The sequence below is a fragment of the Orcinus orca genome, chromosome 1 (genome assembly GCF_937001465.1).
Source record: "Orcinus orca chromosome 1, mOrcOrc1.1, whole genome shotgun sequence".
In the NCBI taxonomy this organism is placed as follows: Eukaryota; Metazoa; Chordata; class Mammalia; order Artiodactyla; family Delphinidae; genus Orcinus; species Orcinus orca.
In genome coordinates, this window is record NC_064559.1 from 6,562,992 (window position 1) to 6,707,170 (window position 144,179).

Here is a 144,179-nt window from a genome sequence, read left to right on the forward strand (position 1 = left end):
TTTAAAAACCACCCAAGTTTGTCTATTACAATCCTTCCTAAGAATGAAAGTAAATTTTTGAAAATATTTTTAAATGTGTCAAATATTATTTTGCACAAAACTTTTCATATGAACCTTATATGGCTGTAGTTAATTTATGTATAAAAGACTTAATAAATATGTGAATTTAAATAGTCTGTTAAAGATATTTCAGAAGTTTTTCTAATGGTAGATTCACATATGAGATATAACTTATCATATTGAAAATAGGAGGCTAATACTCTGTCTTAATTTTAAGTTTTCAAATTTGGTTTTGATGTTCAAAATAAGCTGCTTAACTTGTCCAAATGTGACCACAGCTTTCTAAGCAATTAGTATTTGAACAATCAGGATCCACCTAGAGGAGAAGCAGCAGGAGATTTTGTGTGTGTGTTTGTGTGTCTGTGTGTGTATAAAGAGATTTATTTAAAAGAATTGGCTTATGGGGAGGAAAAGCCGGAGATACATGGTGTGCTGAGCTTTAGCTGTGCTGGGCCCAGCCAGGGCGGTGGTATCCTAGTTCATGTTCTTCACTCCCTCATTGAACTTTATTTAATTTCATAAATTGGCTCCTTTCCCTTCACCAAAAAAGAAAAAAAGAAGAAGAAGAAGAATTGGCTTATGTGATTGTGGAGGCTGGGTAAACAAGTCTGAAATCCACAACACAGCCATAAAGGATGAACGATCAGGGCTTCCCTGGTGGCGCAGTGGTTGAGAGTCCGCCTGCCGATGCAGGGGACACGGGTTCATACCGCGGTCCGCGAAGATCCCACATGCCGCGGAGCGGCTGGTCCCGTGAGCCATGGCCGCTGAGCCTGCGCGTCCAGAGCCTGTGCTCCGCAACGGGAGAGGCCACAACAGTGAGAGGCCCACATACCGCAAAAAAAAAAAAACCTATTGTCCACAAGTAGAATTTCTCATTTTACTAAGATCAGGAACAAAACAGGGATACCTGCTATGCATCACTGTTTTGAAGGTTCTGACATTACAAGAGGAAAATAAAATAACCATTATAAATGCTAGGGGAAAGGAGATAAAATATTCTCTTTCAATAATAAGATTATATGCGTAGGAAACCCAAAATTAGGAACAAGAATTATTAGAATAAGAGCATTTGATGCCTCAATATAAGACAAATATTTAAAATTTAAAACTTTTTCTCTATAATATTTATATGACAGTTTAACAGCAATAGAAATAATAAAAAACAATCTATTTATTGTAGTGACAAATTACATAGAATTAAATTTAATATGAAAGGTGTATGCCATACATGAAAAACATCTTTAAAATCTTTATTGAAAGAGGTGAAACAAGATCTGATAGAAATATTTGACGGAAAAAAGAAAGAAAATGACCCAATATAAAATGAGCAAAAAATACAGTCATTTCACAGAAGAACATACCCAAATAGCCAATAAACATATTAAAAACAACTTTTTTTTAGGGTTTACTATGTGCCAGAAATTGTTCTAATAATTTATCTAATCCTCTTCAACAACACTGTGCAATTGGAACTATTATTATCCCATTATAGAGATGAGGAAACTGGCACAGAGAGGGTAAATAATTTTTCTAAGGTCACACAGCTGGTAGGTGAAGTATCAGTCAGACCGGCTCCAAAATCAGGTGCTTATCCACTGAGGATGCTCAACCACACCAGCAGTCAGAAAGATACAAACCAAAGTTACAATGAAGCTACCTTTCTCACCTGTTGGCAAAAACTCAGAAGGGTAATACTCTTGGGAAGGAATAAGAATCAGGGATGAGAAAAAAATTATCTTGCATTTTTGAAGGAAACATGAATTTTTAAAGATTTTTTGGAAAGCAATCTGGCAAGATCGATTAGAATTTGAAATATTCATTCTCTTGGACCCAGAAATCCCACTCTTGGGAATTAGGAGTCTATCCATGAGATGGGAAGACCAATGCATACATAATATTCAAATAGTTTTATATACATACAATAATTATATATAACTATTATATACATATATGTGTGTGTATAGATAGATAGATAGTGTGACAGAACTCTAGAAGGAGAATTAATGTCTATCAGTAGGTGAATGGTTGAATAAATGATTGGTCATTAACCATACAGATCAGTCTGTATTAGTTGATTTAAAAGATTTTCCACAAGGTTTTGTTAAATGAGAAAAACAAGCGGCAAGGAAGTATTTATAGTATGATTCCATTATATAAACAAAACAAAAGCTCTGTGTATGAGAACACAGAGAAAAGTATGGAATGTATCGTGTAGCATTTTGGGTACATCATGTGCCTGTGTGCATGTGTATGTCTGTACACTGCAGGAGGGGGAGAGGGTATGTGGCAAGAGATGTAGAGAGGGAAGGATATAAACAAAACCCTCAAAACTGGGGAATAAGGAAACAATGGAAAAATAGCAGGGAATTCCAGTGGTTAGGACTCTGCGCCTTCACTGCCGAGGGTCTGGGTTCGATCCCTGGTCAGGGAACTAAGATCCCACAAGCCACTTGGTGTGGCCAAAAAGCAAAAGACAGAAGAAAAAAAGATTATTTTCAAAAAAAGGAACAGCATATTAATTATTCTCTTTATGTAAAACGATGTGTCTGTGCATAATGACAAATAAAAGGGTGATCGTCACCAAACTTAAAATGATGTCGTTCCAGGTGATATTTGCTTTCTTACTGTTGTTTCTCAGCACACTGGACTTATACTACTTAATTAATCATCCTGAGGAAAACTCTTCTCACTTTGAACAAAAGACTGAGAATTTAAGCAGTGGAGACAGCAAGTGTAAACAACTCTTTCGAGGAGTTCCTTTTTTTCTATAAGAAGCAAAGAAATGGAGGGCAACTGGAGACAGAGGTGAGGGCGGGAAGGTGCTATTGAGTGTTAATAGGAATAATCCAGTGACTAGGGAAAATTGATGATCCAGGAGAGAAAGGGCTAACTGCTGGATCAAAATCTTTGAGTAGGCAAGATAAAATGTGATTCAGCGCTGAAATTGAACATCTCACCCACTGTTATAGGAGGGAAGCCAGAGTTCGTGTGTGTTGATGTAGGTAGACTGGTGAAGATGAGTGGTTTGCGGCAGCCATGAGGATGCTCCTTGCAGGCCTCCTACTGCAGGAGTGTAAATGACCCAGGGCATCAGCTGCTGCCCCCTGAAATCCACCACCACATTTGCACCAAGGCCACACCTCCAACCCACCCTCAAGTCGCTCCCTCTCCAGTGACTGAGTGTGGTGGGGATACTTAAGCAGGCTGGATCCTAGGTAAACACAAGACTCCTGCCAGCCTGCCTCAAGGACTCCTGAAGGCTTTACCAAACCTCCTTCATATTGCATGGCAGTTGAGGGCACCTCCACCTGATCTCTCTCTCTCTCTTTGACTCCGCCTACCTTCCACAATGTCCTATTTCCTTTCAGACAAGCATTTACCTAATAAAACTATTGCACACTTAATCCAATGTTGGTGACTGTTCCCAGAGGACCTGGAGTAACACCAGGGGTAATGTGAGTGGTCTGAGAAAACAGGAAGTGGGAGAGGATGTGAGACTGGCTCAGCCAGTACCCAGCAGGCAAAGAGGGCACCATCCTGAAGGGTATGCAAGGCACCAACCGTTCCTGGCTCAAGGTGGTAGTGTATTTGCTAAAGTTTTTATTGGCAGTGACCTGGGGAAATGTCCTGATGGAGGGGAGTGTTATGCAGGTACAATGGAGCAAACATTTGAAAACCATGGGGCTAACAAAGACAGTGAAGGTTGCTGGTTACTGCTAAGTGTATATACATATACACACATATAAATGAAACATATGTAATATATATAATTGACATACAACATTGTGTAAGTTTAAGGTATACATGAATTGATTTGATACATTTATCTGTTGCAATATGATTACCACCATGGTGTTAGGTAACACTTCTATCATGTCACATAATTGTCATTTCTTTTTTTTTTTCTTTTTTTTTTTTTTTTGCGGTACGCGGGCCTCTCACTGTTGCGGCATCTCCCATTGTGGAGCACAGGCTCCGGACACGCAGGCTCAGCGGCCATGGCTCACGGGCCCAGGCGCTCCTAGGCATGTGGGATCTTCCCGAACTGGGGCACGAACCCGTGTCCCCTGCATCGGCAGGCGGACTCTCAACCACTGCGCCACCAGGGAAGCCCCTGTCATTTCTTTTTTGTGCTGGGAACAATTCAGATCTATTCTCTTAGCAACTTTGAAGTTTATAATACAGAATTGTTGACTAAAATCACTATGCTGTGCATTAGCTCTTCAAGATTTATTCACCTACTAGTTGCAAGTTTGTAGCCTTCAACATCTCCCTAATTCTCCCACACACACCCCACACCCCCAGCATCTAGTAGCCACCATTCTACTCTGTTTTTAGGAGTTAGACTTTCTTTTTTTTTTTTAACTCTTTTTTAGATTCCATATATAAGTGATATCATACAGTATTTGTCTTTGTCTGGTTTATTTCACGTAGCATAATACCCTCAAGTTTCATCCATGTCGTCTCAAATGTCTGAATTTCCTTGTTTCTCGTGGGTGAATAATATTCATATCTACATCTCTCTATATATATACATAGAGATATCTCACATCTTTTTTATCCATTCATCTGTTGACAGACACTTAGGTTGTTTCCATATCTTGGCTATTGTGAATAATCATAATCTGCAATAAACATGAGAGTGCATGTATCTCTTCGAAATCCCGTTTTCATTTCCTTTGAATATATACTCAGAAATAGAATTGCTGGATCATATGGCAGCTCTATTTTTAATTTTTTGAGGAAACTCCATACTGTTTTCCATAGCAGCTGAACCAATTTAAATTCCTGCCAACAGAGTACAAGGGTTCCCTTACTTCCACATCCTCACCAACACTTGTTATCCCTTGACAATCTGCAGAAGGTTAGTGAAAAAAAGAACCACAGCAGTTAAAGATTGAGTGTGGGAACCAGAGTGCCTCAGTGGTAGCGTATAAAGAGATCAGCATCACCAGTAAGGGAAGGGTAGACACAATTTAACAGTAGGCTGAAGACCGGGGAATCACAGGGCTCTACGGATGTTTGTTTCGAGGCAGGTCTGTTATGCAAAGGTGGAGGCGCTGGTAGGGAAAACATGGAATTGTAAAAACTGGGACAGAGTCATCTGGATGGATGCCCCTGAATACATTGTCTCTCCACACCCACTCCACCCCACATCCACCCTCTGGGCATGCAGACATGGCCTGTCTACCTCTAGAAAGAGCTACCACTTCTGCTGGGCTGGAAGGTTCTGCAGAAGCTTCTCCCCCACAAGACAACAGGTCCCCCGCCACCTCCTCTGATGGGTTAAATCCCAGCATAATCCAGCTGGTGCTGGGCCTGATAAGGGAAGGAAGATGTACAAAGATGAACCTGCATGTACTGGCAGGAACCAGGGGAGTATGCCTGGGATTGGATTCTGAGGCCTCTTTGAAACTGGATAAGCAAGAATTTGTTGAGTTTGAGCCATTTTTTCAGGATATGGGATTTAACTAATGCCCTAGCAAAGACCCAGTGAGTCTTAGAAGCCTAGAAAAAATGCTGGCCAACTCTCTGCAAAGTAAAAAAAAAAAAAAACACCTGGTGTCCTGGCCGTTGGTAGAGGAAGGAATGAAAAGGCTCAGGGAGGCAGAGGGGCTGGAATGGAGGCATTATACAAGCCCAGAGGACCCAGCAGAAGATTATGTCCCATGAAAGGGTGCAGACGGCACACTAATCACCAAGGGCATTTTGATGAGAACACCACTAGCATCACTAAGACGTCCAGTGGTGTCTCTCCTCTGCAGCTAGGGATGACGACAGGTGAGGTGGCCACAGGGCTCATTGGGTGGATGAGGCCCTGCAGTAAGAGAGGCTTGGTAGTGGCACTTTACTTCCTGAAGCCAGGAGGCCACAGTTACCATAATGACAGGAAAGGTGCAGCTATGGGGGCTTGACCTACAGGGAGTTGTGAAGATAGAACATAGTGGTGTTAGTGGCAAAATTATCAAGCAGTCAACAAGGCTGTTGGATGATAACATCTAAGAAAAAAAAAGAATGGAGGAGGAGGTTGAGGGCAGTTGTCCCTATAAAAAGTCACAATCCTTTGCTCTAGTCCCCAGACCTGAGTAGATTTTCAGATCCAGAATCTGTTACCTGAAGAGGTGGCCAGGTCCCTAGGAAGAAGGACCCTGCAACAGTGTGACAAGTCTATACCGTGACAATTCCCCCTCAGACCTATGGTCATTTACTCAGGTGACTACACTGAGGAACGGGGAATAATCAGATGTTTTGAGGACTATTTGATGCAGGTCTGAGTTAACAGTGATACCTAGAGACCCAAAGTGTCATCAAGCCCCCCCTTTAGAGTAGGGACCTATGAGGGCCAAAGTGGCTTTGGCCATGTGGGGGGTCTTTACCTCAGTCCCCGAGTGCATAATTGAAATTGATATACTTGGCAGTTGGAATGAAGCCCACACGGAGCCCCCAGTTTGTGGAGTAGGATCAATAATAGTGGGGAAAGGACAAATGAAACCTCTGAAACTGTCCCCACACACACCCCTGAGAAAGTTAGAAAATCATTATCATTTTCCAAGGAATAGCACAGATTAGTGCCACAATTAAGGACCTAAAAGATGCAGGGTTGGTGGTCTCTGTCAGATCTTAATTTAATAACCAGTCTGGCCCATGCAGAAAATGGATGAATCCTAGAGAATGACAGTAGAATACTGCAGATTTAATCAAGTAGTAGTGCCAATTGCATCCAGTATGCCAGGGGTGGAATCAGTGCTAGGGCAGGTTAATCAGGGCTCAGGTATATGGTATGCAACTACTGACTTGGAAAATGCATCCTTTTCCATCCCACAAGAAAAGAATATCAGAAACAGTTCACATTCACATGGACAACAATATTAAATTATCTGCCCATCCTATGAAATTCCCAAGGGTATATCCTCATACAGATAACCGAAATAGCAAACCAACCTCATTTCTGGTCCAATCACAGTGCCTGGGAAGCAATGCTGTTGTGGGCCCCAGGTCACATTGTACCAGTTAAGAATGAAACAGCTGTTCCAGATCAAGATGGCAGAGTAGGAAGATCCTGAGCTCACCTCCTCCCTACACACCAAAACTGCCGCTAGATATAGAACACTTATCTCTGAGAATGACCTGAAGACTAAACAGACTTTCTACAGATAAAGAATATAAAGAGAAGGCCATATCAAGACAAGCAGGAGGGGTAGAGAGGTCTAGTCAAAACCCACAACCCCACACCCACAAGAGGGAGGGATATCACAACTGCGGAGGTCCCCCTGAGGAACAATAGGTCCCAGCCCAGGGGACCTGCATCAGGAAGATGAGCCCCCATAATGTCTGGCTTTGAAAAGCAGTGGGGTTTACATCTGGGAGACCTGGAGGACTGTGGGAAACTGAGGCTCCACTCCTGAAGGGTTCGCCCTCAAACTTGTTGGCTCCAAGTCCCAGCCTAGAGGCAGCAGTTTGAAAAGCACCTGGGTCATACAAGAAGAAGATTCATTGACTAATTTTAGGATGTGTGCCAGAGGGGCAGGGATCTGGTAGAACTTTCTTTTCTTTTTTTTTTTTTTTCTTAATTCTTCCATTTAGCTGACAGGCACCATTTCTGTCACTTTCAGTCAACCTAGCTAACACCATGTGCCCCACCCCTGAGGACCCGCCCCAGCCAGCCCCTCCAAAGCAGCTCCTGCCCCACTCCACCCAGCATGCAATTTCAGCCTACACCAGCACCCCTCCAAAGTGGCTCCCAGTCGTGGGAGCCAGCCCTGCCCACCACTGTGCCCGAAGCAATCACAGCCCAACCACAACATGTGGATGCATGCAGCCCACACAGGGGATGTCTCTGGAGCACCTGGCTCTGGTGACCACAGGTGTGGCACTGGCCACATAGGCCTTCTACATAAGGCTACTCTTTCAAGACTGCTCCCAGGCTTGAAACTGGGACATAACTGATATACCTAATACATAGAAACAAACACAGAATGAGACAAAGAAATATCTTCCAGATGAAAGAACAAGACAAAAACCTCCAAAAAGAACTAAACAAAAAAGATAAGCAATTTACCAGATAAAGAGTTTAAAGTAATAGTTATAAAGATGCTCACTGAACTTGGGAGAAGAATGGATGAATTCAGTGAGAACTTCAACATAGATAGAAAATATAAAAAAGAACAAATCAGAACTGAAGAAAAAATAACTGAAATAAAAAATACACTAGAAGGAACCAGTAGCAGATTAGAGGATGCAGAAGAACAGATCAGCAGTCTGGAAGACAGGCTAGCGGAAATTACCCAACTGAAACAGCAAAAAGAAAAAGAAACCAAAAAACTGAGAATAGTTTAAGAGACTTCTGGCACAACATCAAGTGTGCTAACATTCATATTATAGAGAACACAGGAGAAGAGAGAGTAAGGGACAGAAAACCTATTTGAAGAAATAATAGCTGAAAATTTCCCTAAACGGGTGAAGGAATCAGACGTCCAAGTCCAGGAAGCACAGAGAGTCCCAAACAAAATGAACCAAAGAGGCCACCCCCAGACATATTATAATTAAGATGTCAAAAGTTAATGAGAGAATCTTAAAAGCAGCAAGAGAAAAACAACTAGTTACATACAAGGGAAACACCAGAAGACTATCAGTTGATTTTTCAGCAGTAACTTTGCAGTTTAGAAGGGAGTAGCACAATGTATTAAAAATGCTGAAAGGAAAAAACGTATAATCTATAAGGATACTCTATCCTCAAGGTTATCATTCAGAATTGAAGGAGAGATAAAGAGTTTTCCAGAAAAGTAAAAGCTAAAGGCGTTCATCACCACTAAACTGGCCTTACAAGAAATGTTAACGGGACTTCTTTAAATGGCAAAGAAAAGGCCATAACTAGAAGTATGAAAACAAACTTATGGTTACCAAAGGGGAGAGGGAGGGAGGGACAAATTAGTAGTATGGGATTAACAGATACTACTGTATACGTAAAATATCAATAGGTAAGCAACAAGGATTTACTATATAGCACAGGGAATTATATTCAATATCATGTAATAACCTGTAACGGAATATAATCTAGCAAAAACTATAACTGAGTCACTTTGCTGTACACCTGAACTAACACAATATTGTAAATCAACTATAGTTTAGCTCTGGGGGAAAGAGGGCGGCGGCGGCGGCGGCGGCGGCGGCGGCGGCGGCGGCGGCGGCGGCGGCGGCGGCGGCGGCGGCGGCGGCGGCGGCGGCGGCGAGAGCCGAGCGGCCGGGGACTCCCCTCCCCCGCTGCAGGGTGGTGAGGCGCGGGGCCTGCTGCGACCCCCGCCCACCCCTCGCCCCAGCCGCCGCCTCGCCGTTTCCCCTGGTCCGAGCGGCCCCTAGTCCTCCCGCCCACCCGCCCGGCCGGCAAGGAGCGCGGCGCAGTCCGTTGGCCCGCGGGGGACCGGCCTCCCGGCGTCTTCGCGGCGCCCAAGGACGACCAGGAAGCGGAGCGGCCGAGATGGCGCGTCCGCGGCCCCGCGAGTACAAGGCGGGCGACCAGGTCTTCGCCAAGGTTATAGGGCTACCAGCAGTGGCCGGCGCGGACTGAGGAGCTCCCGGAGGGAGCTGTGACGCCTCCAGCAAATAAGTATCCTATCTACTTTTTTGGCAAAGTATTTGCCAAAAATATTTGAAACTGCATTTCTAGGTCCCAAAGACCTTTTCCCTTATAAGGAATACAAAGACAAGTTTGGGAAGTCAAACAAACGGAAAGGATTTAATGAAGGATTGTGGGAGATAGAAAATAACCCAGGCGTAAAGTTTACTGGGTACCAGGCCATTCAGCAGCAGAGCTCTTCAGAAACTGAGGGAGAAGGCGGGAATACTGCAGAGGCAAGCAGTGAGGAAGAACGTGAGAGAATGGAAGAAAATGGAAAAGGCAAAAGAAAGAATGAAAAAGCAGGCTCGAAACGGAAGTCATACACTTAAAAGAAATCCTCTAAACAGTACCGGAAATCTCCAAGAGATGAAGATGACAAGGACTGCAAAGAAGAAGAAAATAAAAGCAGCTCTGAGGGTGGAGATGCCGGCAATGACACAAGAAACACAACTTCGGACTTGCAAGAAAACCAGTGAAGGGACCTAACTACCGTATTGAATGCTGCATATTAAGAAAACCACACGAAGGTTATACGTTTTGTTGTCTAATATTCTTGGATTTGATATGAACCAACACATAGTCCTTGTTGTCACTGGCAGAACCCCAGTTTGTATGTACATTATTCACATTCCTCTCTGCTGTGTTTGGGGGAAAAAAGACATTTTAGCCTTTTTAAGGTTATTGATTTAATTTCATGTTGTTTGGTTGCATGAAGTTGCCCTTAACCACTAAGGATTACCCAGCTTTTTTGCACAAGCTTATACAAGTCTAGGATCCGTTATCAAGGCAGTTAATGTTCATCACTCTCCTGCATTTACTCCACCATCACCAAACACTCAGTTAAATATAAGTTAGCATTTTTTAAAATGACCACTCAACATAATGCTTAAGGGATTTCCTCTCTGTGACAGAACCCGGGAACCAATTCCTAGATACATAATGTTGGCATATTGAAGATGAGCTTAAAATTGTTCTTTAGTTTTGAGGCCATGTGTAAAGTTTAATCATATTGTAAAGTATCTATTCCGTATTAGAAATAGCTAGTTGACAGCTTATACTTCTCAAAACTCATGTTGTTAATGTACACAAACTCAGTTTCTGTATGTGAAGTTAGTGAGTCTTTTGTGTTACTCCAAAACGAAGGCAATGATTTATTTTTTCCCAGTCTCAATACAATTTGAGCTAATGACTCAAGCTGGATACTTTACATTTTAAAGCTGGAATCAGCAGTAGCCCTATGGGAAGGAAGACAAAGCATTGCCTTTTAAATACAGACTTTTAAAATGATCTGTTGTTTTCTTTTGGAACTAGAATTAGAATAGCTAATATTCACAAACCATTATTATCTGTACCTTATTGTTGCAAATGTGATAATAGAAAAGTTTGTTTATTTTTATGCCAGCTCGTATTGTGAGAACACATTTAGTCAGTTTGGGTTTTATCAATCCTGTTATGCTTGTCCTTGGAACATCTTTAACGTATTCAAGGTTTGTAGTTGAAAACTTTACTGTAAAAAAAATCAAAACCAAAAAAAGTATTGTTTTTACAGAATAAATTTATTGGAATGTGTACTGGGAGTAAGATTTGAGGTTGTAAACAACTAAGTTAGTGTAATTTGGCTTCATATATGTAATGTGACGTATTAATGTAATTCATATCTTAAAGCAAAAATTGTTAACAGCAAGTTGACAATAGAAAAAATATATATACTTTAGTTTTTTAAAAGTTAGAGAAACAAACATCCAACAGGAAGAAAACCCAACTTTTTTTAACAGAGACAAAACTAAAAAAATAAAAATAAAATAAATAGCGTAGCATTATTGTTTCTATTCATTTAGATTTTAAAGTTTATTTCATCTTTTGTATTCTAAAATGTATGTACACCTCTTTGTAAGAAGGATTCAAAGTGGCTTTGTTTTTTCTAATGAAATAGAGAATGAAAACTAAAATATATATACAAATCTTGGCATTTGTGAAACATGGATGGACCTGGAAGGTATTATGCTTAGTGAAATAAGTCAGACAGAGAAAGACAAACACTGTTTGTTTTCACTAACATGTGAAAACAAACAAATGAACAAATAAAACAAAAAACAGATTCATAGGGACAGGGAATAAATGGGTGGTTGTCAAAGGGGAGGGGGTTGGGGGAAGGACAAAATAGATGAAGGAGATTAAGAGGTACAAACTTCCAGCTATAAAATAAATGAGTTACAGGGGTGTAATGTACAACATAGGGAATATAGCCAATAATATTGGAATCATTTTTTATGGTGAGAGATGGTAACTAGACTTATTGTGGTGATCATTTTGTAATTTATAAAAATATCGAATCACTGTGTTGTACACCTGAAACTAATATAATATTGTCAGTTATACTTCAAGTAATTGAAAAAACACGCTTGGACTCAGTTCATCTCTACAACACAGTTCAGGCAGCAATAAGCTTTAAAATGTATTTTCCTTTATAATGCTTCAAATCCTTCAGGTGGCCTAAGAAATTGTTTGTGGTAGGTTGTAATGAGGCTACTATCTCTCAGTTTCAAATCTAACTTTCTAGTTTCAAATCTGCCTTTCCTTGCTGAGGCCAGGACTCTGCAAAGCACATTTCTGCTCCAGACCTAGCTCCCTGGTAGCTTTCTCTAGTACCAGGTACTGGAGGAAGAAAAGTACTTCCTGTTTCCCACCTTTCCTGTCAGCGTGAGCTTAGTCATGCTTCTTCATCCCAGCAGTGGCAGCAGATTTCAGGAGCGGTGGTTGATTTCCAGCTTGAAGTTTTTAAAACTTTACAGGACCCATGTCACCGTGCCACTCAGAGGCGCCAGCAGCACCAGCCTGCCAAACTTCCCCCTTCAGAGCTCTGGATTTCACCTCCACGGGACTCTCCTCCAAGCTTTAAAACTGTTTAAATCCCAGCCTGTTTGTGCCTCCAGGCCTAGGGGTGATAGCTGCTTCTGGTGCTTCCCACCTCTCTGATACCTTAGTGTTCCTTTTTTTTGTCTTTTTCAGCCTCCAGTACCCCATTTACAACCATTTAATTACATTTTCTTTGTTAATATTACTGTCTCCTGACAACCACCCCAAATAAGTCTCCTATTATGCTCTACAACTGCTTGTGCCCTTCAGTTTAAATTAAAAATTAATGAATACATACTTTTTTTCTGTCTTCCACTGGTTAGTAAGCTTCATGAGGACTTTAATACTTGCACAGTGAATGAATGAATGAATGATGGATAATTTCAGTTACTGGCGGATCAGTACCTAAATTACATGAGCAACACAACTCGATTCATCATCAGTGAATTCAATTTTTTTTTTTTTCCGGTACGCGGAGCACAGGCTCCAGACGTGCAGGCTCAGCGGCCATGGCTCACGGGCCCAGCCGCTCCGCGGCATGTGGGATCTTCCCGGACCGGGGCACGAACCCGTGTCCTCTGCGTCGGCAGGCGGACTCTCAACCACTGCGCCACCAGGGAAGCCCTGAATTCAATTTTGTAACTGGTTAATTTGAAGTGACCTTGGGACATCCTGTATGGTGGGCAGGATAATAGCTCCCCAAAGATGTCCACATTCCAGTTCCCCAGAACATGCAAATATATTACTCTACATAGGATAAAAAGACTTTGCCGATGTGATTAGGTTAAGGATCTTGAGATGACATTATCCTTGATTATCCAGGTGGGCCTAAAGTAACCACAAGGGTCCTTGTAAGTGAAAGGAGGAGGCAGGAGAGTCAGAGAAGATATGATGGAAACAGGTCAGGGTGATGTGGCCATGAGTCAAGGAATGAGAGCAACCTCTAGGAGATGAATAAGAAAGGCAAGGAAGCAGATTCTCCCCTGGAGCCTCCAGAAAGAACATAGTCCTTGATTTTAGTCCAAGGAGACTCATTTTGGACTTCTGGTCTCTAGAACTGTAAGGTAATAAACATGTGTAGTGTTGTTTCAAACCGCTAAGTTTGGGGTCATTTGTTACGGCAGCAATAGGAAACTAATACACCTGGTGGAGACGTCTAATAGCTGCAGGTTATACTGGCCTAGTGCTCAAGAGAGAGACAGGGATTGGAGATGGGGGCCTCAGACTTTTCAGCTTACAGGTGATCCTTAGAGCTGACAGAGTAGCTGAGATCACAAAGAGCAAAGGGAGTGTTTAGAGTAAGAGGTGAAATGAACCAGTAGCTTGAGCCCTCAGTAGGAGGTGTTATGACGTGTTAATGGAGAGTGCCTGCCTTTCCCCACACCTGTAGTTTGTTCAGTTGGGTTAGGAGGAAAGGAAGGCCACGGGGGCGGGGGGAGGGAAGCAAAGCAGCTGGGTACACCAAAAATGAATTTTAGAACTTTGTCCACAACCTGAGGATAAGTCAAAGAACAACATGCACGCAGCATTTACTGTCACTCAACACTGCCTGGCAATTCAACCCTATTTCCCTGGTATATTTGTCTTCTCTATTTTACACCTTCTCCTCTGTCTTCAAATTCCCTACACCTCACCCCTCCCCAACTTTCCAGTGATCTTGCCTCTTACTCATTGAGAAGATCAAAACAAATCAGAGAAGAACTGCCCTCATTTGTCTTCTACACTTTCCATACCATCACTATGCACTTGCATCTACCTTATATGCTGTCACTACAGATAAAGCATCCCTCCTACTAAAGGCCAAACCCTCACTTATGCACTGGATCTCTTCCCCTTCTTACCTTGCCCATGGAAATCCCCTCTCTCTCCTACATCATCAATTTCTCTCTTTTTACATACAAGTATACTTTAGTATCTCTCGTCTTTAAAATGTCCTCCATTGACCACACAGCCTTATCCCACTATTGCCCCAAGTTGCCTACAGTCTCCATTTCTTCACTATACACTCACCCCTCAAACCATTCCAAATGTTCTCTGGATCCCACTCCTCCCCTGACACTGCTCATGTCAATGCTACCAGTGACCTCCATACTGCTGAATCTAATACTTAACAGCTTCTGTGCTACCATGTACTCCTCCTGCCTCTGTGATTCCTCTTCCTCCTCTACATGATAGGGGCTAGATCTTTGTCTTTGACCCCTTTACCTTTTCTAAGCTACACATTTTCCTGTCATCCAGTAAGTCCTAAGGCTTTAGAGTCCATTTATCATGGCCATGTCTCCACTTTTTCCAAATGCCTACTTGACATCATGGATGTCTCAATATCTGCAACTTAACAAGACCAAACCAAAACTCTTGATTTCCCTCTTCCCAACCTGTTCTTCACAATTTTCACATCTTATGAATGGCACCACCATCCACACAATTTCTGAAGTCAAAAATCTAGAAATTAGCCTTGAGTGTTCTCTCCCTAACAAACTCAACATCCAATTCATTAGCAAGTCCTGTAGAGCAGCAGTTCCCAACCTTTCTGGCACCAGGGACCAGTTTCGTGGAAGATAATTTTTCAAGGGGGTCGGGGGGAAACGGTTGAGGCGGTAATGCCAGCGATGGAGAGCGGCAGATGCCAGCGATGGAGAGCAGCAGATGCCAGCGATGGAGAGCGGCAGATGCCAGCAATGGAGAGCGGCAGATGCCAGCGATGGAGAGCGGCAGATGAAGCTTCCTTCGCTTGCTGCTCACCTCCTGCTGTGTGTGTGTTGGGGGGGGTCGGGGCGGGCGAAACCCCTGCTGTAGAGTAGAGTCTACTTCCAAAATAGTCCAAATTAATTTATTCAGTGTTACCCACTACCCCCAATATCCAAGCCACCTTTTGGCGTGCACTTGTGGAATAGCTTCTTAACTGGTTGAATCAATTAACTTTGCAGGGCTGGCTTTTTGTCATTCGGATCTGAGCTTACACCTAGACCTTCGCACTGCAGCCAATCTAAGCTTACTCTCAATCACTTCATCCTATTTTAACTCTCTACAAAGCACATATCACCGATATTTTGTTTGTCCTCCCTCCTGTTCATTTCTATATTCCCCAGGGCCTACATCACGGCCTGGCAAAGGGCAGGCACATAAATAATTTTTGAACGAATACAAAAGCACATACTGCGTCCCACGGTTGTGCTAATCTATGAGTACTGTACTCTCTTCCCATCTCAGCAGGATACTTTCGTAAATGTAAAATTCCACACTGAGGATTAACTGGATGCATATTACACCGGTTCCCCCACCAGTAACCCGCCTTCCCCTATTTCCCCACCCCTCCCCTTGCAAAAATAAATAATAATAATAATGAGGAGAGATTTGGAAAACGGCGTCATCAATATGGTCTTCTGCCACATTCCGAAGGCTTCATCGAGTTAAACGTGACAGAAACTAACCGCAGCAGCAGCGGAGAGGTAAGGTAGAAGAGTTAGAAAACCTCACCAGCCGCAAGAGCGGACTGCAAGTGCTGGGGCGCTGACCGCAAGCACTGCATGCTGGGAGCTGTAGTCTCCCGGGGAGGCCTGGCTCGAAGCACCGGGCCCCCGCAGCATCCTGGGAACTGTAGTCGACGGCTGGCAACACACCGCGAGGAAGGACCGCAGTTGAGACTCCGCCTCTGCGCTTCCTCATTGCATGCTGGGAACTGTAGTCTTTCTGGGAACCCGCTCCTCCCGGGCCGAGAGGCACCGAGGCTGCGCCATCTTAGGTCCGAGTGCGGCAGTGGAGGCTAGAGCGCAGGCGGGCTCAGTCCAGGCGCCGGCCGGCCGGCCCCGCCCCCGGGGGCCTGGCGCCCGCCCCTCGCTTGGGCCCCGCCTTCCCCCACGTGTCTGCTGCCGGGGGAGGCGCCTGAGCCGGAGCGGGCCGCCTGCGGTCCGGCCCGGTCGGCGCGGAGGGTGTAGTTGGCGGCGCCCGGGAACGAGTCGCTTCCCGATGTTCCCGCCCCGGCTGCCGCGGGCCGCGCTGTGCGCTTAGTGCCCGGCTCCGGCCCCCTGAGGCGTCCGGGGGGCGGTGAGAGCGGCCTCGGCCCCGCGGAGACGAAGCAGCTGGAGGGCGAGGCGGCGGCCGCCGGGAGGAGGATGGGGGCTAACCAGTTAGTGGTGCTCAACGTGTACGACATGGTGAGTACGGCGCCAGCGGCGGGAGCCCGGCCCAGGCCCGCATCCTCTCGCCGGTCGGCTCGGACCCGGCCCCACGCGCTTCCTGCCTCGCGTCGCTGTCTCCCGCTTGGTTCTCTGATGTGGGGGGAGGGGAGTATTATTTTTTAATCCTTGTAAACGTCGACGCGCTTGTTAGCGTTGCCCAGTCTGCCCCGGGGCTTTGGCCAAGACTCGGTCCGTCTTGAACCTTTCGCGTGCCCCGACTTGGCCCGGACCCTGGGCCCGAACCTCTTGGCCCTTCCGCGAAGCTTGGGTCGCGGGCCGGACTTCCCACTCCACACGGACTCCGGGGCAGCCCCGCTTCTCCCACGCCGACTGCTTACTCTGCCAGACCAGCCCAAGACTTCAAAAACTCCCAAGCTCTTGTAAGTCCACAAAGTCACCGCTTGTGATGCCTGTGTTAGAGTCTCTTTAAAGGTGAACAGGAGCCAAGACACCCTTGCCTCCAAGGCAACCTCATTAAAATGAATGAGGCTAAAATTCATCCAGAAAATAGCCCAGCAGAATTATTTAGGGATCATGGTGGTGCTCCTTTCCTGGATTTTGGAGACCACTTTCCAGGTGACGCAACAGGTATGTGACGTGACCACAAGAGAGGGACGGGAAGAACTTGTTTGTTGTCATCTAACTTTGGAGTACTGTGAGCACACAGAATTGAGTCCAAGGATTGGTTTGCATTATAATTGCCATTGAAATACCCAGTACACAGTTATTGTTGCAGTTAGATGCGTGCTTGGGTTTGTTTGCTTTCGGTTGATAAGTTTTTGTTTTATAAGTGATTCCCTTCTACCTGCGATGTTTAAAATTTCTTGTTAAGTGGATTGACAAATGAAAAAGTCCCCAACATTATTTTTGTTGTCTTAAAGATGCAGAAGAGCAAAAATACTGGAGGTCAGGAGTCTCGGTTCTCATTCACAGATCTAACATTTTTGCTCCCTTGTACTGTTTTTAAGTTTTTAAATTTACAGTGTAACATCTTGGGTAGAAAGGGATTCCCATGCCACAATCTGGGAATTATGTGAGAAGGCCATAAGGACTGCTTGAGATTTGAGATCAGATCTCTGTTGAGTTCACATATAAACTTGGGAGGTGAAAGGAGATGGGTTAACATACAGAGAAAAGTGGCACATGATAGAAGAAGTTACAGAGAAGACTGTAATTCTCTAGAGTAATAATTCTCTAGAGTAAAACGTTTTGTGGATAGCTGTGGATGCCTTTATTTTCCAAGAATTTTTATTGCTCTTTTATTGTTTCTGTTTACCCTCCTCCCTACCACGCCCCCAGTGATCTGAATTTGGTTTCTTGTTTATTCGTGAAGATTGTTACAAACCATCTGTCCCTCGGGATATATTCTGCTCTTGAGAGCACAATATCCCTTTTCTTCTAGATTATTAAACCCCGTTAGAAATTAGGATTATGCAATGGCCAGAGGACCACGGTTTCATAGCCTAAAAGAAGTCTGTGAAAGTAGAGGAAGAGAGTGTTTTACTTTTTTAATAAAACTGAAAGTACATTCTTTGGCTTTTAATGGCCTTTTTTACACTTTAGGTATTCTGTGAATCACAAAAATCATTGCCATGTGGTAAATGTAGGAAAAGCTAGAGATGATATTAAAACCAGTATATTTTAAAGGGAGGAGTGTTCTGAAAGATTTTAAAAATATTAACTGGATGACAAAGATCTTATTCTTCACATCACTTTTGTAAAGTAGGTAGTTACAAAGGAAGCAGAGAATAGGGTAGGTTAAACCTTCCCAGGTAACTATGAATAGGATCTAGAATTTCTAGACCACAGTCTGTTTCATTATTTTCTCTACTGAATAATTCCTGTGTCAACAGGAGGAGAAGGAGCATGTGAATGTTTATTATCAGAATGGAAACTAGCTGAATTACATGACTTCTAATAAACTTGCTTTTATATGTTCTTTTAAGGGCTTTCGGTCTGTGAGTGTTTTGTGTCACTAACTCAGCAACCTACAGTTATTTAGTTAGGACCCTGTAAAAGTCACAAAAATTAATTACCCTTTTTTTCTTTAAGGAATTTAGAAAGTCATAGGGGAGTTAACAACAGTAGTAACAATTCAAAACAGAATACCATGCTTTTGATAAGAGGAGAACAAGATGTAAAGGAGAAGACTGAGTGTGCTTGTAGGATCAGGGAATGCTGAAAGATAAAGGGGGCAAAACCTGAAGGATTGGTAGGATTTCCGCAGGCAGGGAACATTCAGCATGAACACTGGCAGGAGTAGGAAGGCATAGGTTGGATTTGGGAAATCCAGTATAGCGAGAGTGTAGGGTGCATGAAAGGAGACAAAACTTTCAGTTTGATTAGAATTTTTATTATTTGGGGCTGAGGGGCTGGGCTGCGAGCCAGGGGGAACCATTTAAAGTTTTTGTGGGGAGGAGCAATGTGATCAGAGTTACGTTTTAGAATTAAGACCAGTGGGTTGAGGTACAAATTTGTATCTATTACACTCTCATTTTTCTCAAGCCAGTTTTGGTTTTTGAAACATTTTTGCTTGATGTCAAGGACAAATTCCTTTTATCTTTGGTAGTACTTCCTATTCATCATAAATGACTTTGATGAGGATTGCTGTGGTCTGTCTGTACAGGCCTAATACATCAACTATCTATCTAGTCCAGACTTGGTAAACATGAAAATCAGCCTTTAATTTGCACTTATAATCACTGTTTATAGGGACCTCTTGCGGTGTATCCTTGTACCTCTTTCTCTGTGAGACTGTTACTTGCTCTAGGTGACTGTAATTTTCCTGTTCAGTAGATTGGGAGCTGTTCATCATTTCTTTTCTCCCATAACTCTGCCACATACATGAAAATAATTGTATCAGGGTCATCTGAATTAACTTTCTTCTCATGAAGAAACAGTATAATCCTCAAAAGGTTACTTAATCTTACACAGTGCTGCTTAATTATTGCTTGCTGCCTTCTCAGTGATTATGTTCCTCTCTGTACTTTGGGGTAATCTACCACCAATAAAACATGTCCTGGAGTTATTTTCCAAGTCTTGGGAATGAGGTTATTCACATATTGCTAACTTACTGGCATACATAGTAAAGCAGGTGATTCAGATTAGTTTCACTTGCTGGGCCAGTCTCTGGTATAGTCACTTTAGCACAAAGTCTTCATGTGTCATAGATCCAGATTTTGTGCTACTAAGGAATTTTTATAAAGTAAGAATATGCAGTAATATGATGACGTTTGTAGATTCATTCCATAAACAATTTTCTTCCTATTGTTAAACAGTACCTGTACATCTTCAGAGTCTTAACAGAAAAGAAACACTTTCTAGGACTCTTCAAATGAGGAAGTTTTTGTCTGGACTCCATTCTTTTGATCCTCCTGTCTGCATTACACTTCTAGAGAGTGTGAGGCCATGCAGGTGTGACATGGTCTGACTTCCCGTACATCTGTAGATCTGTACATCTGTAGATCTGTACATCTGTAGATCTAATTCAGACTTTCTGAAAGAGTTCCAGACTCATTTAAATATACTTTTCACCTAAGTGATTCCATAATATTATTAAAACAACATGTCCAGGAACAAACTTCTTTTTCCCTTTTCTCCTTTCCTGACTTCAGACCCTTCCCCGTTACTCTACCGAACCCCCCCCCCCGGTCCCCCACATTTCTTGTTAAAGGCCCATTTCCTACCAATCCCCCACTATCTGCCCTCCCCCCAGCATATACTCTTTATGCTCACACAATGAAATTTTTAAGTTATCCGAATAAGCTATACTGTACCCAGGTTCTTTCACACATGCTGATCCTTCTGTGTGGAATATCCTATTCCAGCGTTGATCAGTATGACCCCCTGCTCCTAGCTGTAGCTTAGCCTTTATTCATCAGACTTGGCTTAACTTCTGTGCCCTAGTTGTAATTTCTACATGTCTCAATCACTGCATGTATTATAATTCTGTGCATCCCACTAAACTGTAAGTTCCTTGATAGCATCATACTATCACCAGTGTTTAGAACAGGGCCTGTCGCTAGAATGTGTTCTGTAAGTAAATCTTTACCAGATGAATGGGATTTTAACTAGGCAGTTTTGTTAGGAATGGTGCTAGTACTTGAATAGCCTGAAAAGGTCATCTGTTCCCTCTTCTCCCTGTGTCAAATGCCTATTTCTGGGGTTTTTTCCTTGTACTTTTACTTAGTTTATTGCAGGATTTTAGCTTTATTGGACCAAGAAGGGAAGTAAGATAGCAAAATAACATCAATTATTCTTCTTTGACATTGTTTTTTTGTTCTGTTTTGTTTTGTTTTTAACACTGTGTAACTAGACTGAAGAAATGTTCTTAATCTGTTTATTCTTTGAACTTGGATTTAGTCACTCCTTGGAAGATAATCCCTTCAAAAACATTGTCAGTTCCTGAATTTTAATAAGATTTAACTAGTTAATAGGAACTAGTCTTAACTTTCTTGTACCAAGTATGCTTCTTGGGCCAGTGACTTTCCTACCACTTGATATAGAAACAGTGACCCGTGAGTCTAGCTAAAAAAAAAAAAGGGCAGTCATAAATCAGCCCTCCTGTGTTATCTCTGACAGTATCTCCTTTTTTCTTTTCTTTCTTTCTTTTTTTTTTTTTTGGTTTAGTGTATAAAAGAATCCAGTCCCTCTATATATTTGTTTTATATTCCTGCAATAACAAATTGCCCAAAACTTAGTGGTTTAAAGTAATGCAGATTTATTCTCTCACACTTCTGTAGGTCATGCATTCAGGTGGACTAGGCTGGTTCCTTTGCTCCAGATCTCACAAGGCTTGAAAGCAAGGTGTCAGCTGGCCTAGGCTGTGGGGGACACATCTGCTGCTAAGCCCGTTAGATTGTTCCCAGAATTCAGTTGCTTGCAGTTGTAGGGCTGAGGTCCCATTCCTTGTTTTGTCAGCCGAGCCTCTCTCAAATGCTTAAAGCCTCTTGCATCCTTCATCCTCAAACCAGCAATAATGCATTGATTCCTTCTCACACTTCACATATCTCTGGCCTCCCCTTCTCCCACATGTTTCCTACCTCCATCCAGTAAAAGTTCTCTGCTTTTAAGGGCTCTTATAATTAGATGAGACCCACAAGGATAGTCCAGGGTAGTATCTATCTTAAAGTCTGTATCCTTACATCTGCAAAGTCCCTTTGTCATGTAATATAGCATATTCACGGGTTCTGGAGAGCAGGATCTGGACATCTTAAGGAGTCATTCTGCTTACCACACCATCTGTGAAAGGTATTTTGTAAACCCCCAAATGTTCAGTGTTCCCTTTTAGCAGTCCCTTGACTTGGCATGGAATAAATGTTAACCTAGTAATTTAAAATGGAAAATTTGATGTACAGTCATCCCTCAGTATCCATGGGGGAATTGGTTCCAGGATCCACCCTAGATGCCAAAATCTACAGATGCTCAAATCCTGTGGTTGACCCTCCACATACGCAGGTGTGGAACCTGTGGATACGGAGGGCTGACTGTATGTTATTAAAAAAAATCCACGTATTAAGTGGTCCCGTGTTGTTCAACCGTCACCTGTATTCAGAAAGTAAAGTATGGGAATCTTTTATGATTGGCAAATACTCCGATGTTAAGGGTCCAAGCATGCTGATGACTACAGACCCTTCAAACTGCAGTGGTATAGTGTATATCAATCTCGAGGTCACGTGTTGATGGATAAAGTTAACAGTATAGAATTCAGTGAAACTTATAAATTAAGTACTTTAAATACTAAGGAGAGCCTACTATTTTAGGTGAAATCTTTTGTTAAATGGATTTTTCTTAAGACAGGTTATACTTACACTTTCCATTTGTTGACTGTCAGATTTTCTATAAGAATATTTAAATTCCAAAGCACCATTATTGTTCAAGTATCACCCAGTTGGTTACTAGAATATAAAGAGAAAACTGCCAAAATAATCTTAAACTATGAGAAAGGCAGAACAATAATAAAGGGAAACGAGATACATGTCAATAATTTTGTTTCAATTTATTTGGAATGTATTTTGGTGTATGACTGTGATAGTCCCCTACCCCCAAAACAATAACTCAAAACTTAACTAATTAACCCCACATTATTTGAAATAAAAGTCTCTCCTCACTAAATTGTGATGTCATCCTTATCATAATACTAAATTCTTGCCCATACAGGATTGATTCTAGTCTCATTACTACAGAATTTTAATTATTATAATCTCACAATATATTTAGTATATGGCTGGGCCAGTTTCCCTTTTTTATCATTCCAAAGTTTTCATGGCTGTTACTCATTTTCTTTTTTAGAAGTACTTTGTAAGGCTCTGAAAAAATTGCATACTTTTTTGTCTTTTTTTTTTTGACTTTGTTAAAATACACATAAAATTTACTGTCTTAACTATTTTTACCTGTGTAGTTCCGTGTATAACACATTGTTGTGCAACCAATCTCCAGAACTTTTTCATCTTGCAAAAGTGAAACTATACCCATGAAACAATTTCCCACTTCCCCTTCCCCTCAGTCCCTGGTTATTCCCATTCTACTTTCTTTCTCTGTGAATTTGACTAGATGCCTCATATAAGTGGAATCATACATTATTTGTCTTTTTGTAACTGACCTATTTTTCTTTGCATAGTGTCCTCAAGTTTCATCCCTGTTGTAGCATGTGTCAGAATTCCCTTCCTTCTTAAAGGTGAATAATATTCCACATTTTGTTTATCCGTTTATCTGTTGATGGACACTTGTTTGCTTCCACCTTTTGGCTATTGTAAATAATGCTGCTGTGAACATGGGTCTACAAATAAATCTGTTCAAATCTTTGCTTTCAGTTCTTTTAACTGTATACCCAGTAGCCCACAAGATTTTTTTTGTTTTATGACATTTCAGTCTCATGTCATCCCTAGAAAGGCTTCCCCTAGCCTAAAATTATAGCAATAATCTACATGTTTGTTCCCAGGTGGAAAACTAGTACTAATTATTGAATGATCCATGGTTCCCCATGTTAATTGGAGGTACGTGCCACGTTTATCCTGTCTTGAATTATCATGGATATATAAATCTATTTGACTTTCTATACTGTTCATTTATTTAGTTACCACTTCCTGCACCATTACAGATGTTTAATTGCAGTATTCTACTGTGTTTTGATAACTGGTGATAAGTTTCTCATATTCTCTTTCAGAATTCTCTTTATTTTTCCCACACATTTGTTTTTCAAATAAAATTTAAAATCAATTTGTAAAAAATGTCATTGAAAATTTAAGTGTAATGACATTAAATTTATGAATAATTTTGGGGAGAATTGATAGATTTACAATATTGAGTCTTTTCCCGTAATAATAAGAGCTAACGGGACTTCCCTGGTGGTCCAGTGGTAAAGATCCCGCCTTACAATGCGGGGCACGGGGGTTTGATCCCTGGTTGGGGAACTAAGATCCCACATGCTGCGGGACAGCTAAGCCTGAGCTCGCACACCTCAGCTAGAGCCTGCACGCCTCAACTGGAGCCTGCGTGCCGCAAACTACACAGCCCACGCGCTCTGGAACCCAGGCGCCACAACTACAGAGCCAATGTGCCCTGGAGCCTGCGCGCCACAACTCGAGAGAGAAACATGTACGCCACAACTAGAGAGAAGCCCACGCACCACAACAAAGAGCCCTGTGTGCCACAGTGAAAGATCCCGCATGTCTCAACGAAGATTCCACGTGCCGCAACTAAGACCCAACGCGGCCAAAAATAAATAAATTAAAAATAAATAATAAACCTTTAAAAAAAATTAGAGCTAAAATTTTTGAATGTTTTCTGTATGCCAGCCATTGCAATAAGCCATTCCCTCATATCCTTTTTAAAAATGATGAAACTGGGGCTTAGTTGAAGAATGTGCTCAGAATCATGCCATAAGTGATAGAGCAGTCTTGAACCAAGAGCTCTGACACTAAAATCTGTGCCCTTAACCACCATATAGCTGCCCTCATCCTTGGAAAGTGCTGTGTTTCTCTTTTTATTTGTCCTAATCTTACACCCATTCCTAAACTAACTTTCACTGTGCTCTTTGGAACTCATGAATGAGCAGTGATTTTTAAAATCCCCTACATCCTAAACCTTTTCTGTAAATGGTCCTCTGATGGTTAATTTTATGTGTCAACATGGCTAGGGCAGAGTACCCAGTTTTCAGTCAAACAGCAGTCTAGATGTTGCTATGAAGATATTTTTTAGATGTGATTAATATTTAAATCAGGAGACTGAGTAAAGCAGATTATCCTCCATAATTTGGGTGGGCCTCATCCAATCACTTGAAGATCTTAAGAGAAAAGACTGCGGGTCCGTAAGGAAGAAAGAATTCTGCCGCCAGACAAGCTGTAACATCACCTCTTCCCTGCCTTTCCTGCCTGCTCTCCTGCCCTGCAAATTTCACACTTGTCATCCCCCACTATCACGTGAGTCAGTTCCTTAAAATAATCACTCCCTTGTTCTCCCCCTACCGTCTAAGTTAGATTTTGTAGTCTACCATTTTAATCATTCCCTCTGTCATATTTGTCTGGCAAATGTTGTTAAATTGAACTCTCCATGTCCTCTACACCTCAGCAGACAAATGCAGCTAGAGAAAAATATACAACCATACAGACTAATCTCACTTTAAAATCATGACCACAAACCCCAAGAGGACCCTAAGTGCCGTCTGGCAGTGCTTCCTTATTTCTATGGTCAACTGACTTTCCCACTCTCCAAGACAACTACAGTATTTCATACTCTCTCCCCACATTCCTTACTGTCAGCTGATGGCTTCACTGCTTATTTCATTTAAATTAAAAAAAAAAAAAAAAAAGCGATTGAAGAGAATTTTCTCATCCTTCCACCACCGCTGTTCACCTCCCTCCTATTACATGGAAAGGGAACGCATTGCCAGTGTCCCTGCCTGAGGTCAAACCTTCCACTGTGTGCTGAAGCCCATGCTCTCCTATGCAAGGACTTTGCTTTTCTTCTGTTCTCTCTCAGTTTTTCCCCCTCTACTGTCATTCCAGTCAGCATATGAATATGCTGTAATATTTTCCAGTCTTTATTATCTCTGTTTATAAATTCTTCACTCTGCAGTGAGCTTGAGGGTAGAGACAGTGTGTTACTCTTCTTTTTATTCCCAGAGCTTGGAACATAGTGATCACTTTAAAAGGTTTGTGGACTTACCTGAAGTTCCCCTAGGACTTGTCGTCCTGAAACAGTTTCTTCCTCCACTGTGTCCTCTTGTTCATTGCTGCTACTTGCAGGATGGAGAAGCATGCTGCTGGACACCTGCAATGGCTTTGGGTTTCAACCCTGTGGCTGGCTGCTCACCTCCGGGGACGTGCTTTGCTCTGGTGTCTTGACGGGTCTCCCTAGCCAGTCAGGTGGCAAGTGAGAGTCCCAAAGCATCCACACTGGTTCAGAACAAGAGTATCGATGTGAGAAAGAGTCAGGGCTGAGACCTGGCTTCTCCTTGGTCACACCTTCTCTACATTCTCCTTGGTCACGCTTACTGTGTGGAATCTGTTATCGGAAGTAGTGAAATGAAGTTCTTTGTGGTTTAGCCTGGCATCAGGCTGCATGGATTTGTATTCTACCTCCTGCGTTTTAGCTGTGTGACTTTAGGAAAATTACTTAACTTCTCTGTGCTTCTATTTCTTTCTAAAATGGGAATAGGACTTCCCTGGCAGTCCAGTGGTTAAGACTCCACGCTTGCAATGCAGGGGGTGCTGGTTCAATCCCTGGTCAGGGAGCTAAGATCCCACATGCCAGGCAGCACGGCCAAAAAATTTAAAAATAAAATGGGAATAGTACTGTACCTAGCTCATAGGGTTTTTTTAAGGATCATGAGTCAATTTGTGTAAAATGCATAGAATGATACCTGGCACATGATAAGCACTAGAAAGTGTTAGCTGTTGTTATCGCTAGTGTTGTTATTTGCAGGATTGTAGAAGCTAAATGAGCTTCCATTTGTATACTTTCAGCCATTGCAACACTTAATAACTCGAGTTTTGGAATTTCATCAGTTTATCTAAAGGAGTGTTAGTACACAGAACAAAGTGCTACCCAGATTGAAGCATTAAAAGCAGGCTGTTGAATGGAGAGCAAACTAGGGGTTACCAGTTTGCAGGGGTGTGCAAAAGGGTACAAACTTTTGGGTGTAAGATAGGCTCAAGGACATATTGTACAACATGGGGAATATAGCCAGTATTTTATAACAGCTGTAAGTGGAAAGCAACCTTTTAAAAATTGTATAAAAAAATTAATAGTAAATTTAGATTTAAAAAAATGCGGGCTGTTGTACACTTGAAACCATCTCCAAGATCTCCATCGTACCATATGTATAAAATTGGAGTTAATTGTATAGCCTTTTTTTCCCCTTTGTGTGTTAGAGTCGACAGCTGGTCTTCAGCCTTTCTGCCAGATGAACTTAATGCTTCTAATTTATATAAGTCTTTAAAAATTTGTGGAAACTAAAAATAAACAACTTAGCTTGAGATTGGTTTGTATACTGTAGTGTAATTATAATTTCTAGCTCACTGTCCAACACTGAGTTAAATGAACCACCAGATAAAGTTAACATGTTAATTGTCTCCAGCAGTTCTCAGTATAATGTTGTGTGTATTCTAGTCTACTGAATAGTATAAAAAGAGTTGTCTGGTTGAAGTACAGTCGAAATTCTAGTTTCCAGAAGGAACATATCTTCTAGATTTTCCCACTCCTTCAGATTTGAGGGTTAGTTATAGCTCCCAGAATAGGAGGTCTCTACATTACTAAACTAGTAATAAGGTAGGCATGTCACATGGCATTTAGGCAAAGAGTAAGTGATGGCTATTTCTTTTTACTTGCAATGGTACATGATGGGTCACCATAATTTCACATAATGAACTAATAGTATTGATCTCCATCTTATTCTGAAGTTTCAGGGTACTTCAGGATCATGTAAAGAAAATCAAAGCCACATGAGACTGTTAGGAAGTAGTCATGTGACTTCAAAAAGCACTAGGTGAAGGCTAAGAAACCTGGGCTCTGTTTACAGTTTAGCCAGTCATTATGTGGCCTTGGGCACAGATTACTTGCTTGAATATCCCATAATTGATTTACATATTTTATGTGGACTGTTATTATGAAAGAATAAGTGAAAGCATGTGTTAGAGTAACCCAAAAAGAGTTATTAATTTATTACATATACACATATTTGTTTTAACACTTGTCAAGTTTTGACTGATTGTTTACATTCTTAATGAGTTCCTTATGGGCAAGGACAGTGAGTTAATCATCCTTGTATCCCCAGTGTCTAGCAGAGTCCCTGACATACATTTTATTGAATCATAGTTCTCTAACTTGCTTTATTTATAGCTTTGTAGGTAAGTAAAAATTTTAAATGAGATTTAAATTGAGATGCAATTTAGGGGAACCTTCTAGAACTGTTTCTCAATTTTATCCTGGACCAACTAAAATACACATTTTACATAATACTTATTATACACACATGTAACTGAAACCAGATGTTCAGGAAACACCTTGCTGTGTGTGATGTCCTCTGATAAGTTCTGTTGCATTATGTTTCATTCATTTAAAATAATGCTGGTGCAACCCACTGAAATGATTTTAGGATTCTTTAATGGGTTTTAAACCTACAGTTTAAAAGATACCTCTCAGGAAGGCAAGCTCCATGAGAACAGGAACTTGATCATGTTCACTTCTGTATTGCTAGTTCTTAGCACATAATAGGTGTTCAGTACATATTTCTTGAATGAGAGAAAGAATGGAGTTGTTTTCCCATGGGTCACGTTTAAGAACAGGACAAAGGGAAAAGCATTACATACTCCTTGCTACATTTCAGCTCATCAAGTATTTGAGTGATCTAAGTACGATATAATACAGTACACTAAGCAACATGGAAGGTACAGAATTAAGTAAGACTTTGTCTCAGATCTCATGCAGTTTTAGAACCCAATCCAGGAGGACAGTCAGGTGCAAATAGGCCTTCTTAAAAGGAGTTTCAGGGTTTTACCAAAATTTTTATTTCACACAACTAAATTAAGTGCCTGATACGAGAGATTTTCCAGAACATGGTTTTCTGGTGTAGATGTGGCTCAGGACCAAGAATTGGCAGTACCCTGCCCCATCTACTTATCATCACTAGTAGAGTCAAACGGTGGCTAATATAAAATAGGGTTAGTCTTAAAAATATTCAAGGGGCATTTGGTTCACTGTTGATTTGACTTCTAAAAATCTGTTCTCCTTTAAATAACTTAATTCACAGTCATCCTATGTCTAGCTTGTTGTGGGAGGGTCTTAGAAATTAGATCCTTTGGTAAACATAATTGTTTTTGAAAATTAGTTTGCCTAGTTAATAAACAGGAGGAAGCTTTAGCTCTGTACAAAATACACGTCACCACATTTTCCTTGGTTTCTTAGATTATCGTGTCAGTATGTAGTTAGGCATATTCACACTTGTGAGGTCAGGACAGTGCTTAGGAGCTTTTTAAGACTCAGAGTACAGTTCTTAAGAAGGCCAGTCTTAGGCTAACTTTAAATTTCATCATCAAAACTGAGACTAAAGAGTAAAAGAGGGTGCAGGCATAATAGTTGTATTGAAGCAAACGTAAACTGGGACTGTCCCAGCAAACAAGGAAGTTTGGCTAGGCTAGGTTTTGTGCATATGTTTGTGTTTGGCTACACTGTGTCAAAAAGAAAAAAAAAAATTTTTTTTACAGAACATTTATAAAACTTTGTATTTAGGGCTTCCCTGGTGGTGCAGTAGTTGAGAGTACACCTGCCGATGCAGGGGACATGGGTTCGTGCCCCAGTCCAGGAAGATCCCACATGCCGCGGAGCAGCTGGGCCCGTGAGCCATGGCCGCTGAGCCTGCGCGTCCAGAGCCTGTGCTCCGCAACGGGAGAGGCCACAACAGTGAGAGGCCCGTGTACTGCAAAAAAAAAAACCAAATTTATATTTATAAAACACTTTACATTTATAAAACACTATTAACTAAAAAATTACAAATCTTTCATAATCAGGAGAGATTATGTACTCTGAAAAATTGAGGCTTAATACCTACTGTTATCAACAATTTATAAATAACTTTGTAATGAAAATGTTTTTGTTACATAAAGATTTTTTTTTCTAAGACAGAAAGTTGGCCATGTGCTTATTAGATAATATTTTCAGGTAGTGAAAAGATTGGACATTTTCTTAGAAATAATTATTATGGAATAGAATCTCTATATTTCTTATAGTATAAAGCAAATTAACAGACATAGCACTGGATATTCGTGATTTCATCTAAAAAAGATACTAGAAAATCTTTTCATTCAGTGAGTTTTTATTGTCTCTCTGCTTTATGACTAACCTGATGCTAAGGCACCATAGATAGCATTAAATATGATTTCCTGTCAGTATCAAATAGCATTTGCTGTAAGGTTATCTTGGGCTAAATCCAGTGGTACCAGAAAGACTTCATAAGGTAGTTTAACAGTGTGAACATCAAGGACAGTTTTATATTAGATGACACTATAATAATTATCCCACAATCTCTACTAGTCACAGTTTATTTTGGATTTTTTTTTTTTTTTTTTTTGCGGTACGCGGGCCTCTCACTGTTGTGGCCTCTCCCGTAGCGGAGCACAGGCTCCGGATGCGCAGGCTCAGCGGCCATGGCTCACGGGCCCAGCCGCTCCGCGGCACGTGGGATCTTCCTGGACCGGGGCACAAACCCGTGTCCCGTGCATCGGCAGGCAGACTCTCAACCACTGCGCCACCAGGGAAGCCCTATTTTGGAATTTTAACTCAGTAATTGAAATGCCTTGTCCTAAACACCTTTTTTTGGGAATTAAGTAAAATGTTTACTTTTAATCCAGTGAACACTGGTTCTAGTTTATAGGGGAAACAGTCATACTTTATACTTAGAATATTTAATACTGCCTTTTAAGGAAGTCAGACCCAGGCTCTAAGTGGTTATATTAAGTGTTTTAAGTTCCAGACTAGGGAGATAGCATTTATCATTGCTGTTGCTTTCAAACAGGAAGCATAACATTTTATTAAATGAATAAAGCAAATCACTGACTGAAATGAAGTTTAATGAAAGTTCTCTATCAGAAGAAGAACTTAACATTTTAATATATGACTATAATATAGTACAGTCAGTTCACTTCTATAAGCAATGCTTTAAAATAATAAATAGAAATATTTAGGCCAATTTTTTCATTGAAGCAAGATTGAGCTCAAAAGTTAACTATAGTTGGGGCTTCCCTGGTGGCGCAGTGGTTGAGAGTCCGCCTGCCGATGCAGGGGGCATGGGTTCGTGCCCCGGTACAGGAAGATCCCACATGCCGCGGAGCAGCTGGGCCCGTGAGCCATGGCCGCCGAGCCTGCGCGTCCAGAGCCTGTGCTCCGCAAAAAAAAAAAAAAAAAGTTAACTATAGTTTATGTATTTATTGCCTTCCCACATATTTCAAGATGATAACTTTTCTGTGAATGGTTTCCTCTTACCTTTTTATATTAATAATTTGGAATGCTTTGATAAGCCTTCTAAACTTCAGTGACACTGGCTGGTATCAAAGGAGGTAAAGCGTGTATTAGTGGTCCTTCCTTGGCCCTCTTCTCTTTACTTACTTGCCACCTCCATGGACTTAGGAAGTACAAGACTGTAAGGTCCTAGCACCAAAGTGAGATTGGTTCTCCAGCCCTCTGCTCATATCCTTCATGAATATATAAGAATCCTATAAAACCACTGCCTTATTTACAGAGACCTTTTACTCAGATCTGTACTTTTCAAGAATATAAATCATTGCTTATAGGAGTCTTAGAGTCAAATTAACTTTGCCATTGTTTGCTGTTCAGTTTAGTGAGTCACTGCTCTTGGTAATTTGACATCAACTCCCAAAGATTCTTGAAAATTCTGAGAATTAACAGGTAGCCAGAACCAATCTGATTATTTACACGTGCATACGACCCTTTACCAATGTGTAGAACAGAGTATTAGGGAAGGATCATATTATCAATATATGTGTTTGCTACTACTAATGCTTAATGTTTACTATAGGTCAAGCACTGTTCTAAGTACTTTATACATACTACTTTATTAATCCTCATAATAGTCCTCTGTGGAAGATACTATTTATTATCTCCATTTTATAAATAAGGACAGAGAGGATAAATATCTTTACCCAGGTCACACAACTAGTAAATAATGAAGTCAGAATTTGAACCAAGGTGTCTGGCTCCAGGATCTGAATTGGAATCAAACACTTTTTGAGACATATTGGGTATCTTTAAAAGTTATCAAATATTAGTGTGGGATGGGGATAGATTGGGACTTTGGGATTGACATGTACACACTACTATATTTAAAATAGATAACCAACAAGGACCTGCTGTATAGCACAGGGAACTCAGCTCAATATTCTATAATAACCTAATGGGAAAAGAATTTGAAAAAGAATGGATACTTGTATGGGTATAACTGAATCACTTTGCTGTACACCTGTAACTAACACACATCATTGTTAATCAACTATACTCCAATATAAAATTTTTTAAAATTTTTAAATAAAATTTAAAAAAACTTTTTTAAAGTTACCAAATATCTGTGAAGAAAACAAGGCAAAGAACCCCCATCTCCTGACACTCAGCCCAGTGTCTTTCCACTATAGTTCAAATGCTTCAGCGTTGTTCATTGTAATGCTTGGATCAACCTTTTTCTATCCAAGCAATAAACTCTGAAGTAAATTCAAAGATAATAGAAGCAATACTCTTGTGATCCAGACTGGAACACAAGAACGTTGTGGGCTTTCCTGTTTGATCCTAAGGGAAAGATAGCCTTAGATTAAGCTAACCAAATGGTTTAGTAGGTGGTTGACATGGACATGTTGTGGTAACTCTGCTGTTGTTTGGTGGTTCGAGAGATACTCTTTTGTGGTAGCAGCTGGCTGGTTTACTGTTTTCCTTTGGTATGTTGGGAAAAGTTTGAGAAGAATCAAACTGTAAACTTTCAAATGAAAACATGTGATTTTTCATATAATCCTTGAGAGATTGTATAGTTGTCAGCATTGGGTAAACTTGAATGTATAGTTTCCTTTAGTGGATCTGCCCCTAGTGTTCCATTTCACTCCTGCCTCACACAGCATGGCCCTGTGTGGTAAGCTTTCTCTGCAGGGCTGGCCCCAGTGTCATTATACATACCTCTTCATCCCAGCTTCTGCAGTTGTCTCAGAGCAATAGTTCAACTAGTCTCCTGAATACTTGTTGTATTCTTAGACTTGGACAAACTCTAGCAATAAAAGTGGTCTTTTCCCAATTCAAATAAAAAGCTAAGCCTTTAAATAAAATTGTCCTGTATTATCCATTTTTCCCAAGTATATAATTTCAAACTTTTGGCATCTGCTGCTATTTAGACAACAAAATCAATGAAGACATACCCAACAAAAATTAACAGAAATCTTGCTAACATCCAGTCATATCTAATTCAGCAGCTTGGTTTGTTTGTTTTTCATGGATACATTTTCTTGGCTGTGATTTCATGTTGCATATTTATATCTTCTGTTAGAAAATATCAATGTTTTGTGGTTCTACAAAAGCATGAATTTCCACATAGCAAGTTTGAGAAGCTCTTTTGAGCTTTGTAGGGAGATTTTTATTCCAGAGATGCCATGTGAAATGTTTTGACAGTGGTAAATAATTTTTTAAAGTAATGACAAAGGATGGAAAACAAGTTAGAGGAGCATTGAGAAACACTACTATTAATTTCAAAAATCTTAAACTATGAGAGGATAGTAATTACATGAATAACTACCAACAGCAAATCATTGTAGGAGAGTTTCACAACTGAAATCATTCAGTAAAAGACTCAGTCCTCATACACAGCCGGCGTTCCGTATCCGCAGATGCAGGGGTCTGACTGTACCACACCGTTTCAAATAAGGGACTTGAGAATCTGGGGGGGTTCTGGAACCAATCCCCCGTGGGTGCAATGGGACTGCTGTACTTTCTCTATTTGTTTACAGTTATATCATTAAATCTCCACTTAAAGTAGGCATCATCCATATTGTCTGCATAGCCTTGGCAGGACTTTGAGGCAGAAGGACTAGATAAGGCTTGCTGACCTTGAATTAAACACATGTCTTCCACAGGCAGCCTGCCCAGTTTTTAAAGAGTGAGCCTTCCAGGCGTGTTCTCTGATAATAGAGGTAGGAAACCCTAACAGAAACAAGAACATTTTAGAGAGCATCTCTGTGGAAGGCTTACCCACTTTTCTTTGGAGTCCATTCAGAAAAAAAATCACACCAAAGAAAAACATCACATTTACTTCATAAATTTATTCAGTAATGTGCTGCTGTTTATATATGAGCGGTGGTTGACCAGAATATGTATATTTAGAGGATATTTTTTTCCTGGGTTTTTTTTTTCTTCAGTCTTGCTGCGTGGCTTGCGGGATCTCAGTTCCCTGACCAGCAATTGAACCCAGGCCCTCGGCAGTGAAAGCGCAGAGTCCTAACGACTGGACCGCCAGGGAGTTCCTTTTTTTTTTTTCTGTTCTTGATATGTTATTTGTTTATAGTCTGTTTTCTGCATGTTTTTGAAGGCAGCTATCTGGAATTAGGAATGCGGTCTGTAATTTGAGAAATAATCTAAAGTTTTTGATTGGGGATAAGTATCTGCAGGAAATTTTGTCCTTGGAGGATTCATGATATTTATAGAATAGTTTTTGTTTAGGTTTGCCAATTGTGAAAGTATATACTCTTCTACCATTTGGTACAAGTTAGTAGATCCTTTACTTCTATTCCTAGCATTTTTTAAACAGTTTTATTGAGATATAGTTCACATACCATACAGTTTACCCTTTGTGTATAATTCAGTGGATTTTGGTATATTCAGAGTTTTACAACCATCATTGCATTCAATATTAGACATTTTTCATCGCCCCAGAAAGAAACCGTATACCCATTGGCAGTCACTCCCCATTTCCCTGCAAACCTCCCAGTCATAAGTAGCCACTAGTCTATTTTCTATCTGTATAAATTTACCTATTCTAGGCATTTCATATAAATGGAATTATACACTCTGTGGTCTTTTGTGATTGACTTATTTCACCTAGCATAATGTTATCAAGGTTCATTCATTTGCTGCATGCATCAGTACTTCTTTCCTTTTTGTTGAGAAATAATACTACATTTTATAGATATACCACACTGTATTTATTCATTCATCAGTTAAGGGTCATTTGGGTTGTTTCCACTTTTTGGCTATAGTGAGTAATACTACTGTGAACATAGATGAAAAGTTTTCGTGTGACTATATATTTTCATTTCTCTTGAGTATAAACCGAGGAGTGAAATTGTGGGTCATATAATAACTTTAGGCTTAATATTTTTTTGAGAAACTGCCAAATTTTTCCAAAACTGCTGTACCGTTTTACATATATACTATGGAATATTACTCAGCCATTAAAAAGAATGAAATAATGCCATTTGCAGCAACATAGTGGACCTGGAGATTATCACACTAAGTGAAGTAAGACAGAGAAAGACAAATATCATATGATATAGCTTATATGGAATCTAAAAAAAAATGATACAAATGAAATTATTTACAAAATAGACTTACAGACTTAGAGAACAAACTTATGGTTACCAGGGGCGAAGGGTGGGAAGAGAAGATAGATTGGGAGTTTGGGATTGACATGTACACACTGTTGTGTTTAAAATAGATAACCAACAAGGATCTACTGTATAGCACAGGGAACACTGCTCAATATTCTGTAATAACCTAAATGGGAAAAGAATTTGAAAAAGAATAGATGCATGTATATGTATAACTGAATCACTTTGCTGTACACTTGAAACTAACACAATATTGTTAAGCAACTATACTCCAATATAAAATTAAAAATTTTTTTAACTAAAAATAATAATAAATAAAATAAAACTGCTGTACCATTTTAAAATCCCATCATCGGTGTATGAGGATTCCAGTTCCTCTGCATCCTTGTCAACACTTGTTATATCTGTCTTTTTGAATATAGTCATCTGAGTGGGTGTGAAATGCATCTAATGGTAGTTTTTATTTGTCTGTCTTCTTTAGAGAAACACCTATTTAGATCCTTTGCCCATTTTTTAATTGGGTTATTTGTGGTGTTCTTGATTTCTAAGAGTTCTTTATATATTCCGGATATACATCCCTTATCAAATTTCTCCCAGTCTGTGGGTTGCTTTTTCATTTTACTTATGGTGTCTTTTGAATCACGAAAGGTTTTAATTTTTATGAAGTCCAATTTATTTTTTTATTTTGTTGCTTGTATATTTGGTGTCACAACTGAGAGACTGTTGCCTAATTTAAGATCATGAAGATATACTTTTGTTATCTTCTTAGAGTTTTATAGTTTTAGCTTTTACATTTAGGTCTTTGACTCATTTTGAGTTAATCTTTGTATATGGTGTGAGGTAGGAGTCCCAGTTCATTTATTTGCATGTGAATGTCCAGTTGTCACAGTCCAATTTCTTGAAAATACTGTTCATTTCCCCCATTGAATTATCTTGGCACCCTTGTTGAGAATCAGTTGACCATAAATATAAGGGTTTCTTTCTGAACTGGATTCTATTCCATTGGTCTGTATTTCTGTCTTTGTGCCAGTTACACAGTGTGTTAATTACTGTAGCCCTGTACTAAGTTTTGAAACCAGGAAGTGTGAGTATTCCAACTTTTTCAAGATTGTCTTGGCTATCATGGGTCCCTTGAATTTCCAGCATTAGCTTGTCAATTTCTGCAGAAAAGGCAGCTGGGACTTGGATAAGGATAGCAATGAATCAGGTCAATTCAGAGAGTACTGCAATCCTAACAATATTGTCTTCTAATCTGTGAGCATGGAATGTCTTTCCATTTATTTAGGTCTTTAAATTCTTTCAGTAATGTTTATAGTTTTCACTTACAAAGTTATGTAGTTCTTTGTTAAATTTATCCCTAAATATTTTTTACTGCAACTTTAAAGGGAATTGTTTTCCTAATTTCATTTTTGTATTGTTTACTGCTAGTATATAGGATTACAGTTGATGTTTGTATATTAATCTTGTACCCAGCAACCTTCCTGAACTTGTTTATTATTATTGGTTTTAGTATTTTTTTAGTAGATTACTTATAATTTCCTATATACAAGATCATGTCATTTGCAAATAGAAATAATTTTACTTCTTTTCCAATCTGAATGTCTTTTATTTCTTTTTCTTCTCTATTTACCTTGGCTAGAATCTCCAGTACAGTGTTTCATAGAAGTGGGAAGAGCAGATATCCTTGTTTTGTTCCTGATCTTAAAGGGAAAGCATTAAGTCTTTCACCATTAAGTATGATGTGAGCTGTGAGTTTTTCATAGATAACCTTTATCAAGTTGGAGAAGTTTCCTTATATTCCTAGTTTGTTGAGTGTTTTGGTCATGAAAAGTGTTGTATTTTGTGGATTTTGTCCTTTACTCTAGTGCTATGGTATATTACATTAATTGATTTGGGGGGATGTTAAATCCGTTTTGCATTCCTGGAATAAATACCACTTGGTCGTGGTATAATCCTTTTTATATGTTGCTGAATTCAATTTGCTTGTATTTTGTTGAGGATTTTTGAGTGGGTATTCATACGAGATTGATCTGTAGTTTCCTTATGATGTCTTTGTCTGGTTTTGGTGTCAAATTAATACTGGCCTCATAGAATGATTTGGGAAGAGTCCCCTTTTCTTTTGAGCAGTTTATGAAGAATTAGTATTCTTGTTTAAATATTTGGTAGAATTCACCAAAATCATCTGGTTGTAGGCTTTTCTTTGAGGGTAGTTTTAAAATTACTAATTTATTCTCTTTTTTTTATTCCCATTCATTATAGATCTATTCAGATTTTCTCTCTCTTCTTGATTCAGTTTTGGTACTTCGTGTCTTTCCAGGAATTTATCCATTTCATCTCAGTTATCTAATCTGTTAGTATACAGTTGCTTATAGTATTCTTTATAATCATTTTGTTTCTGTAAGGTCAGTAGCGATATCTAGTAATAGATTTCTAACTAGTAAATAGTTGCTTTAATCTAGAAAATGAATTAACTCTTAACATTTGGGGCCCTTTCTAAGGATAGAAGGTACAAAGAACATGAAAAGCAAAGAACTATTGAGTCCCTCATTGTTATTGCTAACAATGAATAAGCAACATCAGCGTTAATTCCTGCCTGGCACAGAATATTGAGACAGAGCCTTTAGGAAACAAGTAATGTTAAGAGCGGGTAGCTTCTGCTTTTTAATACTGTTCAGAGGAATATCTCTGGGTTAAGAAATCCTTTTCCTAGCAACTTGCCGGCTGCCTAACCCTTGAGCAGAAGCACTTTACCTGATTGTCCAACTTTCCATCTGAGAGTAGAGGTAGTAACATTACCACTTGCAAAGCCTGTCAGGTATTCATTTTTCATTGCAGTGTCTCAGCAATTCTTTAGAAACCTTACATAGGTCAAATCTCATTATAGTAAACTCCAAAGGACTGACCAGATTTTTAGATGGTACATTTCTCTCTCATATTTAAGTTTCTCTCATTTTATAGATTTTCCAGTTTATGAAATGTGTCAAAACATAACCTTTTATATGTATAATGTAAAATCTTGAATGCAGGGAAATTTCAAACTAAAGTATGTATATACGTATACACACACAACACACACACACACACACACACAGGCAACATACAGAAGTTCTAACGTGGAAGAGATTATTTTCAACTGTGAAACAGTAGAGAATAAAAGATTTCTGAGTCCAGGATCCCCACTCTGACAAGTACATTCCCATCCTAACCCTTTCTTAACTCTTTGGCTAAAAATAAGTGTGCAGATTTTTTTTTTAATCAGTGAAAGACTTTCTATCTCTTAATAAAACATTTAGATTCCCATTATGCACTTTCAGAATGCTGTTTACTGGTCAACAAAAGATAAATTGTTAAAATTAAGCGATACTATACATTAAATGGAAATAAATGTTCGATTTACTAAGAGTTTAAAACCTTTCGATTATTGCAGACAACAATTTTGTATCTGTCTCTTTTTTAAAATACTCTATATTTTGAAAGAGAAGTGCTCACACTGTAAAAAGAGAACAGGTAACTTTAAGTAGGAGCTGTCTGCATCCAGAACAAAAGCCTGTTGGTGTCATTGTTAAGGAAATCAGTTAGTAGATCAAATTATTGGTTGTAAACAGTATAAGCAATGAGATTTCTCAATTGGAAGAGACAATTTAAGTCCTAGAAGTTGGCTGCCAAGGAAACCACTGACTGCAGTAGCCAAGATATAGAAGCAACCTAAATGTCCATCAATGGATGAATGGATAAAGAAGATGTGGTGCGTCTATGTGTGTGTGTGTGTGTGTGTGTGTGTGTGTGTATACACACACGTTGGCATATTACTCAGCCATTAAAAAAAAGAGTGAAATCTTGCAATTTGCAGCAACGTAAATATTTCTGGAGGGTATTATGCTAAGTGAAATAAGTCAGAGAAAAACAAATTCCAGGGTTTCCCTGGTGGCGCAGTGGTTGGGAGTCTGCCTGCCAATGCAGGGGACACGGGTTCATGCCCCGGTCCGGGAGGATCCCACATGCTGCGGAGCAGCTGAGCCCGTGAGCCATGGCCGCTGAGCCGGCGCGTCCGGAGCCTGTGCTCCGCAATGGGAGAGGCTGCAGCAGTGTGGGGCCTGCATACCGCAAAAAAAAAAAAAAAAAAAAAAAAATCCATATGATTTCACTTATATGTAGAATCTGAAAAAAAATCAAAAACAAATGAACAAACAAGACAGAACAGAAACAAACTCATAGATAGTAGTTGCCATAGGAGGGTGGGGTGGGAAGATAGTTGAAATAGGTGAAGGGGGATTAAGAGATACAGACTTCCAGCTATAAAATAATGAAGTCATGGGGATGTGATGTCCACATAGGGAATATAATCAATAATATTGTAATGACTTGATATGGTGATGGATGGTAGCTGGTCTTATTGTGGTGACCATTTCATAACATATAAAAATATTGAATCACTGTGTTGTATACCTGAAGCTAATATAACATTCTGTTAATTATAACTCAGTTTTTTAAAAAAGACTAGCAGAATTTTTATGCAGACTAGTATGATCAGCTTGTGGTATTTTCTACTCTCTTTCTGTAAAAGGCAGGGGAGAAAGGAGGAGGATAGCAGGAAACTTGGAAAGGTATCTTTTCTGTCGGAAGGAGACAAGGAGTAGATTGTTCTCTTTGGTTCCCACTAACTTTTTATTTTGAAAATGTTTAAATCTTCAAAAAAAGTGAAAGAAGAGTACGTTTTATATACTCTTCACCTAGATTCACCAGTTTTTAACCATATTTGTTTTCTTTTACCCTCTTCTACACACACACACACACACACACACACACACAGAAAATGTCACAACCATTATAACATTTCATTTCTAAATACTTCAACATGTATTTCCCAATAAGACATTGTCTACTTAACCACAGTACTATTTACCAAACCCAAGAAGTTTTCAGTTGTTACAATAATTTATCTGATGAACAATCCATATTAATATTTCCCCCAATTATCCCAATAATGTCTTTGGCTTTTTGTTCTTTTTTAATCTAGGATCCAGTCAGAGCTCCTTCGTTGTATATATTGATAGTTATCGTGTCCTTTTAATCTTCCTTAAAGAATAGCCGCCCTTCTTTTGACTTTAATGTCATTATTTTTTAAAAGACCAGGCTGCTTTTCTTATAGAATGTCCCACAGTCCAGACTTACCTGATTTTTCCTTATGATTATATTCTGTTTAATATATTTGAAAAGAAAACTAACAAAGGAAACGCTTTCTATTTCATCACATCAGGAGGCACATAACATCAGTTTGTCCAACTGTTGATGACACTCAGTTTAATCACTTGGATAAGATGATACTCACCATAATTTTCCATTGCTAAGGTATCTTTTCTCCTTATAATTTAGGAAAATGTGAGGTTGATACTTTAAGACCATGGGAACATTGTTCTTCAACAACCTTCTCCCAATGGTTTTAGCATCCATGATCCTTGCCTGCATCAGCTGAAGGTGCAAAATTATTTAATTCTGCCTTTACTTCATATTTATTAGGTGACTTTCCTCTGTAAAAAGAGCTTTCTCTCCCTTCACTTTTTGTTTTTCTATTCTGTTTTGTATGGGGGTTTGGGGTTTTTTTTGATATTACTGTGGACTCAGATTATTTGTTATTCAATATGCTATAGTCCATTATTGTCGTTATTCTTTTTGATATTCAGATTTTCCCAAAGTTGACCAATGAAAGCACCATCAGACCAGCCTCTGTATCATTTTGCCATGTCTCCATTTTTCTTTTCCTTTTGTTCGCCTAACATATCCTAGAAATTACTCCCTGTCAGTTTCTCGAGAGTATCCCCCTTCTTTTTATGGCTTTGTATATTCCAGATATTGTTTATCATAGTTTATTCAGCCAGTACCTTATATGTGCACATTTAAGTTGTTACCAGTATTTTGCTACTACAGATAATGCTGCTGCTTGTGTTTTATATATATGCAGCCTATTCTTTTAAGATAGTATAAATGTTCAAATAAATTGAAGCCTGTTAAGCTAAGAGAATATAGTATTTTACTTTAACATTTTTCTAATTATAAAAGTTGGTAATACACATAATTCATAAAATTCAGAAAAACAGTCCTGAAATGTATGGAGTTAAAAGTGAAAGTATTCCTTTACACACCTGTATTCCCACCCCTGCGCTATATCTACTCCCCTCCCCCAAACTGTTAACAGTTTGATCTGTAATGCTTCAAACTTTCTTCTGTTGTAATTGGTGGTGGTTTTATTTTTCCATATTTAGCATGTAAACATACACTCGGGGCCAATTTATTTAACTTACAAAAATGTGATCTTGCTACAGATGATGTAGTATGACCTGGTGTTTTTACTTTATGTGTCTTAGATATCTTTTTATGCCCTTACATATTGAGTTAACTCATTTATTTCAGTAGCTGTATGATAGTTCATAATATGGATTTACCATCGTTTATGTAGCCATTTTCCTATCGATATTTAGATTGTTTCCAGTTTTTCAGTGCTATAGACAACTGCAGTTAATACCCTGGAACATGTCTCTGCCTATGTTCAAGCATTTCTGTAGGCTAGATTCCAGGAGGTAGAATGGTTAATTAATTGTCATTGATTCACATTTCTGCAGTATCTTCCTGACATCCTTACCAACACTAAGTATTAGCAATATTTTGTATATTTGCCAATAGAATGAATAAAAGAAAAGAAAAAAAAAAAAAGTAGGGAATTCCCTGGTGGTCCAGTGGTTAAGACTGTGCACTCTCACTGCCTAGGGCCTGGGTTCAATCCCTGGTCAGGGAACTAAGATCCCGCAAGCTGAGAGGCCAAAAAAAAATGAATGGTAACTTATTGTTTTAATTAGCATTTTTCTGTTACTAAGGAGATCTGTTTACTAGTCCATGTTTGTTAGCCACTGATTTCTTCTATGATTGCTCACTTTTGTCTGTGGGAGTTATTTTTTTTAGTGGAGTTTTTGTATATAGTATCCCTTGCTGTCTGAACTTTTGCTGCCCAAATTCTGGAATTAAATAGATGGATAAATGCTTTGAGAAATCCCTTACTATATGTACCCTCGCTACTCTCCATCCAAAATCAAATTGTTTCAGATAAAAAGGTGTCACTCACCTTCCTAACTTGCCATCTAAATTCAGACTGTCCAAAATCAGGAATCAAATAGGATGAGATAGAGAGGAAGATTTGTATTCTCATACTGATCTTAGTGTTAACAACTTTTTTCTCCCAGTGTATTCTTTATATTTTGTTATTGTTTGTGTAGTTTTACACAATAAAAAGTTGTAAATGTTTATGTTAAATATCTGTTGTTTTCCTCTATGCTAGGTTTTGCTTTGCTTAGGTTGGCTTTTCCCATCTAAGATTTTCTTTTTCTTTATTTTTAAAACTTATTATAGAATACTGAGCAGAGTTCTCTGTGCTATACAGTAGGTCCTTGTTGGTTATCTCTTTTAAATATAGCAGTGTGTACATGTCAATCCCAAACTCCTAGTCTGTCCTTCCCCCCTGGGAACCATAAGTTCATTCTCCTAATTCTGTGAGTCTGTTTCTGTTTTGTAGATAAGTTCATTTTAAGATTTTTTAAATCTATTTTATTTTCTTCTATACGATTATTTTTAGAAACACTGAAAGTTTTAGATGTGTGAAATGTATTTTTATGCATAGTCAATTTTATCAACACATTTATAATAACTTATTCTTTATCATTAATTTTAAATACTACCTTTTTCATATACCAGATTCTTATGTATACAAGGATGTTCCTGCAACAGTACCATACTGGTTTTTTTTCTCTTTTGGGGTTTTTTGGGGTTTTTTGCAGTACGTGGGCCTCTCACTGTTGTGGCCTGTCCCATTGCGGAGCACAGGCTCCAGATGTGCAGGCTCAGCGGCCATGGCTCACGGGCCCAGCCACTCCGCGGCATGTGGGATCTTCCCGGACTGGGGCATGAACACATGTCCCCTGCATCAGCAGGCAGACTCTCAACCACTGTGCCACCAGGGAAGCCCAGTACCATACTGTTTTAATGATTATTTTGATATCTAGATGAGACAGTCCCTTGTTCTTTTTTAAATGTTTCTTGTTTATTATTGTTTAATTTTTCTTCCAGTAACATTTTAGGGGGAAAAGTCTCCCTTATCGTTTATGCTTCCTCCAGCAGTGTATGAGAATGTGCATTTTCCCAGGTCTGGGAGAAACTGGCTGGGGGTCTGAAGCCAAGGTTAAGACTTGAATAAACCTAGAAAACTTAAAATCAAATCATCTACCCTCTAACCTGGGAGAAATCAAATAGGTTTGTAACACTGTTAAGTGTTACCTAAGTGTTTGTTTAGCATTAACTCCTTTACCTTCTAGGTGTAACCCTCTCCCCTCCACACTAACCCCTTTCACAGTCATCTCACAGAATTTCACATCACATTACTTGTGTACATCCACTTCCCTCTACCTGGCATTTCTTCTCATTCCCCACCACCTCCCCCCGGCAACCTCACTTTACCTTCCATATGTTTTGTGTGGGGAAATCTCATTTGTTCCTAAAAACTCAGTTCAGATATTGCCTTTTCTGGGAAGTTTTTCTTCATGCCAACAGTAAGAAGATTGTTCTAATCTTTGTGCCTCATGTTATTTATTCCTAATATTATCATTATCAAACTTTGAGCTGAATCAGGACATGTATGCCAAACGCTTTTGAAAAAGAATAAAATATCCCTGTCTTAAGGGAGCATACCAGAGAATGAAAGGGAACGCTTAAGATAGAAGAAAAATAGGTATGAACACAGATATTATATGTGATTCTTTAAAAAATCACTAACAGGAGAGCTTTTATATCACTTCCCCAACCTAACCAGGTTTAGATTTTATGGCTTATGTGCTAAGCCTTAGAAAAGGTGCTGATACACAAACTGAGACATTCATTTGAATTCCATATGGGATGTGGCATAAGCAAAGGCACAGAGTTAGGACTGAATGCGTCGTTGTCATGGGAGTTTCAGACCTGTAAGGAAAATACCAAGAAATGGGATTAGAAAGGCCTAAATATTCAGTAAAAGATTTGGAAATTAGTAGCCTCCTATAACGTGGATTTGAATTATAAATGAACAAATATTCTGAATCTTTTTTTTTCTTCTTCAGTATTGGATGAACGAATACACCTCATCCATCGGAATTGGAGTTTTTCATTCAGGAATTGAAGTCTATGGCAGAGGTACGTGTACACACAGTCTAAATATACTTTCTGAAGATTTTTCTCATTTAAAGGAGTTGCAAAATCATGACTGTAGCTCTTCCTTTTTTTTTTTTTTTTTTTAAGTACTTCCATACTTTAAAAAGTAGAAGAAAATCTCCCCATATTTGTTTATACTGTATTTTGGAAAAATGCCCAAAGTGGAATGTATCTGGGGAGAAAGTACTCAAAGTACACAAGTGTACATTGATTTGGTTATCTTTTATTCTAGGTACTATGTCTTAAAAAATATTTTCCTTTCAAGATTGTTATACTATGACAGTTTTGCCTTAATATGTATCGGCATTCCAAAGAAACCTTGCACTTTGAAAAATAGTGTGATAAAAATAATCATTTTGATTGGAAAAGGGTTGGTGCTAGAATGTCAAACTTGAAATACCAATTTCCTGAGGGAATTTCAGTAATAAATTTGTTTTTGTAGACCTACAAATATATAAAGTTTAAAAATATTGCTGAGCAAATCCTGCCTTTGATTACATCTAGCTTTTTGCTTAAGAATGATGGCCTTTGTCATTAACTCAGCCCTTTTTATTCTTTATTACCCTTCGTTATGATAAACATAACTGGAGCCACTAAATCAAGCAGCTCTGTTTCAGCAGCTTTTTCCTTTGTTCTAATTCTCTCTTGATACAAGATAATCTCCTGATCAAATTGTAAGTAGAATGTTCTGCATAAGACAGATCACATTGCTGATTTCATCAAGCTTGTAATAATACACTAGTTTGAATCATAAACTCACCATATAGCAGAAATGCTTTTATTTGCTTCAGCTAGGAAGTCTTTGCTATAATGTTACTGCACTTTACTCCCAGTTACCCCTGAAGACTACATAACAACTTCAGCTAATACAAAGAAAAGGCTCATTTACTTAAATGTGTCAGTGTGGTGTTTTACTGTCCCTTTTTTATATGCTAAATTAACTGCTTCTAGGTGCAGTGTACCATATTAAATATTGGCTACAAAGATCTGCCATATAAGCTCCATTTTACCTGAAAGACTGCATCTACCAGATAATTCCAAAAAGCAGTGAGGTTTGTGCTGAAAGTTCCAGTGGTTGGAGTATTGATGAAATGGTAGTCTGTGGGTTTGCTCCCGGTTTGATTTGGCTTTTGCCAAAGTTGCATGTATATTCCCTTTTAGCTGAATTTGTATGTGTGTTACAGTTTTTTTTTTTTAAGTGCCATCGAATTTTGGACCACATGACCTCGCTGCTCTGAGGTAGATTGGAGCATGAGACATTTTCTCCATTTTTCAGATGAAGAAACTAAAGCTCAGACCTGCTGAAAGTCATACTGCTAATTAACAGAACTAGGACTTGAACCCAAGTATTCTTATATACTAGTCCATTATCCATTTATCTGCCTAATCATTGCTCCCATTCATAAAATGACTTAGGAATAATTAGAAACATGGCTCAAAACAGCAAAGCCAGGGCCAAATACATTCCTAAAAGTGAATTATTGCTTCTTGAATAGAAGAATAAGTGGGTCTACAACTTTCCTTACCATAATTGAGAAAGTTGAAATACGATCTTTCCACATCTAACCTTATCTACAGTGTTTTATAAAATTCTGTCATTAAATTTTTAATGTATGTTTTAGAATTAAATGCTAAATACTTTTTTATTCTACATTATTGCTTTTTTTTTCTGAAAGGTCTGAATCAAAAGTAAATGTATTGTAGAATTGCCTTTTTCTTTCCCATGCTTTGTTCTGACCTTATAAGATTGTATTTAATAAATTTTAAGTGACAAGATTAATTTAAGCATTTGTTTGGAATACTTTAAGTAAGTCTACTAAGATTTGCCACTTAAATATTGAAGTATCTAGTACCAGAATTGTAGCCAGAAATTTTATTTCCTTCCTGATTTGAAACCGTTCTCCATTTTTGTTCTGAATGAGAGTTTATATCTGATGAGGCTGGATGTACATTCACTGTAGTACAAGTAGCTCTCTCCTAGCTTAAAGATGTGCTGTGGAAAGTGTGTGTGTCTTTATGTGTGCGTGGGTGTGTATGTTAATTTTGCAGCTTATCTTTTCTTGAATGAGGGGAATTGAATTCAGTTTTTCTGGTTTGCTAATTTTTTTCCCTCTTACTCAAAGATAAAACAAGAGTCTTCATCTCAGGAACCATGAAAACTCATTGTTATTAGACAGTTTTTCCAGTAAAGTCCAGGTTTGAAATTTGATCACTTTAATTTAGAAAGTGGCAAAACACAGAACTGACCACCTACATACTTTGGCGTGATAGGTAAATGCAGGGACTTTTTTCACCTTTGAGTGTTAGCCAGTCTCCTCTAGCCAATATAAAGTAAATATAGAAGTCAGGATTACCTTTGAGCGTCTTTTGTTATTAGAGTTTCAAGTCCTTTACGTCAACTGTTCTATACAAGCAATAGGTAAATAAGATGTTTGTAAAAGCATTACTAAATTGAAAAATATTTAGATGGTATCATTATTATCCTCATCATTTATTAAATCTGATTCAGCATACTGGTTAAGTTTTATGTGATAAATACTAAAAATCATGAGTTTTCTCTTTTCAGAATTTGCTTATGGTGGCCATCCTTACCCCTTTTCTGGAATATTTGAAATTTCCCCAGGAAATGCTTCTGAACTAGGAGAAACATTTAAATTTAAGTAAGTAGGGAGGATAATTTTTATTACACTGTCTTAGATGCCAAAGCTTGTTTTCAGGCATACAGAATTCATTCTGTAGATTAAAATCTAGGAACTTAAAATGTTTCTTTAATGTTGTTTTAGTTGCGGACACTTTAAAATCAAATCTAAATTGTTGTGTAAAGATAGTAATCAGCCAAATAAAGTGCCTGAAATAAGGAAGTCTGTTGCTCTTATTCAGGACCCACAGAAGTTACTATGTCTACTTTAAAAGTGTTTTTACCTGGTATAAGATTCTGCTTTAGAAAACATTTCCTATATAATGACTGCTTCCCGTCAGTCTCCTATTTGGGGGGAGATGGAGGAAAGTTTTACTGTGACCTACTTAACACTCTTAAAAATCTCTTCATTTTCCCAATGAAAGGGACACTGTTTACAAACTTGAAATAACTAAACTAAAATAATTTGAGTAGATTAGCCAAGAAACTGTTGTTAAGGTACGTGTATTATATGTATCGATAAACCTAAAATTATGGATCTGAGTGTACTGTGGAGGCTTATGTGTAGTAAACAGCACTGAAAACCTGAATGCTAATAATCAAATTTCCATTCCTTAATTGAGTTTTGTATTTAAAGTGATATTTAGAATCTTAGTTTCAAGGAACTTTAAAGAAACTTCTGGACCTATAATAGTTAACTTGCCAAGTGAAAAATAGTGAAATGAGGTTATAACATTGAAATTCAGTATAGGGTTGTATCTTTTTATCACTACTGAGTTAATTATTCTCTTAACCTATAACTAATTTGAAATATTTACACACAGAAGTGCTATAATGCCAGCCTGAATCCATTCCTTAGGTCTCCCTTTGGTCAAAACTGCTAGATAAAAGGATTTTCTAAGTATTGTCAGCTTTCTTGGATGCCTGACTTTTATCTGACTAAAATTCTACTCTCTATTGAATGATGTCTATTGCATTTCCAGGGTAGTAGTTTGGGAGTGGTGGCGGGGCTGGTTGCTTTTTTGGTTTGGTGTATTGTGTTTTTGGTTTGGTGTATTGTTTTAGAGGGTTTTGGGTTTATAATGCTTCTTTAAAAATTAGTCATTTGACAGCCATCTCACTGCAGCCGAGTGGCAGATAACTTAAAAGATTATTTCTAAGTGAGAATATGACCAGCCATTTGATGGTGAGTATAATTAAGCAAGAATATTTGCAGCATGGATCTGGTTCTCTAATAATGTAACTGCTAATGTAATAGTAATAAAAATAACTGTGACATTATATTTTTAATATGACACTGTTTAATAAAGAAAATGACTTATTTTGCATTTGTATTATTTAGAAGTGGTATACTTAAGAGTTTATTGCTTTTAAAAAGTAGAAAATAATCGAAATTATTAAAATACCTCATTTACCTTTTAGTCTTCTCACAGTAACCCTGCTTTGTTACATCAGTCATAATATTCCTGGCAATAAGCATTTCTGGAAATGAGTCTTTAAGCATGCCTATAATACCTATAACTCACGCAGCTATATTCTTTTTTCTTTTTTTTTTCTTTTTTTTTTTTGTTCTTTAAGAGAAGCTGTTGTTTTAGGGAGCACCGACTTCCTAGAAGATGATATAGAAAAAATTGTAGAAGAATTGGGAAAAGAATACAAAGGCAACGCTTACCATTTGATGCATAAAAACTGCAACCACTTTTCTTCGGCTTTATCAGAGGTAAGTTAAATTTTATTCTAAAAGTTCTTCAAATAAATAACACTAGTATATTTACTGTCCCACTATATTTAATCAGTTATTTTTTTCTGATTATTTATGTTATGTAATATATGGTATTTTATTTCTTTTATGTGAATATTTCTTTTATATGAGTGATCTTTCCAAAGTTGGTAACTTTAGAGTGAGCACAGTTTTAAACTGTAATTCTATTCATGACTTTGCAGTGAGTAGAGTGAATACAGTAACGGGTCTCTTCTTATTCTAAGTTGTTTCATTACAATCTTATATTTTCACTTAAAAATTAATGCCTAGGGGGTTGGGGAAGAAAAAAAAAATAAAAAATTAAAAAAATTAATGCTTAAGTGACTTCTGCTTCTTAGCCACTATGATTTCTCTTTTCCTAAATTTTAGTTGCCAACTTGAAATTTTTCTGGCTCTTACTTATTAATAAGTAATTCATTTCTCCTATCTTGAAATTTTACTCTGCCAATTTATCACACACACACTTATTTGCCTTCCCAGTTCTTGAATGCCAAGCAGAAAACCAAAAGTAGATCCAAATTAAAGGTCTTTAAAAAAGGAAATGACGGGAAGAAAGCAAAAGGTTATAAAATAAGGTCTGGAGAATTAAATAGCGCTTGAAACAGCTTCCCAGCTTTCTGACCCTTAGCAGATGGTTGCAGAAGCCACATCAGGTACCACAGAAATTGTGAAATGTGTAAAAGAGAAAATGAGCTGCTGCTTCAGTGACCTCCTCTGCAGAGCTGCTTAGCTACCTGGCCCTTTTCACTGCCCTCATGGCTTCCACAGCATAGGTTTCAAACAGGACTACAGCAGACTGCTGCTGTGCTTCTCCAATTATTTTTTGAGGACTGGCGGCATTAGCATCACATAGGAATTTGTAAGATATACATCATCTCTACCCCACCATAGATGTACTGAATCAGAATCTTCATTTTACCATGATCCCCAGATGACTCATAAAAGTTGGAGAAGCACCCACTAGTCTAGTGGGTGCATTGATACCGCAGAGGTGACCAAGTTGATTTTCAAGGAAGAGACAAGGTAGTTCTAAGCTTTCTTGACCCTAGACATTACATTTGTAGGAAGTGCATTCAAAGATCCGTAGAACGTTAAAATTAGCAAAGGTTTTAGATAGCATCTAATCTAGTCTCCTCATTTTATGGACTAAGTAACAGGCCCTGATTGGGGAAATGACTTACCAAGATTGTGGAGAACTCAGATTAGACCCAGACTGCTTAGTTCAGTGCTTGTTATATTTTATCGTTACTTCTTCTGGTTCCAACTTATCCTCTCTCCCAAATAAATTATTAGCTTTATTGAGCATCTGTAACACCACCTCAGCCCTGGTCTAACCCTAAAACCATATTGGAGTTGAGTGCCTGAAGAGCAATTCTAGATGCCCCTGGAGCCATCTTTTTAGGTCACAGTTTTCATGCTTTCACCCGTGTGAGTGCTGAATTGTTAAAGAAACTGAGACTCAGAAGTTAGGGGACTTAGCCTAGCCAGCTTGTTAGTGACAACTAAGACTAGAATTCTGGATAGTGGAGGAGGTAAGGGGCTATTTTTAGTAAACCTCATATAATCAAGGCAAAAAAAATTAACGTTAGGCACTCTTAAAAAGTTATTAAATCTAATGTGCTTCTACATCTTTGACAACATAGTTTCTACATGTGTCGTATAACCAGTTGCAGATAGAAAACCATAGCTAATTATAAATGATTGTTGATATATGTACTCTGTTATTCAGAATTGTTCCAAAAATTCTAAGAAGCATCATAGTTATCATTGCAGATGCTTCTCTACAACAAGGATTAGCAAACCACTACAACCTGCACACCAGCACCAGCCTACCACCTGTTTTTGTATGGCCTGCAAGCTAAAGATGGTTTTTACCTTTTTTTAAATTTGTTTGCTTGTTTATTTATTTATTTTATTTTTGGCTGCATTGGGTCTTCGTTGCTGCATGCGGGCTCTGTCTAGTTGTGGCAAGCGGGGGCTACTCTTCGTTGCCGTGCGCAGTCTTCTCATTGCGGTGGCTTCTCTTGTTGCGGAGCACGGGCTCTAGGCGCGTGGGCTTCAGTAGTTGTGGCTCGTGGGCTCTAGAGCGCGGGCTCAGTAGTTGTGGCGCACGGGCTTAGTTGCTCCATGGCATGTGGGATCTTCCTGGACCAGGGCTCGAACCCGTGTTCCCTGCATTGGCAGGCGGATTCTCAACCACTACGCCACCAGGGAAGTCCCGATTTTTACATCTTTAAACCGTTGGGAAAAGGTCAAAAGAAGAATATATAGTTACATGTATAAATTATGTGAAATTCACATTTCAGTATCCATTAAAATCTGACTGGAACACATCCGTACTCATATTTTTAACCTATCATCTTTACTGCTTACAGGCTGCAGCAGCAGAGTTGAGTAATTGTATCAGAAACCAAATGGTCTGCGGAGCCTAAAATATTTACTGTTTGGCTCTTTATAGATAAAGTTTCCAAACCCCTACACTACAGGTCAGATGCATTCGAATCTGATTCAGATTGACTTAAACAATGAGGAAATATTTTATCTCACAAAACAAGAAGTCCAGGATAAGGTGGGCTCCATGTCAGTATGGTCAGTGTCTCAACTGTGTGTCACCAGTGGCCTAAGGTCTTTTTATCTCTCTGAGCTGCCATCCTTAGGGTGTTAGGTTGGCTCTGCCCTCAGGCTAGCTCCCTTTATGGTTTTCAGGTAGTTGCAACAATTTTCGGCGCCATATCCTGATACAGCAACATCAAGAGAAAAAAGAAAGCTCTGTCTCTCCCGTTACTTCTCTCTGAGAAACTGAGACTTTCTCCAGAACCTCCCACCCTTTCCAAAGCAGGTCATGTTTCATGGCCAGAATTGGGTCGAATGCCATTTCTAAACCAGTCACTAGCAAGAAGAATGGCATTGCCGTTACTAAATGCCACCGGCCTGAATACCTCCTGTAAATTAATATTTTCAGTGGGAAATTCCAAACCTGAATAAAAGTAGAGAGACTAGTATAATGAGCCTGATACACGTATCGCTTAGCTTCAAAAATTATCAACTCATGGCTAATTTTGTTTCATCCATAAATGCCCACTCTGAAATAACACTGATCCCTAGATTACTTTGAAACAAATCCCAGGTGTTATTTCATTTCAGTTGTAAATAGTTTACTTTGTAGCTCCGAAGATAAAGATTTTTTTAACATAACTACAAATATTATCAACCTAAAAAAAATTAACATGCATTCCTTAATATAATGCAAATATACAATGTTGAAATTTTCCCACTTGTCATAATTTTTTAACACTTTGTTTGAATCAGGATAAATAAAGGCCAAATACCCTCTTGTTACCATGAGGTTCAGTCCGCATAGGAAAGGTAGGATAGATGTCTTGATTCTTTTCCGTTACTTAACAGTCTTCAAAAAAAGAATTGGTTCCTGTGCTGTGCAGAGAAAAATTAACATAGCAGAGGGCTTTACTGTTAGGAAAGCATATTGTGGAGAGAAGGCCAAGGGTGTGACTGGATAACCTTTTGCTGCTGCTGAAGAGATTAAACATGAGACTCGTGGATCCTCTCAGCCATCTCAGTGGAAATCAGGAATAGAAATGGGATTTTCCAGGAAAGATCTGTAGAGGAACCTCTTATCCAATAGAGTGAATCCCACAGGAGACTCAACATTTTTGAGGATGTTATATTAGCAGAAACACTGCCAGCTTGGACTGAAAGAGGACAGAATGAAAGATGACTGTTGGATTCCGAAATTTCACAGGCAGTAAACAGCCTGGCGAAAAAGGGTAATTTCAAGGGCCCAGACGACAGAACTGAGGGCCGCAGAGGATTAGTCCCAGGCCTTGAAACCTAATGGAGGTTGCCCAGTCAGATTTTGAAATTGCTTGGGGGCTTCCCTGGTGGCACAGTGGTTAAGAATCCGCCTGCCAATGCAGGGGACACGGGTTCCATCCCTGGTCTGGGAAGATCCACATGCCTCGGAGCACCTAAGCCCATGCGCCACGACTACTGAGCCTGCGCTCTAGAGCCCACGAGCCACAACTACTGAGCCTGCATGCTGCAACTACTGAAGCCTGCACCTAGAGCCCATGCTCCACAACAAGAGAAGCCACCGCAGTGAGAAGCCCGCACAACGCAATGAAGAGTAGCCCCCGCTCACTGCAACTAGAGAAAGCCCGTGCGCAGCAACGAAGACCCAGTGCAGCCAAAAATAAATAATAAAATAAATTTATAAAAGGAAATTGCTTGGGACTAATGATTCCTTTCTTCCTTCCATGTTCTCCCTTTTAGAATGGGAATGTCTATAACTTACTCTGTGCCGGTCCACCATTATATTTGGGGGGCATCCTACACACATTTTGTTTTTTTAACTTAACATTGTACCATGGAGTTTATTCTGTAACAGTATATAGAGATAGTCCTCACTTCTTTTCACAGCTAAATAGTCCTCCTTGTTTGTGCCAAAATGTATTCAGTCAGTTTGCTGTTAATGACATTTGGATTATTTTTAGCCTACAAAAAAGTGCTGTAATGAATAACCCTGTGCATACCTTTTTTTCATATTTTTGCCAGTGTGTCTCTGGAATAAATTCCTAGAAAGAGGGATTACCAAGGTGAAGCTTAAATGCAAAAGTAACTTTGTTATATGAATCAAATATTTTTTGACCACTACTACAGTAAGAAATATATTTTACATCATGATCCAGATATGTACACATAACTAAAACAAGTGTCACAATTTCCCTAGTATCTACAGTCTATTTCATTTTAAGAATTCAAGTTAAAATGCTAAAGCTACTAATGGATCTTGACTCAAAGTTTAAAAGACATTGGCTTGATCACGGATCTGCACACTTTTTCTGAAAGGGCCACATAGTAAATATTTTAGGCCTGTGGACTATTCCTGGACTCCACTCGGCCATGGTCGCCCAAGAATTGTAGGCCATAAAAAAAAAATGAGGGGGCATGGCTGTGTTGCAATAAAATTTTACCTATAAAAACAGGTGGCTTTAGTTCACAGACCTCTGTTTTAGGTTAATCAAGCCACCTGCAGGTGTTGGGATGAAGTCAGCTTCCTGTGAAGCACATTGATGTATGGAGGAAGGCAGATGACTGAATGAAACCAGGGTTTAGGAAGGAGAATGAAGAGAATAGCTGCTGGATAGTCAGCAGTGGCTCATTACATTAACCTTGCTATTCCTAGTCACCGCTCTGTGGTAACCTTCAAATATACATATATCCCCAATTATGTCTTGGGTGTAAAATATAATGTAATACTTGTTTGCCTGTGTTTTTTAGAATAGACAGATAGGAACGGTATAATATAAGGGCATTGCTAGCTTTCCCCCAGATCTAATTCATGCACATTCTTCAGGTATTTTTAAGTACTGTCTACCTCTCTGTGCTTCCAGGCCTGGTAATCAAAAATGATCAAAACATGCCACCCTCCCTCCATTGAGACCACCGCCTAGCCCTGTAGTTAAGACAGAGACATAGTATTTAAATGTAGCCCTTAAGGCATAGGGCTAAACCTTTAGGGAGAAAAGTTATATTGCTTGATGACAGGTGCCAGCTTATTTACATTTTAGCTAATTTTTGGATGTAAGATACTTTGAAACCAACTAAGCTAAAGTAGATGGTACTTCCAGATCATAAGTATGATTATAATCTTTGACATGATTGGAGGCAAAAACACCACAGGGACAATAAAGCGTGGATTAGTTAACCCGAGTTTTGACTGCAGAAGGAAAGGAGGATAATAAAGAGTAAAGTTAGTATTATAAAAGACCTAGTTCTTATTATTTGCAGTTGGGAAAAGAGGGGGCTTACAAGTCCTAAGAACAGGATAAGGATGAGAAGTGCCTGGAGCTTCTGTTACTTGAATAGTATCTTGTATTAACAAGTCTTCTATGTGTTCAAAGTACTTCTACATGCTTCTCAAAGCAGTTACAAAGACCAAAGAAAGAAAGGAGCCAAATGGAATTAGCTTGATTTTATAGATGTAAAAAGTAAGCAACTTAACAAAGTTCTTCAGAAGGGAAGGGATGGAGCTGACAGTAGGGGGACCCCAGGCTTCCGAGTTAGGGAGCTGCTTGTCATCGAAGGCCGGAAGTAACAGCACCAAAGGCTAATGCGCAGTGGCCTTTTTGTATATCCGCCTCCCTCCCCGACCCTCCCCTCCTTGGCAGCTGACCAGATAACCCTAACCTCTCACCTAATACTACACTCTTTCTCCTGTAGATTCTTTGTGGGAAAGAGATTCCTCGCTGGATCAATCGGCTTGCCTACTTCAGCTCCTGTATACCCTTTCTCCAGAGTTGCCTCCCAAAGGAGTGGCTCACTCCCGCAGCCCTGCAGTCTAGCGTCAGCCAAGAGCTCCAGGACGAACTGGAGGAAGCAGAGGATGCTGCAGCCTCCGCTTCCATGGCCAGCACTGCCGCAGGCTCCAGACCCGGGCGCCACACTAAACTGTAAATGTCTCCAAAGTCACGCATTCAGAACTGTCTCTGGCAGTTGAATATCACTAGAGAAGAGTAAAAGAGTAAATGTCCTCTGGATATTTTGTATGCAAAGATGGCTCTCCCCCAAATCCCAGTTTTTCAGCTCAGGATTATATTTGTAATCAAAAAAAAAAAAATCACTTGGCGCAGGAGGGAGAACTTTGTATGAAGCTGCCCTCTGTCTTTTTTACCCACTTGTAAATTTGGATTTACTTCTGTTTTATATAAGCTCTGTTAAGTTATGTTTACAGTATTTTGTATCGCTGTTTACAAATCTTGCATGGACTCCTGCCACCATGAAAGAAGAAAATCTTCATGTCTTCAAAAATTAGGCAGGTAATCTTTGTACACTTCTGACAATTGCCCGAGCTTCGGCATAAATAATAGGCACACAAGAAGGTACTTACACAGTTACAGTCACCATCACCTGCTTAAGAATTGTCTTTTAGGTTTGTGTTTGTTTTTGTTACCATTTTGGTACCAGGGTGCACAGAGGTGAAGGAGCACACAGAGCCCTGAGGGCTTGGGACCTCGATCTGCGTGAGAGGCGCCCGACCCTGGGCACCCAGCACTCCCTCCACTCCAAGTGGTACATCTCCTGAGGTTCCCACCGAACGGTGGCTTTCATCCCAAATATCTGGCCACCTCCACGGGGTGGTATACTCTCGTGTCAGTCTGGCTTTGATGCCTCTGATTCTGTAAGTAAGATGTTTTTCGTTAAAGGTATTCTTACTAGTAACAAGTGTTTTTGCACATGTGTTGGGGGCTTCATTTTTATTTTAATATATATAGATATCCTCCCTGCAGAGGATTTTGTTTGTGGGGCAGGAATATCCTAAGTGGTAGCCTTCTGAGTAGCAGTGTGAGTTGACATTCAACTGCTTTTAAGTCTTCAGGCTACCTTTTATACCACACCTTGAAAACTAGAGTCTAAAGTAACACTCTCCAAAAAGTTAATACTTTGATATTTTAAACATTTTATGTACCATACCAGAAAGAGTATGTTGCAGTTTGTTAGTTTGTTATGGGAGTAGTTTCACCTCATTATAGAAAGCTTAGTCTCATTGACCTCTTGTGGAAAACTCATATTTATGTGTCTTATTCATCTTTTTCTTTCTCTCAAATGTATGTCTCTTACATAACCTACTCGAAGAATAAAATTGTCACCACAGATAAGTCCTCATTAGCAAGGAATCTGTCTGCTCAAGTCTACTCCCAGTTTGACCCTTGGATGTAAGAGCCAAGTCATTACATGTCAAATTCAATTTTTCTGCCTTAAGAATGAATGTTCTACATAAAATATTGGATGCAGTGTATAAATTATCCAAGGCAGTGACTTCAGCTTTATATATATATATATATATATAGTTAGTTTTAAAATCATCTACTTTTATTTAAACTTCTAGATTGGATTGTTTGCTATTGCTCTTTGTAAGGATACATATCTTTCAGTACACTACATTTTTAACTTTTCCATAAGCTGATTTTGAGTCATTTTATCAAATTAAGCACACCCTGTTCATAGGGAAAATAAACCTTGGGTTTGACCTGAGGAAAATGAAGCCACTTAACCTAATTTATGCTTTTGACTGTTCTGTTGCTGGAGAGGAAAGCTTTTACAAATTATTCTCAGTTCTTTTAGCGGGGGGGCAGAGCACTTGTTTTAAGAGATGTGACAGAAAGGAATCTATGATCTTTATGAAAAGTTGACCTGATTCAGGTCTAAAAATGAGATTTAGAATAAAATGCGAAGACTCTTGACAGTGAATCAGTTCACTCAAAGAAGAGTCCTATCACTAAAACCCAGGTTAGTGAAAAATGTTTGATGCCATTCGCTTGGGATTTTTTGTTTTTAATAATGTGGTGGATTCCAGTTTTTTCTAATCCATTCAAATAGACATGAGTTTAAATCTGTGCTATGGACACACGTGAAGGAGTGGCCATTATTTAGGCACTTCTTGGCGAGTAGCCAGGAGCCTTCCACCTTTGCTTATCCAGAATCCAGCGCCTCAGCACACAAACGATTATATTGTTATTTTGTTGTACTGACTTTCATCTGCAGCATTTGGAGTTTAAAAATAGTGTTAAGGTCCTAGTAAAAATAAATAATGGCCCTGAGGCCAATTATCATAGAACCACTAGATAAAATTCTGGACGTGAGATGGCTTGCAGTCTAATGGTACTTGAGGTTGAGAAATAAATGTCTTTACTTTAGAAAATCTCATTTAAGTCAGTTTGTCCACTACAGTTCAAAATTGAGGGTGAATTCAGTTAACTAGCATTTCACCAGCTTTCCCTTGGAGGAAAAGAGTCTTGTTCTCAACCCGATCTCTGTTAAGAAAAATCCTATATAAAAAATCCAGTCATTAAGATACATGTGATATGATGGCATCAGATATTCTCTTCGTAGTTGTAACCAAGTGAAACACATTTCTCATTGTGGGTTGGACAGTAATATAGTGTTAAGAGGGTCAGAAGCTGCTGGTTTCTACTGTTTGTTTTCAGTGCCCTTGGGTTTTGTTTTTCCTTTGTTTCAACCCTAAGAAAGGGGCATCAGCTTTGGAAAGTGTGGCCTGTGGAATGGTAGAAGGCAGTGATACAGCAGTAAAGAGAGCCTCCACTTGATGCCTGAAATCCAGCCCACTATTGTTCTGACCCACAGCAATAGTGCAAGTTACCTTCACCAGCATTTGTACATAGCAGGGAATTCTGGTTTTCACCAATTGATAGCATTGTGTGTGTGAGGAGATTCAACCCTACAGACGGCTGCGGGACTCTATATCCATGGCTTCTTTCCATCACAAAACGGGTAGAAACTCATTCACTGCTTCAGGGTTCTAATCTGTGTGTCTTCTAATGGGTCCATTTCTATAAGATACTCTGTAATTTTGATACATGCTGTGTTTTCTTTCAGTGACTAAGTTTAAAAGGCTTGGATTTTGTCCAGCAAGCTGGCCAAACTGCCATTGTACCCCTTTCCTTCAGTATGGTTTAGAGTGCAGCTCAGTCATTAGACTTTCATTGTCTACTCAGTCAATACACATCTTCACTGTTTGAAAGGTGTTACAGCTGTTCAAGAATCTTCATGAACCTGAGGATAATTTCTTGTGAAGTTGAATGCAAATGTACTGTCATTCATAGTGTTTATATAAAAAAAAAAATACCAGGAATCTTCACTTTTGCTACCTTGATATAGCATTGGGCTATCATGTTAACATTGAAATACATCAATTTATTAAAAAATACTTTTATAAGAAATGTTTTGTAGTGCTTTTTGACCTCCAGGAGACTGCAAATGTTATATATTTGTGTTGGGGAGGGGTACTTTTGTTTGATATTTTTTATTTTTATACAGTTTTAAAGGTTACACTCCATTTACAGTTATTACAGAATATTGGCTTTATTCCCTGTGTTGTACAGTAGGTCCTTGTAGTCTGTCTCACGCCCAATAGGGAGATTATTTTTGAAACCCAAGAATCCCATCTGCTCTGCAGAAATATAGTCCGCCCTTCTCCATCATACATTTCTCTTGTGTTTGCATGTACATTTACTCCCATGTATTCCCCTCAAGCTCAGGTCCACGGGCCAAGTCCTTAACTGTCAGAGAGCATAACCACACCTGCTCCCAGGCAGCAGTGCCAGCCCCAGCTTCTGGAGGATGGAGACAAGGCTGGGAAGGGAGAACATGCCCTCTTCTCTCCGCCAGGAGCGCAGCAGAGAGACCTGCAGGGGAATTGCCCCCACTGCTCGTGCACACACACTTCCCATCTAGAAGCATCAAGCAAGCAGGAGCCTGGGTGACTGCGCACCTCGTTTTCTACTAACCTAGTCTGCTTTGCACCTCCAACCTGACCCTTCCCCCGTCTCCATTGGCCTTTTGGTACCTAGCCAAGTAATATTTCCCTCCACAAACTCAAAAGACCTCTCTTGGATTAAGTATTATTAAAAAATAGGGCTTCCCTGGTGGCGCAGTGGTTGAGAGTCCGCCTGCCGATGCAGGGGACGCAGGTTTGTGCCCCGGTCCGGGAAGATCCCACATGCCGCGGAGCGGCTGGGCCCGTGAGCCATGGCCGCTGAGCCTGCGCGTCCGGAGCCTGTGCTGCGCAACGGGAGAGGCCACAGCAGTGAGAGGCCCGCGTACCGTAAAATTAATAATAATAATGGAGGGGCTTCCCTGGTGGCGCAGTGGTTAAGGATCTGCCTGTCAATGCAGTGGACACGGGTTCGAGCCCGGGTTCGAGCCCGGGTCCGGGAAGATCCCACATACCATGGAACAACTAAGCCCGAGCACCACAGCTACTGAGCCTGTGCTCTAGAGCTCGCAAGCAACAACTATTGAAGCCCGCGTGCCTAGAGCCCGTTCTCCGCAACGAGAGACGCCACCTCAGTGGGAAGCCTGCGCACCGCAATGAAGAGGGATCCCCTCTCACCGCAACTAGAGAAAGCCCGCATGCAGCAGTGAAGATCCAACGCATCCAAAAATAAATAAATTTTAAAAAAATTTTAAAAAATAATAATGGAGGTCATTTGTGGTCTGTCAATGCCTGTCCACTCTCTGCTAAGTAGGAATGATCTACAACTCATTTGTTCTCAAGGACAGGAGCCGAAGGGGAATTTTTCCCCTAGTCTACATAGGTTTTTGATAGACTATAACAAGTTGATCACCAACTCAAATCTGGTAAAGCAACTGGTTTTACCTGTAGAAAGGATACCAAATACACTGAGGGACAATGGTTTTTTCTTTCCCATTATTATCTGCTCCTGAAGTTCTCCTTATCACCCAGATACGGACCTTGTTCTAAGTGTGCAGAAGTCCACGCTAATAAAGATGAGTGGCTCCATGCTATGCATTCCAAGAGGTAGATTAGAGGCAGGCAGCTGCTTATTTCCTTCTGGATTCTAAACCCAGAGAACTGCTGAGTCCTCTCAAGCTTGTCCCTTTGATCCTTTCCCCCAAAAGGAAAATCCTCCCAAAGAGGATCATACCTTGTTCCTACACTGGGAAGTGTGAAGAGCCCATCTTGTCAAGGCCAAGGGAAAAGCGAAGGTTAAGCGGGGCCTCCTCTCGATCCCAACGCGGTGCGGGAGGCATTCATTTCCAAAGGCTAGATGGGCGCACCTGTGCCCTGCAGCCCTGCCCTCACTGGGAGGGCTTTGTGGACCCAATCAAGAATGTACCACCCCCGGGCTGTTGAGGAGTGGCGTAGAGCCGTCTACATTGATCTCCCTGACCCCGGGACCCCTTCACTCAGGAAGAAGTGCCTGGTTCTACGAAACACTCATGGCCTTCGTGGGCCTCAGTTAGGGGAGCCATTGACCGCCAGGCTGTATCCTTCACACCACTAACTCCCAGTGATTAGAGGGATTTAGTGCCTGGGCAACCTTCAGGTGCTTCTGAAGCTGCAGCCATGCAGAGGAAGCCACAGGCCTCACCAGGCTGTCCTTATAGCCTTGCAGGCAGGTGGACTCAGGGATAAAGTTACCAAAGTCACTAAGCCAGACTCCACAGGGGGAGGGTGGGAGGCCTGCTCTACTCATTTCACACTGGAAAAGGAATATGCATTGGACAGGGCAGTGAAAAAATTAGACAAGGAAAAGCCATTCGGTCTACCTAGGACCCTCAGTCTTGGTGGCCAGTAATTATCCACCCAAATAGGGACTGGGATTTTCAGATTACAAAACGGAAAAAAGAAAAGCTAAGGGGAGCTAGGGCAGCCAACTTGGCCCTAATCAAAGATAGAAGAAGACTCCTGTACCTTCCTCTCCCACTGGCGTCAATGAGTGGCCACCACAGAGCTGCCCTCGCAGGCAGCTGACACACCACAGAAGGCCAGTATGCCCACGAATACGAAAAGGTGTCACGTTGAGTCTGGAAAGGCAGTGGGTTTTGTGGACAGGACAAAGGGGAAAGGGAAGTCCTCCTACAGTGCCCCTGCTGTGTGCTCCTTGGGCATTTAATTATCACCACAGCCTATGACGTTATTCCTGCTTTACACCAAAGGAGTTTAGTGGTTAGTAACCCAAGAACGCACAGACAACATAAGGAAAACCCATATTTGAACCTAGCCAGTTGCAAGGCTTCTACTCTTTCCACCTAAGTACACTGTTTTCCTGCAGTGGAGAACCCGGGTCCAGTCCAGACCCACTGAGTCAGAATCAGCATATTAACAAAACCTCCAGGCAATTCACCTGTACAGTAAGGGTTCAGAAGTACTGCTTTTGCCCATAGGACTCTATTCTGCATGGTTCCAGCCTACTCTGCCCATAGAAATCAGAATTTCCTCGATGAGGTGACTCTGTCAGGCAGCCTGGACTCATGAATGTCTGAAGGACCCGGTAGCTGAATCTTCTCCAAAATTCAATAGAGGTGTGGTTGGATTTTCTGGATTTTTCCTGGGTTTGACCGAATCCATATAAATTATTCAAGGAGTACTCTAATAAATGTGAAAGATAAACTTGAACCCTCTGGGTTTACTTCAAGGAATGGTTACCTAGAAGTCCCTGATCCATGCACTAAGGATTCTGGACCGTAGTTTGAACTGATTATCCACCTTCCTGTGAGAGACCACCAGGGCTACACCCATCACGCGGCCATCCCTGCTGTTTTGCTTTAGATCACCAGAAGTTTCCGTGCCCAAATCCTCATCCCCAGCTACTCTGGGCATGCTCTCATTTGGCCAGCTCTCTCTCTCTCATCCTTACTGGCCCACCTTCCAATGTACCCTCTGGAACTTCCCGTCTGTGACAGGAAAATGCCCAATAGCCTCCACTTTTTCAAATGCTTCTTGACCTCTCTGCTTTATGTGAAACCCAGCCGTCCCCTGTGGTGCTCTCTCCCTCGGGGTATGTGCCCTCGGTCTCCCATGCTTCTTTGCTTCCAAACCTCCGGCTCCACTGAAACTGTGCTACCGAGTGCTACCAGCTGCTGCCTCGTGGCTCTCTTCTGCTCTCCCTCGCCTCCTCTGTCTTCCTCTCCACCTTCTTCCTGTCATCAGTGACTCTGCATTCATGCAGGTGACCCATCCAATACCCTAGCCCAGCGTTTCTCAGCTGAGGCTCTATTGCCATCAGGGTAGGACGATCCTTTGTGCTAGACAGTCCTGCCCATTACAAGACATGTGGCATCTCTACACTCTGTCCACTAATTAGCAGCGTTTTTCCCGCTCCACAGTCGTGGCCACGTTAAGCATCCCCACACATATTGCCCCCAGGAGGTAGGCAGCCCTATCCTGGCTTGAGAACTACCATCACTGTCTCAGGCTCCTGATCTCCTCACTTGCACCAGGCACGCAGACCTTGGACTTGTCATCACCAGTAACTGCGCCTCTGCTAAAATCATTTCAAGTAATCTCTGACCACTAACTTCCCAGCTCCCCTGAGTACCCAACACACTGAGACAAGTCTTTGACCTCATTAAGATCCCAAAGCCACTAAGTTCAGCACTGGTTTTACTAATATCACTCCCTCCCCCATCTTTCATTTTTCTCCTCACTCAGCCTAAATTCCACGGTCAGTAATTAAACTGTTTCCGTCTCTGGATCCTCCACTTCTGTGCCCTTTTCTCGCTTCATCTCATGGCCTGGCCAACCCAGCCCTGTTCAGACCCAGACCTCTCTGTGCCTGATCCGCTGAATGTTGCTAGGGTGAACTCACACGACTGGGCTGACCAGTTTTATCTTAATGTTCCCGTCTCTCAGCACCACACGCGGTTTCTTGCAGGTCCCTTGTAAGCCTGCTCACTGCTCTCCCGGATGACACTTCAGACTTTATCTCTTCAAACCTCCCACGCGTTCCCCACATGCATTTCAGTTGAGAACTTCACTTTATGCTTCATTGAAACACAGATAATTTAGGCAGTTGACCTCTGTAATGGGGGAAAATACCCAGTTCTCCCTCCCTTGTGTTTCTCCCTTACTGTCACACGGAACACTTCACTTGGGACACTTCTTCACCAGATGTGTGGGGATTTTCCCTACACCAAGCAATTCTCCATGACACCAGCTGGTTGACCTACAACTTAATTCTGAGGCTATCTACCTGGAGATGACATCAGATCCCACAGGTTAAGCGCTCAGTCCCACAAGACTGCCCCCCACTTCAGATGCCAATTGCTAGTAGTACGGCCCCAGGTTACCCACAATTTCTGTCCAGCTTGGGTACAAATCGGAGGTTCCCAGGTTTGAGTCTGATTTGTAGAGAGGCTCACAGAACTCAGGGCAACGCTTCCATTTAACAGTTTATTAAAGGATATGATTTAAAAAATACAAGTGGGGCTTCCCTGGTGGCGCAGTGGTTGAGAGTCAGCCTGCTGATGCAGGGGACACGGGTTCATGCCCCGGTCCGGGAAGATCCCACATGCCGCGGAGCGGCTGGGTCCGGGAGCCATGGCCGCTGAGCCTGCGTGTCCGGAGCCTGTGCTCTGCAAGGAGAGGTCTGAGAGCGTCCTGGACAAAGGAGCTTCTGTCTCCGTGGAGTTGGGGTGCATCACCCTCCTGGTCTGCGGATGTGTTCAGCCACCTGGAAACTCTCCAAACCTCATACTACTGGGATTTTATGGAGGCTTCTTCACGCAGGGATGATCAATTATTAACTCAATTTTCAGCCCTTCTCACCCTTCTAGAGAAGTGGAGGGAAGGGGGTGTGGGGAATCGGAGGGTGGTAAAAATTCCAAGCCTCTAATCGTAGCTTAGTCTTTCTGGAGACCAGGAGCCATCAGGCACCCACCCAGAGTGGCCTCAATAGAACAAAGGTTCCCCTGGTGCTTGTATCACTTAGGAATTTACAAGGAAGAGTTCTAGGAGCTCTGTGCTTGGAATTGGGGCCAAAGACCAAGACATATATTTACTATTATCTCACAGCTTCCAATTTTTCAACCTACATACTCATTGGAGCTCGTACCCAGAGTCACTGTCTGTGTTACAATGGGAAAACGTCCTTACTATTTTCAAAAGCCAAGCCTTCCTGTTTCACCCCTAGGTTTTTCATGACATTTTTTTTTTTAAAATTCCATATATATGTGTTAGCATACGGTATTTGTCTCTCTCTTTCTGACTTTGACACTACCAAAAGTAAGGTAGTTAGCTAGTGGGAAGCAGCCGCATAGCACAGGGAGATCAGTTCGGTGCTTTGTGACCGCCTGGAGGGGTGGGATAGGGAGGGTGGGAGGGAGGGAGACGCAAGCGGGAAGAGATATGGGAATGTATGTGTATATATAACTGATTCATTTTGTTGTGAAGCTGAAACTAACATACCATTGTAAAGCAATTATACTCCAATAAAGATGTTAAAAAAAAAAAAAAAAAAAAGCCAAGCCTTCCTTTGTCACTGGATCCCACCCTCTCTCATCTCTGAAGGACTTGCTCCCACATTATTCCTTCTCTCCTTCAAAACACCAGCTTCCCTTTCTCCACTGCATCATTCCTGTGAGCATAAGACATGTTCCATGGTTTCTCAGCCACAACCGAAAACCCAAGACAAACCTTCCCTTCACTCCCTCATCCCAAGCAGGGCAACATTTCCCGATTTCACTCCACAACAAAAGTTCATGCACTTTCATGTCCCATTCACTCTTATAAACAACACTTTGGTTTACATATATACGTGTCATACGTCTATACACACACACATATATATGAAAGAATATATAGGATGTATATGTACAGTCTGAAAAATAATAAAACGAACACCTCCTGTACCCACCACCCAACACCCAGACTGAAAAGTAGAACCTGAGAAGGACCTCAGAAGCACCATCTCCCTCCCCAGTCACTTCCTCCTCTCCCCACCACTGCTATCCCGAACTCTGTGTAAATCATTCCTTTGCTTTTTCTTTTTAATGGTTTTTTAATACCCACATATGCATCCCAAGATAATAAAATTATTTGCTTATACCTATTTCAAAACTTTTTATGAATGGAATCATTTAGTATATATTCCCTTGTGATTTAAAAAATTTCTACATACTGTGGAATTCCCTGGTAGTCCAGTGGTTAGGACTCTGCACTTCCACTGCAGGGGGCCCGGGTTTGATCCCTGGTTGGGGAACTAAGATCCCGCAAGGTGCATGGCATGGCCAAAAAAATTAAAAATTAAAAATTCTATGTATTTCTTTAATTCATGCATGTTTATGTGTACAGTTATAGTTCATTTTCACTGCTGTATTCTTCTGTACAACTACACCACAGTTTTATTTATATATTCGACTTTTAATGGACATTTGGCCTGTTTCAATTTACGGCTATGAATATCGTAAGGCATATCTTCTGCTGCAGATGGAAGGGTTCTTCTGGGGGTGGAGCTGTGAGGCTGGAGGGAAGATGGGAGGGTTTCCGCTTCTCTGGGAGAGGAGCCGCAAAGTTGGAGGGAATGTACACATCCAACTTTATTAATTTTTAGAAAAAAACAATGTATTCCTCTTACTGCACTTTCATTAAATAAAATCCTATTCAGTCTTCTCTCCATCTGCTAGTCAAACAGAGCTCCACAGGCTATTTTCTTATAATGTCATATAATGAAATTTCAGAGCCTGGGCCTGAAAAGTATTTTTTTCATTACTCAGAGGTGAGTGCTGTTCCCTGCTCCCACACAACCGCTGGGAGGACAATACTCAACATCACAAAAGTGGTTCAAAGAATCTGCTTGACAGGTGAGAATGTAGGGGATCGGCTGCCTCGTGTCGGAGGGGAAGGGGGTGAGCCCGGGAGGAGCCAGGGCTTGCGAAGGTGTGAGTGGGTCCAGCAGAAGGAGACAGTGTTTGAGTCCATCGTCAAGTTCAGCCTGGCCTTAGCCGTTGCAGGAGGCGTGGCAAATTCTGCCTTGTATAATACAGATGCTGGGCACAGAGGTATCCTATCACCTTTGACCCGTTCTGTGGAGTGCAGGACATTGTTGTAGGAAAAGGGACTCGCTTTCTTATCCCTTGGGTACAGAAACCAATTATCTTTGTTTACCGCCCTCCAGCACGTAACGTGCCAGTAATTACTGGAAGCAAAGATTTACAGAATGTCAACATCACCCTGCGCATCATCTTCCAGCCGGTTACTAGCCACTTCCCCGAATCTTCACCAGCATCAGAGAAGACTCTGATGAGCACATGCTGCCGTCCATCAGTACAGAGATCCTCAGATCCGTCGTGGCTCACTTTGATGCTGGAGAACTTATCACCAGAGAGAGCTGGTCTCCAGACAGGTGAGCAATGACCTCATGGAGCGAGCAGCCACCTTTAGGCTCATCCTGGATGACATAACCCTTGATACATCTGACCTTCGGAAGGGAGTTCCCAGAAGTGGTGGAAGCCAAATAGATGGCTCAGCAGGAAGCAGAGGAGCCAGATTTGTGATGGAAAAGGCTGAGCCTCAGAAGCAGCAGCCGTCATCTCTGCGGAGGGCGATTTCAAGGCAGCAGAGCTGATAGCCAACTCACTTGCCCCTGCAGGCGACCGCTTGATTGAGCTGCGCAAGTTGGAGGCCTCGGAGGACATCACGTACCAGCCCGCCCGGCAGTCGGTGCTCTTCCAGCTGCCCCAGTGAGGCCCACACCTCCTGGGGCCATCTGGACCACAGCCCTGATGATTCTCAACATCACCTTCCCTCTTCCACCCCAGAAATCACTGTGAAACTTCATGATTGGAGTAAAGTGAAGGAAATAAAAGTAAAATCACTTCAGATCTCTAACTACTCTATCAAAGAAAAAAAAAAAAAAGAACCTGCTTGTTTGGTTCAAAACTTTTAACGGAATGTGTCCTGTTCTCCCATGTAAAGTGGACACATGTGACTCTTCATCGCTCTTGGCAACTCAGAGCAGCAGGGTCTTGTTCGACTCCTATGACTTTAGAAACTGTTGCCACATCCCGTGAAAATAACCACCATGTGAAAATAACCTCCAAAGAAACCAATATTTTGTTGCTTGTCTCAATTCACTGACTTAATTATAATGTTATAATAAATTGTCTCAGTATTCCTCAAAGTTATAGGTACTTGAAAAAAACTTCTCTTACAGATCAGAAGAGGATCATGGCACTTTTCTCTTACATGCATCATGGAAAAATCAAAGCCCCTGCTAGATATATTATAATATTTAACAAATCATCCGAAAGTCCTTGTATCATCTTGTCAACACTGGGTAATCAAAATTGTTTTCCAAAGTAGCTGTAACACTCTCCAATCCCACCAGCAGAAGATTTTCGTTCCCATTACTCCACACCCTTGCCTAGACTTGATATTGACTAACTCCTTAATGTTTGCCAGTCTGGTAGGCATAAATTGGCATCTAGCTGCACATCTAATTTGCATTTTCCTGGCTATTAATAAGAGTAAGAATCTTTCTATGTTTCTGGGCCTTTTTTTTTTTTCTGTGAAATGTCTGTCCTATCTTTAGCCTGTTTTTCTGTTAGGTTATTTATCTTTTTCTTACAGATTTGTAGAAAATAGTTACATATTCTGGCTACTCTTCTTTGACAAAATATTTTCTCCCAGTTTGTTATTTGTCTTTTCACTGTCTTTAAAGTGTGTTTCTTGTTTGTTTGTTTGTTTGGTTGGTTGTTTTGGGCCATGCCGTGGCAGTGGAAGCATGGAGTATCAACCACTAGACCACCAGGGAAGTCCTAAAGTATGTTTTGATAAACAAGTTCATTTTAAAGTAGTTAGTAATATCAGTATTTTTCTCTTTGGTAAATATTTTTTTAATCCTAAGAAATCCCTCTCTCCGCCTGAATTGGAAAGATATTCTCCTACGTTTTCTTCTCAATATTTCAATCTTTGCTTTTTGTATTTAAGAATTTAATCCAACCAGAATTGATTTTGTGTGTGTGTGTGTGTGTGTGTGTGTGTGTGTGTGTGTGTGTGCAAGTTACCTATATCTTTTTTTCCATATAGGTAACTATTTGCCCTAACACAATACGTTGAATAGTCTACCCTTTACCCACTGACCTACAAGTTCCATTTCCATTAATCAAGTTTCCACATATATGTGAATCTGTTTCTGGGCTCTCTAGTTCCATTGGTCTATTTACTGTCTCCAGACTAATGATACACTGTCTTGATTACTAAGGCTTTATAATAATTCTCAATATGTGGTAAAGTAAGCTTCCCCATCTTCTTCGAGAAGTTATTTGGTTATTCTTGACCCTTTACTTTTCCATGTATATTTTGGAATCAACTTCTCAAGTTACATACCCACACACAAATCCTACTGGAATTGCATTGAATTAATTTATCAATTTGTAAAGAACCAATATCTTTATGATATTGTCTTTATCCAAAAACATGATCCATCACTCCATGTATACTGACCTTCAGTGTCCTTCAATAAAGTTTTATAATTTTCTCCATAAAGGGCTCTCATGTATTTTGTTAGCTATATCCCTATGTTCCTTATATCTTTTTCTTGCTAGTGTAAATGATATCTTTTATTTCTTAATTATATTTTTCGGACTCATTGTTCCTCATATGTAAAAATGCCATTGACTTTTTCATTTTTTTAGAAAAATGATAGATTTTTTTTTTTTTTTTTTTTTTTTGCGGTACGTGGGCCTCTCACTGTTGTGGCCTCTCCCGCTGCGGAGCACAGGCTCCGGACGCGCAGGCTCAGCGGCCATGGCTCACGGGCCCAGTCGCTCCACGGCATGTGGTATCTTCCCGGACCGGGGCACGAACCCGCGTCCCCTGCATCGGCAGGCGGACTCTCAACCACTGCGCCATCAGGGAAGCCCTAGATGTTATTTTTTTAAACAGATTTGAATTAATAGAAAAATTGATCAGAACAAAGAGTTCTCATATACTGCCTCTCACACACACACTTTCCCCTACCATTAACATCTTACATTAGTGTGGCACATTTATGAATTGATGAACCAGTTAATACATTATTATTAACTAAAGTCCATTTATATTAGGGCTCACTCTTGTGCTATTATACAGTTCTATGGGTTTTAGCAAATGCATGTCACATATCCACCATTGAAGCATCACACAGAATAATTTTACTGCCTCAAAAGACCCATGTGAAAAAAACAAAAGACCCATGTGCTCCACTTATTATTTTTCCCACCCCCCTAATCCCTAAACCACTGGTGTTTTTACTGTCTCTCTATTTTTGTCTTTCCCAGAATGTCATGCAGTTGGAATCATACAATATGTAGTCTTTTCATACTTGGCTTCTTTCACTTAGCAATATGTATTTAAGGTTCCTCCATGTCTTATCATGGCTTGATACCTCTTTTTTTTTTTTCTGAATAATATTCACTGTATGGATGTACCATAGTTTGTTTTTCCATTCACCTACTGAAAAACATCTTGGTGGCTTACAAGTTTTGGCAATTATAAATAAAGCTACTATAAACATTCATGTGCAGGTTTTCGTGTGGACTTAAGTTTTCAAATCCTTTGGGTTCATACCAAGATACGTGATTGCTGGATTATATGTTTAGCTCTGTAAGAAATTGCCAAGCTCTCCAAAGTGGCTGTACCATTTTGCATTCCCACCAGCAATAAGTGAGAGTTCCTGTTGCTCCACATCCTCGTAAGTGCTTGGCATTGTCAGTATTTTGGATTTTGACCATTGAAATAGATGTACAGTGGTATCTCACTATTTTAATTTGCAATTCCCTAATGACATAGGATGCTGAACATCTTTTTAATGCTTATTTGCCATCTGGATATCTTGTTTGATGAGGTAACTGTTCAGATCTTTTGACCACTTTTTAATTGGGCTATTTGTTTTCTTATTGCTGAGTTTTAAGAGTTCTTTGTATATTTTAAATAACAGTCCTTCAGCAGATATTTGTTTTGTAAATATTTTCTCCTACCTGTGACTGCAATTGCTTTTTACAGGTAAAGTTTTTTCCAGCAATTTTGCAAAACTCTCTTGTTAGTTTTAATTATATATTTGAGATTCTTTGGAGTTTTTTACATAGTCAGCTATATCATCTGCAAATCATGACAGTTCTGTTTCTTCCTTTCAAACCCATATAATTTTAATGTTGTCTGTTATTTGTTTATCTCTATGCCTTTGGTTAAGACCTCCCAAGCAATGTTTCCTTGATCTTAAATGAAAGTTTTTGGCCTTTCAAGTTTTTGTCAAGTTTTGCTTCATGTACTTTGAAGCTCTATTATTGGGTGCCTAGACATTTAGAATTACGTTCTTAATGAATTGACCCCTTTATTATTATGAAAATCTCTTTCTTTATCCCTGGTTATATTCCTTGCTCTGAAGTCTACTTTGGTATTAATATAACCACTCTTTCTTATGATGTTTTTTATCTTTTTCCATCCTTTTATATTTTCAATCTGTGTATCATTATATTTAAAGTGGGTGTTTTTTTTAAACCTACAGCATATAATTGAATCTTGCATTTTTATCCCAGTGTGACAATCTCTTAGATTGGAGCTCTTGGACTTTTGCGTGGAATGCAGTTATCAATATGGTTCCGTCTAAATCTACCACTTAGCTTTTTTTTTTTTTTTTTTTTTTTTACCATTTGTCCTGTGTTTTGTTTCTTTATTCCTTTTTCCTGACTTCTTTTGGATTTATTTAGCACAGTTTAGTATTCCATTTTATCTACTTTATTAGCAATCTGTCTTCGGGGTTTTTTAAAAATTATTTTTCTAGGGCAGTTTTAGGTTCATATGTCTTTGGGTTTTGTTTTGTTCTGTCTCTAGTGGTTGCTCATGGTTCACAACTTGCATCATTACCTCATCACTGTCTACACTCAACTAGTATTATACCACTTCACGTATATTGTTAGAACCTTAAAACAGTATACTTCAATTTTTTCTCTCCCGTTCTCTGTGCTAGTTTTCATACATTTTAGTTCTATGTATGTTATAAACCACACAATACTTTGTCATTGTTTTTACTTTAAAATGGTTACCTTTTAAAGAAACTTTTAAATGACAAAAAATATTTTAAATCTACCCACATATTTACCATTTCCAGTGTTCTTTGTATAGATCCAAGTTTTCATCTGGCATCATTTTCCTTTCACATGAAGAATTCCTTTAATGTTTCCTGTGATACAGTGGTTTTCTTGTAGTTTTCAAAAATTTCAAAAATTTTACTCATTATGTCTTCAACTACTTTTTCTGCAGTGCTTCCCCTCTCCTCACCCTTTCTCTTCTCCTTCTGAAACTCCAATTACACATATGTTAGAATGCTTTGATATTGTCACACGGCCAAATGCTCTGATCTTTTTCCTAGTCTTTTTTTCTCTGTGTGCTTTACTGCAAATAGTTTCTATTCTATTACTATGTGTTGATGTTGATTGATATTTTCTTCTGCAGTGCTTAATCTGCTATAAATCCCAATAAGTGAAATTTTTATTTAGTATATTATATGTTTTAGTCTCCAGAAATCTTCCATCTCTCCTCATTCTGTTCACGTTTTCCTTTAAATCCTTGAGCATATTTATAATAATTATATTACAGTTCTTATTTGCTAATTCTATCATAGCTTTCATTTCTGGTTTGTTTGTTTTTAAATTCTGTCTGTTTTTATTGACTGATTTTTCTTCTGGTTTTGGGTCACATTCTTCTGCTTATTGGCATACATAATATTTTTTGATTGAATGTTATATGTTTCAAATGTTACATTGCTTGAGTGTCTGTATTTTAAAGTATGTTAAGGGGTTTTTTTCTGGCTGGCAATTAAATTACTTGCAGATCAGTTTGATCTTTCCGAGGCTTGTTTGTAAGCTTTTATGGCTGGTTCGTAGTAGCCCATGCTCTAGGGGTGGCGTAGCCCTCCTATTAAGGTGTGACTCTTCAGGTCTCACTATGGAGTACCCCAGATGATTAACAAGGCCTTTCGAGTCTGACTGGTCAGACTCTGTCCTGTGGAGCTCTGGGAATTGTTTAGCTTAAAGCTTCCAGGTCATTCTTTGCCCAGATTCATGGAGTTTCACCCACTTCTTTGTCACTTAGTATCAAGCAAAGTCTCAAGGTGACCCCTATGGAGAATGCTGGATCTCTTTTCTCTACGTAACTATATCCTCTCTAGAACTCTGTCCCACAACTTGCAGCATCTTCTGCCTTCCTGAACTCTGAACCCTATCTTCTCAACTCAGTGACTCGTGCTCTGCTTGGGAACCCCCTCCCTACACTGTGGTCCAGAAGGTGCCTACAGTCAGAAAGCCAAGGCAGTTGTGAGGTTCACCTCACTTACTTCCTTTACCACCTTCAGGGATCACAGTCTTGCACTGCATGTGTCCAATGTCTGAAAATAGTTGTTCCACATCTCACATTCGATTTTTTAGTTGCTTACAGCAGGAGAGAAGGTGGAACCCTATTAGTCCATAATGGCCAGAATCAGAAGTCTCTTTTAATTTCTTAATGTGGTGAATTACATTAATTGATTTTCTAAATAATTGATTTTAAACTTTGCATTCCTTGCACATCTGGCCTAAACCCAACTTCCAAATTGGTCATTATATCTTCTTAATGTATTGCTGGATTTAGGATAAATAGACAGGAGCACAGACAGGTAGGTAAGTATATATATAGATAAGTAGATAGATAGGTATTCTAAGTTCTGAGTGAAATTGTCATATAATTTTCCTTTCTTGAAATGTCCTTGTCTGATTTTGGATTCAAGCTTGTGCTGGCCTTATAAAATGAATTAGGAAAAGTTTCTTCTGTTCTCTAGAAAAGTCTGTGTATAAGCAGAATGGTAAATTCCTTAAATGTTTTGTAGAACTAGGCTGTTAAGCTGACTGGACCTGATGATTTTTTCATGGGAATATTTTTAAATATTGATTCAATTTCATTAATAATTACAAGATTATTCAGATATTCAATTGTTTCTCAATTCTATCTTTTGTCAGTTATACTTTTGTAAGAATTTATCCATTTTATCTATTTTTTCAAACATAGTGCATAAAATTGTTCATAATATTCTTTTGTTACCATTTGAATTTCTTCTAGATATATAGTTATGTCCTCTTTTTTATTATTAATATTTTTTCCTTTTTCTCTCTCTCCCCTCCCCGACCCTTCTCTTTCAGTACTGCCAGTTTGGTTTTTCCGTTTTACAAGTTTTTTTTTTTTAGTTCAAAAGATTAACTTTGGGATTTATTTGTACTCTCTTGTATGACTATATTGTCTGTCATTAATTTCTGCTTTTGCTTTTTTTAATGCTCCTTCTTTCTCTTTATTTTTTGGTTTATTATGCTATTCTTTGTTTTTCATGAATTCTCAGCTACTTTCAGAATTCACAATCTTGTTGTCTAATTTAAATCATATATTTTCCTCAAAATATTGTGTTCCTCAGGTTCTGTTACATAATATTGGTGATATCATCTAGTTCAGAATAGTTTCTAGTCTTCAATATTACTTATTCTTTTTTTAAAAACATCTTTATTGGAGTATAATTGCTTTACAACAGTGTGTTAGTTTCTGCTGTATAACAAAGTGAATCAGCTATACATATATCCCCATATCTCCTCCCTCTTGTGTCTCCCTCCCACCCTCCCTATCCCATCCCTCTAGGTGGTCACAAAGCACCGAGCTGATCTCCCTGTGCTATGCAGCTGCTTCCCACTAGCTATCTATTTTACATTTGGTAATGTACAATATTATTTATTCTTTAACCCACAAGTTTTTTTTAGAATTATGTGCATTTATTTTCAAACTCATGAGAATTTTCTAATTATCTTTTATTGATTTTCCATTTAATTGCATTGTAGTCCAAAAATGTTGACTGTATACTAATTCTTTGAAAGTTGTTAAGGTTTAATAGCCTACTGCATGATCAATTTTTTTCTTCCAGTTTTATAGAGGTATAATTGACATACAGCGCTGTATAAGTTTAAGATGTTCAGCATAATGATTGGACTTACATACAACATGAAAAGTTTATCACAATAAGTTTAATGAACATCCAGCATCTCATATAGATACAAAATTAAAGAAATAGAAAATAATTTTGTGTGTGGTGAGAACTCAGAATTTATACTCAACATTCATATAAAACATACAGCAGTGTTTATATTCACCATGTTGTACATTATGTCCCTAGTACTCATTTATCTTATAACTGGGAGTTGGTACCTTTTGACTGTCTTCATCCAATTCCCTGTTCCCCCACCCCCTGCCTCTAGTAACCGCGAATATGATCTCTTTTTCTATGAGTTTAATTATTTACTTATTTTTTTAATGACATACTATTTGCATATAACACATCCTCCAATATAATTTTTATTTATTTTTCAACATTTTATTTATTTATTTTTGTTTATAAATTTATTTATTTTTGGGCTGCATTGGGTCTTCATTGCTGTGCAAGGTCTTTCTCTAGTTGCGGCGAGCAGGGGCTACTCTTCATTGCGGTGTGCAGGCTTCTCATTGTGGTGGTTTCTCTTGTTGCGGAGCATGGGCTCTAGGCATGCAGGCTTCAGTAGTTGTGGCACGCAGGCTCAGTAGTTGTGGCTCATGGGCTTAGTTGCTCTGCGGCATGGGGGATCTTCCCAGACCAGGGCTTGAACCCATGTCCCTTGCATTGACAGCAGGGCAGTGTCACCAGGGCAGTCCCATATGAGCTTATTTGTTTTTGAAGCATAATTGATTTACAACACTGTAGGAACTCCTGGTACATGACCTAGTAATTCAATATTTCTATACATTTCAAAATGATCCCTACAATAAGTCTAGTTACGATACCACCATACAAATATATTACAGGGTTATCAACTATATTCCCTGCATTGTACGTTTCATATCTGTGACTCATTTATTTTGCAACTTGAAATTTGTACCTCCTAATCTCCCTCACCTATTTCTTTCATTCCCCATCCCCCTCCCCTCTAGCAACTACCTGTTTTCTCTCTGTATCTAACTTTGTTTCTGTTTTGTTATGTTTGTTCATTTGTTTTATTTTTTAGATTCCACATATTGGTGAAATCATACAGTATTTGTCTTTCTCTGTCTGACTTATTTCACTTAACATAGTACCCTCTAGGTCTATCCATGTTGTCACAAATGGCAATATTTTATCCTTTTCTACGGCAGAGTAATATTTCTGTGTGTGTGTGTGTGTGTGTGTGTGTGTATCACATTTTCTTTTTCCATTTTTCTATGGATGGAAGCTTGGGTTGCTTCCATTTCTTGACTATTGTAAATAATGCTGCAATGAACATAGAGGTGTGTATATCTTTTCTAGTTAGTGTTTTTGTTTTCTTCAGATAGATACCCAGGAGTGGAATTGTTGTATCATATGGTAGTTGTCTTTTCAATTTTTAGAGGAATCTCCATGTTGTTTTCCATAGTGGCTGCACCAATGTACATTCAGTACACAAGTGTTCCCTTTTCTCCACATCTTCACCAACACTTGCCATTTGTTGTCTTTTTGATAACAGCCATTCTTACAGGTGTGAGGTGATATCTCATTATGGTTTTGATTTGCATTTCCCTGATGATTAGTGAAGTTGAGCATCTTTTCATGTGCCTTTTGGCCAACTGTATGTATTCTTTGGAAAAATATCTATTCAGGTCCTCTGCCCATTTTTTAATTGGGTTATTTGTTTTGGTTTTGTGTGTGTGTGTGTGGAGTTGTATGAGTTCTTTGTATATTTTGGATATTAACCACTTATCAGATATATTATTTGCAAATAACTTCTCCCATTCAGTAGTGACCTTTTCGTTTTGTGAATAGTTTCCTTCACTGTGGAAAAGCTTTTTCATTTTATGTAGTCCCATTTGCTTATTTTTTCTTTTGTTTTCCTTAGTTGAAAAGAAATATTCAAAAAATATTACTAAGATTGATATCAAAGAGAGTACTGCTAATGTTTTCTTCAAGAAGTTTTATGGTTTCAGATTTTACCTTTAAGTTGTTAATCCATTTAGAATTTATTTCTGTGCTTGGTATAAGAGAGTAGTCCAGTTTGATTCATTTGCATATAACTGTCCAGTGTTCTGAACACCATCTATTGAAGAGGCTGTCTTTTCCCCATTGTATATTCTTGCCTCCTTTGTCATAGAATAATTGCCCATATTAGTGTGGGTTTATTTCTGAGCTCTCTGTGCTGGCTGTAGTGTCTCCATACAAATTTTAGAATTATTTGTTCTAGACCTGTGAAAAATATCATTAGAATTTTATAGGGATTGTGCTGAATCTGAAGATTGCTTGGGTAGTATGGTCATTTTAACAATATTAATTCTTCCAATCCATTAACACAGTACATCTTTCCATCTGTTTGTGTTGTCTTCAATTTTTTTCATCAGTGTCTTATAAAAATCTTTTAGCTCCTTAGTTACATTTCTTTCTAGATATTTTATTCTTTTTGATGCAGTTGTAAGTAGGATTGTTTCCTTAATTTCTTTTTCTCGTAGTTTGTTGTTAGTGTATACAAATGCAACAGATTTCAGTATATTAATTTTGTATCCTGCAATTTTAACAAATTCATTGATGAGCTCTAGTAGTTTTCTGGTGGTATCTTGAGGATTTTCTATGTATAGTGTCATATCATCTGCAACCAGTGATAGTTTTACTTCTTCCTTTCCAGTTTGAATTCCTTTTATTTATTTCTCTTATCTGATCACTTCTAATACTGTGTTATTACTTCTAACACTGTGTTAAATAAAAGTTGTGAGAGTGGGCACAATTGCCTTTTTCCTGATCTTAGAGAAAATGCTTTCAGCTTTTCATCATTGAGTATGATGTTAGCTGTGGGCTTGTCATATATGCCCTTTATCATGTTGGCATATGTTCCCTCTCTACCCACTTCATGGAGAGTTTTTATAATGAATGGATGTTGAATGCTGTCAAAAGCTTTTTCTGCATCTATTGTGGTGATCATATAATATTTTTTCTTCAGTTTATTAATGTGATATATCACACTGATTGATTTGCAGATATTGCAGCCCTGGGATAAATCTCACTTGATCATGGCATATGATCCTTTTAATGTATTGTAATTCAGTTTGCTAATTTTTGTTCAGAATTTTTGCATGTATGTTCATCAGTGATACTGGCCTGTAATTTTCTCTTTCTGTGGTATCTCCATCTGCTTTTGATATCAGGGTGATGCTGGCCTTGTAGAATGGGTTCAGAAACATTTCTTTCTCTGCAATTTTTTTGGAACAGTTTGAAGGAATGGGCATTAACTCTTCTCTAAATGGTAGAAAATACTGGTAAAACCATCTGGTCCTGGACTTTTATTTAGGGGGGAATTTTTTTATTACCATTTCAATTACTGGTAATTGCTTTGTTCATATAATCTATTTCTTCATGGTTCAGTCTTGGGAGATTATACATTTCTAGGGATTTGCCCATTTCTTCTAGGTTGCTCATTTTATTGGCATACAATTGTTAATATTAATCTCTTATGATCCTTTGTATTTCTGGCAGTTGTAAATTCTCCTCTTTCATTTCTGATTTTATTGACTTGGGTCCTCTTTCTTTTTTCTTGATGAGTTTGGCTAAATGTTTATCAATTTTGTTTATGCTTTCGAAGAGCCAACTCTTAATTTCATTAATTTTTGTCTATTATTTTTTAAGTCTCTATTTCATTAATTTCTGTTCTGATCTTTGTTTCTATTCTTCTATTAATTTGGGGTTTTGTTCGTTCTTCTTTTTTTAGTTCCTTTTGGCATAAGGTTAGGTTGTTTATTTGAGATTTTTCTTGTTTCTTGACTAGGCTTGTATCTTTATAAACTTCCCTCCTAGAACTGCTTTTTCTACATCCCATAGATTTTGGATCACTGTGTTTTCATTTTCATTTGTTTCCAGGTATTTTTTAATTTCCTCTTTGATTTTTTCTGTGACCCATTGGTTGTTTAGTAGCATACTGTGTAGCCTCTTCATGTTTGTGTTTTTTGCAGTTGTTTTTTTTTTTTTTCTTGTAGTTGATTTCTAATCTTATAGCACTGTGGTCAGAAAAGATGCTTGATTTGATTTCAGTGTTCTTAAATTTACAAAGACTTGTTTTGTGGACTAGCATGTGATCCTGGAGAATGTTCCATGTGCACTTAAAAATAATGTGTATTCTGCCCACTTTTGGATGAAATGCTTTATATATAGCTATTAAATCCAGCTGGTATAATGTGTCATTTAAGGCCAGTGTTTTCTTACTGATTTTCTGTCTGGATTGTCTGTCCATTAATGTAAGTACGGTGTTAAAGTCTCCTACTATTATTTTATTACTGTCAATTTTTCCTTTTATGTTTGTTAATATTTGCTTTATGAATTTAGGTATGCCTGTATTGGGTGCATATATATTTGCAACAGTTATATTTTCTTGAATTGATTCCTTAATCATTATGTAATATCCGTCTTTGTCTCTTGTTACAGTCTTCGCTTTAAAGTCTATTTTGTCTGATATAAGTATTACTACCCAGTTTTCCTTTGATTTCCATTTTCATGGAATATCTTTTTCTATCATCTCATTGTAGGTCTGTATGTGTCTTTAAGTCTGATATGTCTTTTGTAGGCAGCATATATATGGGTCTTGTTTTTGTAACCATTCAGCCACTCTATGTCTTTTGATTGGAGTATTAAGTCCATTTACATTTAAAGTAATTACTGATTGTTATGTATTTATTGTCATTTTGTTAATTGTTTTTGTAGTTCTTTTTTGTTCTTCTCCTTTCTTCTCTTGTGATTTGATGACTATCTTTAGTGTTATGTTTCAATTCTTTTCTCTTTTTTGTGTGTGTATCTATTACAGATTTTTTGGTTTGTTGTTATCATAATATATATATGTATCATAATATGTAGATGATTACTTGATATCTGATATTCTAAGTTGCTGATTTCTTAAGTTCAACAACCCTGCAATTTTCCTCCCCCTCCACGTTTATTGTTTTTGACATCATATTTTACATCTTTTTGTTTTGTTTATGTATGTCTTAACTACTTATTGCAGATATAGATGATTTTGCTTCTTTTGTCTTTTAACTTTCCTACTAGGAAGGTTACATATATGGTTGATTTACTACCTTTACTGTGTATTTGCCTATACCAATAAGATTTTTCCTTTTGTAATTTCATGTTTTTAGTTGTGGGATCAGTTTTTCTTAAGTGTTCCATGAGTGTTTATTCACCAGTTATTGGGCACATTTTTCTCTACATGTTGATGAGATCAAGTTTGTTAATTTTGCTGTTCAAATCTGCTATACCCTTGCTGAATTTTTTTCATCTACTTGATTAATTATAAAATCCCTTACTAAGATGACGCTTTTCTCAAATTTTCCTCATATATCTGCTAGATTTTGTTTTATATATTTTGAAACAGTATTATTAAGTACATGCATATTTAGAACGTTATCACTTTCTGGTTGAAATAAAAAACCTTTTGTCAATATATAGGGACCCTCCTTATTTCTAAAAAAAATCTTCTTTTTCTTAAAGTCTACTTTATCAAATATATAGATACACCAACCTTCTTTTTTTTTTACATGAATGTTTTCATGAAAATACTATTTGTTTTCATTAAATACTTTTGTTTTCATGACAATACTATTCGTGAAACAAACATGAATAGTATTTGTCTGGTATATCTTTTCATTAATTTGAATTTCATCTTTCCTCTGTCCTTTGTTATAGGTATGTCTCTTATAAACGACATATAGTTGGATGGTTGTTGTTGGTTTTTTCCCTTAATCCTGAGATTCTTTGTCTTTTAACAAAGTTTAATACATTTACCTTGATAACTAATGTAATTAATTTTTACCTCTACCTTCTTCTTTTGTGCTGTTTTATTTCTCCCACTTTTTCTTTCTCCCTTCCCCTTCCTTGTTTCCTGGTATAATGTGATTTCTATTGAAAAGTCAACCATCAGTCTAACTCCTTTTCCTCTGTAGGAGGTTGATTCACTCATTTTTTCTTTCAAGTATGTGTGAGTGTATACTATATGCCAGGCACTCTTCCATCTGGATAAATCAGCTAACAAAATGGGCAAAATTCCTGCCTGTATGGAGTTTACATTCTCATGGTGATTCTTTTCTCTCTGGCTGACTTTAAGATTTTTAGTAGCCTGTAGTTTCACTATAACTGGTCTGGGTAGAGATAACTTTTTATTTACTCTGTTTGAGAGTCTTCTGGCTTCCTGAATCTGAAAAGCAATATATCTTTCAACAATTCTGGAAAATTCTCAGCCATAATCCTTTTAAACATTTCTTCTTATCTAGTCTAATATCGCTTTCTAGAACTCCAGCTGGACTTTTACTACACCTTCCCAATGCTCTCTATCTCTTAATTTCTCTTTTACATATTCCCATTTCTTTGTTTCTCTGTTCTGCATCTTGTGTAATTTATGTGGATCTACCTTCCAGCTTACTGTCTCTATCTCTAGCTGGATCAATCTGTTACTTTATCCATTGTGTTTTTAATTTCAGATATGTTTTCGTATCATGGATTTCTATTTGAGTCCTTTCCAAATCTGCTTATTCATTCCCTACAATCTTTTGCTCCCTGCTTATACTTTCAAGCTTTAAGGTTTTTTTTTTCTTTAAAGATACTTTTAACATTTTCTATCTAATAATTCCAGTGTCTAAATCTTTATGTGCTTATTACTGCTAGCTTCTTTTTTCATGCTCATACGTAGAGTGCCTTGCTTCTTTGTGTGTTTTATAATTTTTTTAAGGTGAGTTCATTTTCCCTGGAACTTTAACTATGGAGATTCTCTCAGGCCCATGTCGAAGTTGTGTTGCTCCCAAGAGGATTTACATGAGCCTCTGTCAGTTGAGTATGGGAACAACCCATTCAGTATCACTTTAATTAAACTCTTCACCTGATGTCTTGTATCACACTGCTTGCTGCATTAGATACACATATATCTGGGAATATAAAGGCTCAGGAAGCAGAGGTAGGGGGTGAGGAGGAAGAAATAAAAAATTTTAAGGATTGCTGTTTTAAAACATTTTATTACAATCCGAAAAAAATTTTTAGATATTTAAAAATAGTTGATGAAGGACTTAAGAGATGAGGGGTTCAGAGATCATGGTCCAGCCTCTATTTCCCCGAAGTTTATTCTGAACCTTCAGTAACAAAATTTTTGTGTAAAATTATCTACATATGCAGATCATTTTATTCCGCTACAGTGTAAGGGACAGCACCACTCTCAGGAGCAAGTGGAAGATCCAGTTCTCCTCCTGAGGGCCCAGTGCCTTTCTCAGGAAAAGAAATGAGGCAAGCATCTGCTTTTCCTTTTGTTTCCAGCTGCTGTTTAACCCATATATGTTGCCATTTCTGTCCTCCTATAACACAAGACTGACAGCACATCTCACTCAGCAAGATGATGGTGAGAATTCACTGAGGTAAATTGCAAAACTGCTGGAACAGAGCCTGACATATAGTATATGTTCAGGAAATGCCCAGACAGTGCTGTCAATGCTATTTAATCTGGAGTAAAGTTTCTGAAATTAGGGTATCCAAGTACTTCAAAGTAGTAATGATGGTCTCATGTATTAATTTTCATTGCAATTGCATTGCATTGTTCTTTGTGTGTGACTCAGATTGCATCGAGTGGGATAATACTGGTTACCTTGTGCTACTTGAAAGTCTTTGATTATAAATGTCTTTGATTAATAAAATGGGGAAAATAAGCTTGAGTAAAATACAATTTTTTAATATGAAAGAACAAACTAATAAATGTAGCCAGGCAGATTAAAAGTTTCAAAACAGGCTCCACAGGAGAAAAAACATTAAAGTAATTCTTGGTGATGCCTCTCAGGGGGCCATGGAGCCAACCCTTTCCTCCTCCCAGGGGACAATCATGAACAGGATGTCCACCACATGCCAGGAATCGAATCCTCACCACGACTCGAGGAGAGATGCTGTTACGCATTTCACAGAGGAGCTTGCAGAACAGATCCAAAGGAAGAGCCATCTGGCCACTTTTAGAGCCTAGGCTTTTCCTACCAGGGTTCACTGGCCCCAAAGGAGACATTGCTTCTTATTTTACTGCACTTGGTGATTTCCTGTCCTCAGACTTGTCCTCTCTTCTCATACATAGGTGACATGGGGTCCAGGCCTGAGCCTAGCAGGTATTCTGACAAGTTTGGATCCTTCTGCAGGAAAGTCTACCAGAGTCTGTTGATGTAGAGGATTCACCCCAAGGAAAGACAGAACTGGGACAACTAGTTTGGCCAGGAACTGAGCTTTCATCATTAGAAACCAAGAGAGGACAGATTGGTCCTTGGTCTAGCCCTCCATGACACCTGTTCAATGCTTATAGAAAGGGAGCTTGAACAAAATCTGAAAGGACCATCATAAAATCTGAAAGAATCCTTCCTCTGAAGTCCTGTAAGAGCCGAACAACCCCCAGTAGGTCTATTACGTTCCCTTCCCTTGAAACTCAGCCATTAGACTTAGCACTGGCCTCCCCCTGGGGAAGCAGTGTCACCTTGTGTGATTCAGCACCTGTCCCTCCCCAGGTGTGCACCTCAGCTCAGTGAATGCTTCACCCCAAGTCCCCAGTGGCCCTCAAGTCAGACATTTGTGTGGGTCATGACCAGTCTGCAGCAGTCCCCTGTGACCCTGCACCAGCTGCAGGGCCAGGTGCTGAGCCCTGCGACCTCGTGACAAGTCAGGCCTCAGCCACCCAGGGCCTCTGGTTGGGCATCCGTTTGCTCCCACCTGCTCATTTAGTTCTCAGCATAGCAGCTCAGGGTGAGAGGCTGTGAGGAAACAAGGCCCTTCTGGCAAGACGAGGCCAGCACCAGCTAGGAAGGGACTCCAGCTCCACAGCCCTTCGTAGCATGTGGGTGTTGCATGACCGAGAATGTGCACCTGCTGGAGAGGACCAGGTCAACATCCAGGAAAGACAAACTTACATGTTAAGCAGAGGTGATGAAGATGTTAATAACTTGTGAAACAGACACAGAACTCAGAAGATGGGTTAAGTATAGCTAATTAGTTAGTTACCTGTGAGACATATTCAATATAGATAAAATAAGTAGAGCACATGTGTGCTAAAGGGCGAGGATGGATGGGAAGACCAAGGAGGCACGTGAAGCTCCAAATATTCATTATGTGAATGATACACTGGAACTCCAAATACCGCAATACAGTAAAACACATTTATTTTTTTACCAAATACTACAATGCAGTAAAATGCGGCCGAGGCAGCAAAACTCACTAGATATGCATGATGTATGTGAGGTACTCAATAGTCATGAGTCTTAAATTGGTCACTGTTTTTAAAATGTACCAGGTATGATAAGACATGCAAACACAGAAATGACTGTCCTGAAGGAAGGCATCTTTATACTCACAAATCCCTAGAAACAGGCATGCCAGGCCACATGGGGAAGCACCTAGGCGAGTTAGAAGGTAGAATAAGTGAGGGGAAAGCATGGGCAGGAGGCTTTATTGTGGTTTTCCTAGAAAGAAACAGGCAAGGCAGGGTAGGCAAACTGTGCAAGCAGAGGATTAGATAGTTTGAATAATTTCGGCAGGCTCTGGGCTATAGGAGCAGTCCCTCATCTTTCCAGTGCCCAGCCCTGGGGTGATTCGGGGCAGGAGGATACTGTCCCAGACTGTGGGGACCTATAGACTCTGGATTAATTATTTGCATATCAAAGGCGGGCTCACAGGCAAAGTTGTTGGTGATTGCAAGGAATTGGCTAATGCTGGGAGCAGCAGTCCCTCCCCAGGTTTGCCAGGCCCCCAAATGTCAAAGCGTCATACAATACAGAAAAGGTAAGAAACCAATCGGCTCCAGCCGGCCAGGCAAACTCTCCGGCGATTCTGTAGGTAATGGATAAGCACAGCTGTGGCCAGGGAAGCTCGTTCTGCATCTCTCCTCAGTAGAATGAACGTTAACCTCAAACATCTTCACCGTGTTGAGCCACCTTGCCCATCCTCAGCTCTGGTCCTCACAACCCCACCATCAGTGGGGTGAGCCAATGTGGCAGAGAGAGAGAGACAATGGGATTCTCTGTGGAGTTAATGAAGCTTAAGTTTCAGGGCCCCTCACTCCCTAGACCCCTAGTGTTCCAGGTGGGGAGGGAATCCAGGCTGTTGCCCTGATGAACACTGCATAACTGTGTGGTCTTTCCACCCCACCAGTACCCTATCCCGTGTGTTACCCCATCTCGTCCTCCTCGCTTCAGGCTGTGTGTTTTCAAATGATTCAATACACTGTGTCTCAGCTTGGTCTGTGAGCTCTGTTTCTTGGCCTGGGAAAGCTGGCTTAGAAGTGATCACCGGTCAAGGTTGCCTTCCCCTCCCCTGGCTGCTTCACAAAAGGGAGCTTTGGGGCAAGAGACAGCCTGCAGTTTGCAATTATCCATGACTGCCAGTGCAGGTTGCAGAGCCTGAAGTCTACACAGTATGAAAGTCAGTGTGTATCTAGAATGAGAAAAAGAAGTTAAAGCAAATTATAGTAAGTCCCCTACACACGAACGCGTTCTATTCCGAAAGCGTGTTCATAAGCCCAGTTTGTTCATAAGTCCAACAAAGTTAGCCTAGATACCCAACTAACACAATCGGCTATATACTGCTGCCTTTACACTTGCTTCCGGACATCCTGGGCTTGAAATAGAGATCCTGTACTATTGTACTCTATATAGTATTGTACAGTAAATTACACAAAAGCACAACCACCTGTAGAGGATGCATGCACGTGACAATGTACGCCAGACATGTGAACTAACTTACGTGATTGGACATGCGAATGCACGTTTGCATCTTTGAGAAGTTTGCAGCTTGAAGGTTCGTCTGTAGGGGACTTACTGTACTGGAGTCTTGGAGAGTCTGGCTCTTTAGTTTTTGTTTTGTTTTTCAGACCTTTTTAGTCAGTTTACCAGAAATGCGCGCATGGAGAAGCTCCCTGATCACCACCCACTTCCTTCCCCACCTGGACACTGGGGACCTAACACTCACGCCTGTTGCTTGCAATGGGAGAAGACAGGGAACATTCATTCTAGTCCCAGCCCTGGCATGTGGGACAAGTTCACTTCCTTTCTCTGAGCCCAGTTCCCTCCTCTGTAAAAGGAGGGTATTGCTGCTCCCTAGGGTCACTTTCTACTGGTTCAGTGTAACATGCATAGGCAGGTTCCACATAGGCTCAGGAAAGGGCCAGCCTGTCCCAGGAGGTGGGCCTGGGAGAGAGAAGAGCAGGTGAGCCAGCGACCCACCGAGGCCTTTCCCACCCCTCCAAGGTGATCCCTGAGTTGCAGGCATAAGGATCTCCTGGGAAGTTTAAAACACAGATTCCCTTAGGCATTGCCTCCCAATAGACTGAGTCAACAGATCCTATGGACCCCAGGAATATGCACGTCTAACCAACACCACAGTAGGTGGTGAGTGGTTCCCCACTCAGGTGCCAGCCAACCATTCTTACAGGAACCCTGGCTTAAGGAAGGATGGGGGGTGGCGGGGACACAGGAAGCTTCCTCCCCGAACCTGTCTGGGCTGTGTTACCTCAGCTCAAGTAGTGTGGGCCTACGAGGAAGGAAAGCAAGATGTCCTGAGCACCTCGGTGCCCCTTTACATCATCCCATGTAATCCTCACAGCGGAGAGAGAAAGTGAAGTTCTGAGGAATAAACATGACTGGCCCTTGGTAAAGCAAAGAGCCTGGAGACAAACTCAAGTCTCCTCTGAAGCCTGTGCTTTTTCTTATGTCTCGGGTGCCCTGGGAGAAATGGAGAACGTGTTTACTGAGCACCTACTATGTGCCAGGCCCTCTCCTGTACATTTCTTCATGTAGTCCTCATCTAGCCTGTATGGATGTCACTATCCACATTTTAGAGATGGAAAATTGGGACCCAGCAAGATTGAACAACTTTCCCACAGGCAAACAGCTGGTAAGAGGCAAGCTGAGCAGATATGCAAGCCTACCATGACCAGCTCTCCCATTTCCCACGTGCTGCCCGTCCTCCAGCTCTGTCACTTGGCTCTCTCCATCGCTCGCTTGCAATTTCACTGATGCTGACAGTCTTCCCTAAGGCCGCCTGGTACAGCCTGGCAGAGAGAGAGACTACCATTTCCCACACTGTAGGTGGCCACTGCACTGCACTGCCAAAGGATGGAAGTCAGTCAGGAGACTCCACACCATCCATGATCAACCACTTCTTCAGCAAGATGCCAGTTCGCGAGCAGCCTATTGCTAACAGAGCCTCAGGGGTGGACCAAGGATCTGCTGGACTTGAAAGCTGCATCATTCTGACCTTATGGGACTATCATCATCTATCCTCGCACAGTGCTTACTGGGTCTGTCCCCAACCCCTCTGTCAGGCCATCTGCAAAAATTTTTGGCTTGAATGGCAATAAAGCAATAGAGATCACTCTTTACTTATCTATCATTTATCTTCCCTTCTTCTCCAAAATTCTCTCTTTAGAGAATCAGGGCTCTCTAAAACCCACATTTTATTTAGATATTCAACTCCCTGAAATGTTGACCTTATTCCCTGGGCCAGGGGTAAATCGTGATAGTCTTACCCATTAATGGTACCCCATTCCCCTTCTGGCCATTGAGACAGAAGTGAAGTTTGCTGGGGGACTCCGAGAAAGTCTTTCTCCCTCTCATGAAGAAGATTGGAAAATACAGTCCTCCTTTTCTTTTGGATGCCCTCATATTTAAAAGATACATGGGAACTGCCATATTGTGTCTAATAGCCTAAAGATAGAGAGGGGGCTTCCAAGGTGGCGCAGTGGTTAAGAATCTGCCTGCCAGTGCAGGGGACACGGGTTCAAGCCCTGGTCCGGGAAGATCCCACATGCTGCGGAGCAACTAAGCCCGTGCGCCACAACTACTGAGCCTGTGCTCTAGAGACCGCAAGCCACAACTACTGAGCCTGCGCTCTAGAGCCCGTGAGCCACAACTGCTGAAGCCCACATGCCACAGCTACTGAAGCCTGCACACCTAGAGCCACCGCAATGAGAAGCCTGCGCACTGCAACGAAGAGTAGCCCCTGCTCGGCGCAACTAGAGAAAGTCCGTGCACAGCAACAAAGACCCAATGCAGCCAAAAATTAATTAATTAATTAATTAAAAAGATAGAGAGGCACTACAGCAAAGAAGGCAGAACATAGTTAAGATGGAAAAACTTGGGTCTTTTATGCTTTAATGAGCTGCTGATCACCCAACCTGGAACCGCTCTCCCTGTGGGTTTCTTATAACATGAGATAATGTCATTTGTAAGCCACTTTGGTTTTTTGTTTTGTTTTGTTTTTTCACATATAACATTTTATTTTAAAAAATTCACAGAAAGATACAAAGTAATAGACCCGTGACCATTTCCCCATCCTCCACCACTATTAATGTTATATGTAACTGTACTATAATATCAAAACTAAGAAACTTACATTAGTACAGTACATAAAACTTATTTATTTCACCATTGTACTCATGTGTCTCTCTGCGTGTGTAGACCTGTACAATTTTATCACACATGTAGCTTTGAGTATCCACCACCAAATCAAAATACTCAATGATACCATCACTACAGGACTTCCTTGTGCTACCCTTTTATAGCTGCACTCATGCCCTCCTCACTAATCCCAGGCAACCACTAATCTGTTTACCATGTTTACAATTTTTCATTTAAAGAATGCTATAGAAGTGGAATCAGAGTAAGTATCCTTCTGAGATTGACCTTTTTTCCTTCAACCTAATTCCTTAAAGGCTCCATCAAGTTGTTTCATGTATCAATTGTTCATTCATTTTTATTGCTGAGTAGTATAGCATGGTATGGATGTACAACACTTTGTGGGTCCATTCACCCATTGAATGACATTTGGATACTTTCCAGCGTTTGATAGTTATGAATAAAGTTTCCATAAACAATTGTGTCAAATTTTCTGTTTGAAAATAAGTCTTCATTTCTCTGGGATACATGCCCAAAAATGTAATTGTTGTGTCATATGGCTATACACCTATCAAAAAGACTAAGATGAAAAATAGTAATAACAAAAAATGCTTGTGAGAATGCAGAAACCCGGTCACATATACATTCCTCTTGGGAATGTAATATGGTACAACCACTCGGGAAATAATTTAAATGGTTCAATTGTAAGCCACTTTGAATTGAGTTTCTATTGTCGAAGCCAAAAGCATCCTAAGCCATCCATCCAAAAAGCCCAGGGGTCAGTCTGGCTTTGGGAGCAGCTTTATCCTACCTTCTTAGCTAAGCTCATATGATGTTTCAGGACCCAGTTTCTCCCCATTTCTCAGCTCCACCTCCTCAGTACTGGCTCCAGTCTCAGGCAGGCCCTCTCCTCAAGGTGCCACTATGGCTGCAGCAGGGGTGGGCTATAGGCATCCTCATTTGGGGCCAGCAGAAAAGAGCCTGTGTACCAAAGTCTGCTGTGACTAGACCCACTTGGGAAACTTGCCCATCCCTGACCCAAACACCACAACCACAAAACGGAAATGGTTGACTGGTTTAAGACAAGGTCTCAAACAGGGGTACCTATTAGAACTAACCAGAGCAATTTTTAAAATGCATATTCCTGGGCTTCCCTGGTGGCGCAGTGGTTGAGAGTCCACCTGCTGACGCAGGGGACACGGGTTCATGCCCCGGTCCAGGAAGATCCCACATGCCACGGAGTGGCTGGGCCCGTGAGCCATGGCCGCTGGGCCTGCGCATCCGGAGCCTGTGCTCCGCAACGGGAGAGGCCACAACAGTGAGAGGCCCGTGTACCACAAAAAAACACAAAAAAACAAAATTTAAAAAAATGCATATTACTAAATGAAAGAAGCCAATCTCAAAAGACTATATACTGTATGATTCCAATTATATGATATTGTGGAAAAGATAAAACTATAAAGACAGTAAAAAAATCAATGGTTGTCAGGAGTTTATTACGGCAGGGGGGGGGCAGGAAGGGATGAATAGACAAAGCACAGAAGGTTTTTATTTTTATTGGAGTCTAGTTGATTTGCAATGTTGTGTTAGTTTCTACTGTACAGCAAAGTGAATCAGTTATACATATACACATATCCACTCTTTTTTAGATCCTTTTCCCCACGTAGGTCATTACAGAGTAGAGTTCCCTGTACAATACAGTAGGTCCTTATTAGTTATCTATTTTATATATAGTAGTGTGTATATGTCAATCCCAGTCTCCCAATTTATCCCTCTCCCCGCACAGGGGGTTTTTAGGGCAGTGAAACTACTCTGTGTGATACTATAATGGCTGATACATGCCATTATACATTTGTCAAAACCCATAGAACTACAACACCAAGAGTGAACCCTAAGTTGTAATCAAGCAGAACCCTTTGGGGCCTTCCCGGGACAGGCCCTTCCCCGGACAGGCCCTTCCCCCATATGCTCTGCTTTAGCTCCTCTCTGAAGTATGCACATTTCCTGAGTTGTTTTACAGATGCAAACCTCCCACACCACCCCACCCCCACCCCCGCCAATCCCCACCAAATGGAAGATGCTAACTACTTGATGACCATGAGCACACAGCCCCCCCGGCCTCCTGGAGCCTAAGGATTGATAGTGTTAACCCCTGTGACACCACCCTGTTACCTCACCATCAACCAATCAGAGAATTATGCATGAGTGTATTATGATCACATACCCTGTGACCTCCTTCCCTCATCTGGCCTTTAAAAATGATTTGCTGAAAACTTTCAGGGAGTTTGGGGTTTTGGGGGAGGCATGAGCCACCTGTCTCCTTGCATGGCCCTGCAATAAACCTTTCTCTCCTCCAAACTCCAATGTTTCAGTTTGTTTGGCCTCACTACTGGGGTGCACGCTAGCAATGTAAACCATGGGCTCTGGGTAATAATGATGTATGAATGTAGGGTCATCAGTTGTAACAAATAGTCCACTCTGGGAGGAGATGTGAATACCGGGGAGGCTATGCGTGAGCGCGAGCAGAGAAGGGCTATATAGGAACTCTGTACTTTCTGCTCAGTTTTGCTGTGAACCTAAAACTGCTCTGAAAAGTAAAGTCTATTAAAAAACAAATCCCAGGCCCAACCCATAACAATTAAACCAGACTCTCTGGGGGTGGAGTCCAGTGCTTTTTAACTCCTCACGTGAATCAGGATTGAGAGCCACTGGTAAAGCCAATCAGAACCCACCTCTGGACTTGGGAGTCGGGTAGGTTGATCTTTAGCAAACCTAATGGCTGAGACTGGGGGGAGGGGGTGTTCTTACCAAGCAGCGTGAGAAACGAATACTGAGCAGCCGCAAGCACATACGCATAAGAGATGAGGGCAACTGTCAAGGACAACGTACCCAGCTGGATTCCTATTGCATCAGCTGACAGCGCCAGAATTAAGCAAGACCGTGTCTCCCACTGTCACAGTGTTGCTGACCGGCTTCTGTTTTGAATATGGAGATAAGCATCCTGACCTACAAGTATGCACTTCTTTTCCAAGAGGAAGAGCAGGTCTTGCATTCTACCATACCTCCTCCCACCCCCCAGATCCTCTTCGGGTGAACACAGAGACTAGGAGTAATACTCTGGGGCTCTAATAGAAAAAAGGAGTAGTGTATAAATCTGATTGCCCTTTCCAGGTATACAGCTTGCAGCAATGGCTTCTTTTTAACCCTTTCTAACTGAAGGTATAATAGAATTAAACCATTAGTTCTGACCTAATGAAATCCCTGCTTGTGGTTTCCAATTTCATATCGCTTTCTGGGGTCCATAGATCTGCCTTAAAACAAGAAAAACGAGACCATAAGCAGCTCCCTCCAGCCTTGGAGGGCTCTTGCCGCAAGGGGACAATGAGGCTGGCGGCAGGGGATGGCGTTCCAGGCCTGCATTACTTACTGATCCCAGGATTCTTAGCAGGGCCAAATGAGACATTACACGGGAAGGCATTTTGTAATTACCCCTATGTAGAAATACAGCATTATTCAAAAATCTAGTGTATGAAGATGTGCGTTCTTTTTAAAATTTAGGGAAGTGTTTGCCACACAAAAGAATTCCTCAGTTTGCAAAAATGTTTACCTAAGAGTCCTTTGAATGACAAGCTCTCTGCTCTTTTAAGATGATTCAGTCAACAACTGGTGCTGGGAAAATTGGATATCCTTACACAGAATAGAATGAAGTTGGACCCTTACTTTATGCCATTGTCAACGATAAACACATCCAGACAAGAGTTAAAGCAACGAAAACATTTATGCAGTTACTACTGAAAATAAGGGAAAGAGCTGAGCTCTATTCTGAATTGACAGAGGTGACTGGGCATTTTAAAGGGAGACTGGCGGCAGCAGCGGCAGTGACAGCAGTTGGCGGCACAAGTGACAAATGACAAAGGGTTCATCAGTGTGATTGTGATTGGTCAGTGTGACTTGAGCAGCTGTGTCTGCTAACTGGCAATTACTGAACTTAGAAGGGACTGGGAGACAGAGCCCTACCCTTCCTGATTTCAAAGGAATGGCTCTCAGGTCCCTGAGAAAGATGCTCCTCAGTTGCAGGAGATAGTTATACATCTCAAAGAAACAGAGGAACATCACAATTATAAACTTCTTTTAGTAAATGCTCTAAGGAGAGGAGGTCAAGGACCTATCTTCAGGTGTTGACTAGAACAAAGAGTAAACTATTTTGATAGCCCTGAGCTTTTCCAGACAGGAACTCAAAAGGGGGCTGGGTGTCCCAGGGAAGTCGCTTTAGGTGGTTAGAAGTCACGTTCAAGTCTGGTCAAGTCTCCTAGGACAGGGGTTTGAATGGAGAGTTTTTGCCATTCTTACTATATACAAAAATGAACTTAAAACAGATCAAAGACCTAAACATATGACCTAAAACTATAAGACTCTTAGGAGAAAACATTGGGTTTGGCAATGATTTCTTGGATATGACACCAAAAGCACAGGCAACAAAAGAAAAAAATAAATTGGACTACACCAAAATTTAAAACTTCTGTGCATCAAAGGACACAAATCAACAGAGTAAAAAGGCAGCCTACAGAATGGGAGAAAATATTGTCAAATTATATATTTTCTATATATATATATATAAAGAACTCCTATAACTCAAGGGAAAGAAGTTCAGTGAAAAAGTGGGCAAAGGACTAGAATAGATATTTCTTCAAAAAAGATATGCAAATAAACAATAAGCACATGAAAAGATGCTCAACATCACCAATCACTAGAGAAATGCAAATCAAAACCACAATAAGATTCTACCTCACACCCATTAGGATAGCTACTATCAAAAATATAAACAAACAAGCAAACAGAAAATGTTACCGAGTAAGGGCTTGCTGACCCTCATACGTTGAAGCCAATACTGTGGCACCAGATTTTGAGAAAAGAAAAAGCTTTATTGTGAGAATGACTGGCAAGGAGACAGGAAACAAGGCTCAAATCTGTCTCCCTAATCCAGGATTGGGGTGAAATTTAAGGGGTTAGGGGCAGAAGCTGATTGACTAGTCGCTAACCAGTCCATATATGTGGTAACCAAGATACTCAGGCTGCTTGGAAGCTGGATTTTCCTTATTGAAGGACTTCTAGCCTGTGGCTCTGGGGGCAACAGTTCTATTCTTTGAGTTCCGTAGATCGAAGATTCTTGGCTCTGGGGTCATCCTAGAAACATGGGTCCCCCTCTTGCTCTTGGGCTGTGCTATCTCTGTAAAATAGCTACAGGTTTGGTTAATCCACAACCTGTTTTAAGGAAGCAAAACCAGTTTAAGCTGGTCAATGTTTTCTGTGCTGTTTCAATAACAAGTGGTGAGGAATTCAAGAAACTGGAGCACTTGTGCTGTTGGTGGGAATGTAAAACAGTTCAGCCACTATGGAAAACTATGGTGGTTCCTCAAAAAATTAAAAATAGAGCTACCATATGATCCAGTAATTTCACTTCTGGGTATGTACCCAAAAAATTGAAAGCAGGGTCTTGAAGAGGTATTTGTACACCCATGTTCATAGCAGCATTATTCATAATAGCCAAAGGGGAAGAAACCCAAGCGTCCATGACAGATAAGCAAAATGTGGCATGTATATACAATGGAATATTATTCAGCCTTAGAAAGGAAGGAAATTCTGATATATGCTACAACATGAATGAACCTAAAGGATTTTATGCTAAGTGAAATAAGCCAAGTGCAAAAGGACAAATACTGTGTGATTCCTTTTTTATGATATACCTGGAATAGTCAAATGCATAGAAGAAGAAAGTAGAACCATGGTTGCAGGGGCTTTGGAGGGAGGATGTCACTGAACTGAACTTTGGTCTGCTCGCCTACCATGCAGCAAAGTCAGTTTACTGACACCGGGTTTTGGTGAAGGAAAGTACAGTGTTTATTGCAGACACCAAGCAAGGAGAATGAGCAGCTCGTGCTCAAAAGACCTGAACTCCTGAGTGGCCTTCAGGGAAGGGTTTTTAAAGGCAGCATTTGTGGTAAGGGCTGCAGGGTGCATGACTTTCTTTTGATTGATGGGTGGTGAGGTAACAGGATGATGTTTCAGGAATCTTAATCATCAGCCTTCTGGTTTCAACCAGTCTGGGATCTAGTGCTTGTACTCAGCGTGTAGTCACCATCCTCCAGCTGGGTGGGGTCTTAGTTCCTACAGAACAACCCTGCAGGTATGTCAGATTGTTCTGTAGGAACTAGGACTCTGTGTTGTCACTGAACTATTGTTATTACTTTTCTTGCTTAACTGCTTTTCCTTTGTTTCTGCGTTCCCTCAGTCCCCAATTAGAAACTGCTTGTGCCTGCTTTTTGGACCTCAGGGAAGGCCTAGGAGACTAAAGCCTTTTTTCTACAAACAAGAAACAGGAGACATGGAGGAGCTTTTGTACCTGGAAAGGCCCTGCAGGATCCTGCTAGGTTTCAAGGGGAGAATGGAAAGTTGTTGTTTAATGGGTACAGAGTTTCAGTTTTGCAAGATGAAAAGGGTTCTAGAGGTGGATGGGGATGGTGGTTATGCAATAATGTGAATGTGCTTAATACCACTTAAAGATGGTTAACATTGATCTCGGGTGGCCTCAGCCTATAGCGGCTTGAAGCAGGATTTCGGTTCCCTGGCCGGAGATTGAAGTCAGGCTGTAGCAGTGAGAGCGCTGAATCCTAGCCACTAGACCACGAGGACCGGTGACAAGGCCCTGGCCTGTCGGCTTTGTAGAAATGAATTCCCACAAAGAGACGGAAAAGCAGTGAAACAAGTAAGGTGTTTATTAGGTGGAAAGCGGGTATGTGTGAATAGATTCACATGGGCAGATTCAGAGAGAGAGTCGTGCCCTTGTGGTAGTTTGAATCACTTATATGGGGCATCTCTTCCAGGCTTCCTCTGGCCAATCATCTTGCTTACCTGGCACTGGGTCCGTATTTGGTTTATCTCGGGGTCCTCCCCTGTACGCACACACTTAGCCAAGATGGATTCTAGTGAAGAGGCCTATGGGTAGGTTGACATCACCTCCTATGGGTGGTGCCCCCTCCCCTTTTGACCCCAGAGGAGCCTTTCTGTGCATGTGTAGTTGGGAAGGTCTCCTTGACCTCGAAAATTAGAAATATGTGGTCTCTTTATCTTTTATCAGGGCAAGGCTCAGCTCATCCTTCATCTTAGAGTATCTGTCCACAGGGGGCAAACTCCAGCTACTCAGCCTGAGGCCCATCTATCTCCTGCCTCAAGACAATAAATTTTGGGCTTCCTTGGTGGCACAGTGGTTGAGAATCTGCCTGCCTAATGCAGGGGACACGGGTTCGAGCCCTGGTCTGGGAGGATCCACATGCCGCAGAGCAACTAGGCCCGTGATCCTCAACTACTGAGCCTGCGCCTCTGGAGCCTGTGCTCCGCAACAAGAGAGGCCGCGACAGTGAGAGGCCCGCGCACCGCAATGAAGAGTGGCCCCCGCAAACGAAGACCCAACACAGCCAAAAATAAATAAATTAATTAATTAATTAAATTTTTAAAAAAAGATGATAAATTTTATGTGTATTTTACCACAATTAAAAGTATTTTTTAAATGATTCAAGTCACATAGTGGTTGTCAGGAATATAGTGTTATATAAATGTAAATAAAGTCTACCTGTACCCATATAAATCAGATTGGGGGCTGGGGAGGCACCTTAAATCTTACCTCTCTCCCTTGGCGGGAAACGGCTGCCTCACATGCCTAAACCTGGCCCTCTATACATCCCTTGGCAGAGCGAAGGCTCTGGAACTCTGAGCAGGTTGGCCTATTAGTGAGCTGACGCTCCTCCTCTTGGACTCCTCAGTGGTAACCCAAATACACAGCCTCTCTCCCCTTCTCTTTCAGAGGGTAAAGCATTTTAAGATCTCTCTTGAACACTCTCTGAAATCCAATAGGACCCTGTGGGGCTCTCCTGGATACAAAAGCCTTACCACGTTTCTTGTTTGTAGGAAAAAATGCTTTGGCCTCCTAGACCTTCCCTGAGTTCCAAAGGGCAGATTCAAACAGTTATTAATTAGGGAAATGAGGGAATGCAGAAACAAAGGAAAGGCAGTCAAAAAACAACAGTGCAGCAATAAAGCAGAGTCCTAGTTCCTCCTCAAGACATGACAATATATCTTTGAGTTCTACAGGAACTAAGTCCGCCATCCAGCTGGAGGATGGTAACTTCAGGCTGAGCACAAGATTCCTGGAACCTCACTCTGTTACCTCACCACCGACCAATCAGAAGAAAGTCACACACCCTGCAGCCCTCACCCCAAATTTTGCCTTTAAAAACTCTTTCCCTGGGCTTCCCTCGTGGCGCAGTGGTTGAGAGTCTGCCTGCCGATGCAGGGGACACGGGTTCATGCCCCGGTCCGGGAAGATCCCACATGCCGCGGAGCGGCTGGGCCCGGGAGCCATGGCCGCTGAGCCTGCGCGTCCGGAGCCTGTGCTCCACAACGGGAGAGGCCACAACAGTGAGAGGCCCGCGTACCACAAAAAAAAAAAAAAAAAAAAAAAAAAAAAACTCTTTCCCAAAAACCACTGGGGTGCTCAGGTCTTTTGAGCATGAACCATCCATTGTCCTTGCTTGGCCCTGAAATAAAACTTTCTCTGCTCTGTACCCCGAAGTTTTAGTTTGTTTGGCCTCACTGTGCGTCAGGCACACAAACTTGGGTTCGACAATATCTTCTCTAAGAAGAACCCCCAGCATCATGGATCTTCCCCCTTGGTTCCCAGTCCCACAGTGAGCTGCCCTCTCTGCTGGCAGCCACCACCCAGAACTCAGAGTTCAGAGCTCCTTAGGAGGCTGACGTCCTTCTCCAAGGAGGCACTGATGGGTGGGGGGACAGGCCTCTCTTTCCTTCACCAGCTCCTTCCTTCAGGCTCCCAAGACCACCATGGCAGACTGTGCAGACAGGCCAGGCCCTGGGTCCTCTGGTCAGTGGTAAACCAGAGTCCTGCTAGTCAGAGCTCTTTTGTTCATCCCAGGCCACAGTCTGGCTGGATCTACTTAATCTGGACATTACGGGGTTTTTTTCCTTCAAGATCAGAAGAAATCTAAACCATGTTAGGACGGGAAATAATTCCTCACCTACCAAGTTGCCTTACTTTATCACTGGAGTCAATGAGCTCCCCAAATTGTGGAGAGTAGGCTTTGCTGTCTTTTTCCTGTTCTACCTGGAATAGAAAAGAAGCTACCTTCATTGGCAGCTCTGTTACTTGAGGAAAAGCTCTGCAATGATGACACTCTCCTTTTGGGAAGGGAGATTTTCCATAGGAAAAGTTTACCAGTTTCCCTCATGTGCTTTCACTTGTTCTTTAACTCAATAAGCGTACCTCCTATGTACCGGACATTTATCAAATAAAATTTTCTATTTACAAAGACCTTCCAGCATCACAGCATTTCTTTTCCTTTTTTTTTTTTTATCTTTATTGGAGTATAATTGCTTTACAATGTTGTGTTAGTTTCTGCTGTACAGCAAAGTGAATCAGCTATCTGTATACATATATCCCCTCCCTCTTGGGCCTCCCTCCCACCCTCCCTATCCCACCCCTCTAGGTGGTCACAAAGCACTGAGCTGATCTCCCTGTGCTATATGGCTGCTTCCCACTATCTATTTTACACATAGTAGTGTATATATGTCAATGCTACTTTCTCAATTTGTCCCACCGTCCCCTGCCCGCCCTGTGCCCACAAGTATCACGGCATTTCTGATCTATAAACTGCACAGAACTTGAAATAAGAAATACTGTTGCCAAGTCTAAGCTTGCTCTGCTCGCCGCACAACAGGCCAATACATCGGAAGACGAGGTGTTGAGGCAAAGAATATGACTTTATTCAGAAAGCCGGCAGACTGAGAAGATGGTGGACTAGGGTCCCCCAAAAACCATTTTATCAGGGTCTGGATGCCAGTTTCTTTTATAGAACAGAGAGGGGGAGGAGGTGAGGAAGTAAAGTAAAAAGGCCATTTATCTTGCAAAACATCTCTTCTTGTGGACTGCATCTGGGAGGGGATGTGTTAATTTCTTCTCTTCTGCAACCATTCACAGGTGGGCAGGGTCAGAATGTCTCTCTGTGAGCTGAACAAAGGCACTTTAGTTTTATAGTCAGGCAGAGGGGCAGGGTTCCCTGTGGCAGGCCACTACGTCTGCTTACAGCTATAGACAGTGATTATAATAACAAAAGCAACGAAAAGCAAAGGTTAAAGTAAAAGAAACAGATCCAACATGGAGTCAGAACTGGCTCATCCCTGTTACAATATATCTAAATCCGTGTTTTGCCATTAGAGGTTAGTACAACCTCTCTGAGCCTCGTAGCTCTTTTTAAAAATGTGGTAAGACTGCCTGCCCTGCCACATTCACAAGACTGCATACAGATGAACATGAGAGTAATGACATTATTATAAAGAAAAAGATTTCTTGTTAAAGAGGAAGAAGGGAAGCAAGAAAGAAAGGCCAAGCCATCTTTTAGGGCGAAGCAGTCTAGAAACCCCATCCTAAGGCATACAGCGTATAGAATTGGCAAGGACATCTTCCCTCTGGATGCCCACCTCAGGGCTTACACACGATGATAGCCACTAACTCAAACTGAACATCTCAACCATGGTGTCTGCCCATGTCCATTTGTCCATTCTAGTGCAAACTACACAGCCCCCAGCCCACCCCCACTGCCGTTTCAGGGAAGCAATTTAAGTTTCTCTTATTAAACAGGGGCTTGGACAAGGGGTGGACCCATTGATCCAAAGGCAGCTAGACTCTAGCCTGGCTGGCCACCCATGGAATAGCCTGGCTTCAACCACAGGAACCATGGTAATTACCTGTCAATCAGACCATGTCCTTCAGATCTAGCCAGGAGAATACAGAACAACTGGCTATCAGTGGTGAGAAAGGAAGAGGGTGGATATGATGGGAGGGGGCTCAGGAGTCCCAGAACTGCCTCAAGACCTATGGTCTTCTGGCTCCTTGCAGCTAACACTTTTCCCCTTGAAGTGGCCTGAGGCAGAGCTACCTTACGGAAACCCCAAAAGCCTTGGCAGGAGGCAACTAACAGAGCTTCACTTAAGTGAGAACCCAACCTGACTTACCTCCTCTGGCCAAGAGACATGCTTGGAATATCTGCAAGCATGGAATACCTGCACCAGAAAACACTCAACCAAAAATGGCTGAATATGAGGCACTGCATTTCTTTTTATTGGTTTTTTGCTCAAAGGAAGATGGGACATTGGAGAAGGAACAAGTCACAAGCTGGTACTACTCCAGCCCCGGAAGATCAGAAGTTAAACTCGTCACCATGAAATACTGTAAAATTCCAGAGGGTGGGGTATAATGCGGGAAGAGACCACCAGCAGGTACCCTACCCCAACACCCTGCTGTAGCATCTACACCCAACAGCCATGTTTCCGCTGAATTTGGGTTTTGGCAAGAGATACCAAAATATTAGAAGTATTATCAGCCTACCAAATCTAGTAGAAGGTACCACTCTCTTGGTCTGGGAGGAATTCATTATAATCAATGGCCAGGAGGCACCAATCGCAGGTGGACAGCATTACCAAAAATGTTAAGACTTTGTGTGTAAGAGTGAAAATAGGAAAACAGAGGACACACATTAAACCACTATAATAAATTCTCTAAGCTAAACATTTACATTATCCCATGTGCTTATACACAAAGCTGACGTGTGTGTGTGTGTGTGTGTGTGTGTGTGTGTGTGAGAATGTGTCCACGCAGACCCAGGCACAGTCTAGACCAATTTCCTTAGCCTCGTGAAGAAGAAGTATTGTAGAGGCCATGGACTGTCAGTCAAATCAAAAAGGCATAGCTACATTCAAATTAAGGATCAGAGAGAATTAATTCTGCTTTAATTTGGCTCTTCCCCTTCTGAAAGAAATAAACTCAGGAGACATTAAATAGTTGGAATTTCTTGCATGTTATTCAACAGCACCTCTGTTCCAGTATTTGAGGATTCAGCAATTTGGTATTCTTCTAATGGTTTCTCCTTTTTGGCCTCTTAGTTTCAACCTCTCCAAGGAAGGACGATTCCATTAGGCTGCTCCCTATGGGTGCTCCCAAGCATCTTGGGATCCCTGGTCCTATCAGCTATAAGGCAAGATGGCCCCACTGGTTTCCTTATAAGGATGGATGCTGCTATGAGGCTTAATGGCTTTTCTGGTGAAAATGTATTCCCCTATCACAAACCTATAGAATAATTTAAGCTGTCTGGACGAAACCAGGAATAAAGAAATAAATAAAAGTACAAAATACACCTAACCTCAAATACAGAGATTTCTGTCCTGTGAGGTCTCCCTTCCCGGCCCCAGATTCCGGTCTCGGGATCCCTCATTACTCCCCTACCACTGCAATGAACTAACCATGTGGTGATCCTCCACGCCCACCCTTCCCCAAAGACTGACTCTCTAGGTCAAGGGTATGGGGAGACCCCTGGAAGGCCTCAGGAGCTCCCCAGGGACATCAGCAACAGCAAGTGAAGCACTTGGAGGCCCACTGCTCAGTGTTTCTAGTTTGCTAGTTTAATGGGAGGTTTTGGCCACGTGGGGCGGGAAGGGAGGACTGTAGTAGGATGGAGAGTGGTCTGGGAGTAGTCCGGAGAGAGACAGTTATACCAGTATAATAAATACGTTGACTGCGTATAGCTCTTTCGGTGTACTTCGAGCACTTTCACTTCTAATATTTTACTTTCACCGCCACAGGCCTGTAGATCCAGAGTATCATTAGCAAGTTTTTATTGATGAGGGCCCACTCAGGAGTCTCCCGGATTCCTCTCCCTTTGCACTTTTATCTCCAGCACAAGTTTTCAAACTCCCGCATCCAGCCTCCAGGCCTTGGTTCTAATGTTGGTTTACACGGGTCCATGAACGCCTGTAAACAAAAGATCAAAGCAGAGTTCGCTCACGTTGATGTGGAGTGAAGACCTCAAGCAACCCTCTTTAAAAGAAAAAACATTTTTTAAACCCAGCGGGACTGGCTCCAATTGAAGGCCCCTGCCGCTCCCAGCTTCTTACGTGGGTGTTTAGGGAGAGACAATGGCCCCCGCGGGGCAGCAGCAGGAGGGATCCGGAGGCCTCTGCAGCGACTGCTTTCCGGCTCGGTTATTGCATCGAGGCCCCTGCCCGAGAGAAACAGGAGGACGGAGCCAGTTCACTTCACCAAAACCTCAACACGGAGTCGCTTGGTTTCAAACGCATGTCAATACCTCCACCCCCAAAACAACAACAACAACAAAAAAAAACTGGGTTCTTTCATTCAAATGGAATTCGGTTTATTTTCATTTCTTGTCTTTACTAAACAAAACAAAACCAAAGCTCCGGGTGCAGGGCGCGGGGCGGGGCGGGGCAGGACGGGGCAGGGTTTCCGGCGGCCGCGGCCTAGTCGCCGACCTGCGTGCCGTGCAGCGCCAGCAGCGGGATCTCCTCCAGACTCTCGGGCCGCTCCCCGCACCGCAAATAGCGCCACCTCCATACCGCCAGCTTCTGCAGCAGCCTCCGCAGGCTCGCGGGGCCCCAGCGGCCGCGCTCCTGGGCCGCCGGCCCGGGCCGCATGTACCAGGCCTTACTGCTGCGCGCACCGCGGGCCGCGCCCCGCGGGAAGAGCCGCCGCCAGCACCAGCAGCCCAAGTAGGAGCCGCAGTCGCCGGCCGCGCGCCGTCCCTCCGCCTCGGGCTCGGCGAACGATGGGCCGCCCCACTTCAGGCGCGCCATCCTCTACAGCAGCCCGTGCCGTGCGCCGCCGCGCCGGGGGCCGCTGGACCGCGCGTCCGCCATGCCGGGCCTGGGCCTCTCCTACGTACTAGCGCGCCGGGTGGCCGCGGCCCGAGACTCGGGAACCCAAGGGCCGGGCGGCTCTGCGGAGGCCTCAAGACGCGGAAGGGCCGCTCGAGTCCTTTCTGCCGCCTTCCGGAGTGCGCCCCGCGGCCTTCCCCAGTAGGCGTTGCCAGGGAGTCCCGAACGCTGACCCCACAATGCCCGGCAGAGGCCTCCGCTCCGGGTACCGAACGCAAACCCCCAGCCCCAGCAAGTGAGGAGACACCAGGATCCAGAGTCCCAAGTGATTCCTCGGTCCACCAGTTAGCCAGCCGAATTCGCTGTTATCTTCAGACACGGCCTCAAACAGACCAGAAGGAGCCTAGGAGGTTCCTGAGGCCCGCAGCCACGTTTACTGTATTAGGCATCGACCCAGAAGGTGGCTGCACAGCCTTCACCACATCAAGGCTTGGATTTCAGTCCCACGCTTGTGTTGCCCTGGAGGCTTCCAGTATTTTGTGAACGGGTTTCAGGCGTCCTGTATTTTTCGGCCAGCAGGGAACCAGAGTTTCAGGAAAGCTCTCAAAAAAACCTGATTTTCTTCATCCGGCCTCACCTAAACGCCTCTAGCCTTGTAGGATTATGATTGATTTTTTTTTCAATAAATTTTTCTGATGGCAAACGTAAGATTTTTGTGGAATTTTTTTTAAACATCTTTATTGTAGTATAATTGCTTTACAATGGTATGTTAGTTTCAGCTTCACAACAAAATGAATCAGTTATATATATACATATGTTCCCACATCTCTTCCCGCTTGCGTCTCCCTCCCTCCCACCCTCCCTATCCCACCCCTCTAGGTGGTCACAAACCACCTAGCTGATCTTCCTGTGCTATGCAGCTGCTTCCCACTGGCTATCTATTTTACGTTTGGTAGTGTATATATGTCCATGCCACTCTCTCACTTTGTCACAGTTTACCCTTCCCCCTCCCCATATCCTCAAGTCCATGCTGTAGTAGGTCTGTGTCTTTATTCCCGTCTTACCCCTAGGTTCTTCATGACATTTTTTTTTCTTAGATTCCATATATATGTGTTAGCATACAGTATTTGTTTTTCTCCTTCTGACTTACTTCACTCTGTATGACAGAGTCTAGGTCCATCCACCTCACTACAAATAACTCAATTTCGTTTCTTTTTATGGCTGAGTGATATTCCATTGTATATATGTGCCACATCTTCTTTATCCATTCATCTGGTGATGGACACTTAGGTTGCTTCCATGTCCTGGCTATTGTAAATAGAGCTGCAATGAACATTTTGGTACATGACTCTTTTTGAATTATGTTTTTCTCACGGTATATGCCCAGTAGTGGGATTGCTGGGTCGTATGATAGTTCTATGTGTAGTTTTTTAAGGAACCTCCATACTGTTCTCCATAGTGGCTGTACCAATTCACATTCTCACCAGCAGTGCAAGAGTGTTCGCTTTTCTCCACACCCTCTCCAGCATTTATTGTTTCTAGATTTTTTGATGATGGCCATTCTGACCGGTGTGAGATGATATCTCATTGTAGTTTTGATTTGCATTTCTCTAATGATTAATGATATTGAGCATTCTTTCATGTGTTTGTTGGCAATCTGTGTACCTTCTTTGGAGAAATGTCTATTTAGGTCTTCTGCCCATTTTTGGATTGGGTTGTTTGTTTTATTTTTATTGAGCTGCATGAGCTGCTTGTAAATTTTGGATATTAATCCTGTGTCAGTTGCTTCATTTGCAAATATTTTCTCCCATTCTGAGGGTTGTCTTTTGGTCTTGTTTATGGTTCCTTTTGCTGTGCAAAAGCTTTTAAGTTTCATTCGGTCCCATTTATTTTTATTTCCATTTCTCTAGGAGATGGGTCAAAAAAGATCTTGCTGTGATTTATGTCAAAGAGTGCTCTTCCAATGTTTTCCTCTAAGAATTTTATACTGTCTGGTCTTACATTTAAGTCTTTAATCCATTTGGAGTTTATTTTTGTGTATGGTGTTAGGGAGTGTTCTAATTTCATACTTTTACATATACCTAACCAGTTTTCCCAGCACCATTTATTGAAGAGGCTGTCTTTTCTGCACTGTATATTCTTGCCTCCTTTATCAAATATAAGGTGACCATATGTGCGTGGGTTTCTCTCTGGGCTTTCTATCCTGTTCCATTGATCTATATTTTTGTTTTTGTGCCAGTACCATACTGTCTTGATTATTGTAGCTTTGTAGTATAGTCTGAAGTCAGGGAGCCTGATTCCTCCAGCTCCTTTTTTCGTTCTCAAGATTGCTTTGGCTATTCAGGGTCTTTTGTGTTTCCATACAAATTGTGAAATTTTTTGTTCTAGTTCTGTGAAAAATGCCATTGGTAGTTTGATAGGGATTGCATTGAATCTGTAGATTGCTTTGGGTAGTAGAGTCATTTTCACAATGTTGATTCCTCCAATACAAGAACATGGTATATCTCTCCATCTGTTTGTATCATCTTTAATTTCTTTCGTCAGCGTCTTATAATTTTCTGCATACAGGTCTTTTGTCTCCTTAGGTAGGTTTATTCCTAGATATTTTATTCTTTTTGTTGCAATGGTAAATGGGAGTGTTTTCTTAATTTCACTTTCAGATTTTTCATCATTAGTGTATAAGAATGCCAGAGATTTCTGTGCATTAATTTTGTATCCTGCTACTTTACCGAATTCATTGATTAGCTCTAGTAGTTTTCTGGTAGCATCTTTAGGATTCTCTATGTATAGTATCATGTCATCTGCAAACAGTAACAGCTTTACTTCTTTTCGGATTTGGATTCCTTTTATTTCTTTTTCTTCTCTGATTGCTGTGGCTAAAACATCCAAAACTTTGTTGAATAATAGTGGTGAGAGTGGGCAACCTTGTCTTTTTCCTGATCTTAGTGGAAATGTTTTCAGTTTTTCACCATTGAGGACGATATTGGCTGTGGGTTTGTCATATATGGCCTTTATTATGTTGAGGAAAGTTCCCTCTATGCCTACTTTCTGCAGGGTTTTTATCATAAATGGGTGTTGAATTTTGTCGGAAGCTTTCTCTGCATCTATTGAGATGATCATATGGTTTTTCTCCTTCAGGTTGTTAATATGGTGTATCACGTTGATTGATTTGCATATATTGAAGAATCCTTGCGTTCCTGGAATAAACCCCACTTGATCATGGTGTATGATCCTTTTAATGTGCTGTTGGATTCTTTTTTTTTTTTTTTTCGGTACATGGGCCTCTCACTATTGTGGCCTCTCCCGTTGCGGAGCACAGGCTCTGGACGCACAGGCTCAGCGGCCATGTCTCACGGGCCTAGCTGCTCCACGGCATGTGGGATCTTCCCGGACCAGGGCATGAGCCCATGTCCCCTGCATCAGCAGGCGGACTCTCAACCACTGCACCACCAGGGAAGCCCTGCGCTGTTGGATTCTGTTTGCTAGTATTTTGTTGAGGATTTTTGCATCTATGTTCATCAGTGATATTGGCCTGTAGCTTTCTTTGTTTGTGACATCTTTGTCTGGTTTTGGTATCAGGGTGATGGTAGCCTCATAGAATGAGTTTGGGAGTGTTCCTCCCTCTGCTATATTTTGGAAGAGTTTGAGAAGGATAGGTGTTAGCTCTTCTCTAAATATTTGATAGAATTCGCCTGTGAAGCCATCTGGTCCTGGGCTTTTCTTTGTTGCAAGATTTTTAATCACAGTTTCAATTTCAGTGCTTGTGATTGTTCTGTTCATATTTTCTATTTCTTCCTGGTTCAGTCTAGGCAGGTTGTGCATTTCTAAGAATTTGTCCGTTTCTTCCAGGTTGTCCATTTTATTGGCATAGAGTTGCTTGTAGTAATCTCTCATGATCTTTTGTATTTCTGCAGTGTCAGTTGTTACTTCTCCTTTTTCATTTCTAACTCTATTGATTTGAGTCTTCTCCCTTTTTTTCTTGATGAGTCTGGCTAATGGTTTATCAATTTTGTTTAGCTTCTCAAACAACTATCTTTTAGTTTTATCGATCTTTGCTATCATTTCCTTCATTTCTTTTTCATTTATTTCTGATCTGATCTTTATGATTTCTTTCCTTCTGCTAACTTTGGGGGTTTTTTGTTCTTCTTTCTCTAATTGCTTAGGTGCAAGTTTAGGTTGTTTATTTGAGATGTTTCTTGTTTCTTAAGGTAGGATTGTATTGCTATAAACTTCCCTCTTAGAACTGCTTTTGCTGCATCCCATAGATTTTGGGTCGTCGTGTCTCCACTGTCATTTGTTTCTAGGTATTTTTTGAGTTCCTCTTTGATTTCTTCAGTGATCATTTCGTTATTAAGTAGTGTATTGTTTAGCCTCCATGTGTTTGTATTTTTTACAGATCTTTTCCTGTAATTGATATCTAGTATCATAGCATTGTGGTCGGAAGAGATACTTGATATGATTTCAATTTTCTTAAATTTACCAAGGCTTGATTTGTGACCCAAGATATGATCTATCCTGGAGAATGTTCCATGAGCATTTCAGAAAAATGTGTATTCTGTTGGTTTTGGATGAAATGTGCTATAAATATCAATTAAGTCCATCTTGTTTAATGTATCATTTAAAGCTTGTGTTTCCTTATTTATTTTCATTTTGGATGATCTGTCCATTGGTGAAAGTGGGGTGTTAAAGTCCCCTACTATGATTGTGTTACTGTTGATTTCCCCTTTTGTGCCTGTTAGCATTTGTCTTATGTACTGAGGTGCTCCTATGTTGGGTGCATAAATATTTACAATTGTTATATCTTCTTCATGGATCGATTTCTTGATCATTATGTAGTGTCCTTCCTTTGTCTCTTGTAATAGTCTTTATTTTTTTTTATTTTTATTTTTTTTAGTATGCGGGCCTCTCACTGTTGTGGCCTCTCCCGTTGTGGAGCACAGGCTCCAGATGCGCAGGCTCAGCGGCCATGGCCCACAGGCCCAGCCACTCCATGGCACGCGGGATCTTCCCAGACTGGGGCACGAACCCGTGTCGCCTGCATCGGCAGGCGGACTCTCAACCACTGCGCCACCAGGGAAGCCCAATAGTCTTTATTTTAAAGTCTATTTTGTCTTATACGAGAATTGCTACTCCAGCTTTCCTCTGATTTCCATTTGCATGGAATATCTTTTTCCATCCCCTCACTTTCAGTCTGTATGTGTCCCTAGGTCTGAAGTGGGTCTCTTGTAGACAATATATATACGGGTCTTGTTTTTGTATCCATTCATCCAGTCTGTGTCTTTTGGTGGGAGCATTTAATCCATTTACATTTAAGGTAATTATCGATATGTATGTTCCTATTCCCATTTACTTAATTGTTTTGGGTTTGTTATTGTAGGTCTTTTCCTTCTCTTGTGTTTCTTGCCTAGAAAATTTCCTTTAGCATTTGTTGTAAAGCTGGTTTGATGGTGCTGAACTCTCTCAGCTTTTGCTTGTCTGTAAAGGTTTTAATTTCTCCATCAAATCTGCATGAGATCCTTGCTGGGTAGAGTAATCTTGGTTGTAGGTTTCTGCCTTTCATCACTTTAAATATGTCCTTCCACTCCCTTCTGGCTTGCAGAGTTTCTGCTGAAAGATCAGCTGTTAACCTTATGGGGATTCCCTTGTGTGTTATTTGTTGTTTTTCCCTTGCTGCTTTTATATGTTTTCTTTGTATTTAATTTTTGATAGTTTGATTAATATTTGTCTTGGTGTGTTTCTCCTTGGATTTATCCTGTATGGGACTCTCTGTGCTTCCTGGACTTGATTAACTATTTCCTTTCCCATATTAGGGAAGTTTTCAACTATAATCTCTTCAAATATTTTCTCAGTCCCTTTCTTTTTCTCTTCTTCTTCTGGGACTCCTATAATTTGAATGTTGGTGTGTTTAATGTTGTCCCAGAGGTCTCTGAGACTGTCCTCAGTTCTTTTCATTCTTTTTTCTTTATTCTGCTCTGCAGTAGTTATTTCCACTATTTTATCTTCCAGATCACTTATCCATTATTCTGCCTCAGTTATTCTGCTATTGATCCCTTCTAGAGTATTTTTAATTTCACTTATTGTGTTGTTCATCATTGCTTGTTTGCTCTTTAGTTCTTCTAGGTGCTTGTTAAATGTTTCTTGCATTTTATCTATTCTATTTCCAAGATTTTGGATCATCTTTACTATCATTATTCTGAATTGTTTTTCAGGTAGACTGCCTATTTCCTCTTCATTTGTTAGGTCTGGTGGGTTTTTACCTTGCTCCTTCATCTGCTGTGTGTTTTTCTGTCTTCTCATTTTGTTTATCTTGCTGTGTTTGGGGTCTCCTTTTCACAGGCTGCAGGTTCGTAGTTCCCATTGTTTTTGGTGTCTGTCCCCAGTGGCTAAGGTTTGTTCAGTGGGTTGTGTAGGTTTCCTTGTGGAAGAGACTAGTGCCTGTGTTCTGGTGGATGAGGCTGGATCTTGTCTTTCTGGTGGGCAGGTCCACATCTGATGGTGTGTTTTGGGGTGTCTGCAGCCTTATTATGATTTTAGGCAGCCTCTCTGCTAATGGATGGGGCTGTGTTCCTGTATTGCTAGTTGTTTGGCATAAGGTGTCCAGCATTGTAGCTTGCTGGTCGTTGAGTGAAGCTGGGTCTTGGCGTTTAGATGGAGATCACTGGGAGATTTTTGCCGTTTGATATTACATGGAGCTGGGAGGTCTCTTGTGGACCAGTGTCCTGAACTTGGCTCTCTCACCTTAGTGGCACAGCCCTGACTCCTGGCTGGAGCACCGAGAGACTGTCCTCCACACGGCTCAAAATAAAAGGGAGAAAAAATAAGAGAGAGAGAGAAAGAAAGAAAGAAAGAAAGAAAGAAAGAAAAAGAAAGAAAGGGAAAGAAAAAGGAGGGCGGGTGGGAGGGAGGAAGGAAGGAAGGAAGGAAGAAAGGAAGAAAAGAAAGAAAGGAAAGAAGGAAGAAAAAGAAAGGATAAAATAAAATAAAGGTAAAATAAAATAAAGTTATTAAAATAAAAAATAATTATTAAGAAAAAAAATTTTTTAAGTAGACAGAACCCTAGGACAAATGGTAAAAGCAAAGCTATACAAAGTCAGACGCATATACATACACACTCGCAAAGCGAGAACAAGGGGGAAAAATATATATATCTTTTGCTCCCGAAGTCCACCTCCTCAACTTGGGATGATTCTTTGTCTATTCAGGTATTCCACAGATGTAGTATACATCAAGTTGATTGTGGAGGTTTAATCCGCTGCTCCTGAGGCTGCTGGGAGAAATTTCTCTTTCTCTTCTTTTTTCGCACAGCTCCTGGGGTTCAGCTTTGGATTTGGCCCCGCCTCTGCGTGTAGGTCGCCTGAGGGCGTCTGTTCTTCGCTCAGAAAGGACGGGGTTAAAGGAGCGGCTGATGCGGGGGCTCTGGCTCACTCAGGCCAGGGGGAGGGAGGGGTACGGAGTGCCGGGCGAGCCGGCGGCGGCAGAGGCCGGCATGATGTTGCACCAGCCTGAGGCGCGCCGTGCGTTCTCCTGGGGAAGTTGTCCCTGGATCACGGGACCCTGGCCGTGGCAGGCTGCACAGGCTCCCCGGATGGGAGGTGTGGATAGTGACCTGTGCTCGCACACAGGCTTCTTGGTGGCGGCAGCAGCAGCCTTAGCTGCTCATGCCTGTCTCTGGGGTCCACGCTGTTAGCCACGGCTCGCGCCCGTCTCTGGAGCTGCTTTAAGCGGCGCTCTTAATCCCCTCTCCTCACGCACCAGGGAACAAAGAGGCAAGAAAAAGTCTCTTGTCTCTTTGGCAGGTCCAGACTTTTTCCCGGACTCTCTTCCAGCTAGCCGTGGTGCACTAGCCCCTTCAGGCTGTGTTCATGCCGCCAACCCCAGTCCTCTCCATGCGCTCCGACCAAAGCCCGAGCCTCAGCTCCCAGCCCCCGCCCGCCGCAGCGGGTGAGCTGACAAGCCTCTTGGGTTGGTGGGTGCTGGTCGGCCCTGATCCTCTGTGCGGGAATCTCCCCGCTTTGCCCTCCGCACCCCTGTTGCTGCGCTCTCCTCCGCAGCTCCGAAGCTTCCCCCCTCCGCCGCCCGCAGTCTCCGCCTGCAAAGGGGCTTCCTAGCGCGTGGAAACCTTTCCTCCTTCACAGCTCCCTCCCACTGGTGCAGGTCCCGTCCCTATTCTCCTGTCTCTGTTTTTTCTTTTTTCTTTTGACCTACCCAGGTACGTGGGGAGTTTCTTGCCTTTTGGGAGGTCTGAGTTCTTCTGCCAGCAATCCGTAGGTGTTCTATAGGAGCAGTTCCACGTGTAGATGTATTTCTGGTGTATCTGTGGGGAGGAAGGTGATCTCCGCATCTTACTCTTCCACCAGAATCCTTTTGTGGAATTTTTGAAAAACACAAATACAGAAAAGAAAACATCTTGTTTTCCTGCTTCTTTGTACACTTTATCACACTTGCTAATTTTGTCAAATTCAAAGTAAGGAAAAGCTAAAATAATAGCTACCATGTGTCATGCTTATTATGTGCTGAGCACTCTTCCTAACATTTTGTATAATTTTTCTCGTTTATTTTGTAGCCCACTGACAAGTGCACAAGATCAGGAGTGAGTCTGCCTGAGTTTGAATTCTGGCTCCCACAGTTACTAGCTTTAACTCTGGGCAAGTTACCTAACCTCTCAGTACCTCCAGTGCCTCAGTTTATTCATCTGTAAAATTGATATAATAACAAACCTACCTCTCCGGGAGTTGTTGTGAGAATTAAATGAGATAAGATACATAAAGCATGTAGCATACACTAGGCAGACAGCAAGTGCACAGTGAGTCAATTATTTATACAATCCTCACAACAACTCAAGTGAAGTGGTTCCCAAATGAAAAAGTCCCACTTTGCTGACTGAGAAAACTAAAGCCTGGAGAGGTAAAATCATTTACCTGAGATGACATCGCTTGTAAGTTAAGGAGACATGATTTGAACCCCGGATTCTTTGAACCCAGGATAGTAAATGACTCTGCTGCTGTTGAGCTTTCAACTATTTGCCCTACCAGTATAGCATGCCTTCTTCTAGTACATTTATCCTCCAAAACACCCACAGTCAATAGTTAGGGGTCAGCACTTAATATTTGTGTAGCCTTTGGATGAAACAAAACAAAACAAAACACAAAACAGGAGGGGGGGAAAAAACACAAACAGCTATCCAGTCCTTATTTCTAGCAATTTTTAAAATTTCCAATCACCTTGGCAGGAGCTTTTCAGTTCCCATCACCGTTGAGTACACCCTAACAGTAAGTGTCCTTTGTGTGCCCCTCACCTTGGCGTGACCACACGGAGCCAACCCCCAGAAGCCATTCCCCTTTAAGAACTGCTTTATGTTTCATTTGCCTCTTCCACCCCAGCTCTCCATGGGTGCCCTCTTGTATTCAGGCTGTCTGTGCTTCCTGCCCCCTGAACCAAAGAGCGAGCTCAAGGTAAGTCCTGGCAGATATGGCTGGTAACGAAACAACAAGCCCCAACTCTGACATATTGTTTATATGAACAGTGCAAGCAGCCAAGGATGCCAGCTCCCCGCAGCCGAGCACAGGGCAACGTTGAAACAGAAGCCAGGTGACTGCAACGCAAATGGAGGGACACCATGTTGCTGAGGAGCTGACGCCAGGCTGTAGCTAGTTCACAGCCTGCAACTGTGCCCAAGAGCAGGGAGGACAAGGCAGAAAGTCTCATGCATCATGGGAACCTGAGAAGGGATGAGAAACTATCTCCCAACCACCTCTCAGGAAGATAGGAGGCAAGTAGAAAATGGTCTTGCAGTTCCTTACAAGCCTTACATGGCCTCATGCTCCAGGAGGATTACAGGCTGTTCTGCCAAGATGTGGCTTCAGCTACAACTCAAACATGGCCCGTGTGGCCTATGTGGATGTGTACGAGGTCCCCAGGGCACCATGACAGAGCCATTTCCCCACACAAACCAACTCACCTGCTTCCTGAATCTTTTTCTAGCTGTTATGGGCTGAATCTTGTGCTCCCGAAATCCATATGTTGAAGTCTGAACCCCTAGAACCTCAGAACGTGACTGTATTTGAAGATAGGGTCCAAATAGGTAATTAAGTTACAATGAGGTCATGAGGGAGACCGCTAATCCAATATGACTGGTGCCCTTATATGAAGATTAGAACACAGACATGCAGAGAGGGAAGACCACGTGAAGACACAGGAAGAAAGTGGTCTCCTGCAAGACAAGGAGAGAGGCCTCATAAGAAACCAAACCTGCCAACACCTTGATCTTGGACTTCCAGCCTCCAGAATTGTGCGAAGATACATCTCTGCTGTTTGGCCACCCAGTCTGTGGTATTTTGTTAGGTAGCCCTAGCAAACTAATACACTGGCTGGCTGGCTTTGCCTCCTATTTTATTCTGCCTCAAGCCCCCTCTTGTTCCTCGGTCACTCCGCTCTCGAGACACCAGGAGGCACCTGCCTGGCACCCCTGTGTGCAGGCTCCTCCTTACACAGGTTCACTGTATGGACGCTCTTGGTGCAACTCCTGCCAGACCTGTGCCTCTGCCGTTGCTCTCGGGGCCCCCAGTGTCCCCAGGCCATCAGGGGAGGTCTGGACAGCCTCAAACAGAGCCTCAGGCCTGGCTCAGAGATGGGAGTCTTCAGACACTTGTCACCATGCACAGCCACTGAGTCGTAGAAGACACTGGGTCTAGGGTTGCCAGATAAAATACGGGATGCCCAGTTAAATTTGAATTTCAGATAAACAACAAATGTTTTAGTATCAGGATATCCCAAATATTGCATAGGCATATATATACTAAAAAATTATTTACCTGAAATGCAAATTTAACTGGGCTTCTGTCATTTCATTTGCTACCCTACCCGGGGGTCCTGGGAGAGTCCAGGGCACTCTCCATTAAGGCAGCTTGAGGGAGTTTCCCAGGTCCCTCAGCAGATCTCCTGGACCAAACAAAAGCTGCAGCACTGTCCATGGCCCGGAGCCCCAGCAGAAGCAGGCTTCTCAGGCCCACCTTGTCCCAACCCAGGTACCCAGAATAGCCTCAGAGACCTGGAGTCTCCAAAGTTAGGAAGAGCAAGAAGGGCCAGCAGATTTGGACAGAGTCAAACCCAGAAAAAGAGGCAGAATAGCATAGTTAAGAGCATTAGCTTTGGGGTCTTACAGACCTGATTCAGAGTTAGCAACGTGGCTTAAGTCGTGGGTGCTCTCACAACCTCAGCTGTCTCATCAGAGCACAGGCTGCTGATTCCACCTAACGCTGTCGTCTGTCACGAGGAGCGAACGAGACAGGTTGTGTCGGGCCCTAACGCACGGCCTGACATAAAACAGGTGCTTGAGAAGTGCTAGCGCTGCTGAGGTGGAATCCTCTCCATTTCCACCTGCTTACACCTCCTGCCCTAAACACTCCTAGCAAACACAGGTTCTCCCAACGTGAGTCCCAGCAGGGCCTTTGTTTCTGAAGGCCTGGAGCTAATGGCAAGCTCTGGGAGCTCAAACTCCTGGAAACTTTCCCAGGAAAATTTGGGATGCAGAGATGTGGGCTATGAAACAGATGGCTTTGTTTTCTGTGGTCTGGACAGAGAAAGGTCAGTTAGCTCTGCAGGAGCGAGCACTGTGCCAGCGGGACCCGGACCGTGAGATAGTTGTCCTTGCTTCTATAGCCTAACACTCCCCTGTCTCGGACACCTGCTGACCATGCCACCAGGTACAGGTGAAGCAGCAGTAGCCGAGCCCTAGGATTAGAAGATTACATCAGCGCTCAGTTCCAGCAAGGTTGAGTCCAATGACATCAACCCTGTATACGAAAGGGGACATATTTGTAAGCAGAGACATGAAGTGGGAGAGTGAGATCACCAAGGGTGACCCCTGCCATTACCCAGATAACTGGGCCAGAAGTGGGCTATATACTGAACAAAACAGAACAGATTTTAACTCTTCTCTTGACGGAGGTTGGCCTCATTCTAGTATATAGATTTTACCAGGCGACTGTTTCAAGATTGCTTTTTATTATAAGAACCAAAGTTTCATCCAGATATTTTGAGATAAAATTTTGATGACATAAATGCATCCTAGGAAAAGCCTGGTTTCCGTATTAGGAAAGTAAATTATGTATCCAAGGACATTGGATAATTACACCTCAAATGTTTGTATGCTATTATAGTGACTATGAGGGAACCAGATTCTCTTTACTGTGCATGGGCAGATCCTAACATCAGTATGTCAAGGCTACTGCAATGTTAGTGCAACCTTGATGTCAGACAGGACCACCTCTTAAAAGCCCCCCAAAACCATGGCCTGTGGAAATCCAAAGCATTCTCCCCAGGATTTCTACAAATCCTTTGCCTCCTAATGTTCTCCTCTCTCTGACTTTCACGAACTTCCTCCCACATAAAGCATGAAATGTTCTGAAATATGTAGACTTTCGTGGAAATTTTGGAGCAGGAACTGGATAACAGGCTCACAAACCGCAAATTCAAAATACAAATGACTCCCTAGAGAACGCTCAGTGTCAAGGTGTCCACCTCTGTGGAGCCTCCGTGGCCTTCCCCGACTCTCTCACTTTTCCTAGCTCTTTCCAACCCTGCCACTCTCTTCTCTGCTCTCTACTTCTCTTTTCTCTTCCTCTTACGAACTAACAAAAAGACTATTCCTCCCTCTTGTTCATAGCAAAGTTTTCCCCTTTCCACTGATACCTCACCACCTGTAGACACCTGACTCGAGGATCTTACCCAACCTCAATCAGCTTGGAATTTTCCTACAGAGAGATGTCTCCACCTAAGAGAAAACCTTTTCACCACCCTACATTAAGTCCGTTCTTATTGTTACAATGTAGACCTTTGCAGGATGACTACTCTGAGATCACAGGTGGTGGGTGGGTGAATGAGGAAGAAGGAGGAATACTCCTGAATCCGCATCCTCAGAATCATCACCTTTATCACTGTCATCATCACTGTCATTCACTGACTCTTGCCATTTTATGCCACGCTGTAATGTAAGGGTATTATAGTCACGATCTCATTTCAGCCTCACGACAAGCCTATGAGGTAGATAGAAACAATATCCCATTTCACTGATGTGTACTTTGCTGTGGAAGGATCTATGGCTGGCAGAGACAGCAGGCTACACCAGGAAAGACTTGTGAACTAACCCTGCCTGTGGATCGATTGAGAATTTGATTTACCCTCCCAGGTGGTACAACCAGGGCAGGGTAGAGTGGGCTGGAAGGTTTGAACCAGGCAGAGGTATGGGTTTGCTTGGGTTTTGTTTCAGTTTGTTTGTTTGTTTGTTTTTATGAGAGAAGAAGCTTTCATAGTGTTCTTGGGGAAAAACAAGATACACAGTTAGATGCTGTGTTGGGAAATAAGAAGGCCCTGACCCCATGGAGACAGGGAGCTGGTAGGAAAGAGACCAAGACAAAGCTGCACTGAGTTTCTGGGAATAGAATATAGTTTTCTTAAGCCACGGTGTGCAAAGGAGCCAGTCTGTGTGCTTCTTAATCACATGAGTCTGTTAGTGTAGGATCAGGGACCTGTTGTTTGCTAACATAATTTTGTACAGTCTTTGAGTTGTTTGTGTGGCGTTTTCATTTCAATTTTTCTTTTGCTATCTTTGTAATACTCTTTGAGATGATGCCAGCCTACTTTATTTGTTATAAGGAAGATATAAAAAGGGGGGATTTTTAAATACATTTTTTATACAATTGTAAAGGCTACTTTCCATTTATAGTTGTTACAAGATATTGGTTATATTCCCCGTTTTGTACAATACGTCCTTGAGCTTATCTTACACCCAATAGTTTGTGCCTCGTACTTCCCCACCCCTATACTGCCCCTCCCCACCCCACTGCTAACCACTAGTTTGTTCTCTGTATCTGTGAGTCTGTTGCTTTTTTGTTGCATTCACTAGTTGGTTGTATTTTTTAGACTCCACATATAAGTGATATTATGCAGTATTTGTCTTTCTCTATCTGACTTATTTCATTTAGCATAACACCCTCCAAGTCCATTCATGTTGCTCCAAATGGCAAAATTTTGTTCTTTTTTATGACATATATATATATATATATACATCACATCTTTATCCATTCATCTGTTGATGGACACTTAGGTTGCTTCCATATCTTGGCTCTTGTAAATAATGCTGCTATTGGGATGCATGTATCTTTTCAAATTAGTGGGATTTTTGGGGGGTATATACCCAGGAGTGAAATTGCTGGGTCTTATGGTAGTTCAATTTTTAGTTTTTTGAGAAACCTCCATGCTGTTTTTCACAGTGGCTGCTCCAATTTACATGGCGGGGGGGAATTTTTTGATAGTCACTAGGACAGAATTTTAAATGGAAACAGTGTAACTTATAGCCACGTAAGGTAATGGCAAAGGGAATCCAGAGAGAATGTCCAAAGGAAAAACGAAATTCAGAGGGAAAGGGTCTGAGTCACTGTCGCAACCACTCTCCTCCACCCTCTGCCCTGAGCTCTCCACTCATAACTTTAAGGTCAAAACAACCAAATACAATGAGTGGACCATGTCAGTTTAAGCAAATCTACTGTAAAAGGAGAAATTTGAATATGGACTTGGTATTAGATGGCACTAAGGAATTCTTGTGAATTTTATTTGGTGTGGTAATGGCATTACTATTTTCCAAAAAAATTAATTTGAGGTGCATACGGAAGAATTTAAGTGTGAAACACGATGTCTGGAATTTACTTTTAAATATCCAGGAAAAAAAGAGGGAAGATGGGGAGATGAAACAAGTCTGGCAAAATGTCAGTGAGGGTTAAAGCTGGGGTGGTAGACACATGGGGATTGTTATGTTCCCTATTGCTACGCATATTTGGAAATTTTCAAAGAAAAAATATGGAGAGGCTGTAGCATAAAGAGTGTTTGTCACTGTGGCCCCTAGTGCAGTGTGATGGGGAAAATAGCCACACTTATCCATGTGATTTGAATAGAAGTTTGAAACCACCTACCTCGACTATCAGCCATTTCAGGAGCAAGTACCTGAGTGACTGACCAAGTTTCCACCTAATCCAGCACAGTGTGCAGCTCAGAGGAAATGCCAAGAGGTAAGATGTCACAGGAGGAGGGTCTGCCCTTCCATTTACCACAGAAGGACCACAGGCTGTGGAGGCCAAGCCAGCCTGTTTGTGTGTACTTCCAGAAACCTAGAGAATGACTTTCTCACCGCACTTGGAGTTTCTAAATCGCAAAATCAAAATCATTACCGTAAAGTCAGGTTACTTTCTCTTGGTGTCTCAGTTTCCACACCTAAGGGAAAAAAAAATGTGAAATAACAGTTAAGATGGGGACCACCAAATTTGCTCCATTTCAAGGACAGCTGTGAGGTTCTCAGAGATAGCCAGCTGGACAATAATTTCAAACCACCCAGCTCCTTGTTGGTCTTTGGCACCAAAGACTTTGCTGAACATGTTAAGTGGAGGATTGCAGCGGTTTGCTGTGTGGTTCTGTCAGAAACCCCTGAGGCAGCTGGGCAGAAAATTCAGGTGATTCAAACAAACGGGCCGAGACCTAGATGGCTAGGAGAAGCAGCTTCCTTCCAACCTCTGCTTTGTAGGAGGAGACTTGGCCCAGGGCTGCATATATGTTGGCAAATGTTTTATTTAAGGAAACCCAAAACATTTGTTTCAGTCAACAAATTCCTTTTTAAACACTCAATAGCCTAGCAGCTTCAAAAGAAGATATTTAGATGGGTGGTTAATGTTGTTTCTGAAAAGAAACAAGGACTGAAATCTCTGTGGTTTAGATACTGGCCAGTAAAATTTTAGGGCCAGGTATGTTTTGGAGACTTTCCCACCCTGTGGAGGTGAGGAGAGGTGACGGGACGTTGGGAGAGGTCGTCTCGGTAAGGCTGTCTTTTGCCCAGGGGAGTCGGGTTCTCCCAGCCCTCAGGAGCGGCCCCGGCACCACACGTTGCTCTGTTGCCTGCATATCATCTTCAGACCAGACAGCCCGCCGCAGGGAAGGCTCAGGGATGCTTGTTCCCGAACCGCCATCTCTCTACGACTCCAGCCCCCAGCCCTCATATTAACTGATCTCACCCCTCCCAGGCCACAGAGTCTAGAACCCAGATTGCATCAGAGAAATTGTCTCACCCAGAAACTGGAACTGGGACACAGGTTCTTGTCAGGTATGTGTGGGTACAGGACCTGGAAAGTCATGTCGGTTCAAGGGTGAGGGCACCGTCTTTCCTAAGCTTTACATACATATAAATGTGGAAATATCTATCTCTTCAATGTACTCAAAACCCTTTCAGGCAAGGGTCCCATCCATTCTCGTGGATAGGACAGACTAAGATTTTTCAATGGACACGTGAAGCAATTTTCAAGGTCATACAACAACTCTCCAGAAAATCGAACTGGAATTTGGGTTTCTCAAATCCAAAGTCAGCTTATGCCCTATGAATGAGAACAGCTATCTTCCTTGGAATGCCACGCACTCATACCTTCAATTACCGAGATAACCTGAATTAAAATGTCTGACAGTGCTCTGTGCTAAGCAGCATTGTAACCTGAAAAATTTAGGGGGATTATCAAAACAGCTAGTATTCAGCAGAAAATTACCAGCCCCTGAAATCACTGTACGTGGCAGACCTTCCAAATTATGCATATTTTAGGTTATGAATGTTATCTTCAGCTCTATTTTTAGCTTCGCCCTACTACAAAAGCATTTGTAAGAACAGAGAAAATCTCTGCGACAGAATCTATTAAGTGTGAAGTGCTTACCCAGTATCTCTGAGGCAGAAACACTACAGTTTCTCAGACTACACTTTTTTTTATTTTTGGAAGGTAATACAAATAGATTTTTTAATTTTTACTTCATAGTAGGCTACTTAACACTTTGTAATTGGAACATTCCTCAAGGTCTGTATATGAAATCATAAACACGTAGTTTTTTTCAGGCATGAACTTGTTGAGAAGTCTGAAGAAATAGGATTCGGTTTCCCTTGCCATCCACATTTTAAAACTGCAGAATGGTGTTCACAACAGTCTCAAGCTGGTGGCTTAGCTTCTCTGAGGAGTGCATCTCATTAGTATCTCCCTGCAGTGGACAAATCACCTGGAGTCTCCCTAAGCCCCACGTGACCCAGGCTGAATGCATCACCTTCCACTCCAGCAGCTTCCGCACAGAATGGGTGGAGATATCTGTCTAAGGAGTCAAGAGTCAGGGAAATGGGGTTTCCCTGGTGGCGCAGTGGTTGGGAGTCCGCCTGCCGATGCAAGGGGCGCGGGTTCGTGCCCCGGTCCGGGAGGATCTCACATGCCGCGGAGCGGCTGGGCCCGTGAGCCATGGCCGCTGAGCCTGCGCATCCGGAGCCTGTGCTCCGCAACGGGAAAGGCCACATCAGTGAGAGGCCCGTGTACCGTAAAAAAATAAAAAATAAAAAAAAAGGATTCAGGGAAATGAAAACCGCAACTAGGAAGAGGAACAGAAAGGGGGGGGGTTCCCTCTGGGATATTTGCCCCAGTGGGCCTTGAGAACTGTGGCTGTTTCACCACCGTGCACCTTTCTGGAGGCCAGGGCTGCTTCCCCAGACCCGCAAGTCCCCACGGGCACCTGTCTAGGCTGACCACTTTATGCTGCATTTTGAGGATTTATTTTCTTGGAGGTTATAAAGGGAGCCACACTCAGTAGCACAGGGGAGAACACACTCCGTGAGTTTCTCCGAGCTGCCAGATGGCACTGTCACCATCATTTCTAACCCCTGGGCCACCCGCATGGGTCTAAGTAGGGAAGCCAGGGCCCTGATGAGGCCATAGCTCCACCACCACCCCTGCCACCGCTCACAAGGGGCATCAGAGAAATTGATCATCAGAGAAACTGACCCCAGCAGTGGGTCAGAGGGGCCGCCCTGGCCCCAAGGTACAGCCCAGGACCCCAGACACGCGGACGCCACAGTGGACAGGCAAAGGGTTTGTTTCCAAGCCCTGGCTCTGCTACTTGCCAGGGCCAAATTTCCTCCCTTTTCTGTGCCTCATTTTCTTCATTTGCGAGACAGAGATTATTATAGTATCATCTTCAAAAGTGTGGGAATCAAATGGGAAGCACGAAAGTACTTCGCTAGGTGCAATGAAATGTGAGATAGTATTATGAATTCGTGGGGAAACAGGTTCACTGTAACATAGTCACGTAGGAAATACTTTATGAATATCTGAGGGCAAGGAGGATGATTTTGATTATTTCAGAGTATGCTGATCTCCGCCCTCCCCACCCACACAAGCAGCAGACCAGGGGATGAAAGAGAACACAGGTCAGGAAGCGCAGGGGAGGCGGCGCGTCCTCTGACCTCTCCTGGGGGCTGGAGATTCCCGGGAGTGGTCTTTGGAGGTACGTGGCAGCAAGAAGTCCACGTGTCAGCCTGCTATAGGTATCGAGGCTTTCTTTCCTTTAAAAAAACAAAAAAGTTGGGCTTCTCTGGTGGTGCAGTGGTTGAGAGTCCACCTGCCGATGCAGGGGACACGGGTTCGTGCCCCGGTCCGGGAAGATCCCACATGCCTAGGAGCGGCTGGGCCCGTGAGCCATGACCACTGAGCCTGCGCGTCCAGAGCCTGTGCTCCACAACGGGAGAGGCCGCAGCAGTGAGGGGCCCGCGTAAGTAAAAATTTAATCAAGCTTTAGTTTCCAGGCAACCGTGTTCTATTGAGTCCCAGGTTTTGACAGTTCTTTGATGCGTGAGTCATATTTATGGTGAACTGCAGCAACTCCATGCACGGGAACACAGCTTAGACCCAAACTGAGAACTCAGTTGGGTTTCTTAACCCCTTCTGTGCCACGGACTCACTTGGCATTCTGGTGAAGTTTGTGGGCCTCTGAAGAATAATGTTTCTAGATGCATTAAAAGTAAACTATCGGTACATAGGCTTATAAAGGAAACAAATCAAGTATTTTAAAAATTTGTGATAAATAATCTATCTGCTTCATTATCAGCGTATTTAATAGCAAGATAGAGCAGCACGTCTACTATAACTATCAAACTTGTGAAAGTGATGGGTGCAAACTAATTCTGGATATCCAAAACAGCCGATGCGACATAGAGCCTCTGTGGGTTCTGCTGGTGACAGAGTCACAGGGACTGCTGGAGCTGCCGTGGTTTTTTGCCTGCATTTATAACGGAGGGAAGTGCTGGATTTTAACTGGAGGTTAGTAACTTCCTAAATCTGTGCGCCTCCTGAAACGTTTTCCTAATCCCCCGGTTAGGAATCCCTTCTAAGGAAGCAAGCAATTCCAGGTTCTCAATAACTTAGAGAGGATTTCTCTCCCAGCACGGCAGGACCAACTCATATATTATTTATTCGCTGGCTCATGAGGAGGCTCTTTTCAAAATATTTGTAATTTCTTATAAAAAAATTTTTTTTTATTGAAGTCTAGTTGGTTGGCAATGTTGTATTTGTCTAGAAGCCTCTTCTAAGCAGAGCCTCAGGAAACCACAGTGGTGGTAGAGTGTGGAGGCATCACGGTAAGAATTAACGCAGAAGACAAGAGGATGACAGCGGGAGAGAAGGAGGGGGCTGCCCGGGGAAAGCCACGAGTCCAGACCCAAGAGCACCTGTAGCCCACCCGAGGGCCCACCTCACTCTGATTCTAAGCAGGGCGCTCAGAGAGGGGCTGCCTCAGGCAGGGCAGAGCCCTTTCCTTCATGCCTACAGCCAATGCAGATCAACTGCTTCAAAAATGCTTCCCTTTTGCTCAGATCTGCCTTTTCATCTCCCATCCCTTTGCCCCTCCTAATGCAGACATTCAACACCTGGGCCTGAATGACAGCTGCTGCTGTCAGGTTGGGCTTCCTCAGGTGGCTTCTCCGACGTACCTGCTGGAACTCTCCATTATCACTGGTCCAAGGTCCACACCTCTTTCTGGTTTTTGGGGCCCCATTTCCCCAGCCAAGTTTCTTTCTCACCAGTTCTCAGCAAGTGCCCGATCTCCTCCTGGTACACACACACGCACACGCACGCGCACGCACACGCACACGCGCGCACACACACATGCACACAGTCCTTGTCACGCTCATTACTTTGCTGATGCTGTATTCATACTCTGAACCATTCTCCTCCCACCACTCAGCCAAACCAATTCCTGCCCAACCTACAAGACCCACCTGGAGATCCATTTCCCCAGCTGAGCAGCACGACTGTGAGGTAACTCACATGAGACAGGTTCTCAACCCTCACTGCCTGAGTTACCTCATAGCTTGGCACTGAAGTATTTCCCACTTCATGTATACTGTCTCTCCAGCAGGACTCTAAATGCCTTGAGGTTAGGGAATCATATTCTCCTATATTTTCCCGGGGCCTAATTCTGAGCACAGAAAATTCATGTCATTTGTCAAGTTACAACGAGATGGGGAAATGTTTATTTCCTTAGATCTTTTTGGGAAGTTCTGTATGTGTTTGGAAGAAATACTTTGACAAGCTCCTTGGGGCTAAGGGTGAGGCCTCCCAGGGCATTCTCAAGCAACACAAGGTGTTTGTTAAATTACTACCCATAAGATCAGAAGAGTAGTTTATGGAGCTTCTGAGAAAGAGGGAAAGCAAAGTGGGGACACAGTACATTGTATTACAATGAGCCCCCTACTCCAAAACCTTCAGTAGAATTCTATTAAAACTCACAAAATTGTTGGTACAGATGGATTTCCAGTGGAAAACAGTGAAGGGACCAAGTTTTATATCAAGGATAATGTGGCATTATATGAATGCAGCAGCCAGATGGACAGGGAAGCCTTGACTAGCATCTGGATCATATTCCAATAAATGATTGACCTATCGACCAGTGTGGACAGTTGTCACGGAAATGCTTGGGAAGGCACCCCAGCCCCTGATGTAGCCTTCTCCCCACTCCTCCATGCCCTATTATCTATCAAGGACGTGTTAACATGAAAGCCAAGTGGGGCTCTGTATGTAGGATGCCAGGCACAAGTCTTCATTGGATAAAACTCACTTTGCTACTTTGAGTTGGGTCTGGTTCTTCCTTCACCTCCAGATTAGGTAAATCACCCATTCAGTGAGCACACCTCTGACGACTGGCTTGGATCCAGGTTTTCAGCCCTGTGCATTCAGGGCCCAGGTGGAATTTTGCACTTACTGGTTGCATCATTTATAACTGTCCTCATTTGGGAAGGCGTGAAGTCTCAGCTAGACCGAAAATGGGAGGTACAGTCCTCTGGAGACCTCCATCTCACCAAAACTATAATCCAAGAAAAAATACAATAGGAAAAATAAGCATTTCATTGATAAGACATGACAGATGCTAGATAAGCATTCCACATACTCAGCTCAAGTTTGTTAATTAACACAGACTTTGTTCATTACATTAAGTAAAAGCATTGCAAAAGCAAGCAGGGTATGCATTACTCGGGGTTCTTTAGAGAAACAGAAGCAATTAAATATCTATATAGTGATTTATTATAAGGAATTGGCCGACTGTGGAAACTGAAAGTCTTAAGATCTGCAGTCAGCAAGCTGGAGACTCAGGATTGCTGAAGGTGTAAGTTCCAGCCCAAGACTGGGACGTTTGGAGACCTGGAAGAGCCCATGTTTCAGTTCGTGTCCAAAGACAGCAAAACCTTTGAGTCTCAGATGAAGACAGGCAGGCAGGAGGAGACTCCGCTCACGCAGACTTTTGTTCTGTTCAGGCCTTCGCTGGGTTGGACGGGGCTCACCCTCACGGGGGAGGGCAATCTGCTTTACTCCGTCTATGGATTCAAATGTTCACCTCATCCAAAAACACCTTCACAGACACACCCAGATAATGTTTGGGTTGTTTTGTTTGTTTGTTTACCCAGAATAATGTTTGACCAAATGTCTGGACATCTCACGGCCCAGTCAAGTTGACACATAAAATTAACCATCACTGGGTACGACAATGTATTCCAATTATGTGACGTAAAAACACAGGCAAACCGATATATTCTGTAAAAGGTCAGGAGAGGGGCCACTGTGGAGTGGCTTCTGGTTAGTGGCAATGTCTAACTTCCTGAGTTGAGGTTGGTTACACAGGTATCTCATGCTGTGAACGTTCATTGAGCTACACGCTTGGGATTTATACCCTTTTCTGAATGTGTGTTATGCTTCAACTCCACATATTTAAAGAGGGGGTGAGTGGGAGTGGGTACTTGGTCTATTGGAAGCATCCGTTGAAATGTCCTAGGAGATAATCTTGTTATAAACTCCTTCCACGAAACATGTTTTCTTGGCTAGTATCTTTCAGCCTCTCAAGATTCCTGGATTGGGAACAGAATCCTACAGCTCCTGCTTTGATTCCCTTAAATTAAAGCCCAGTTGGCATGAGGAGCATCTCTTCTGCCTCACGTGGAGTTCCTGACAGGAAGGACAGGGTACGCCCTGGCCACGGGACCCTCACACTACTGCCAAAAACAATGGACTCCAGTCTAATCAAAGTGAGGCCACAGCTGAAAAATCTTTACAAAACTGACTGCGTTGAGGTAACATCAAGCAGTAAATTTTCTTCCATTTTTGTTCCTGTCCTACTCTCCCTGAGTCTCCTCTGAACATACTTGCTTTGAAATTTCTGAGCAGAAAGAAATTGATTTAAAACCTGACTTATATCTGGTTCTGGGGAAAAGCCACAGCACAAGCAAGCTTTGGATGATTTTTTGAAGGTATACTGTCCAAAGAAGTTTTTTTCCTCTTAATTCTTCCAAGTGCCTATTCTTTGAGACTCAAATCCAGAGGCACCCAGGGAGATAAAAACTGACTGGTTAGGTTAACAAAGGCAGAGAGCCAATCTAAATTATTTAACCTTCAAATTAAACTTCTGGCTTGAATCAAGTGCCTTGTTAAAATTCTTCAAATTGAGTTTCTCCTTTCATTTGGTAGAATATATGTTTAGGCGTCATTCAATGATGTCTGACCTGGTATGGGGCTCTAGCTCAGCCACCCACTAGCTGACTGACCTTTGGCATATTATTTAACCTCTCTGAGGCTGTTTCCTCAAACTTGAGTGCTGTGGGATGGATTAAAAGTATATATACAAAGTGCCGAAACCATTGAAGTTACTCTGATGACTGATATATATTCATCATCGTCGTCGTTATTTCAATATCCTGAGAAATTTGGTGTGGTTCTGGCCTAATGAAGTCAAGATAGTTGAGCTAAAATAAAGCATAAACTCCTTTATTCTTCAGGAAGTTTGTAACTTTCCATTCAACAGCATTTAAATAGAATCTAAACAAGGTTCAAATCATCAATAGGTCTTGAATCTACCAGATTAGAATATTTTTGATTAGGTATGCTTGCCTTCAATAAAAAGGAATAAATGAAATCTATTTTGAAATATCTGTATTATGCCCGGCTTGATGCTTGTATTATATTTGATTGATCCTTTTGATGACATGAGTGGGTGGTAGGAAAGTAGTGCACTTAATTGTATTCTGATGAACTTATGGATTTTTAAATCTTGATAATCATAATTCAAAATGACAAATATAATTCAAAACTACATAATGAATGTATTTGAGAATAACTATTAACAGTGAAGAAATCTTGGGGGTGGGGCATCACAATTTAACCTTCTTCCTAGCCTTAGAAAAATTAATTTCTTACATAGTAGGTTACAAAGTGTAATTATAACAGTACCAAGGCTGATTTTAACAAGCATTTTGAAAATGTGATTACTGAAGGATATAATGAGGTTTCTTCCTCTGCAGGAAGGAAAGTTTCTCTTCCTTAAATTATCATGTCAGATAAGTCCAAGGTATAAGCTTAAAAGAAAATAATTATGTAATCCCTCTGCTTCATCTTATCTCAATATAAACTATTAGTAATATACTAGAGAGAATTTTAATATGTGAGTCATAGCCTGTGAATCATAGTAACACATCAAAAGGTTCTGATTGGGAAAAACTGAATGATATTCCTATTCCCACACTAAAATAATAACTCCCTTCCCACAGGGGCTAAAAGAAATGCATTGTTTTTCAGCAACGAACGTTAACTTCTTTTCTTTATTTCTTCCCAATTTGATTTTTATGGGAATCTGGTCCAGGATGGCTGGCTCCTTGAAGATTTACATGATTTACGGTCTTCTTCTATCCAGGATGTAATTCACACTCGCTCGCTCTCCTTCTTGAATTTCTTCCCCTCTTTTGCTGTTCTTTCTACAAAGATAACAAAATACTAACAAGTAATTGTTTTGAGCTTCAAAGCATTTTCATAATTATCTCATTTGATCATCTTAACAACTTTATAGAATAAGTGATTTCCCCATTTCTAAAGACCAGGAAACTTAGGCATGAGAGGTTAAGTGACTTCCCAAGGCCAATGCCCCTTTATACCAAGTCAAGTAAATCAAGTCCCTCATCAGCTTGATGGACTCTGCAGCCTGCACAACTGTCACAGCAGGAAGAGGGAGCAAGGGATGGTGAGTTGCTAGCAGACACAGTAAGTGCACGGAGACTTTCTTTCATGGCAAAGAGCACAAAAACTTACAAAGACGGCTGCACAGTGCAGGAGACAAGAAGACAAGGCAGCACCCTCCCAGGCAGAGAGAGGAGCTGCCCACCTGTGCAGGTCCCCAGAGAGGGACAGCTGCGCAAAGTGAGGATTTCAGTGGACACGAGGAGCTCACCTCAGCTACTCTCATGGGGCGGGTGGGACGAGTTATACCTCTTCCATCCTGCCCTCCCAAAATACACACACACACACACATGTCTGCCCCACCTCACCTGCTCATCCTGGAGCAGGACACATTCCTCTCTGCTCTCCAGCTGCAAGTTACTAGTGCAAAACAAACCCAGAAGAGTCTCCTGAGGCCAAGGAAAGTGAAAGTTCATTTCCCAGTCATAGCATCCTTCAGCAGGCCCTGCCTTCAAACCAGCTGTGGCTTCAAAGCCGCACACAAACTAAGTGTCTGAGTTGATCAGCCATTCACTCAGACTCATCATCTATTGCCCGTGAGTATATAGTGGAAGATATAGGCATGCAGTCAAAATCGTAAATAACAGTGCTCAGTGCGAAAGCAGGCTTTGTTCTGCTCCCCTCTCCTCTCCTCTCCTTTTTGCTCTAAGGGTCACCTCTGGGGCCCCTTCCCCAAACAAAGCTGCCGGTGCCTGTGTACAGGAGAGCAGAATGCTTCCTAGAAACTCTCTGGGTGGACAGAGGGGTCACACTGGCCTACAGAAGCCCTGGTCAGCTTGGCCTGGGCTCCCCAGGCCCTGGACCTCCTCCCCTCCTGTCTCACCACAGCCAGAGTCTGGCCCTTAACCGTGTCATTACCAACAGCTGCAACCTGTCCATATCGCACTCTCAGACCGCCTCTCCTCTCTCCCCAGCTAACAGTCAATATCCCAATTCCAACAACCCTATGACCCCACTGAGATCTACCATCTTAAAACCTAGAGACCTGCCCACCCCCAGCTTCCTCATGTCCTCCCCTCTCTCCTTATCCACCTGCTTCTGTAACTAATCACAGTGATCACTCACTTGGTCATGGCTTCCACTCCTTTGCCCCTCTCTTAATTTGAGGCCTTATGATGAAACCATAACCGCGGTTAATCTAACTCTCCACCTGCTCTGGGCCTGCGCCTCCCAATGGCTGGACAAAAACACACAATCAATGCCACGTAGCACGACCAAAAAAACCCAGAAAACAACAAAAAAAACTACAATCACACTCTCTAGTCACCCTTTAAATTCATGGTAAAGTCAGGTGGGACCAGAATGATGCCCTACAAACATACTATACCTACTAGTCTATTCCGTCTCCCACTCCCAGATGATGATTTCATACCCTCTCTCTGTTCTCCAAACGTTCAACACCTCCTCCCCAACCTCCCTCTCAACAACCTTGCTTCCTACGTCACCAAGAAAATAGAAGCCATCAGAAAAAGACCTCCTCCACACTCCCCGCACCCCCGCCCTCCCTCTCCCCCTCCCCCCCCCTGCACCTGCGTCTGCGCACTCAGCTTACTCTGCTATTACTATGGTGAACCGCCCCTCTCAGACCAAAACCCTGTCATGTGAGGGGGTTCCACACACCTCACCCACTCTAGGAAGTCACTCTAGTCCATCTCTTCTCTCTCCTGCACCATCACGTTTTCTCTCTACTGAACCATTCCCATCAATGTAGAAACATCTCTCTTTTTCCCATCAATTCCCCCTCCAGCTACCAGCCTATTTCTCTTCCTTCCTTTACAACAAAATTCCTTGAAATGATTGAACACACTGTTCTTCTGCCACCCCCGATGTCTCTCCTCTTGTCTCTCTTGAATCTACCACAACAAGGCTTTCACCCTCACCACTCCACTGAGTAGCCCTCAAGGTCACCAGCAAAGTCCTGTCATCTATCAGCCCTCTTCCTGCTCGACCCATCTGTGAAATGTGACACAGCGGATGCTCTCTTCCTCTAGAATCTCTTTCTTTTCTTGATGTCCAGGACACCACACTCTCCTGGTTCTCCTCCTACGTTTTAGCCCCTTTTTTCAAGTCCTTTCGTTGCTTCTTTTTCACATCCATGGTCTTTAAATGTCAGCGTGCTCCAGGGCTTAGTATTGGGACTTTTTCTCTCTTGTATCTACAATCAGTTCTGAAGAACTCTTATCTAGTTTTATGGCTTTAAATACTATGTGTACGATGATGACCCTCAAATTTTTATCTTCATCAAGAACCTTTCCCCCAAGCTTCATACCCACTTATCCAACTGCTACTTGAAACTCACCTGGATGTTGAAGGAGCCTCTTAATAGGCCCCAAACTGAGCTCCCGATTCACTCGCCAGCCCTTCTGGCAGTCTTCCCTGTTTCGGGTCAAGGCAACTTTATTCTTCTAGTTGCTTAGACCAAAGATATTCCTACGATCCTTGACTGTTTTCTTTTCTTCCCTTCGCACATCAGTTTGTTAGCAAATCTCATTGACCATACCTTCAAAGCATATCCAAAATCCAACCACTTTTCATCCCCCACTGCCACCACCCTCATTCAAATCACTATCATCTCTCCCCTGGATTATTGCAATAGTCTCCTAACAGGTCTCACTGCTTCTGTCCTTGAGTCCCTACTGTTGATCCTCCATACAGCTTCCAGAATGATCTGGTTAAATTCCATCACCCCACTGCTTACAACCTTCCAGTGCATTCCATTTCATGGAGAGAAAGCCTTAGCATGGACTACAGCCCCCACCTGACCTTGCCCCCCATCTCTTCACCCTCCTCCCCTACTGCCCCCTCCACTCACTCTGCTCCAGCCTCACTGCTCTCCTTGGCCACAAGCCAGACGTCTGCTTTAGGGCTGGTACTTTCTGCTCCCTCTGCCTGGGAAAAACACTTTCTCTAAACCTCAGTTTCTTAGTCAGTAAAATGGGAACAATAACATCTATTCCATAGGACTGTTGAAGGACTAAATGTAAAGTACTTACTATAGCGCCTGGCACATAGTAGGCACTTGGAGAATAGCAATTATTTTTATTAGTAGTGAGAAAAATTATAGGCGCTACAGGCGCTTGGCCTGGAAAGAATTTCACTGGTAATTTGAAAGGGGCTTGTCTATTATCAAAGGGATGCAGACAGGTTGCTTGCCATCTCCCCAGAAGAAATACGCTTTAGCTACAACAGAGAAGGGTCACATTCAATCTATGAAAGATGTGCCCAGTTTTGTTTTGTTTGGTTGATTTACAATGTTTCAGATGTATAGCAAAGTGATTCAGTTATACTTATATATATATCTATTCTTTTTCAGATTCTTTTCCATTATTGGTTATTACAAGATATTGAATATAGTTCCCTGTGCTATACAGTAGGTCCTTGTTGTTTATCTATCTTATATATAGTTGTCTGTATCTGTTCATCTCAAATTCCAAATTTATCCCACCCCTCCCCTTTCCCCTTTGGTAACTGTAACTTTGTTTCTATGTCTGTGAGTCTTTTGTAAATAAGTTCATTTGTATCATTTTTTTATTATTTTAGTTTTTATTTTTTTTTACTTTTTTGGCCGCACTGCACAGCATGTGGGATTTTAGTTCCCTGACAAGGGATCGAACCCATGCCCCTTGCATTAGAAGTGCAGAGTCTTAAGCACTGGACCGCCAGGGAAGTCCCTGTATCACTTTTTTTTAGATCCCGTATATAAGTACTATCGTATGATATTTGTCTTTCTCTGTCTGACTTACTTCACTTGGTATGATAATCTCTAGGTCCATCCATGTTGCTGCAAATGCATTATTTCATTCTTCTTTACAGCTAATATTCCATTGTATATCTATACCGTATCTTCTTTATCCATTCATATGTCAATGGACATTTAGGTTGCTTCCGTGTCTTGGCTATTGTAAATAGTGCTACAGTGAACATTGAGGTGCATGTATCTTTTCGAATTAGAGTTTTCTTCTTTTCTGAATATATGCCCAGGAGTGGGATTGCTGGGTCATATGGTAGTTCTATTTTCAGTTTTTTAAGGAACCTCCATACTGTTCCTCATAGTGGCTGCACCAATTTACATTCCCACCAACAGTGTAAGAGGGTTCCCAAGATGAGTCCAGTTTTAAGAGGAAGTAACCATGGAAGTAGGCTTTTCTAGAGGGAGCTGTGACATCTCATTGATACAGATTTTTTTGTTTTTAATCTAGTCAGAGACATCCTGAACCTTTCTGGTTGAGAAGTCCAAGATCGGAAAAGAGACACAAACATGGCTCTTCCTGCGAACTCCACAGCAAAATGGGGCAGCTGATCAGACCTGTGTAAGCTAATAGGGGTACATTGCAATTGCAAAACATTGCAAGTCCCATACTCCATTTGTTAATTCCCTCTCTGCCCTTTTTAAAATCTGTATTTTAAGCTTTTATCTTCTCAGCTTGCATTTTTCCACCTCTCCAGGCTCACTGATGGAATTCAAGCACTTAGCTTTGAAAACTTCAGGCTCTTCTAAGGGCTGGTGAAAGACATCAACATGAGGAGAGAAGCATGCTCTCTTTTCTGGAAGCTGGAGAAAAGTAGATGCTCTTCTGCATCATAAACTATCCTTGCAAATATTAACTTCTAGCAAAAACCAATCTGTTATGATCCTGGGATTTCAGAAATTGTCTTGGAAATCAACTTTAGCCCCCAAATACTGATTATCTCACTGAATAATTTGTTCCTTGGTAGTAATTCTATTAAGACTGACATCGCTGTTTTCTAAACACGTGTGAGTTTCATATGCTAAGCAGAAAGAGGATTATCGTCCTTCTCCACCCACACGCAAGGAGGTAAAAGAAAATTCGGGATTTCATTGCAGTTTTATTTAAACAACAAGTTTGAAAGTCTGTGTCTCACTTGAATTAATAGCATTAGCAGATTAGGGTGACCAGATCCTCAGCTTCACCTTATAAATCAGTGGTTCTCAGCCTTGGCTGCCTCTTAGAATCACATAGTGGTGATTAGCTGGATGAGCGATTAGTGAGTAGACTCCCTAGGAAGTTTAGTCTGGCCCCAGCCTGGGCCAGTTAAAATTAAATCAGAATGTCTGGAGATGGGGTGCAGGTACCAGTGTAGTAGTAAACAAAACCCAGGTGATTTGAATGTGCCTCCTGCGCTAAGAACCAGTGCCACAGCCAAACTAACATATCCTTGTTATTGGAGCAGAGTTTTGCCACTCATTGTACAGGGCTTTCTGATTTGCCAGAACTTTCTTGACAAATAAAAGAAGGCTCCATTAGCAGAAAGAAACTATAAGATTAACCCAAACTCATGCCATTTACAACTATAGTTCCTCTTATTATTTCCAAATAATAAAAGCCCTTTTATTTTGGTGTTAAAATTTTGTTTAATAACATCCTAGTTTTAGGAAAAAACTCCTCAGATTTCTCTTTTAAACACTCCAACTTTTTTCTTTACAATGAGACCTTTGCCTGGTGGGTAAAAATTTTAAAGGTAATTTACCCTCTTCCTCCTCATAAGCAAAAAAAAAAAAAAAAAAAACTTAAATTTATTTAGAGAATTTACTGTCCCAGAAGCAGATGTGTCTCTAATGTGGGAGTCCTTTGGTGTCTGTGTTTCTATGTATCCTTTTTTAAAAAAATTTTTATTTTGTATTAGAATAGAGTTGATTAACAACATTGTGTTAGTTTCAGGTGTGCAGCAAAGTGATTCAGTTATACATATACATGTATCTATTCCTTTTTCAAATTCTTTTCCCATTTAGGTTATTACAGAATATTGAGTAGAGTACCCTGTGCTATACAATAAGCCCTGTCAGTTACCTATTTTAAATATAGCAGTGTGTACATGTCAATCCCAAACTCCCAATCTGTCCCTCCCCCTCTCCCTTCCCCCCTGGTAACCATAAATTCGTTCTCTAAGTCTGTGAGTCTGTTTCTGTTTTGTAAATAAGTTCTTTTGCATATATTTTTTTTAGAGTCCGCATATAAGCGATATCATACATTTGTCTGTCTAACTTACTTCACTTAATATGATAATCTCCAGGTCCATCCATGTTGCTGCAAATCTATGTATTCTATATAGAGCTGCACTGATACTGCAGCCAACTGTCACATATGGCTCTTTGAATAATAGTTCAAATTAGAAATTCAGTTCCTCAGGAGTCCTAGCCACATTGTAAGTACTCAATAACCACCGGTGTCTAGTGGCAACGGTGTTAAGCTGCAGAAAGTCCCATCACTGCAGAAAGTCCCTATTGGACAGCACTGAACTCAGGGGTGTGACTTAGTTCGTCCAGCTGTTGCAGGAAGGGGCCCAAGAGTGGGCTCTTGTCCAACACTCGGAAATGGATTGTCTGAGGCCCAAGTACTGACAAAACAAAAGACTATCGGGAAGGGTTGGCTGGGCACAGAGCAGCAGGGTGAGGGACTTCAGAAGAACTGCTCTGCCACATGGCTCGCAGCCTCGGGTTTTATGGTGATGGGGTTACTTTCCGGGTTGTCTCTGGCCAATCATCTTGCTTGGCCCATATTTGGTCTGACTCAGGGTCCTTCCTGGAGCAACTCTCAGCCAAGATGGATTCCAACGTGAAGGACTCTGGGAGGTCAGCAGGACACAGGGGCTGGCATCTCCTCTGTCCTCCTTTTGGCCCCTCCCAAATTCTCCCTGTTAGTTTTCAGAGGCAGCACCATGTTCTTTATGGAGACCTGTTGTGAGACAACTCAGGCAAGCAGTTGTTAGTGTGCCTGGCCAAGGCAGGCGGTTTCCCACAACGGTTCCCTAACATGACCATGTATGGTTTTACTCCTGGACTTTAATGGAGAACAGAGGATCACCAACCCTACGGAAGAAGGGTCAACCTCTCCAGGCCTGGGACATGAGGTGATGACCGAAGTGAAAGTCCTTTTCTTCTGAACAGTTGTCCTCCAAGTGCTAGAAATATCGTATGTGTACAAATTGAATTGAAAAGCTGACCACGCTGTCGGTCGAGAGTGCAAGGTGATCAGTTTAGCTGCAAAGACTTTACCAGGGAAACAAATGTAGCCACTGACCCACTGTTCATTCCTCCCCCCTGACTGACCAGGATCTCGGCTGTGAAGACGGGAAGGAGGCGCGGGTGACGGGGTTTCACCCAGACCGCAACGCACTGCGTGCTGGCGCCTAGACAGACTGATCTGAATGCCATTAGGCAAGAGAACCGAATACGCAGGAGCCCCTGCTCAGCCCAACATTCGTCAGAGCCGGAAAAGTCACCACCCTTGGTTTATTCTGCAGCTCTGCAGGAGGGATTCCCAAGCAGCGAAGGCCAGGCGGCCCCTTGGTTCTGCTCTGAGCTTTCCTCCCGAGGGCAGCACAGCTCTGAGGGCACGCGCTGCCCTCGGGGCCCAGAAACGCTGGCTCCAGGCTGCAGTCCACTCCCTGGGGAGGCGTCCTCCTGACCGGGGCTGCAGTCCAGCCATGTACACGGCACAGAAGTCGGCCCTTTGCAGAAGCGAAATGGGAGCAGTGATACTCCCCAATCCTTCCCATCACGGCTATGGAGGGTTTCTGCCTCTGTCAGATGGAAAATCAGATGCATATGTGTGTTCACACACATTACTGAGATTGTTGCATCAGCAGCTCTCTGATGACACATTTTTCCTGTGAGTTAACAGTGGGAATATACCTACATTTCCCTACTTTAAAAAGTGTGCAAATGTTCAGAGGAAAATGTAGCAGATGGTCGGAGGAAAGGAGCTTGGTCCTTGGCAAACTGTTGAATGGCAGGGATTGGCAAAGGGTATTGATAAAGAGGACTGAGGTGGCTGAAGGCGATGGGGAGACCCTCACTGCAAGGGAAATGCAGAGTATGTGTGCCTTTGAGACTCCAGCGGTGTGAGATCTTTGGCTTTGACCGTGAAGGAAACTAACCTCAGACGGCTCCTTTACTGAGGTAGTAATTAGCAGAGCTTGGGAGAAAAGCTGACCCTCCCAGTCAGCTTATTAAAAGAAAAGGTCTGCTCAGCCCAGGAGCCCAGAGCTTGGTTCAGGATTCCAAATGTGTAATGACTGAACTGTCAAAGACTTAACCCATCAAGGTAATAATGACAGCTCTAAAAATGTGGTGAAAGGGCAATTAGGTAAATGAATAGATAAATAACTAAAAGAAATAAAAGTCTTCCAATTGGAAAGGAAGAAACCAAATGATCTCTTTTTGAAGATGATATAATCTTACATATAGAAAATCCTAAGAAATACAGTAATAAGCTATTAGAATTAATAAACAAATTCAGCAAGGCTGCAGACTACAGATTAATATACAAAATCCAATTAGTATGTATTCTATACAAAATCTGTTTCAATGAACAATACAAAAATGAAATTAAGAAAATTTCATTTACAATTGCATCAAAAAGAATAAAATAGTTAAGGATAAATGCAACAAAATAAATACAAAACTTATACTCTGCAAATTACAAAACTCTGTTGAGAGAAGTTAAAGAAGACCTAAATAAATAGAAAGATATCCCATGTTCACGGATTGGAAGGTTTGACATTGTTAGTTTGGCAATACTCTTCCAATAAATCTATAGATTTGATGCAATGCCTGTCAAAACCCCAGCTGACTTTGGGCAGAAATCAGTGAGTTGATCCTTTCAACTACAAATTGGCACTTGCCATGGGCACTTGCCATCTACCTCTACAAGGATTAAATCACGTGCTTCTGCAGCTGCTGACCTTCAACACCCACTGAAGGGAGTTCACGGTGGAGAGCGGAAATGAGGCACTCTGTGCTCTGGAAAAACTGGCAGAGCAGGTATTCAGATAGTTAGCTATATCAGGAGCTGATTTTATGAGCCCAATTCTTGCACCTCCTCATATCTAGAAAAGCACTAAATTCTTTCATGACGACGTCTGCATCTCATGACTAGCAGAAACCTCCTGCAAAATATGTGCTTGATTGCATGTACTCCCCCCTTCACAAAAATCACATATATACTGACCTTCCCCCTACCTCTTTGGAGCAGTCTCTCAGAGCTATCTGAAATGCTGTCTCCTGGGCTATAGTCCTCATTTTTCCCCAAAGAAAACTTAACTCACAGCTCTCACATTGTGCAATTTTTTTAAGTCAGCAATCCCAAAATCCACTTAGAATTGCAAGGGACCCAGAATAGTTCAAACAATCTTGAGAAAGAAAAACAAAATGGAGGACTCACACTTTGCAATTTTAAAACTTAGTACTGAGCTACAGTAAGCAAGACAGTATGATACTGGCATAAGGATAGACATATAGATAAATGGAATAGAATTGAGAGTCTAGAAATAAACCCTCACTTTTATTATTGATTTTTTTTTCTTTTTTTGTCAATTGATTTTTGACAAGAGTGCCAAGAGAGTTCTATGGGGAAAGAATCTTTTCAACAAGCTGCACAGGGACAACTGGATGTCCCCTTATTACACCATACACAAAAATTAACTCAAAATGATCATAGACCTAAATGTAAGAGCTAGAAGTAAAAAACTCTTTGAAGAAAACATAGGAGTAAATCTTTGTGACCTTGGGTTAGGCAAAATCTTCTTAGATATGATTCTAATAGTAAAGCAACAAAAGAGAAAATATATTGGGCTTCATCAAAATTAAATACTTTTCTGCTTCAACTGATACCAACAGGAAAATAAAACGCCAACCCACAGACTAGAGGAAAATATTGGTAAATCATGTACCTGATAAGGGATTTGCATCCAGAACATATAAAGAACTCTTACAACTAAATAATGAAAAGACAACAGAATTTTAAAATGGGCCAAAGATCTGAATAGACACATTTCTCCAAAGAAGATATACAAATGGCCAATAAGCACATGAAAAGACATTTAAAAAGGTCTCATTAGCCATTAGGGAAATGCAAATTCAAACCACAAAAAGATATCACTTCACATCCTCTCAAAAAGTATAATAAAAAAGACAGATATGGGCTTCCCTGGTGGCGCAGTGGTTGAGAGTCCGCCTGCCCGCCTGCCGATGCAGGGGACACGGGTTCGTGCCCCGGTCCGGGAAGATCCCGCATGCCATGGAGCGGCTGAGCCCGTGAGCCATGGCTGCTGAGCCTGCGCGTCCGGAGCCTGTGCTCCGCAACGGGAGAGGCCACAACAGTGAGAGGCCCGCGTACCGCAAAAAAAAAAAAAAAAGACAGATAAAAAACGTTGGTGGGGATGTGGAGAAATTGGGGTCCTCATACATTGCTGGTGAGAATGTAAAAATGGTGCAGCCACTTAGGAAAGCAGTTTGGCAGCTCCTCAAAATATTAAGCCAAGTGTTACCATATGACCCTGCATTCCATTCATAGATATTTCAAGAGAACTGAAATATGTCCACACAAATACTTGAACGTGAATGTTCATAACAGCCTAAACCTGGAAAAAACTCCAAATGACTGATGAATGGTTAAACAAAATGTTTGTATATCTACACAATGGAATATTATTGGGCAATAAAAGGGAATGAAGTAGTAATACATATTACAACATGCATGAGCCTTGAAAATATTATGCTAAGTGAAAGAAGCCAGACACAAAGATGACCTATTGTATGACTGTATTTGCTTAAAATGTTCAGAATGGGCAAATCTATAGAGACAAAAAGTAGATGATTTACAATGTTGTGTTAGTTTCAGGTGTACAACAAAGTGATTCAGTTATATATATAATATGTATTATTTTTCAGATTCTTTTCTGTTATAGGTTATTACAAGATATTAATATAGTTCCCTGTGCTATACAGTATGTCCTTGGTGTTTATCTATTTTATATATAGTAGTCTGTATCTGTTAATCCCCAATTCCTAATTTATCCCTCCCTTCACTTTCCCCCTTGGTAACCAAAAGTTTGTTTTCTGTGTCTGTGAGTCTATTTCTGTTTTGTAAATAAGTTCATTTGTATCATTTTTTAGATTCCACACATAAACAATATCATATGATATTTGTCTTTCTCTGTCTGACTTACTTCACTTAGTATGATAATCTCCAGGTCCATCTATGTTGCTGCAAATGGCATTATTTCATTCTTTTTAATGGCAGAGTAATATTCCGTTGTATATATGTACCACATCTTCTTTATCCATTCCTCTGTCATTTAGGTTGCTTCCATGTCTTGGCTATTGTAAACACTTCTCCAATGAATCCTGTGGTGCATGTATCCTTTTGAATCATGTTTTTCTCTGGATATATGCCCAGGAGTGGGATTGATGGATCATATGGTAGCTCTATTTTTAGTTTTTTAAAGAACTTCCATACTGATGTAGATCTTTTTGTTAATTCATCAACTACTGGAGGAGTTGGTCGCATTGGAGGAGAGGGCTTCTACTGTAGTTATATTTACCTTAAAAGAGATTGTTAGCTGGCCCTCATGTCTTCTTGCTTTTCTCAAATTCATCTGCCTCAAGAAAGCCTTTGAGGGGCACTTCAACCTCAAAAAAATGGATCACCATTCACTGCAGGCAAGTGCTGAGAGGAAACTAGACTTCACAGTATAGACTTTAGAGTTTTCAAAATTAATTCTGTGGTATTAGTTAAAAAGAAATTCACCCATTTTCACAGAAGCTTTACTCATAATAGCTAAAAGGTGGAATCAACCCAAGTGTCCATTGATGGATGAATGGATAAAAAAAGTGTGGTATATCCACACAATGGAATATTATTCAACCTTAAAAAGGAAGTAAATCTAACACAGGCTACAAGACAGATGAATCTGGAAGACATATGCTAAATGAAATAACCCAGTCACAAAAGGAAAAATGCTGTATAATTCCACTTACATGTGATATCTAAACTAGTCAAACTCATAGATATAGAACATAGAATGGTGGCCTCTAGGGTCTGGGGAGAGGGGAAAATGGGGAGTTATTATTTAGTGGGTATAGAGTTTCAGTTTTGCAAAATGAAAAAGTTCTGACTAACAATGTGAATATACTTAACACTAGTAAACTGTGCACTTCAAAATCATTAAGATGGTACCTTTTATGTTATGTGTATTTTACCACAATTAAAAATAAAAATAATAAAAGAAAAGAAACTCACTTGAAAAGTATACTACCAGCTTAAGGCAATCATGTCGTACACGACAACCAATAAAACTTTGCCAAAGGCTACTGACAGTTCATGATCCCTTTAAGCTCATCTTAGCTGTCTCCAGGGTCCAGGATTTTAAGAACACTAAAGTTATGTTGGTGGTATCATAATTTCTCTGAAATGAGCATGAACACAAGTCACCAACAACAGAATGTGCCCAACATGATTGAAAAGTGTCACATGTGTCCAACATGATTGAAAAGTGTCACATGACAAGGGTGTGAATCAAATATGAACAGTGGTGATAGCATAATTCAATATTCAGTTCAAATAGTGGAATATGTAGAACCAGTCAATAGTGATCATTGGAAATGACTCTCAAATATTTAGTTTATCAGGTGGAAAATCAGAGGCCCATATGAGGAAGATTATAAAACCTTGAAAGACTTAAAAATTACCTAAGTTAATACTATGCTCCTGGATTAAAAGATTTATTATTGTAGAGATGTCAGTTCTCCCCAGTTTATCTATGATCTTAACGTAGTTAAAACCAAAATACCAAGGAGACCTTCAAGATGGCGGAGGAGTAAGACATGGAGATCATCTTCTTCCCCACAAATACATCAGAAACACATCTGCATGTGGAACAACCCCTACAGAACACCTACTGAATGCTGGAAGAAGATCTCAGACTTCCCAAAGGCAACAAACTCACCACATAGCTGGCAGTGTGGCTGACAGGGTCTTGGTGCTCTGCCTGGGTGTAAGGCCTGTGCCTCTGATGTGGGAGAGCCAAGTTCAGGACACTGGTCCACCACAGACCCCCCCAGCTCCACATAATATCAAATGGCGAAAGCTTTCCCAGAGATCTCTATCTCAATGCTATGACCTAGATCCACCCAATGACCAGCAAGCTACAATGCTGGACACCCTATGCCAAACAACTGGCAAGACAGGAACCCAACCCCACCCACTGGCAGAGATGCTGCCTAAAATCAGAATAAGGTCAAAGACACCCCAAAGCACACCACAAGATGCAGTCCTGCCCACCAGAAAGACAAGATCCAGCCTCATCCACCAAAACACAGGCACTAGTCCCCTCCACTAGGAAGCCTACACAACCCACTGAACCAACCTTAGCCACTGGGGGCAGACACCAAAAACAACAGGAACTACAAACCTGCAGCCTGTGAAAAGGAGACCCCAAACACAGTAAGTTAAGCAAAATCAGAAGACAGAGAAACACACAGCAGATGAAGGAGCAAGGTAAAAACCGACTAGACCAAACAACTGAAGAGGAAATAGGCAGTCTACCTGAAAAAGAATTCAGAGTAATGATAGTAAATATGATCCAAAATCTTGGAAATAGAATGGAGAAAATTCAAGAAACATTTAACAAGGACCTAGAAGAACTAAGAGCAAACAAACAATGATGAACAACACAGTTAATGAAATTAAAAATTCTCTAGAAGGAATCAATAGCAGAATAACTGAGGCAGAAGAATGGAAAAGTGACCTGGAAGATAAAATAGTGGAAATAACTACTGCAGAGCAGAATAATGAAAAAAGAATGAAAAGAATTGAGGACAGTCTTAGAGACTTCTGCACCAACATTTGAATTACAGGGGTCCCAGAAGAAGAGAAAAAGAAAGGGACAGAGAAAATATTTGAAGAGAATATAGTTGAAAACTCCCCTAATATGGTAAAGGAAATAGTTAATCAAGTCCAGGAAGTGCAGAGAGTCCCATACAGGATTAATCCAAGGAGAAACACGCTAAGACACATATTAATCAAACTATCAAAAATTAAATACAAAGAAACAATGTTAAAAGTGGCAATCAAAAATTAAATACAAAGAAAAAATGTTAAAAGTGGCAAGAGAAAAACAACAAATAACACACAAGGGAATTCCCATAAGGATAACAGCTGATGTTTCAGCAGAAATTCTGCAAGCCAGAAGGGACAGGCAGGACATATTTAAAGTGATGAAATGGAAAAATCTACCACCAAGATTACTCTAACCAGCAAGGACCTCATTCAGATTCGACAGAGAAATTAAAACCTTGTAGACAAGCAAAAGCTAAGAGAATTCAGCACCACCAAACCAGTATTACAACAAATGTTAAAGGAACTTCTCTAGGCAGGAAACACAGGGAGAAGGAAAAGACCTATAATAACAAACCCAAAACAATTAAGAAAATGGTAATAGAAACATACATATCGATAATTACCTTAAATGTAAATGGATTAAATGCTCCCACCAAAAGACAGAGACTGGATGAATGGATACAAAAACAAGACCTGTATATATATTGTCTACAAGAGACCCACTTCAGACCTAGGGACACATACAGACTGAAAGTGAGGGGATGGAAAAAGTTATTCCATGCAAATGGAAATCAAAAGAAAGCTGGAGTAGCAATTCTCATATCAGACAAAACAGACTTTAAAATAAAGACTATTACAAGAGACAAAGAAGGACACTACATAATGATCAAGGGATCAATCCAAGAAGAAGATATAACAATTGTAAATATTTATGCACCCAACATAGGAGCACCTCAATATATAAGGCAAATGTTAACAGCCATAAAAGGGGAAATCAACAGTAACACAATCATAGTGGGGGACTTCAACACCCCACTTTCACCAATGGACGGATCATCCAAAATGAAAATAAATAAGGAAACACAAGCTTTCAATGACACATTAAACAAGATGAACTTAATTGATATTTATAAGACATTCCATCCAAAAACAACAGAATACACGTCCTTCTCAAGTGTCCATGGAACATTCTCCAGGATAGATCATATCTTGGGTCACAAATCAAGCCTTGGTAAATTTAAGAAAATTGAAATTGCATCAAGTAACTTTTCTGACTACAATGCTATGATACTAGATATCAATTACAGGAAAAAATATCTGAACATAGATGAACATAGATGCAAAATTCCTCAACAAAATACTAGCAAACAGCACATAAAAAGGATCATACACCATGATCAAGTGGGGTTTATCCTAGGAATGCAAGAATTCTTCAATATACACAAATCAATCAATGTGATACACCATATTAACAAATTGAAGGAGAAAAACCATATGATCTTCTCAATATATGCAGAAAAAGCTTTCAACAAAATTCAACACCAGGGCTTCCCTGGTGGCGCAGTGGTTGGGAGTCCGCCTGCCGATGCAGGGGACACGGGTTTGTGCCCTGGTCCGGGAGGATCCCACGTGCCGCGGAGCAGCTGGGCCCGTGAGCCATGGCTGCTGGGCCTGCGCATCCAGAGCCTGTGCTCTGCGACGGGAGAGGCCGCGGCAGTGAGAGGCCCGCGTACCGCAAAAACAAAAACAAAAAAAAGAAAACAAAAAAAATTCAACACCGATTTATGATAAAAACCCTGCAGAAAGTAGGCATAGAGGGAACTTACCTCAACATAATAAAGGCCATATATGACAAACCCACAGCCAACATCATTCTCAATGGTGAGAAACTGAAACCATTTCCACTAAGATGTGGAACAAGACAAGGTTGCCCACTCTCACCACTATTATTCAACATAGTTTTGGAAGTTTTAGCCACAGCAGTCAGAGAAGAAAAAGAAATAAAAGGAATCCAAATCAGAAAAGAAGAAGTAAAGCTGTCACTTTTTGCAGATGACATGATACTATACATAGAGAATCCTAAATATGCTACTAGAAAACTACTAGAGCAGATCAATGAATTTGGTAGAGTAGCAAGATACAAAATTAATGAACAGAAATCTCTTGCATTCCTATACACAAATGATGAAAAATCCGAAAGAGAAATTAAGGAAACACTCCCCTTTACCACTACAACAAAAAGAATTAAATACCTAGGAAGACACCTACCTAAGTAGACAAAAGACCTGTATGCAGAAAACTATAAGACACTGATGAAAGAAATTAAATATGATACAAACAGATGGAGAGATATATCATGTTCTTTGATTGGAAGAATCAACAGTGTGAAAATGACTATACCACCCAAAGCAATCCACAGATTCAATGCAGTCTCTATCCAACTACCAATGGTCTTTTTCACAGAACTGGAACAAAAAATTTCACAATTTGTATGGAAACACAAAAGACCCCAAATAGTCAAAGCAATCTTGAGAAAGAAAAATGGGGCTGGAGGAATCAGGCTCCCTGACTTTAGACTATACTACAAAGCTACAGTAATCAAGACAGTATGGTACTGGCACTAAAACAGAAATATACATCAATGGAACAGGATAGAAAGCCCAGAGATAAACCCATGCACATATGGTCACCTTATTTTTAATAAAAGAGGTAAGAATATACAATGGAGAAAAGACAGCCTCTTCAATATGTGGTGCCAGGAAAACTGGACAGTTACATGTAAAAGAATGAAATTAGAACACTCCTTAACACCATACACAAAAATAAACTCATAATGGTTTAAAGACCTAAATGTAAGGCCAGACACTGTAAAACTTTTAGAGGAAAACACAGGCAAAACACTCTATGACATAAACCACAGCAAGACCTTTTTTGATCCACTTCCTAGAGTAAAAACAAAAATAAACAAATGGGACCTAATGAAACTTCAAAGCTTTTGCACAGCAAAGGAAACCATAAACAAGACCAAAAGACAACCCTCAGAATGGGAGAAAATATTTGCAAATGAAGCAACTGACAGAGGATTAATCTCCAAAGTGTACAAGCAGCTCATGCAGCTCAATATCAAAAAAACAAACAGCCCAATCCAAAAATGGGCAGAAGACCTAAATAGACATTTCTCCAAAGAAGATATACAGATTGCCAACTAACACATGAATGAATGCTCAACATCACTAATCATTAGAGAAATGCAAATCAAAACTACAATGAGGTATCACCTCACACCAGTCAGAATGGCCATCATCAAAAAATCTACAAACAATAAATGCTGGAGAGGGTGTCGAGAAAAGGGAACTGTCTTGCACTGTTGGTGGGAGTGTAAATTGATACAGCCACTATGGAGAACAGTATGGAGGTTCCTTAAAAATCTAAAAATAGAACTACCATATGACCCAGCAATCCCACTACTGAGCATATACCCTGAGAAAACCATAATTCAAAGAGTTATGTACCACAACGTTCGTTACATTTACAATAGCCAGGACGTGGAAGCAACCTATGTGTCCATCGACAGATGAATGGATAAAGAAGATGTGGCACATATATGCAATGGAATATTACTCAGCCATAAAAAGAAATGAAATTGAGTTATTTGTAGTGAGGTGGATGGACCTAGAGACTGTCATACAGAGTGAAGTAAGTCAGAAAGAGAAAAACAAATACCATATGCTAACACATACATATGGAATCTAAAGAAATAAAGTGGCTCTGAAGAACCTAGGGGCAGGACAGGAATAAAGATGCAGACGTAGAGAATGGCCTTGAGGACATGGTGAGGGGGAAGGGTAAGCTGGGACTAAGTGAGAGAGTGGCATGGACATATATACACTACCAAATATAAAATAGATAGCTAGTGGGAAGCAGCCATAGATAGCCACTAGCTATCTATGTATCCTGCAACCCAACAGCTGCATCTTTATAAATATACTCAAGAACACTCTTACATTTTTATACCAAGAGATACATACAAAAATGTTCCTAATAGCAAACCGTGTGAACAACTCAAGGCCCATTGTCAGGAGAATGAATAAATAACCTGTGCTTTGGTCCCACAGTGAAATAGTAGTCCACACCAACCTCATGCAGCAATATTGTCCAGTTCTTTATTACTAACAAACCACTCCAAGACTTTACTGGCTTAAAACAGCCACTTTATTATATTTCACGATTTTGTGGATCAAGGATTCAGGCAGGGCCCAGCTCCACGCGGTACTGAGGTCACTCATTCAGCTGGTGGATGGGCTGATCTGGAGGGTCCAAGGCAGTTCCATTCACATGTGTGACCAGGTGGCAGTGGTGGCTGGAAGACTGGGTTCAGCTGGGAATGTCTACCAAAGAGCCTTCCTGTGGACTCTTCAGCACAGTGGTCTCAGAGTAATGAGATGTCTTGTATGGTGGCCCAGGGCTCCCAGAGTGTCCAAAGAGACAGGAAGTGAAAGTTGCCAGTTTCTTAAGACATGGACCCCAAAACTGACATGGCATCACTTTATTGGTCACAACAGGCACAGCGCCTGCCCAAACTCAAGGGAAGGGGCCATAAGGTTTTCTTCTCAATGGGGGAAGTGTTAAAGAATTAGTGACCATCGTTTATCTTCTGCAAATATAGATAAATCTTTTCACTCCAAGTTACATCAAGAAGGTTGCCTGTATTTGAAAGTGAAGTGATTTTAATACTAAATCAAAATGACATT

General features: G+C 41.3%; 2 protein-coding genes, 1 non-coding gene and 2 pseudogenes across 5 annotated transcripts; 4 read left to right on the forward strand and 1 right to left on the reverse strand.

Annotated features, from left to right (window-relative positions):
* The first annotated feature begins 9,385 nt into the window (after positions 1 to 9,385).
* On the forward strand, positions 9,386 to 10,336 carry LOC101289620 (hepatoma-derived growth factor-related protein 3-like; annotated as a pseudogene).
* Positions 10,337 to 16,385: 6,049 nt separating this feature from the next.
* DESI2 (desumoylating isopeptidase 2) lies at positions 16,386 to 58,683 on the forward strand. Of its 3 annotated transcripts, none has more exons than XM_004284517.4 (5): positions 16,390 to 16,689; positions 44,435 to 44,507; positions 47,092 to 47,185; positions 48,742 to 48,883; positions 55,166 to 58,683. In XM_004284517.4, exons 1-5 carry the CDS (start codon positions 16,648 to 16,650, stop codon positions 55,397 to 55,399), a joined length of 585 nt encoding a protein of 194 aa, XP_004284565.1. In that variant the 5' UTR covers positions 16,390 to 16,647; the 3' UTR covers positions 55,400 to 58,683. The 3 variants fall into 3 exon arrangements, with proteins under 3 accessions (XP_033270323.1, XP_004284565.1, XP_049569717.1); XM_049713760.1 differs by lacking the exon at positions 16,390 to 16,689 and adding an exon at positions 16,849 to 17,093; XM_033414432.2 differs by lacking the exon at positions 47,092 to 47,185 and having other exon boundaries at positions 16,386 to 16,689; positions 48,747 to 48,883.
* A 6,713-nt stretch (positions 58,684 to 65,396) lies between these two features.
* On the forward strand, positions 65,397 to 65,469 carry TRNAG-UCC (transfer RNA glycine (anticodon UCC)). The gene has a single exon. It is a non-coding gene; the product is annotated as a tRNA-Gly (tRNA).
* A 456-nt stretch (positions 65,470 to 65,925) lies between these two features.
* LOC101271082 (prohibitin 1-like) lies at positions 65,926 to 66,953 on the forward strand (annotated as a pseudogene).
* A 33,966-nt stretch (positions 66,954 to 100,919) lies between these two features.
* On the reverse strand, positions 100,920 to 102,094 carry LOC125965218 (uncharacterized). Its single transcript, XM_049713792.1, is given in 1 exon segment — positions 100,920 to 102,094. A coding segment is annotated over 1 exon segment (396 nt). The 5' UTR covers positions 101,442 to 102,094; the 3' UTR covers positions 100,920 to 101,045.
* Between the last annotated feature and the right edge of the window lie 42,085 nt (positions 102,095 to 144,179).

Bases quoted from the DNA above. Each gene is read 5' to 3' on its own strand.
- DESI2 (XM_004284517.4), top strand. From the start codon at position 16,648: ATGGGGGCTAACCAGTTAGTGGTGCTCAACGTGTACGACATG. The intron at 44,508-47,091 runs GTACGTGTACAC...TTCTCTTTTCAG, and splicing joins AATTGAAGTCTATGGCAGAG to AATTTGCTTATGGTGGCCAT. The intron at 48,884-55,165 runs GTAAGTTAAATT...TTTCTCCTGTAG, and splicing joins TTTCTTCGGCTTTATCAGAG to ATTCTTTGTGGGAAAGAGAT.